We start from the raw sequence: 144,179 nt of genomic DNA, 5'->3' as shown, positions 1-144,179 counted from the left end.
GAATATGTGGGCACTATCTACAGGGGCTTCTATGTAGGATACTATCTACAGGGGCTTCTATGTAGGTCACTATCTACAGAGGCTCTATGGGGGTCACTATCTACAGGGGCTATGGGGGCACTATCTAGAGGGGCACAGTGTGTGTGTGACACAGTGTATTGTACTATTAGAATCAGGGACACAGTGTATGGTGCTATTTATAGTTAGAGGTGCAGTGTATGGTGCTTTATTATATTTAGAGGTGTTGAGAATTTTAACTTTGTTTATAGGTGCAGAAATGTTTTAAAGTGAGAAGCTGAAGACATCTGAGTGGAAAACTGCAGAAATTGGTCATGTCCGGTAGAAATCCATCATAGATGTCTGGACCGGAGGGAGAAGAAAAGAACTAGAATCTGAGACGTCACCGGTGAGTCACTTAATGTAAATGTTTATTCTGCCTCTAATCAGTATTGTAGTCACTGTGTGATCTGCAGCGAGATGATTATGATATGATATTTTTTTGGTGAAACAACATCTCCCAGCATATCCTTACCATTGTTCGGCCCATGCTGGGAGCTGTAGTTTTACGCCGTACAAACCTATACGGCAGGGGTTGCACTAAATTGAGCTGTATTTGTTCTGGTGTTGCATATATGTACTGATCTTTGTTCTGATGCTGTATGTAAGTACTGAGCTTGGTTCTGGTGCTGTATATACAAATGAGATTGGTTTTGGTGCTGTGTATATATGTAATGAGTTTGGTTCTGGTGCTGTATATATGTACTGAGCTTGGTTGTAGTGCTGTATTTATGTACTGAGGTTGGTTCTGGTGCTGTATTTATTTACTGAGGTTTGTTCTGGTGCTGTATTTATGTACTGAGGTTAGTTTTGGTGCTGTATATATGTATGGGCTTTGTTCTAGTGCTGTATATATGTACTGAGCTTTGTTCTGGTGCTGTATATATGTCAGCTTGGTTCTAGTGCTGTATTTATGTACTGAACTTGGTTCTAGCGCTTTATGTATGTACTGAGCTTGGTTTTGGTACTGTATATATGTCAGAGCTTTGTTCTGGTGCTGTATATATGTACTGATCTTGGTTGTGGTACTGTATTTATGTACTGAGCTTGGTTGTGGTACTGTATATATGTCAGAGCTTGGTTCTGGATCTGTAGTTATATAGGATATATTTATAATAACAAAATTGCAGGGCAGATGGAATTGTTCTCAATTCATTGTATATTTAATGGGAATCTGTCAGGTAGTTTTAACCCCTTGAACCACCACCATGCGGTGATACATGACCTGACAATATTTCCAAACAGTCCCTCCTCCCAAGAGGGAGCTGTGTGTCACTATACACATGGGGAAACTGTATGGCACTATTTACAAGGGGGAGGGCTGTGGCACTATCTACAAGGGGCTGAGTGTGGAGCAATCTACAGGGGTCTGTGTGCTGCACTTTCTACTAAGGGGGGGGCTGTGAGCACTGTATACAAGGGAGTGGGGCTGTGTGGCATTGTATACAGTGGGAACTGTACAGAGCTATATACAGTGGGGGCTTTATGGCGATATCTACAGGGGGGCTGTATGGCACTATCTACAAGGGGGAGGTGGGGGCGCTATCTACAAATGGGGTGTTACACTGTCTATAGGCGCGGCTATATAGAACTGTCTACAGGGGGGCTGTATGGCACATTCTACAGGGGGCACTATTTATCAGGGGAGGCTGCTTGTGGGGCCCAGTCTTTCCTAGTTATGCCCCTGCATAACTCCTTTATTTTTTCGTCAATAGAGTGGGATGAGGGCTTACATTTTACAGGAGGAGTTTTAGTTTCTAATGGCACCATTTAAAGTACTATATAATGTACTGGGAAGCTGAAAAAAAAATATTTGCTGGCTGAAATTGTAAAAAACTGTGATTACTCCATTGTTTTATGGGTTTCGTTTTTACAGCTTTCACTGTGTGGTAAAAACAACAACTTAACTTTATTCTGTAGTTCAATACGATTACGGTGGTATCAAATTTACATAGTTTTTTTTTATATTTTACTACTTTAAAAAAAAAACTTTTTGTTAAAAAAAAAAGTTTTATGTCACCACATTCTGAGAGCCACAACTTTTTTATTTTTCTGTGCATTAAGCAGTGTGAGGGCTTATTTTTTGCGGGACGAGCTGTAGTTTTTATTGGTACCATTTGTTGGTACATAAGACTTTTTGATGAGTTTTTATTCAATTGTTTTTAGGAGCTTAGTTGACCAAAAAACAGCGATTTGGGCGGTTTACTTTTTTTTTTTACGGTGTTCATCACGCATGTTAAATAATGCTATATTGTAATAGTTCAGACTTTTATGGACGCAGCAATACCAATTTTGTTAACTTTTTTTATTTTTGACGTTACTTTAGAGGGAAAATGTGAAAAGTAGGGTTCTTTATGAACTTCTCCCAGCATATCCTTACCATTGTTCGGGCCATGCTGGGAGCTGTAGTTTTACGCCGTACGAACCTATACGGCAGGGGTTGCACTAAATTGAGCTGTATTTGTTCTGGTGTTGTATATATGTACTGATCTTTGTTCTGATGCTGTATGTAAGTACTGAGCTTGGTTCTGGTGCTGTATATACAAATGAGATTGGTTTTGGTGCTGTGTATATATGTAATGAGTTTGGTTCTGGTGCTGTATATATGTACTGAGCTTAGTTGTAGTGCTGTATTTATGTACTGAGGTTGGTTCTGGTGCTGTATTTATTTACTGAGGTTTGTTCTGGTGCTGTATTTATGTACTGAGGTTAGTTTTGGTGCTGTATATATGTATGGGCTTTGTTCTAGTGCTGTATATATGTACTGAGCTTTGTTCTGGTGCTGTATATATGTCAGCTTGGTTCTAGTGCTGTATTTATGTACTGAACTTGGTTCTAGCGCTTTATGTATGTACTGAGCTTGGTTTTGGTACTGTATATATGTCAGAGCTTTGTTCTGGTGCTATATATATGTACTGATCTTGGTTGTGGTACTTTATTTATGTACTGAGCTTGGTTGTGGTACTGTATATATGTCAGAGCTTGGCTCTGGATCTGTAGTTATATAGGATATATTTATAATAACAAAATTGCAGGGCAGATGGAATTGTTCTCAATTCATTGTATATTTAATGGGAATCTGTCAGGTAGTTTTAACCCCTTGAACCACCACCATGCGGTGATACATGACCTGACAATATTTCCAAACAGTCCCTCCTCCCAAGGAGGAGCTGTGTGGCACTATACACATGGGGAAACTGTATGGCACTATTTACAAGGGGGAGGGCTGTGGCACTATCTACAAGGGGCTGAGTGTGGAGCAATCTACAGGGGTCTGTGTGCTGCACTTTCTACTAAGGGGGGGCTGTGAGCACTGTATACAAGGGAGTGGGGCTGTGTGGCATTATATACAGTGGGAACTGTACAGAGCTATATACAGTGGGGGCTTTATGGCGATATCTACAGGGGGGCTGTATGGCACTATTTACAAGGGGGAGGTGGGGGCGCTATCTACAAATGGGGTGTTACACTGTCTATAGGCGCGGCTATATAGAACTGTCTACAGGGGGGCTGTATGGCACATTCTACAGGGGGCACTATTTATAAGGGGGGGCTGCTTGTGGGGCCCAGTCTTTCCTAGTTATGCCCCTGCATAACTCCTTTATTTTTTCGTCAATAGAGTGGGATGAGGGCTTACGTTTTACAGGAGGAGTTTTAGTTTCTAATGGCACCATTTAAAGTACTATATAATGTACTGGGAAGCTGAAAAAAATTATTTGCTGGCTGAAATTGTAAAAAACTGTGATTACTCCATTGTTTTATGGGTTTCGTTTTTACAGCTTTCACTGTGTGGTAAAAACAACAACTTAACTTTATTCTGTAGTTCAATACGATTACGGTGGTATCAAATTTACATAGTTTTTTTTTATATTTTACTACTTTAAAAAAAAAAGTTTTTGTTAAAAAAAAAAGTTTTATGTCACCACATTCTGAGAGCCACAACTTTTTTATTTTTCTGTGCATTAAGCAGTGTGAGGGCTTATTTTTTGCGGGACGAGCTGTAGTTTTTATTGGTACCATTTGTTGGTACATAAGACTTTTTGATGAGTTTTTATTCAATTGTTTTTAGGAGCTTAGTTAACCAAAAAAACAGCGATTTGGGCGGTTTACTTTTTTTTTTACGGTGTTCATCACGCATGTTAAATAATGCTATATTGTAATAGGTCAGACTTTTATGGACGCAGCAATACCAATTTTGTTAACTTATTTTATTTTTTACGTTACTTTAGAGGGAAAATGTGAATAGTAGGGTTTTTTATGAACTTACATTTTTTTTTTTTTACTACTAAAAACGTTCACTTTTTTTTTCACATTTCATTAGTCCCTGTAGGGGGCTTGAACCAGCAATCGTTAGATTATTGCAATTTTTACAGGCATCTGTGTTGCTTAGCAGAGGCAGAGTGAAGGCAGTCCTGGGGGCCTTCATTAGGCCCCTGGTCTGCCATGACAACCGTCGTCACCCCTCGATCTTACTGCTGGGGCGATGAGCCATCGGAGGGTGCCGCCCCCTCTTTTCAATGCCTCAGATGCTGCGGTCGCAAAAAAAAACGCAGCATTTTAGGGGTTAAACAGCCAGGAACAGCGTGATCGCTGTTCCTAGCAGTTTGTCCTGGGTGTTGCCTGTCAAACACAGCCGACACCTGCAGTGTATGGAGCGTGCTCAGCACGTGAGCACTCTCCATACTTCTCTCCCTGCGCCAGGACATACCGGAGCGTCCTGGTGCGCGAAAGAGTTAAAGGGGTTGTTCAGTTAGAAAAATGAATGACCTATCCTCAAGATAGGCCATCAATATCTGATCGGTGGTGGTTCTTCTCTCGGCATCCCCATAAATCAGCTCTTTGAAGGGGCTGCTGCGCTAATGCTAGCGCTGCTTCCCCTTCATTCCTTACCTGCTCCGTACTGGGAATCGCTGCCACACTTGTATTGACGGTTCACAGTATTACAGCCTTTTCCTATTCAAGTGACAGGAATGTGACAGGAATGAAGGGGAAACAGCACATGCATGAGCGCTGCGGCCCCTTTAAAGCAGCTGATCGTTGGGGGTGCAGAGAGTCAGAATCCCACTTAGCAGATATTGATAGCCTATCCTGAGGATAGGCCATCACTTTCTTCTAACTGGAAAACCCCTTTAACCAACCTGCCCTAAATAGGAAAAATGTCCCTTCTTATCCCAAGTAGAGATCAGACTAGATCAACATTCGAACAAGAATTCTACACATTGACATAGAGGCTGATTTATTTTTTTTGTTCTAACAAATTAACAAATTATCTAAGCTTTTTTTAAAGCCATCTTATTTTCCTGCTGTGACCAGCTCCTGCGGTAGGCTTTTCCACAGATCATAGTTTTTAGGGTGAAGAAGGCTTGTCGCCTCTGGAAAGTAAACCTTTTTTCTCCAGACGGATGGAGTAGTGCCCCCTTGTCTTTTGAGGGGATTTTACATGGAACAGCTTGTCACTATATTTTTGGTACGGGCCATTTATACACTTATACAAGTTAATCATGTCCTCCCTTAGGCCTTATTCACACGACCGTGTGTGATCTGTGATATACAGACCGCATTTCCCAGCCCTAACAACATTCAGGGAGCCGGGCTCCTAGCATTATAGTTATGTATGACACTGAGTCACTGCCTCCCCGCGGGACATTGAAATTGAAATGAATCACACAGTGGTTAGCATGACGTGAAAGCTTAATATTTTTTAAAATGTTATCCCAGCATGCATCATTCATTTCTCCAAATTGTACGTCCCATTTGTAACGACTACTAAAAGTGATATTCCCCGTGAAAGCTTTTAAATGCCCATATATTTGTGACACAGTTTTTTTACGCTTTGACAGTAAATAGAAAAATAGTGATATCTGATTCAATTAATTAAAAAAAATGACTTACCAATAGAACCTTGATAGGCGTAAAAAACGTGATAATATCTAAAAAAAAGAAAAACTTTAAGAGTTTCAAACAACTTAATTTTACCAGTCTCAAAAAAATTCGACACCAATGTGATACCTTGTTTTTCCCAAATATTCTAACCTCTGAAAATTTTATATTAGTACTATACCATAATGGGAAGTACCTCAGTGCCCTGGATGGTTATGTGAAGACCACCGGGGCATCGCGAGCCACACACAAATGGCCCCTGGCCCACTTAGATTGTGGGGCCAGGGCCGGTCCCCCAGTGGTGGCATGTCCCAGTTTCAACTGTATCTGCGTCCTTAGGATGCAGATACAGTTGCTTCCAATTCAGGAGCAGGGAACTGACTGCTTCTTGCTCCAGCATTCACTATGTAATGCCGTCCTTTAGTCGGCCTCGGCGCAGACAGGCACAATGCAGTGACATCATCGCGCTTGTCTGTGCCGAACCACACAGTGCACAGACTGGAGGAGCAGAGGGATCTCCTCCACTCATTTTGGGAACGGGAATAGGTAAGTAATTGTTTTTTTTGTTTTTTTATTAGGCACTATGTGGCATTGGGGGCATTATACTGAATGGGGGCAGCTATAGGGGCATTCTACTCCATGGGGGCATTTTACTCTGTGGGGGAAGCTATGGGGGCATTATACTGTGTGGGGGGCACTAAGGAGTCATTATAATGTGTTGGGCAGCTTGGGGGGTATTATTCTGTGGGGCCACTTTATGTGCATTATACTGTGTGGGGAGGTACTATAGGGACATTAAACTGTGTGGGGGAAGTTATACGGAAATGATCCTGTGTGGGGGCCCACTAAGGGGTCATAATAGTGTGTGCGGGGCCCACTGGGTTGGAACCCACTCATATGTGTTTCATATAATTAGTGCCAATCTGATAATCCTGTTTTCGTTCTGTTAGATTCTTAATTTTACTGCCTGAAATGAACGATTAAAATAGATTTTTATTTAGTAATCATTAAAATGGGCCCTTAAAGCCAAAATAACAGGCTCAATCATAGGGTCAGCAGCAGAGACAAGACCTAGAAGGCAATAGTAGTATTCACCCCCAGACCAGTCTCTCCAATTATATTATAATTGCTGAACCACAATAATTGAAAGGTACTTGCGCTGTACCACGCTATACCATGCGCTATACCGCGCTAGTCCGGCTCTTTAAGCCAAGTACACTAATATGGTCAGCAATTGATAAATAACAACTTCCGTTGGTAAGTTGCACACCTTGTTCCACAATTGCTGCCCCACATTCATTCAATATTTAATGTGAAATATCGCGCTCATCCTACGCGTTTCTGCACCACCAGTATCTATGGTGCATCATCAGGGATTTTTAGTGTTATAAATTGTTATTCCACAATATTGCCGGATCGCACATTTGTGTGCTATTGTATAGCATCCCGGCCCGTGCACGACTCAGGTATAATGGTCGCACTGTGCGATCCGGCAATATTGTGGAATAACAATTTATAACACTAAAAATCCCTGATGATGCACCATAGATACTGGTGGTGCAGAAACGCGTAGGATGAGCGCGATATTTCACATTAAATATTGAATGAATGTGGGGCAGCAATTGTGGAACAAGGTGTGCAACTTACCAATGGAAGTTGTTGTTTATCAATTGCTGACCATATTAGTGTACTTGGCTTAAAGAGCCGGACTAGCGCGGTATAGCGCATGGTATAGCGTGGTACAGCGCAAGTACCTTTCAATTATTGTGGTTCAGCAATTATAATAGAATTGGAGAGACTGGTCTGGGGGTGAATACTACTATTGCCTTCTAGGTCTTGCTCTGCTGCTGACCCTATCATATGTGTTTCACCCCCCTGCTAAACGCCTAGCTACACCACTGATGGACAGGTCGGGACACATGTCCCACCATCAGCGGCAATAGTCGGGTCTCAGCGATGCACAGCAGCAGGATACCTTGAGCCCACCCCCTTCCCCGCTTGCCCAATTATCATTGTTTTCAATGGTGCAGGGACTTATTTTTCAAATGGAGCTAAGTACCAGCATCTAGCTATGAATAATGTTGACATACGTCAGGTGAAATGTGGCTAAGTAACGTAGTGGGGGGTCCCAAACTAAAGTCTTGGACAAAAGTAGGTCCACGCATTTGAAAGTTTGGGAAACACTGTTGTAGGACCTTACTGAAGATTTAACTTCTCAGTTGTTAGCTGATCTGATTCCAAAGCTTGAAATATATTCTCTTATTTTTCCTTACGTTCTTTAACCATAAACATTAAATAACTAAATTCACCCCAGTTCACCAAGAACTTTAGTTGTGATGTAATATTAACCCTTTCATGCCGACAATCTGTATATTCACGTCCTTTTCGCACATACTCCGTGCAGCCAGGGCGTGAATATACAGATCACTGTTCCAGACGGCATAGCGCTGTGAAAAGCGCTCGGATGCCAGCTGTGTCAGTGTCTGCGGCTCCCAAGCAACCTGTTCTCTAAAAGCCGAACCGATTGGTTCGGCTGCAGAGAATATGATCACCGGTATTAACCGCTTCCTGACCGCCCACAGTAAATTCACGTCGGCGCTTGCTGTGCTCTGTGCAGTGCCGATGTGAATTCACAGTGGGTGTTAAAAGCGCGATCCGGGTGTCCCAGAGTAGTGCTGACTCCCGGATCGCGCTGTTATCCCCTACCTCTGGTCCCGGAGACATGACCGGGACCTGATTGGTTCAGGTCCCGATCATGTGATCGCAGGGAAAGTTTGGTGTAGCAACAAACTGGAAAGCTTGTTGATACAACAAACTTTCCCGAGGACCGATTGCGGGTGCTGCTTTCAGTTGCATGGCAAAACCGGAGGCCATACAACAGCCTCCGGTCTGCCATTCACGGAAGCCTATGAGGACCAGCTGGTCCTCATAGGCTTCCTGTCAGTGTGACTGTCAGCATCACACTGACAGTTTATAACACGTTACACTACCTAGGTAGTGTAATGTATTATAGCAGCCATCAGTGCTGCAGGTCTTCAAGTAAAACAAGTAAAAAAAAAAAGACAAAAAAGTAATAAAAATGTTTTATACAAGTGTAAAACCAAGTTATAAGTTACAAAAACATAAAATGCTTTTTTTCTTATAATAAGCCTTTTATTATAGGAAAAAAAATAAAACGTTAAAACAGTACACATATTTGGTATCACCGCGTTCGTAACGCCCCCAACTATAAAAGTATAATATTATTTTTCCCGCATGGTGAACACCGCAAAAAAGAATTAAAAAACAATACTAGCATCACTTTTTTTTTCTCAATCACCCCTCCCAAAATATCGAATAAAAAGTGATAAAAAATTTGCATGTACCCCAAAATAATACCAATAAAAACTACAACCCATCCCGCAAAAAACAAGCCCTTACACAGCTTTCTTTGACTGAAAAATAAAAAAAATTACGGCTCTCAGAATATGGTGACACAAAAAATAAATAATTTTATAGAAAAGTGATTTTATTGCGCAAACACCACAAACATAAAAAAACGATATACATATGGTATCGCCGTAATCGTACTGACCTGCAGAATAAAGTAAAATGTCATTTATAGCTCACAGCGATTACTGTAAATGTATGTTTTTTTTGTCACTTTGCTTGCCAAAAAATCGAAGAAAAAGTGATCAAAAAATCACATGTACCCTAAAATGGTACCAACACAGCTCCGGTGGAGAAAAAAGAAAAAAGTTCTGGCGCTCAGAATATGGCGATGCAAAATGTGCAGTGTGTCCAAAATCGGATAAGATTGGGCACCATTTATCAGTGCGACACCGGCCACAAATCTATGAATTATTTATTTACCCCCTTATTATGCCTTGATGTACTCTGCCCAGCTTACATATACCCCCACATTAGAAGCTGAAATACCAGCAAAACCCCAAACAGAACTATTACCAAGCAAAATCTGCGCTCCAAAAGCCAAATGGCGCTCCTTCCCTTCTGAGCTCTGCCGTGGGTCCAAACAGCAGTGTATTACCACATATGGAGTATTGCCGTAATCGGGAGAAATAGATTTACAAGTTTTGGGGTGCTTTTTATTCTTTATTCCTTGTAAAAATAATATTATATTTTTTCAGAAAAAAAGTAGATTTTCATTTTCACAGACCTATTCCAATAACTATAGCAAAATACCTCTCGGGTCAAGATGCTCACTATACCCCTAGATAAATTCCTTGAGGTGTGTAGTTTCCCAAACCACTTTTGGGGAGATTCCACTGTTTTGGCACCACAAGACCTCTTCAAACCTGACATGGTGCCTAAAATATATTCCAAAAAAAGGAGGCCCCAAAATCCTCTAGGTGCGCCTTTGCTTCTGAGGCCGGTGCTTCAGTCCATTATCATACTAGAGCCACATGTGGGACATTTCTAAAAACTGCGCAATCTGAGCAATAAATATTGAGTTGCATGTCTCTGGTAAAACCTTCTGTGTTACAGAAAAAAATATGTATTACAAATTAATTTCGAGAAAAAAAATGAAATTTGTAAATTTCATCTCTACTTTGCTTTAATTCCTGTGAAACACCTAAAGGGTTAATAAACTTTCTGAATGCTGTTTTGAATACTTTGAGGGGTGCAGTTTTTAAAATGGGGTGATTTATGGAATCTATCTAGTACATAAGGCCCTCAAAGCCACTTCAGAACTGAACTGGTCCTTGACAAAATAACCTTTTGAAATTTTCTTGAAAATGTGAGAAATTGCTGCTAAAGTTCTAAGCCTTGTAATGTCCTAGAAAAAGAAAATAATGTTCAAAAAACAATGCAAATATAAAGTAGACATATGGAGGATGTTAATTAGCAACAATTTTGTGTGGTATTACTATCTGTTTTACAATGTAGATTATATTTAAAATTAGAAAAATTATAATTTTTGCAAATTTTCTTTACATTTTGACATTTTTCACAAATAAGCTATGAATTTATTGACCAAATTTTTCCACTAACATAAAGTACAATATGTCACGAGAAAAGAATCTCTGAATCGCTTTGATAGGCAAAAGCATTCCAGAGTTATTACCACATAAAATGACACATGTCAGATTTGAAAAAAATGGGGCTGGTCATTGAGGCATTGAGGAGCCTTGGTCCTGAAAGGGTTAAATAATTTAATATCAGTCTTCTACTGCCCCATATTAATTAATAAAATAATATTATTAATAGCTTTAAAAAATCTAGGGTCACTACTACTATTTGTGTGGTATTACATGACATTTTTTCAACGCCTCCTACATTGTATCATTATTTCTATAAAAATATATATTTAGAGTCTATCTACACTGGACATGCACAAAAATAATAATGAAATTGAGGCAAAATAACCATTATTACCATGGAAATCCTATCAGCTCTGGAAAGGGGAAACTTACGTATCTAAGGTAATTGGGCTAAGTGTCACGTTGGGTGCGTGGACCCTCTGGGTCGTACCGCCTTGACAGTATAGCAGCTGGCCAACAGGGTACAAGTCAATAGTTCGGATAGGTGTACAAGCTTGGATGGGACCATGGCAGCAGGCAGACACCAGGCATGTTGTAACCAGGAAGGCGTAGTACACATCACAACACGACTCCAACTCTAAACGGCACTTGAACCAGGGTAGCACGGGACACAGGATACAGGTAGCAGGAACGGGAACACTGGGAAACACTAAAGGGACCATTTGAAGAGACGAACATAGGTAAACGGCAACAACGCCCAGGCAATGCAGGAAGGGGCAGGACCCTTCTTATAGTCCAGGTTGCTCATGGGCTAATTTGGTATCTAATTCAGGACACAGCAGAGTTAAGCGGTAGTGAGTGCTGGCGTCTCTTGAGGAGGACATGCGGGCCAGTGCTCATTGATCCATGGCTGCAGCCGTCAGGAGGCGAGTAAACCTGATGGCCCGTGGCCATGGGTGTTACACTAAATAATGGACAGACCATTGTATCTCATCTTCTTAAGGGGCTTTTACATAGGACGATTATCAGGCTGTGTAAAAAGGGCAGCGATCAGCAGATGAATGAGCAAATGCTCGATCATCTGCTGGTCGTATAGTTTTAAAAAAGTAAAATATTATCGTTGTCAGCAGCACATCTCCCTGTGTTAACCGGGAGACGTGCTGCCGACATGATGATAATGTATAGGGACGAGCGATTAGAGTAACGACCGCTCATCCCCATCCATAGCTCCGTGTGAGAGGAGCTAAAGAGCGCCGATCAATGATGTTTCGTTGATCGGCGCTCGCTGCAATGGCCGCTTATCGGCCGGTGTAAAAGGGCCTTTACGTAGACACTCTTCTAACAGGACCAGTGTCACAGGATTGAGGATGGCTGAAGTTGTACCAATATTTAAGAAAGGTAAGGCATCATGCACATTGCCGTGCCCGTAATCATCTTCCGCGGTTACGGGCACAGCTTGCGGCCGTGGACAGCCACCCGCATTTTCAGCACGTACTCCCATAAAAAGCAAAAGATAGGACCTGTCCCATCTTTTGCAGAGACTTTCTACGGCCCGGACACCTTCCCGCACATATACGGGAAGGTGTCCGTGGTCAATAGAAATGAATGGATTCGTAATTGCAGACCGTAATTACGGACTAAATCTACGATCGTGTTTAAGAGGCCTTAGAAGTTGGAACTGAGCAACTACCGTCCAGTAAGTTTGACATCTGGGGTATGTAAAATATTTGAGGGTATTCTAGGAGATGAACCGCAACGGTATATGGCGGAGAATAGTCTAATAACTGATAACCAGCATGGATTCATGAAAAACAGGACGTGCCTAACTAACATACTGAGGAGGTAAGGGCAAATATGGATGTTGGTTATACGGCTGATGTGATATATTTGGATTTTAAAAGCATTTGATACTGTTCCACACAACAGTCTTGTTCTGAAGCTACAGACGCAGGGACTGGGGGAGCATTTATGCACGTGGGTAAAAAATTGGTTGAGGGAAAGAAAACAAAGAGTCGTAATAAATGATACATACTCAAAATGGGCTGAATCAGCAATGGGGTACCACGAGGATAGGTGTTAGGCCCAATTATGTCTTTATTAATGACCTTGTGGATGCGATTGATAGCAAGGTGTCCGTATTTTGCTGACGATAGAAAACTTTGTAGGAGACTTAAAACTCAGCTTAACTATAAAATATTACAGAAAGACCTAGATAAGCTGGTAGCATGGGCAAAAACATGGCAGATTAAATTGAATGTTGATAAATGTAAAGCGATGCACCTAGGACGCAATAATTGTATTAATGCATATACATTAGATGGAATAAAACTGAGGATAACGGAACAAGAGACGGACCTGGGTATTCTGGTAACAAATAAACTAAGCAGCAGCACTCAATGTCAAGGAGCAGCTGCAAATAGGATTTTAGGGTGTATAGAAAGAGATAAAAACCTGTGATTCAAATGTAATATCACCCCTCTGTAAATCCCTTGTAAGGCCACATCTTGAATATGGAATTCAGTTTTGGGCTCCACATTGTAAAAAGGATATAGGAGAACTGGAGAGTGTTCAAAGGTGGGCGACTAGGTTACTAAATGGGATAGGAGGTGTAGCTTACAATGAAAGGCTAGAGAAATTGGGCTTGTTCATCTTGGAAAAAAGATGCCTTACAGGTGATCTTTATAACATGAATAAGTATATGTGTGGTCAATACCAAGAATTAGCACATAATCTGTTCTTTCCAAGGACTCTACAAAGCACCAGGAGACATTCATTGCGTGTGGAAGAAAGACGTTTAATATAGGAAAGGGTTCTTTACAGTTAGAGTAGTCAAACTATGGAATGCCCTACCCCAAGATGTTGTAATGGCAAATAATATATAAGCATTTAAATAAAGGCTAGATGATTATTTACTGACAAATGATGCAATGATGACATGTAATTTATTGAGAAAAGTTGGACTTGATGGACCTGTGTCTTTTTTTCAACCTATGTAACTTTGAGTTATCTTGATCAAGGGGATAAGATTGAGAAATATACTTCCCTGAATTTTGCACTTCTACTGGGCCCCTGAATATAATAGCAACATACACTCTGCCCCTTATTATAATAGTACCATACACTGTTTCTCCTGAATATAAAATATACTGTGCCCCATGAATGTACCACCACACACAGTTTCCCTGAATATAATTGTCACACATTGTGCTCCTGAAAATAAGAAACCTAACGCTTAGCGCCCCTTAAAAATAATAACACCATCTGTTTCCTGAAAAATGCAATAGTATATGTCCCATGCAAATAAAGTGCTACACACAGTGCCCACTAAAAATAATGCCACAAGCTGTGCCCTCTGAAAATAAAGCATCACACACAGTGACTTCTAAAGATTGACCCTTGCTGTGCGGCCCAATATTGCGATAGTAGATAGTAGATAATACTGTAGATAGTGTCACATGCTCAGTGCCCCCTTGTAGATAGTGCCATATGCTCACTGCTCCCCTGAAAATAGTGCCACATGCTCAGTGCCCCTAAAAGAAAAGTAAACATACTCACCTGTCCCCAATCCCATGCTGACATCCAACAGTGCAGGACTGGCCTCTTCTGGCCGGGCCTACTTCTGCAGTTCTATGCAGGCGGCGCAATGACATCATAGCGTCCCCTGCACCACAAAAAGGTGTCAGATGATGGCACAGGAAACTAATGGCTCCCTTGTCCCGCCAGCGCTAGCTAGGTAATCCCGGGAATCCCTGTCATGTGAATAGGGCCTTAGGCAACATTCACACGAGCGTGTCAGATTCACGCGCGTGGAAAACGTGCGTAAATCTGGTCCGTGTGTGTTATTCATTAGTGTGCTTTGCTAATGGCATGCGTTTTTCACGTACTCACCAAGCACTTTTTAAAAAAATGGAATTGATACGCAAATCACGCACCGCACATAGATGTGCATAGATGTGCATAGATGTGCATGCCTGTGCAGTGCGTGGTTTTCACGCACCCATTGACTTCAATGGGCGCGTAGGTGCGTAAAAACGCACCAATATGAGACATGCGGTGAGTTTCACGCATGTGTAAACAGCCCCATTGAAATCAATGGGTCCGTGTGCTGTGCGTGATTTCCATGCGCAGCACACGGACGAGATTCACGCAGTGTTTTGCGCGCGTTGCAGTTTCGTGCGTGATCAGTGAATTGTGCGTGGCTGCGTGATTTTCACGCATATGCCATCCTTATGACACGCGATTTTGATGTTTAGAAAAAGAAATGAAGGAATTGCTTTTATTTTTTCCTTCATTTCTTTATCTACTGTTGCGCGAATCACGTGCGACACACGGACACCTTTAGCTGAATTACTCTGTCCTTGGGGGCGTGGCTTAGGCATGGCAGCGTGAGGCAGCATCTTCCCGGAGCTCTGGATACCTTTAGCTGAATTACTCTCCTAACTCACCCTCACCTGCCCGGCCAGACATGCCAAAGGGAAAAGCAAAGACCGGAACCCCTGGTGCCTCCCGTGATCCCTCTCTAGCTTGGTTTCTGCAACCGGTGACGCCCGAGCAGAGAGCGAAATATAACCGGCCGTCTGCACCAGCAATGGCATCTGCCCCCGCTCCTGACATGTGCGCGCTTGACTGAACTTTCACAGGATACTCCAGCAGTATTTCTCTCTGCAACTCCAGCCTCCCCTGAAACTACCTCAGCGGTACCGGCCACGGGTACCCAGGTGGACCGCACTCTCACCGAACTGTGGGAGACGTTGAGAGCTCTCCCCACATGGGTGGACATGGACGCGCACATTGCGTGCCTAGAAGAAAAGCAGGCAGAAGCCCTGCAGGAAGTCTCGCTGACCATTCTCTCCCTGGATGACAGGGTCACTCGACTGGAGAACCATAATTTGTCACTCGTCTCTGACTTCAGCTCGCTCGCTGAAACCGTGAGTACACAAGCAGGGAGTTTGAAAGACTTTGCCTCCACCTTGATGATGTCGAGAACAGGGAATGGCGTAACGACCTTAAGCTATATGGTATTCCCGAATCCGTAGCACCGGAGAACTTACATGATACAGTGGTCTCCATCTTTAATAAACCGTTGGACCGCCCGGTGGAGGCCCCCCTTGAACTGGATAGGGTCTACCGCTCAGCGGGTCCTAGGACCAGAGACTCGAATCGCGCCAGATATGTGATCTGTAGAGTTCATTTTTACAAGCAGAAGGAAGACACTCTAAGCCGCGCTTGGGAGCAAGGCTCCGTAACATATAATGGTGCTGACGTTATGATACTGCCCGATGTGTCTAGGCTAACATTGTATATGAGACGTGTTGTTAAACCTCTCTTGGAGGCCAACAAAGGGACGGGAGCATTGTATCGCTGGAGTCACCCCTTTCATATCATCCTGCGGAAGCCCGCAAACACATTTGCCGTTAAAACACCGGCAGACCTGGCGGGAGCCTTTCTATTTCTGGACACCAATACGGTCCCGGTCCAGGACTGGACACAACCCCCCCTACAATACCACCCAGGAGAGACAGAGGGGCACAACCCCTAAGAGCACCTGCTCATCGCGGGGGCCCTGTGCTTCCTGGATCTCATGCCGAGGAACTGTAGCTGTGTGACAAGATCTACTAAAACTCCCTACTTGTTCACTGCAGGTGATTACACTCCTGGTTTGACTGTGTGTTGGCTATCCACAGAGGTCGGTTGCCTAGAACATCAGCTACTTTTTCCTCCTGGACCACTTTCCTCCTCCAGAGGCGAGACACGACTCCCGCCAACCTCCATGTGTGAAGGCCATATGTTCAGATGAAAAAGGACGGAATGTTCCTGATCCGCTGATGTTGAACTTTTCCATCTCTCACGGGTTTTTTTGGACGCTGTCTACCGAGGAGAGTAGGCCAGCTCCTCAATTGCCTTGACCTCTATGTTCTCCCCTGAATCAGTCACACTGCAGAAATGTTTCAACACTTTACTCCAAAAGCATGGAGCCTTTCGCTCCACTGGTCATCCAGTATTCACTGTTCACGTGACCTTTCCATACATGTGGCCCACTTATTGACGAATATCCAGACCATAACATACTCCTCCTTGATTATTGTTGTGCGGGTGTTTGTTTGTTCTTAGCGGATTGTTGTTCAATATGTTATATGCACTTTATTGTCTGGAAGCTCCGGGCTCTTTATGCTGCTGTGCTATTCTACAACCACACTTAAAGACCTGTGATCTTGCGTTCCCCATCCACAGGGTCGCACAACTCACAATTGTCACTTGGAGCTTTTGGGCTCTTTTCTCTCTTATCCCTCTTCCGCTTTACCTCCCCCTTCCTTCCTGCTTCATCTCTGATTTTCTTGCCCCTCCCCCATTCCCCCCTTTGTCATCTTTGGTTCTTAGTGTTATATCCATTGTTCTGCCATGGCTTATTTTACCATTGTATCATTAAATATCCAAGGTCTGAACGTTCCAGAAAAGAGGTCCTCACTACTCCATCTCCTCTGAAAGAAAAGGGCGCAGGTGACCTTTCTGCAGGAGACTAATTTCCGCACGGACCAACTACTGTCTCTGCGGGACTCTAGGTTCCCTGATGTCTACCACAGCACCTCCTCTAAAACCAAAGGCGTATCCATTCTTGTATCCAACTCTCTGCCGTGGGAACTCCTGGGATGTAGAACAGATGACGCGGGCAGATACCTATTCGTTAAAGGTAGGATTGCAAACTCCACACTAAGTTATACCTTCCTAAATCGGGTCAACTGACACTCCTGGGAGAGGCCCTTACTGCTCTGGACGAGTTTGCTGAGGGGACTCTGGTACTAGAGGGTGACTTTAATTTACCACTGGATTTATCCCTGGATACGACTTCATCGCACCTCTACTCCCCTAGACCTTTAAACTGTCGCTTACATCGCCTGCTACACTCACACCAGCTCATAGACCACTGGCGTATTCTTCACCCCAAAGACAGGGATTACACTATCTTCTCACACCCTGACAACATGTACTCCCGCATAGATTACTTCCTCCTCTGCCAACGACAACTTTCACTTCTCTCCACAGCGTCTATAGACTGCATATCGTTCCCTGATCATGACATGATACTCTTAACTCTGTCCCTACCTTCTCTACACCCCACGCCCTGGCAATAGCGTCTGAACGGAATCATACTGCAAGACCCAAAAATTGTGGAAGAACTGGAGAACGACCTCCCTTTTTTCTTTGACACTAACATTACTGACGATTCTAACCATCTCTCGGTGTGGGAGGCACATAAATGCATCATAAGGGGCACCCTGATATGCATAGGATCTCGATTTAAGAAGGAACGCTCTGCAGCCTTCTCAGAACCTTTTCTCGTTGAAAAAATCTATACCATCGAATAATCTCATAAATAATTACTAGACCCAGGGATGGGGGCGGAATTAATTTGGTTGCAGAACAGATTGTGCACGCTAACACTCTCCGCAGCGAAAACCACACTTACTAAGTGCCGCAGACATTATTATGAATTCAGCAACAAACCAGGCCGCACGTTAGTGAACGCCCTGTGCGTACAGAGAGCACGCACTTATTTTCCATTCGTTAATACCCGTACCGGTACACGGGTGCATACTCCGGGGAAAATCGCAGACACCTTACCGTTCCTATTATTTGAAGTTATACAACCCCTGGTGACCTACACCCTAACTCCAGATTCGATACCATCAGATCCTATCTCCAGTCCTCTGGTATGGGTCACGTCCCACAGGAGGCAATGGAAGTATTAGAATCTCCCTGTAATGTCCACAGCCGCGGACCATCGTGCTTACCTGCCCCCCCAACGGCCGCGGTCATGGACAAGTGAATGCTGGGCGGCATCTTCATCCTGAGAGACGCCAGCACTCACTTCCGCATCGCTGCACTGGTTCCCGTAAAGTGTGCTTGCTCGCGCCCGTCCTTAAAGGTCCAGTGCACACACATGAGTAAAATCTGTAATTAGCCCATGATCACCCTAAACTGTAAAAAGGGCTCTGCCCTTTCATTCATTGCCTCAGCATTGTTGTGTTTACCCGTGTTAGTCTTGCAAATGGTCCGTTAGTGTTATCCTGTTCCCAGTGTTCCCCCCTGCTACCTGTATCCCGTGCTACCTTTGTTCCTGTGTCTTAGAAATTTGGAGTCGTGCTGTGCCCCCGGTCATGCCTGCTGTGTTACAGCACACCTGGTGTCTGCTGCCAAGGTCCCATCTGTGCCGAGCCTCCATTACTGTCTGAAATACTACAGGTACCCTTGTGCTTGGACTATATCTATACATTGACTTGGTACACTGTTTGGCCAGCTGCTATCCAGCTACTGCAGTACGGCCCAGTGGGTCCACATACCCACAAATCGTGACAGTACGCTCAAACCATGGACCCCGCTGGTCAACCCAAGACCTTGACAACATCACAAACCATGAAGGCGGATATGCTACAGGACCAACTCTTCCAGGCGGTGAACGCCATTACAAATCGGCTGGATGTGCTATCTGCAGTTATCACAGCACCCGTTCCTGTTGTTCCGGCTGTTCCTCCTGCTACACCTCCTGTCAGTACCAGTGCTGACTACCGATTCTTGCTGCCACTACCTCCTCGTTACGACAGAAACTCGAGGACCTGCAGGGAATTTCTGGACCAGTGCCAGATCCACTTCAGTCCATATGCCAGAGCATTTCCCACTGATGGCGCAAGGATTGCATTTATGGAATCACTCCTTATTGGCAAGGCCCTAGCATGGGCGAATCCTATCTGGAACGTCAGGGACCGGAGACCCGTGACTTCCAGTGTTTCCTACAGACTTTTCGCACAGTATTTGAGGAACCTGGACGAGTCTCCTCAGCAGCTGCAGCTCTTCTGATCCTTTGCTAGGAGGACACCTCCGTGGGCGAGTACGCCATTCAGTTCCACACCCTGGTGGCAGAGCTGTCCTGGAACAACGAGCCCTTGGTGCCTACATTCTGGCAGGGACCGTCTTCTAAAATTGAAGACAAACTTGCCGCTCGTGATCTGCCACCTACCCTGGATGACCTCATTCTTCTAGCCACACGGATTGACTTGAGGATCCGGGAGCAATCCCAAGAGGTTTGTTGGGTGGGCAGATTCCCTAGGCTGGCTCCTACCTTTGAGTACTCCCTGTTGCCCTCACCAGTTCTTCCACCAGAGGAGCCTATGCAGGTGGACCGGCTCAAACTATCTTCCCAGGAGAAACACCGCAGACGCACTTCGGGACTTTGTCTGTATTGCGGCCTCGGAGGCCATGTTGTTTGTTTGCGCCCTCGGAATCCAAGAAAACTCCAGTGCCTTGGATTGGTTGGAGAGACAACCCTAGGTGGAATGGCACTAGATAGAAAGTTCTCCTCAAAACTATCTCTTCCCGTGACCATAGTGTCTGGTGAAAAGACGCACCAGGTCTCTGCCTATCTGGACTCTGGGTCCGCAGCGAACTTCATCCAAAAAGACCTAGTGGATCTTCTCCACTTGCCCACAGTTCCTCTGGAGATGTCTTTGGCTGTTTCCTCGGTGATTGGACTGCCTCTGCCTGACCCGATCGCATCTGAAACCAAGCTGCTGAAGCTCCAAGTTGGAGCTCTTCATTCTGAAATAATTTTATACTCGTTATGCCTTAAGCCATCAATCCTGTCCTACTGGGTCTGCCTTGGCTCCGACTACATGCCCTAGTCCTGGACTGGAATTTCCGGAGAGGTTCTCCAATGGGGCTCCAAATTTCGCAAACACTGTCTGTTACAGATCCATCCTGTCCAGCCTCGTCTTCCTCAGTCATTGGCAGGATTACCCCCTCATTTCTCTCAGTTTGCAGGTGTCTTATGCAAGAAGGAGGCTGAGACGCTTCCTCTGCTTTTGACTTCCCCATTGAACTGGTTCTAAATGTGTCCCCTCCCTCTGGACGGGTATACCCTCTCTCCTTGCCAGAGACTCAGTCTATGTCGGCCTAAATCAAGGAGAATCTTGAGAAGGGCTTCAAACAAAAATCCTCCTCCCCGTCCGGGGCTGGGTTCTTTTTTGTCAAGAAAAAAGACTGATCTCTTCGGCCTTGCATTGACTACCGTAGTCTCAATCGAATCACGGTCAATAACAAATATCCATTGCCACTAATTTCCGAACTATTTGACCGCATACGAGGAGCCAGGATTTTTTTCTAAATTAGATTTGCGCGGGGCTTACAATTTGATCCGAATCCGCCAAGGTGACGAGTGGAAAACGGCGTTTAACACTCAAGACAGGCACTACAAATACCTGGTGATGCCCTTCGGTCTGTGTAACGCTCCCGCGGTCTTCCAGGAATTCGTCAATGATATCTTCTGAGATCTTCTCTATGTCTGTGTTGTGGTCTATCTCAATGATATTCTGATTTTCTCTCCAGATCCTACAACTCATCGGAGGCATGTTCGTCAAGTTCTGCTGCGTTTAAGGGAGAATCGTCCGTATGCCAAGCTGGAGATGTGCGTCTTTGAAAAAACCTCTCTGCACTTCCTGGGCTACATCATCTCGGATCAAGGTCTCAAGATGGATCCTGAGAAAGTAAAATCCATCCTGAAATGGCCACGTCCTCAGGGCCTGCGGACCATACAGCATTTTTTGGGATTCGCCAACTTCTACCGGCAGTTTATCCCAAACTTCTCATCATTGACGGCTCCCATATCTACCCTTACCAAGAAGGGTGTGAACACCAAGGTGTGGACTCCAGAGGCAGAATCTGCATTTAATAGCCTTAAGAATGCCTTTACCTCAGCCTCAATCCTTCATCATCCTGACATCTCTCGACAGTTCTCGTTGGAGGTGGACGCTTCCTCTGTTGATGCAGGTGCACTTCTGTTCCAGAGAGGCCTCAATGGAAAGGCAGTAGTATGTGGCTATTACTCGAGACTTTTTTCCTCCGCAGAGCGCAATTACTCTATTGGGGATCAGGCATTACTGGCCATTAAATTGGCTCTGGAGGAGTGGAGACATATGCTAGAGGGCGCAGCCCAACCCATCCTGATGTTTCCATGACCACAAGAACCTTACATATCTCCAGTCGGCTCAACGGCTGAACCCTCGTCAAGCCAGGTGGTCGCTGTTCTTCACCCGGTTCCAATTTGTGCTTCTCTACCGCCCCGTTGACAAAAATGAGAGGGCCGATGCCCTGTCTAGGTCTTTTGAAACAGAGGACACTCTGTAGTCGTCTCAATGTACCATAGACCTGTCCTGCATTATTTCTGCTAACCCTCTGCAAGTTGGAGACATCACTCTGGGGAGGACTTTTGTGTGGTTGGCAGACAGGAGGAGAATCCTTCGCTGGGGACACTGGCCGGACACGCGGGGGTTTGTAAGACGCCAGATCTGATTGCTCGTCATTTCTGGTGGCCCACGCTGCCCAAAGATGTTGTGTTGTGTACCTGCACGGTGTGTTCTTCCATATCTATACATTGACTTGGTACACTGTTTGGCCAGCTACTATCCCGCTACGGCGGTACGGCCCAGTGAGTCCACATATCCACAGATCGTGACACTCCCATTTTGGAAGATGAGTTTAACTTAGCCCTCACATCCTCCCCATCTGCTAAGGCCCCAGGCCCTGATGAGCTATCGCTCCCTTATTATAAGAAACTAGCTTCCATCCTCACCAGCCCCTTGTTAACAGCATTCAACGCCACCCCAGCTGGCAAAACGATACCAGTAGATACACTGAGAGCTCACATAACTGTAATTTCCAAAGCAGATAAGGACCATTCCCTCTGTAGCAGTTACTGCCCCATCTCCCTTCTCAACTTAGACCTCAGGCTTTTCTCCAAGATCTTGGCCACACGACTCACACCATTTCAGTCTACAATAATCCATGGAGACCAGACAGGCTTCCTTCCAGCAAGGGAGGCCAGAGATAATACTATCCGGGACATCAACCTCATTGAACTTATCACTACCTCCTCCATTCCAGCCTTCTTGCTCTCCACGGATGCCGAGAAAGCATTCGAGCAGGTTGACTGGTGTTTTCTCCAAGAGACTCTATCTTATATAGGTCTAGGCCAAAGCATGCTTAGCTGGATACTCATTTCATTCGGCATCCGTGAAGGTCAACGGCCATACTTCCCCCTCCTCTCCCACTACTAACGGAACCCGCCAGGGCTGCCCACTCTCCCCCCTGACTCAGTCCCTGCCTACTTGCAACGACCCACCCTAGGCGACGGGGTACAACTGGGCGACGGTCCCTACACTCAGTAAGTGCACGACAGACAACCAGACAAGGAAACACAGAACAAAGGGAAACGGGGCAGTTGCCCACGGCAACACGGTGAGCAACAAGAGAAGTAAACGAGCCGAGTCAAACCAGGAGAGTACGAGGTGCCAAACGCAGAGCAGGAGAGTAGTGAACAAGCCGAGTCAAACCAGGAGTGTACGAGGTACCAAACGCAGAGCAGAAGAGTAGTCAGTAAGCCAGGGTCATATGAAGCAGGGTCAAATAGTACAGAAGCTGCAGCAGAGAAGAATCACAAGCAAAGGAGGAACAGGAAAGGCAGGTATAAATAGACAGAGGGCGGGAGCTAGCTCCGTCTGGCCAGGCTGTGATAGGCTCTCCCCTCCTAAGCCTGCCATCCTGAGTGGTGGAAGATGGAGTCAGTCTCACAGACATAGAAGCAGGTGCAGACTGATTACCTATGGGCGCGGATACAGAAGCTGTGCCTGGCAAATCCTTAACACGTAAGAGAGACGTTTTTTCAGGCGTAATTCGAGGCGTAAAACGCCAGAATTACGTCTGAAAACAGTGCGAGTGAACATACCCTTATATTGCTTTCCATCACTCCCCATACTGCTACCATGCCTATTCTTTAGCTCCCTCTGCCCTCTACTTGTCAAATTTATCTGGTCCAGAAAAACATCCCATATTGCTCGCACGACTCTAACCCGCCCAAAGTTTGACAGTGGTCTGGGATTGACCGATATCCATCTTTACTACCAGGCAGCGCATCTGCAACACATTGTGGACTGGTGTAGACAAGGTACTCTCAAGCCTTGGGTCAAGTTGGAACAATTATTTTTGCCACAGCCCCTATATGCTGCACCTTGGCTACAGAACCGCCTCACCACTCATATCAGATCTCATCCTCTCATTGGACCCTCTCTACGTGTAGCGTCACTCACATTTAAACGATACAAAATTTCTCCCTTCCCATCACCACTTTACCCCATACTGGATAACCCCTCTTTCCTGCCGGGATGTATGCCAGGTCCCTTCAGCCAACGTTGTGCCTCCCATGAGACCCAATCCCGTCACTACATAGTTGACGACAGCTGGAAAACAATATTGCAACTAACTGAGACTGCGGATTTGACTGGCCTCCCAACTCCGTCATTTTCTACTCTCCCTCTCTTCTTCCTCGTCCTTTTCCTGCACTGCTACACCATTCAAAAACGTATGCACTATGACGGGACACCTGCGCCATGCCCTCTCCTTAACATACACCCTGCTAAACTCCCCAGCGGACGACTCATACCCTCCATATCTGTCCAAATGGTCGTCAAACATTCGCCAAACTTTTACAGCTGACCTCCGTGGGCGAATATACACCATGACACATCAATCCTCAATATCGAGTAGAATTCATGAAGCGGGCTTTAAGATCCTGAGAAGATGGTACAGAGTCCCCTCCAAACTCCACGGTTTTTACCCCGAGGTCTCCCCCATGTGTTGGAGATGTGGTGCCCAGGTAGGTGACCTCTTACATACTTTTTGGAGCTGCCCCAGGTCTGCCTTCTTGGACAATGTTTGGCACGTCACCTCCAAATTCACCAACTTCACACTCCCAAAGACTCCTGACTTGCTTCATCTGTGACATTCCTATCTCTACATACAAGAAATCGATGGTACGTCATTTAGTAAACACGGCTTGCGCATGTATCCCAGCCCTGTGGAAACAAGTTGATCCACCCACAATACGCCTTTGGTTTCAGAAAATCCAGAAGGTCAAACGCATGAAGGAAGTCACGGCCTCTATACGGGACTCCCATGACAAATCCATACGTTCCTGGTCCCATAGGGTGTGCTTCGAGAACTCACCTGAGTACATATCCTTATTGCCATATCGTCATTCTCGATATGGGGAGGATGTTTCAGAGATAGATGCTGAGGAAAGTTCCCATCTCCCTCCCTCCCTCCCCTCCTTCCTCCTTCTTCTTCCTCCTTCTACTTCCCCCTCTCTCTTCCTCCTCTTGCTTCCTTTTGTGGTCTCGCCAGTCCAGTTTTAGATGGACTACTAAGTTGTTTGGTTTTAAATAACATTTTGGCCTGTATTGTTCTGCGTATGTGCTTATATACTGTTCTTGTATAACACTGAGCTGTAAATCTGTATTTGGTTTGTCTCTTTCTTTTCCTGATAATAATAAAAACAGAATTTACAAAATGGTGTCCTTAACATATAAGAAAAATACATTAAAATATGCAAAGTTAATAAACAACAAAACAATGTTCATTGTGCTTTGGTACAGAAGTAAAACTTTACAAGCCACCTGTTTCCTGTTGGATAGATATGTGGTGGAAAAAAATTACACATATGCAGGCTTGGAAATGTGCCCAAGCAGGAGCATCAACAAGTATTTTAGTTTCTAGTCTGATAAAAAGGTCCCATGGAATTCCTAAATTATTTTATATGAGGGCACCTAATACTAATTTTGTGCAAACTGGGACACTATTCAGACCAACTGAATTCCCTAGGGGTTCTGTAAAACATTTTAAATGCAGCCTTTCACCAAGGAATAGTCCCTTTAGATTAGGGCATCTGTACAATTATACATCAAAGCTGAATTAGAGGGCACAATTATTTTTACTGAATGGCTCACTGATGTTCCTTTTAGGGGAACAGAAGAATTGAGCCTTACATATTGACCATGTAAGATTTTGTGCCTTGGTCGCACGGTTGCTTGCAATTTTTTTCCAGAGGGAAACACACATCGCTATTTTAATGCTACATACGAACAACAGTGTATCACCGTGAAGCCTTAGCCTAAGGCTACATTCACACGAAAGTATCAGATACACGCGCGTGAAAGACGCGCGTGAGTCTTGTCCATGTTTGTTGTGTAATGCACGTGTGCTCTGCGAGTGGCATGCATTATTCACGCACTCGCAAAGCACATCTTTTTTTTAAATTATTTTCAATTGAATTGATGCACAAATCATGCACCGTACACGGATGCGCATCACGATGTTTTCACGCACCCATTGACTTCAATGTGCGCGTAGGTTTGTGAAAACGCACCAATATAGGACATGCAGTGAGTTTCAGGCAACAGACTCTCGCTGCGTGAAAACTCCTGCATGTGTGAACGGCCACATTTAAATCAATGGGTCAGTGTGCTGTGCGGGATTTCCATGCGGAGCACATGGACGTTATTCACGTTCGTCTAAATGAGCCCTTAGAATCAGGGCTCTTCTTGTATTCTACAGATTAGGGCTGCAGGGAAGTGTGTCATGTAACCAGGGCAGCACCATCCATGAGGCGAGATGCTCAGGCGGCCTGCTGCCTCTCTGAGCGGGCAGCAGCGTCACTGAAACCAGCCCCCACCACCCCCTCCTGCACTATAATTGTACCTGCGTTTATAGGACGTAGATACAATTACATGCATAATTGCTGAATAGCGGCACACGTAACATGCCTGTTCAGCGGCTTTCTTGCGTCGTTGATGGACAGGACAGAGCAGCCTGCCAATCATTGACTTCCAACAACGCAACGTTGAATGGCGCTGATTGGCCGGGCAGAATGACTTGCCCTGCCACTCAGCGTCTTTTAACAACGCAAGTGGCTCGATGATGTCATCGCGCAGCTTACGTCGTTCAGCCTCAGCAGACCTGCTCAGATGAGAGCAGGACTGCAATGCAAGAGGACGGCAGGGGAACGGATTTAGGGGAGTATGTAAAGGGGTTTTTTTCTGTTAAAAATGAGGGCTATATGTGGAGCATTATCTACAGGGGTGGGGGCTATATGTGGAGCACCATTTACGGGGTGGCTGTATGTAGGGACTATATGTGGAGCACTATCTACAGAGGGTGGGGGCTATATGTGGAGCACTATCTACAGTGGGGCTATATGTGAAGCACTATCTACAGGGGGCTCTATCGGAGGCACTGTCTACAGGGGGCACTATATACTGGGGACCATATGGGGGACACTATCTACACGGTGAACTGTGTGTGTGGGACACAGTGTATGGTGCTATTATAACCAGGGAAACAGTGTAAGGTGCTATTATAATCAGGGATACAGTGTACGGCGCTATTAGAATTAGAGGTGTTGTGTATGGAACTATTATATTTAGGGGCGTAGAGTGTGGCACCATGGAAATTTTATCTTCGTTTATAGGTGCAGAAATGTTTGAAAAGTGAGAAGCTGAAGATATCTGAGCAGCAAACTGCAGAAATGAGCTGTGGCCAGGACCGGATGGAGAAGAAAAGAGAAAAAGAACAACTAGAATCTGAAAAGACATCACAGGTGAGTCACTTAATGTAAATGTTTATTCTGTCTCTAATCAGTACTGCAGTCACTGCAGGATCTGCAGCGAGATGATGGGTGGTATGATTTTTTTATTTTTTTGTGAAACAGCAACTCCCAGCATATCCTTACCATTTCAGGCCATTCTGGGAGCTGTATTTTGCGCCATACAAACCTATACGGCAGGGGTTGCTCTAAATTTGCAAATTATCTCTGTACTGAGCTGTATTTGTGCTGGTACTGTATTTATGTGCTGAGCTTGGTTCTGGTGCTGCATTTATGTACTGAGCTTGGTTCTAGTACTGTATTTATGTACTAATCTTTGTTCTGGTGTTGTATATATGTACTGAGCTTGGTTATGGAGCTGTATATATGTACTGAGATCGGTGCTGTATTTATATACTGAGCTGTATTTGTGCGAGAAGAGAACAGGTCTGCATTGCCACTGGACAATGCAGGAACGGGATTAAGGTGAGTATGTAAAGTTTTTTTTAATATCCTAATAAAAATGTGAGTGACATTATCTACAGGGGTGGCTCTATCTACAGGGGTCGGCTCTATCTACAGGGGGCTATATGTAGGGGTGGGCTATATGTGGAGCACTATAGGGGGAGCTATATGTGAGGCACTATATACAGGTGTGGGCTATATACAGGGGTGGGCTATATGTGGAGCACTATAGGGGAAGCTATATGTGAGGCACTAAATACATGGGTGGGCTTATATGTGGAGATCTATAGGGGAGCTATATGTGAGGCACTATATACAGGGGTCGGCTATATGTGGAGCACTATTTATAGGGGGAGATATATGTAAGGCACTATCTACAGGGGGGCTACATGTGGGGTACTATTTTCAGAGGGGGCTATATGTGGGGCACTATATACAGGGGGGCTATATGTAGGGCACTATCTACAGGGGTGGCTATATGTGGGACAATATCTACAGGGGCTCTATGGGGTAACTATCTACAGGGAGATCTATGTAGGGTGCTATCTACATGGTGCTCTATGGGGGGCACTTTCTACAGGGGACATGGTGTGTGTGTGTGTGTGGGGGGGGGGGGACACCGTGTATGGTGCTATTATAATTAGATGTGCAGTGTATGGCACTATTATAATCAGGGAAACAGTGTGTGGTGCTATTATAATCAGGGACAGTGTATGGTGCTATTATAATTAGAGGTACAATGTATGGTGCTATTATAATTAGAGGCACAGTGTATGGCACCATGAGGACTTTATCTGTGTTTATAGGTGCAGAAATGTTTGAAAAGTGAGAAGCTGAAGACATCTGAGTTGCAAACTACAGAAATGGGCTGTGGCCGGGAGAAGTCATCATAGAGGGCTCTACCAAATGGAGAAGAAAAGAGAAAAAGAACAACCAGAATCTGAGATTGTCCCCTGTGAGTCACTTTATGTAAATGTTTTTTTTCTGTCTCTAATCAGCACTGTAGTCACTGTATAATCTGCAACGAGATGATGGAAGGTATGATTTATTTTTTGTGAAACAGCATTTCCCAGCATATCCTTACTATTGTTTGGGCCATGCTGGGAGCTGTATACAATTTATTACAAACCTATATGGCAGGGGTTGCACTAAATTGAGCTGTATTTGTGCTGGTGTTGTATTTATGTACTGAGATTGGTTCTGGTGCTGTATATATTTACTGAGCTTGGTTCTTGTACTGTATATATGTATTGAGCTTGGTTATGATGTACTGATCTTGGTCCTGGCACTGTATATATGTAATGAGCTTGATTCTGCCACTGTATATATGTACTGAGCTCGATTCTGATGCATGAATATATGCACTGAGCTTTGTTCTGGTGCTGTATATATGTAATGAGCTTTGTTCTGGTGCTGTATATATGTAATGAGCTTGGTTCTGGTGTTGTATATAAAACTATATTGCTTGTAAAATGTACAAATGGCTTTATGCTTGAGTTACATAAAAAAATGTGGGAAAAAAATTACACCTCATTGATTGGTAGAGAAAACAAACATGGCGAGGGGAAGGGAGAGGTCGCGAAAGAGGTTCGTGGTGGGGGCACCAAACTGAATCTTTGCCCCGGGTGCTGCAGAACCTAGCTACGCCTCTGGTATATATGTAATATGTTTGGTTCTGGTGCTGAATATATTTCAGTGCTTGGTTCTGGTGCTGTAATTATATAGGATATATTTCTAATAACAAAATTGCAGGGCAGATGGAATTGTTTTCAATTCATTGTGTATTTAATGGGCACCTGTCGGGTAGTTTTAACCCCTTGAACTGCCACCATGCTGTAATACATGACCTGACAATATTTCCAAACGTTTTCCGGTATGTTTTTTTCAGATACAGCAAAATCTATAAAATCAACTTTTAAAACGCCGCACACTATATGCTAATTACTCATTAAAGGTTAATAGGGCGGTGGCGCTATCCTGAAGAGTAATCCTGCCTCCAAACTCACCTTTCCATGCTTGATTGACATCCCATGGCTGTTATACATCACTACCTGTCTCAGAAGAGCCATGTGTTCCTTAAACTGATGTTCCAGTTTGGCACAACTTTAAAGATTATATAAGAGAATTACATAAAGAGCAGTCAATTGTTAACAGACAGCTAGGGTCTGAGGCAATATGTGACGTCAAGATTCTCTGGGATTCTGCAATCCCTGTCATTTTTTGCCAAAATCAGTGATTGGAAGCAGGTTTTACAATGACAGCGTTGCTGTCTATTGCCAGTCGTCTGAAATTGTAGCTGCTGATAGAGGAGAAAAACATGTCGATACTGCTATATGCCAAATATTTTTTCCTCTTTCATCATCTACAACTCATAACCCAAATTACTACAATTTGATGCAGGTTTCATTAATTTAAAACTGAAATGTCAGGTTTTTGGTGGAGGCACCTTTTAACAAGCATTTTGGGAGAAGACATCTTACTCAACTTTTATTTGCCATTTTATAAAATTAAAAAAAGAAGACAAACATTTCCCCACATTGCTGATATCAGTGCCTATAAGGAGTTATTCCCTCAGAACAACCCATGACCATATGCTGTTTTCTATTTTTTTTTTATATAATATAATACAGTTGCAAACTTTTTGATTAAATGGGTTGTTTGGCCCTTCGGGACTACAGGTACCCAACAATTTATAGCAGGGGGTCATTTTATTGGGAGCCTCTATAACATGATATCATCACAGTGTAATTGCTGTTTTTTCATTACAGCGCTGTTTGACAGCTCTCTTTGAAACCAATGGACATCAATTGATTTCAATGACTATAGGTGCTTTATTATCCACTTAACATTCCCTAATAGGGAATATAAGTGTAAATGATGTGATAATTTCATGTTTATTATTACAGTGCACTTCTTATCAAAAAGTACCCAGCCCTCCTCAAATGCCTATTAAATGTCTATCAATGAACATAAAAAGCTCTATGACCGTCTATATGACATGACTCACAACGATGACCAAGGCTGGTAAAGCAAAGAAGTCATCGGACGCCTTCATTTACTGTAGAACAATAATGAAATAATGTTTTAGCCTCAATTTAAGAAAAGAGCATTAAAAACACCTGGAATAAATCATTAGGTCACCGTGACCTGGGGTTACTTCATGCCTCTGAAGTGTCTGCAGATGTTCTGGAGATAGAAGACGAAGGATTTGTCTGGTGCCATAGAATTACTGTGGATGCCCTACAAATAGAAAATCTGGGATGCGTTTTGAGATGGTAGGTCTGCAAAATGTTTGTAAAAAAGAACCATTTGACATGTCTAATTAAGAACAAACGTTCTGGAAGGAGCGAGGCCTGATAGCCAAAAGGTTTCATTTCATGCAGTGATCACATGCTCATTCCTGACTCATACATACAATGTGTTACTGAGTAACATAAAAACACACTCCCCCAGCTGTGTGACAAGAGGTTCCCTATAATAATGTATCATAGATGACTGGGGATTCCTGAACGCACACATATACACTCATACACACACCCTCTGTGCAGCTGGTAACCATGGAGGCCGCTCAAAATACAGCAAAATACTCCCTGGCCAAATAGGGACACACAAGTAAGAATACAAAAAAACAGAAGATGATACTAACAACTACTAAAACCTGGTAACATAGCAACCGATTCACCAGACCAAAGACTAAGTACACAGGAAATCTAAATAAACAGCTGTAGCGTTCTCGGCCTGCTCGGTAACTGTAAAAAGTTCTTTATCTAGTTCATCATGCAGGAAGCGGAGTATGCCGTCTGTTTCCTCCCTCAGATACATATGAATTTATACCATTTACTTGCTCTGCTAACAGATATGGTCATTTAGGGGAGTAGGCTGAATGTCAAGGGCCCTCCATTAGCGCTTAACTTGGGGGACTCATGTCACAGTCCCATAATATTTAGAATGGTTTATTACTGTTTGTTATGGATTGCCTGTGCCTAGTTCTGCTTCTCTTTTCCCCCCTTCTTTATGTATACCAGTCCAAGGGTCGTCTATGGATCAGCTGTGTAGAAGACATGAGCAGGTTTTGGTAAACTCTACCTGAAGCATATGATGTTAAAATGGTCCGGGATTGGCTAATTGGGGTCAGTGGTGGAAAGCGTTCTCTTTTATATACAGCAGTCTCGGCAGTGCTATGGTCATTTGGATGAAGAATTGAAGAAAGAGCCCCACCTGCCCTCCCCGTTTTTACGACTTTTTTTATCCTATCGTCGCAATGTTTATTAGTGGGGTTTAGTCTCCCTACTAATGCTGGGTGCACTTGTTTAAATATCTTGGTCAAAGTGGATTGGTTAATGAATTTGTGGTTTTTAAAAAACTTATGGTATATTTTGTAATTATATTATTTAATATTTTATTGGTAATTGTAGGGGAATTTGGGACAATAACAAAACAGAAAAAGAAGATACTGACTTAGGCCCTGTTCACATCACCTTTACCCTTCCGTTGAGGGGCTCCATCTGAGGTTTCTGTCGGGTTAACCCCTCAACGGAAAGGCAAACGGAAACCTAAGCTTCCGTTTGAATCACCATTGATATCAATGGTGACGGAAACATTGCTAAAGGTTTCCGTTTGTCACCGTTGTGACAGGGTTCCATTGTTTTGACGGAATAAATAGCGCAGTCGACTTTATCTCTGTTCACTCTCTGCATTGAGGTGGGAATGTGAAACCACTAAAAAAGATTAAATACAATAACAAGACTAAATATATCACATTGGACAGTGGTGAAATGATATACATAAGTCATAAAATTATCTACTGCAAGTGTATTAACAATGAAGACTTCACGTGTAAATCTACTACCCGACTTTGTAACTGTAACGTCTATGGCCACGGTCCGTCGTTCTGCCTTAATCCCCGATGGCCGTGGCCATGGACATCTTACCTGCTTGCAGCGTCGTCCTCCTGTGAGGCGCCGGCACTCACTTCCGGACTTCGAGTGTCTCGGGCGGGCGTGCCGCCCGCGCGTGCACGGCCTTAAAGGGCCAGTGCACACATTTTTGCAGGAAGTCTGCAATATAGCCCAGGATGCCCTGGGCTATAAAAAGGGCTCTGCCCTCTTGCTCTTTGCCAGAGAATTGTTTGTTACCCAAAATTTGTCGTGCTTATGGTCTCCCAGTGTCTTCCAGTTTCCCAGTGTACCTTGTTCCTGTATCCCGTATCCTGTTTCTGTGCTACCCAGTCCTAGTGCCGTGCTGTACTGTTGCCGTGCTTTGCTATAGTCTACGCTTGATTTGCTATGCCTCCCCTGACGTCTTCCCGCCGCCTGGTCCTGGACATGACTGCCTCGCTACTGTCTACGATTGCCTCAGGTACCCTCGCTGAATTATTTGAACTCTGTACTTCCCTGTTTGGCCAGCTGCCATCCCGCTACGCGGTACGGCCCAGTGTGTCCACACCCCGCATCGTGACAGTAATGTAACAAAACATCCACCAGACTTTTAAAACATCAAAATATTACAACATAACCAGTGTCAATAGAGACTCAACTCCCTATTGTCGCTCCTTTTGTGTATTCGGAGGATATCTAATTTCCCCACTTTACTTAATGTCAAGATTTAATATATCAACACTAAGTAATTGTTGTTTAATTTACTAGTCTGTAAATCTAAATTCTTCATGATTTTTTTTCTTTGTTGTCAATGATGTTGTTCCAGTAAAGATACCCCATGTGGAGAAGAATTTTTTTTGTCGTTTTGTTTAATTTTGCATGGGACCAATCCATTTAGAATATCTAATTCAGTTTGTCGATAAGTAAGCTCACAGTTGACGCTATGTTATATCCATCTGTGTAAGATTGTCGTTTTGGGCATAGCTGATGATATACTAAGTAGAAAAGATTTTTGATGCGCAGGGATAGATTGCATGTCTGGCTGTGTAAGGATAGCAAACACAACAGTATTTTCTATGAAAATAGTCAAACTTTTCTCTAGAAACATTTCATTTTGGCATCTCTTCACAGACAGTGCGCTAAATTACACAGGGGGATGTGCTGCTGCTGACAACGATGATTTTTAATTCTGCATAAAAGCGCAGATTAGCCGATAAACGAGCGTTTGCTCGTTCATCGGCTGATCGTTGTCCTTACTACACAGGGCAATGATCGGGAACGAGTGTACATATAAACTCTTGTTTGCCCGATCATTGGCCAGTATAATAGGGCCTTAAATTGGAGTTTGTAATGGCCCGTTTTTTGGTGGTTTGAAGAATCACTTGGTGTGTTATATGGACATTTTCGATCCGAGTAAGCATCGAGAAAGAATTTCCTATCATCATTGCCTTGCATTGTAAATACAAATGTTGCTATAAGCATCACTAACATTTAGCGACACCGATGTCGCCAGCAATCATCTTTAGATCAACGCTACACTACAATTATTTTTATGAAACAAATCCTATCAGAATACCTGTGTATGCACACAATGATTTAGCCACAATATGATGAGCATTCTGATTTTTTTATATTGGAATCGGGAAGGGGGCATACAGGAAGAGATATTTCCCATGATACAACTATCTAACGTTTATGGGGACGAAATGGCAGTTTGCCAGCATCTACAGTCAGGGGAAACAAGAATCTGACATATTGGATTATAATCAGGACAATGTTTTGCTTAGCTATTTTGAAGACGCTTATCTTGCCCACGGTATTATATTAAAATATATGGGTGCGGAAAACGGAATGTTCATGTTAATGGAGGAGTCAGGGGTGATAACTGGTGTGTCTTGTATATATACCCAGATTTAAAGCAGAGAATGCAAGTAATTTATTCCCTGGCTCAATACCACCCTCATACATACAGCATGCTGCAGGAAAGAGTCTGTTTCCTACTGTCCCAGAAGATTTGGTGACATGTTTATAATGGATTCCTCACATAAAGGAAGTGATAAAAAAAAATTAGAGTACTTAAGTTAAGAAAGAAACAATATTTCTGATAAGGTTGCTCCATGTAAATGCAGGCCATAATCCTCAACAGCCAGTTAAAAAAAGCTTTCTTGTTCTCAGTAAGAACAACAAAATAGCAGTTTTGCAGATACACTATATGGACAAAAGTATTGGGACACAACTCTTAGCCATGCAGTCTGCTATTACAAACATTTGTGAAGGAATGGACCGCCATTCTAAAGATCTAACTGAATTCCAGCGTGGTACTTTAATAAGATGACACCATTGTAACAAGTTAGTTTGTGAAATGTCTTCTCTCATAGATATTCCACAATTGGCTGTGAGTGGTATTATAGCAAAGTGGAAGCGTTTAGGAACCACAGCAACTAAGCAATGAAGTGGCAGACCAAAAAGTTACAGAGCGGGGTCGCCGAGTGCTAAGGCGCATAGTGCATAAAAGTCGCCAACGATCTGCTGACTCAATAACTGCAAAGCGCCTAACCTCCTCTGGCATTAACATCAGCACAAAAACTGTGCGCCCGGAGCTTCATGGCATGGGTTTACATGGCCGAGCAGCTGCATGCAAGCCTTACATCACTAAGCACAATGACAAATGTTGGATAAAGTGGTGTAAAGCACGCAACCACTGGACTCTGGAGCAGTGAAAATGTGTGCTGTAGAGTGACGAGTCCTACTTCTCTATCTGGCAGTTTGATGGACAAGTTTGAGTTTGTTGAATTCCAGGAGAACATTACCTACATGACTGCAATGGGCCAACTGTAAAGTTTTGTGGAGGAGGAATAATGCTATGGGGTTGTTTTTCAGGGGTTGGCCTAGGCCCCTTAGTTCCAGTGAAGGGAAATTTTAATGCTTCAGCATACTAAGACATTTTGGACAATTGTATTCTTTCAACTTTGTGGGAACAGTTTTGGGAAGGCCCTTTTCTGTTCCAGCATGACCGTGCCCCAGTGCATAAAGTAAGGTCCATAAAGACATGGTTGGGTGAGTTTGGTGTAGAAGAACTTGACTGGCCCACACAGAGCCCTGATCTCAACCCATCGAACACCTTTGGGATGAAATAGAACGGAGATAGTGAGCCAGGCCCTCTCGTCCAACATCAGTGTCTGGCCTCACAAATGCTCTGCTAGCTGAATTCTCCAAAATCTTGCAGAAAGCCTTCCCAGAGGAGTGTAAGTTGTTTTAGCTGCAAAAGGTGGACAACCTCCATATTAATTGCTATGGATTTAGAATGGGATGTCATAAAAGCTCTCTGTAAGGTGTAATGTATAGGTGTCCCAATACTTTTGTCCATGTAGTGTATGATATCATTTAGGTGTATGGATGGTAGAAGCAGTGGCAGGGAAGGATATGCACTGTGCAGGGGTGCACGCTGCTGTTAAATTACTGTGTCCTGGGGTGAAAATAAAGTGGGTATGTGGATATCTTGTAAAAACTGCATCAGCCATAGTTGACACTATGGCATAACCTTACAGGGGTTGACCAACAACAACAACCCCTTCTTTACATTTATGACCTTTCAATAAGGTGTTTGTCCGATCTCTGTGACTCACACCGCTGCTTAGAACGAGGGGCTCCAAACCCCCATTCTCAGTTGGCGAGCAGTATCTGACCCCTTATATCCATAGAGCAAACAGTACAGCTGCATGAGTAGTTCAAGTCTCGTCACTGCTCTGCTTACTACTGGGGAGGTCTCCATCTGCCCTCCCCATAGAAGCACGTCCGCAGCAGGTTAGAGTGTATAGTGCTAGACGTAGCCTCGCTTGTCCTGTTTGACCAGTGGCTCTGCGCTCTCCACCACAGATCGACATGGAGCCTCATCCCTGAACAGTCCTGCATCGAGCAACATCACACATCATTGCAGGCATTCAACAGTAACAATCTACTCAAAATTTTGCTGTGGCCCCTGTATTATTTTTTTCTCTTTTGCAGTGAGGGGTGTTACCATTTCTTAATTTTATTACACACTGTTCCCACCAATGTGACATAAAAGGTTCTTCACCATATAATAGGGGGCAGTAACACAGAACCCTGCACAGGCCCTGGCAGGAAGCGACTTTTTTATATTAATTTTTATATTTTTGTGCTTTTTAATTATCCTAGTGTAATTCTAAACTATACTAAGTAGAGATATTTTTGAACAAAAGTGTACCGAAACCCCAGGATGTGGTTATGTCATTGTTTGCTGTGTAATTGTACCAGCATGTCTAACTATAATGGAATCATATACCGATTGCACCTGTTATGTAATATAATCATATGAAATGTTGTAGATGGTAAGTTAATGATGTGAATGTTTGTCATATAATGTAGTAGTTTTCATCAAAAGCTTATACCGTAATTGCCATAAGTTGGCCTTGTCATGTGAAACTACATGTCATTAGTCAGGTCATCTCTACGTCTGATTTCTAACTATTTTAATTGAAACCTTTGAGCTTGGCAGTCAGGTTACAAGTTTTACATAGGAGTGGAGCTAAATAGCGATTTCTAAGGGCAACCACCAGAATTTTAAAAGCAGCAATGTTTATGAACGGATCAAAGATAGCAAAATTGGTCAAAGAGAAAATTTGTAAAGAAAAGTATTTGTAAAGTTTATATAGACCTGTGAATGTCCATTCATGACTAGGAAGGAGCTGCAGTTTGATCTCCTTTCTCAAAATACAAACCTGCGTGTTGACAGCAGCATGTTCCCGGAGATTTCCACCCTCCTCCTCTCTCTACTCATTTCCCTCACCAAGGAGTGTAGGGAACTATAGTTCTAGTGCAATGTAATTGAAAGGCCCAGGCAGGGCGGTACCTAGATATTTCCTATCACAATGTCAGTAGAAATCAGTAGAGCTTAAAAGCATGGTGCAAAAAACATTTACAAACACAAGTCAAACAGAGCACTTTTGCTATATACCTTGCAAGGCAGACTCTTTAGGTCCTTAATGATGTGATCACATAGGCAAATATCCTAAATTTCAGGTAAACATTCACATTGTGATTTACCAACACACATCATGGCCTCCTTCTTCTGCCATTATCCATTTTCATCTCAGGGAGAATATTTGGAGAAACCTAGGTGTTCTCTGAAATCCACTGATAATTTTTATCATGAGAGACACTGTCTTTAGCTGCATTCTTATAACAACATATAGCATACCTCCCAACTTTTGAATCTTGAAAAGAGGGGCATTTTTAAGCCACACCCCCTAACCACGCCCGATATCTCGCATAAGCACATCAAATCGCGCCCAGCTCCTCCTTCAAATAACAAGAGCATATTCTCACTGTGGATCTCTAGACTTACAAAAAAAACTATATGGATGTTATAAATATTATAGATCCGGTTACATCTTCTTTGTTTTAGTTTTCGTAACTTGGGTATAACATTTGTTTTTGCTTTGTTTGCATCTAATGAGTATGATATGTGATAGATAGATAGATAGATAGATAGATAGATAGATAGATAGATAGATAGATAGATAGATAGATAGATAGATAGATAGATAGATAGATGTTTAATGGAGAAATGTGTTTTTTTTTATTACCACTATTATTACTATTCTCCCTCTCCTGCCAGGAGAGGGAGAAGTTACAGCAGTCCAGCAAGGGGGGCGCGAGAGAGGGGGCCAGGGGGGCACCGCGAGGGGGGCACGAGGGGGGTGAGGGAGCCGCAAAAAGAATGTGCTTGGAGACAGAAGATTTTCTAAAACCATAAAATAATGTAATTTATTTTATGATTTTAGAAATGCTAGTGTTACCAGGCACTACATTGTTTCGACTGTGTACTCACCAGTCACCACTGTCCTGTGGCTTCGTTCTTCTCCTCTCCAGTGTTCCGCTTCGGTGTGTCTGCTGCACTCTGCTCCCTTGCTTCAGGCAGACTGCTGCGCAGGCAGCGTCGTTGCAGGGGGCGTGGCTGGCAACAGGGAGGGTCCAAGGCAGGGCGGGACATTGCTCAGACCGCCGGGACGGCGGGACAGCGGTGAAAAACCGTGACTTTCCCACCGGATCCGGGACGGTTGGGAGGTATGCATATAGAGGTGTAGTAGATATTTAGAATACCGGCTATTGTTCAATGGGCCAGACTACAAGCTATCATAAAACAGCCTATGTTTGCCGATGCATATGCTTGGTTAATGCAAATAGTATAAATTCCCCTGCATATATATATATATAAAAGTTACAGCTTTACCATTTATTGTCATTTTATCTTCAAACTACTATAATTGCAAACATGCATACTAGTTTTGATTATGTTTCTTAACAGTTTTATTTTTTTATTTTTTTTAAATAATGTATGTAGTTTTCTTTCTGCTTTTCTTATCATACACTATTGTTACAGTCTCCATATAAGGCTTCATTCTCATCTGCGCTCGGAATGGAGCCCTGACAGACACAAATGAAAACCAAAGGTTTCCATTTTCATTACCATTGATTTCAATGGTGACGAATCCGGTGCCAATGGTTTCCGTTTGTCTCCATTGTGCAAGGGTTTCGTCGTTTTGACGGAATCAATATCGTAGGGCTCCGTTCCGAAGGAAAGCTCAGACGGAGCATCGGAACGGAGCCCTAGCAATGATGTGAACCAAGTCTAACTCTCTGGTGTATTTATCTTTGATCTATAGGTTTTTATTATCTTTAATGCAGGTGTCCTTTAAAAGTCTGATTAGTCCTGAGACAGCGTAACAAATATTTGTTTCCATTGTATCCTGTTTTTACTGCAAATTGTTTTGTGCACTTTGTGCTTTGCATTGTTTAAAGTCTATATTAACCTTTTAGATCCATATAAACAACCTTAGAAATGTAGCCTTGACGTAAATCTTTTTATTGAATTTATCTATAAATTCCATCATTTATCCCAACAAATGACAACAGTGGAAGGATCACTGGTGACTAAGATTTTAAAAGGCAACATTTAAGCTGGCCACACAGTAAAATTTTTGCTCTATGTGCCAATCATATAAATACCTACAAACCGAAAGCTCCCAAGTAACATATGCCCTAGGGAGATGTCAATTACATATATTACATATCTTAATTCTACGAAAACCTGGGGCAGCATTAACCTCAGTACACAAACTCCAGGCGGGCTTTAATGTATCTTTTACTGAGAAGAGGCTTCTTTCTGACCACTCTGCCATAAAGCTTTCAAGGGGGGAAAAAAACAGAACAAAAAAAGTGCATGTACAATTTTTTCACATTTAGTGAACTAATAATTCAGTTTTAATTGTGGTTTTGCTATTTTTCTTTGCAGTGGGGTAATGAAGGGCCGTTTAAACACATTAGTGGGACAAGTGCAAAGATCTAATGAGTGTCCCCCTTCCTCTTTCTGGCAAAAGTTAAAATAATGTGAAACACAAAATCAAAACCTAAAATAACAGCCCCTGCACATTATGGGGGTAATTTAAAAACCTTTCTATGCAGGTTTTCTTGAGTAGAACAGTCGCAAAAGGGCAGCCTTTCTGTACCACCTTTGCCACTTTTGTGGGGAGGGGGCGAGAATTCGATAAGAAGGGGAAAGGCCACTGAGGCCCAACACATTTATTATGATTTACGCTAGAAATCTAGCATAAATTATAGTGGAAATCTATGCCAGCTGGCATTGATTTCACACAATGGGGCGTCACAAGGGGCCCCTACCTTCCCTTCTCTAATCTGACTACCCCCTGCCCCCGTAATCCCATTGGACAGGTAAAATAAAAAAACAACAAATTAAATGAAAAAAAATAAAACATTATACTCACTTCTTCTCAACTCCGGGTCCCCTCATCACTCCAGCGCATCTCATACAAAATAATGACGGCAGGCAGCAGCGATGACATTGAAATGCTCTGTCGCATATAAGCTGCTCAGCATCAAAACCTTGTATGAACCGTGCTGGAGTGATGTGCAATGTTCCCTCTAAGTCTTGGCAGCTCCTGAGCGAAGCAGTTAAGGAGCAGGTCAAGTCTCCATCAAAGGTGGGCGATCTGATGACCAAAAGTAATACTCCCTGTAAACGCTAATATAGCGTAGTAAATAAGAGAATAAGAAAATTATTTTAAATTAGTTTTAATTACTTTTTTAAATACTATAATATTACAAGTACACCAGTAAAATAGACAGTTATAAACACCAATTATAGGCATCAATGCCAATAAATACTCCATGGATGGACCGCAGCCTGTCTCCCACATTTGCGGACCATGCTCAAATTATAAAGTATGGGAGCACGGTCCGTAAATGCAAAAAATGGGACATGTATTATTTTTTGCAGGTCATTTCTACAGCCCAGACACACATCCGTAAATATACGTGAAGGTGTCTCTGGCCCATAGAAATGAATGGATCAGTATTTTTATCCGCAATAACAGATCCGTAATTGTGGATAAAAATTATGGTCGTGTGCATGAGGCCTATGTGATAATAAAGAGAATAAGTAACACTTTTTTTTATAAGTGATCACACAAATGGGATAGTAAAGATTAGAACGGCACAACTCAAGTTGAATTAAAAAACAATTGAGATATTAACCTCTTAACGACATCCAACAGATGGGTACGTCACTGTCGTTAAGGACTTAACGCAACACAACGTATGGGTACGTTGTGTTGCTGGTTGCTGGCTCAGAAGCTGAGCCCGCACCATCGCCAGCGGGTGTCAGGTGTATATTGCAGCTGACACCCACCTGCATGGCCAGGACCGAAGCAAGTCACCGATCCGGCCAATTAACCCCTTAGACGCAGCGCTCAAAAGCGAGCACTGCATCTATGGTGTTTCCTAGCAGATCTGAACCCCGCAATGCAAATCGCGGGGTTCCGATGGCTGTTCTGGCAGACCGGAGGCCTAACAATGGCCTACTGTCTGCTAAGTACGGAAGCCTGCTGGTCCTGCCGGAGGCGGGGCCTTAAAGGCTTCCGGACGCTAAAGAAAGATGGTGCAGGCTCAGAAGCTAAGCCTGCGACATTAGCCGCCGGTGTCAGCTGTATGTTACAGCTGACACCGTGCTGTAGCAGCAGGGAACGGAGCTAGCTCCGATCCTTGCCATTAACACCTTAGATGCCGCGATCAAGATCGATCGTGGCATCTTAGTAGTTTGTAGCGATGGGCATCGACACGATGTTATCGTGACGATGCCGATCGTTGATATGGCAATCGGAGGCCTAATAATAGCCTCCTGGTCTTCCACGTACGATAGCCTATTAGGCCCCGCCCACAGATGGGACCTAATAGGCTTGTTGTCAGTGAATGACTGACAGCTCTAATGCATTGCACCACATGGGTAGTGCAGTGCATTAGAGTAAAGTTCAGAGGTGCAGGACCTCAAGTCCCCAAGTTGAACAAAAAAAGTTTAATAAAAGTGTAAAAATAAAAGTTTCAAGTTAATAAAAACAAACATTGCCTTTTTTCCTATAATAAGTCTTTTATTATAGGAAAAAAATGAACACATTAAAAGAGGTACACAAATTTGGTATCGCCGCGTCCACACCTACCCCATAAAACTATAATGTTATTTTTCCCACACGGTGAACACCGCAAAAAATACAAGTAAAAAATCATGCCAGAATCTTTTTTTTTTATCACCACCCCTCCCAAAACATGGAATAAAACATGATCAAAAAGTCGCATGTACCCCAAAACGGTACCAATAAAAACTACAACTAGTCCCGCAAAAAACAAGCCCTCCTTTTTTGATTGAAAAATAAAACATTTATGGCTCTCAGAATATGGCAACACAAAAAATAAATAAAATTAAAAAAAATTGATTTTATTGCGTAAACGCTGCAAAACGTAAAAGAAACTATACATTTGGTATCGCCGTAATCGTATCGACCCACAGAATAAAATAAAATGGTCATTTATAGCCCACGGTGAACGCCGTAAAAAAATAAATAAAAACATAACAGAATTGCTGGTTTTTGGTCACCTTGCTTGCCAAAAAATGGAATAAAAAGTGATCAAACAATCGCATGTACCCCAAAATGGTAGCAATGAAAACTACAGATTGTCCCGCAACAAATAAGCCCTCACAGAGCTCCGGGAGAGAAAAAATAAAGAAGTTCTGGCTCTCAGAATATGGCGATGCAAAATGTACAGAGTGTTCCAAAAACTGATAAGATTGGAACCATTTATCAGTGCGACACTGGCCACACATCTGTGGATTATTATTTATTTACCGTATTATTATACCCTCTTACTATACCCTGACATACTCCGCACAGATTACATATGCCCCCACATTACAAAATGAAATTTCAGCAATACCCCAAACAGAATGACTACCAAACATAATCTGCACGCCAATAGCCAAATGGCGCTCCCTCTATTATGAGCCCTACGGCGTGCCCAAACAGTAGTTTGCACCATCCACTGCGCATTAATTTCTCATGGAAAAAAAACCTGTTGGGTCAAAATTCCAAAATAGGCGTCACTACTTGTGGGTTTGTTTTACTATTTGACCTCAGAGCCCTGCAATTGTGGGCCAATGGTGTGAAAATCACAGAAATAGACCTCAAATGCGCATGGTGCTCTTCACTTCTGAGCCCTGTCATATGTCCAGGCAAATGATAAATGTCTTGAGGGGTGTAGTTTCTAAAATGGGGTCACTTCTTGGGGACTACCACTGTACTTTGGTACCTTTAGGGTTTTGCAAATGCAACATGGCGCCCAAAAAGGAAGCCAGCAAAATCTGCATGCCAAATAGCGCTCCTGCCTTTCTGACCCTTGCCGTGTGTCCAAACAGCAGTTTATGACCCCATATGGGGTATTGTCGTAATCGGGAGAAATTGCTTTTCAAATGTTGGGGTGGTTTTTCTCCTTTATTTATTGTAAAAATTAAAAATTTCCACGTTTTATCAGAAGAAAAGTAATTTTTAATTTCACAGCATAATTCCACTAAATTCAGCAAAAAAACGGTGGGGTTAAAATGCTCACTATACCACTCGATAAATTCCTTCAGGGGTATAGTTTTCCAAATGGGGTCACTTTTGGATGGTTACCACTGTTTTGTTCAGTCAGGTGACATGGCACCCGAAAACCATTCCAGCTAAATTTGAGCTCCAAAAGCGAAATGGTGCTCCTTCCCTTCTGAGCCCTGCCGTTGGTCCAAACAGCAGTTTATTACCACATATGGGGTAACTTTTTACTCAGGAGAAACTGATCTACAAATGTTGGGGAGCTTTTTCTGCTTTAGTTCTTGCGGAAATTAAAAAAAATTAGCTAAACCTACATTTTATTGAAAAAAATTTAGATTTTCAATTTCACAGCCTACTTCCAATAATTTCTCCAAAAAACCTGTGAGGTCAAAATGCTAACTATACCCTTAGATAAGTTCCTTGAGGGGTGTAGTTTCCTAAATGGGATCACTTTTGGGGTGTTCCCACTGTTTTGGTCCCTCAGGGGCTTTGCAAATGCGACATGGCCTCCACAAACCAATCCAGCAAAATCTGAATGCCAAATAGCACTTCTTCCATTCCAAGCACTGCCGTGTGTCCAAACAGCCGTTTATGACCACATGTGGGGTATTGTTTAACTCAGGAGAAACTGCCCTACAAATGTTGAAGTGCTTTTTCTGCTTCTCGTGGAAATGAAAAAAAATGTGCTAAACCTACATTTTATTGAAAAAAATTTAGATTTTCATTTTCACGGCCTACTTCCAATAATTTCTGCAAAAAACCTGTGAGGTCAAAATTCTCACTATACCCCTAGAAAATTTCCTTGAGGGGTGTAGCTTCCTAAATGAGGTCACTTTTGTGGAGTTTCTACTGTTTTTTGCACCACAAGACCTCTTCAAACCTGACATGGTGCCCAAAATATATTCTAATAAAAAGGAGGCCCCTTATTCCTCTAGGTGCACCTTTGCCTCTGAGGCCTGTGTTTCAGTCCATTACCACTCTAGGGCCACATGTGGGATATTCCTAAAAACTGCAGAACCTGGGCAATAAATATTGAGTAACGTTTTTCTGGTAAAACCTTCTGTGTTACAGAAAAAAAATGGATTAAAACTGATTCACCTCCACTTTGCTGTACAAGCAGATACATTTAAATTTAGAAAAATGCAAATTTTTCTCTAAATTTTTGTGTTTTTTACGAATAAACACTGAATGTGTCGACCAAATTTTACCACTAACTTAAAGTCCAATGTGTCACAAGAAAACAATCTCAGATGGATAGGTGAAAGCATTCTGGAGTTATTACCACATAAAGTGACACATGTCAGCAGTTTTGAAAAAAATGGCCTGTTCCATAAGGCGAAAACAGGTTGTGTCCTTAAGGGGTTAATACTTAAAAAAAAAAAAAATCCTGACTGGGTATGAATCAGGAACCTTTCGCATGTAAAACTAACGTGCTAACCACTAAACTACAGAAACCATGATGCTCAAAGCTTCTTCACAGTGTTATATAAACTTTCAAACCAGTACACATACAGTAAAGAAATAGTAGTTTGGGATCAATTCTCTTAAAGGCGACACTTTCTGTCTCTCCCGCCGGCGAGATCTGTCTGCTGCTTGGTGGTGGTAAATGGTCAGAGTGAGACTCAGAGTCAGACTGGCTGCCGCTGCATGTGAGTGACTGTGAGACTCAGCTTGTAGCTTTCCCACGCTAATTAAGCTACAAGCAGGGCTGTGCTTAGTGAGTACGACACACAATCTACCGCCCTCCCTGCCTGGTCTTGGTCTGAGCTGAAGTTGTGACGTCAGCATAACTCCCAACCGTCCCGGATCCGGCGGGACAGTCCCAGTCTGAAAAATGTCCCAGATGTGCCCCCGAACCCTTCCTGTCACCAGAAATGAAGTTATCCCTGTCCTTTCAGCTGCCTGCGCTCAGCATAACCATGTCACTGTGATGCCCAGCGCAACACAGCAGCAGCATTCTACCTGAAGCAAGGAAGCCCAGTCTTGACTTTCATAATTCTCAACCTTTTGGTGTGACCTGTAGCTTCTGCTGCCGTGATCATGTCCTACCATTGTACAGTCACTCACAAAATGGCGCTGCACAGTGCTAGACAATTTGAACACACCCCCTCCTGGCTTGTAGCTTGAAGAATTTTTTTTTTCAAGTCTAGAGATCCGCGGTGAGAATATGCTCTTGTAATTTGAAGGAGGAGCTGGGCGTGACTTTATGTGCTTGTGCGGGATATCGTGCGTGGTTAGTGGGCGTGGCTTAAAATTAAAAAAAGTGTCCCCCCTTTTCCAGATTCAAAAGTTGGGAGGTATGACGTCAGGACCAGGTAACTCACTGGTCCCGAGACCGACCCAATGATGGTCTGTCCCAGAGACAGTCACAGACCGTCATACGCTACCCTTCCTGTTTGCACTGCACCTGTGCATGTGAAATTTGGCGCAAGTGCAATGCAAATCATATGAGGGAAAAGAAGAATTCCCGGGCATTGCTTTTTTTCTTCCGGACGCTACGGACGGCAGAAGCCGCGCACCTTATAGGGAACAGTGGTGATGAGGGTGTTAGTGGAAAGAAGAGGAGCACTGAGGTGAGTATTTATTTTATCTATGGGTCGAACGGATGGCGCATGGCCGCAGTCTTTATGGTGCAGGGACTGGCTGAAGGCTGTTGCCTCTTAATAAATGTGTCGTAGTTTACTCCAACATTTCTTGCTATTAAAACTGGCGTGTGAAGCGCCATTCTTAATAAATTTCCCCATGTGCCAGCTATAAATGCCCCATAGGTGCCTCTCCTTCAGATGCCACTTTATCTGGCGCAAAGATTTTCACTAAAATGATAACCACAGACTGTAGTTCTTTCTCCTCGACTGCTTAACCAATGGTCCAGTGCAGGCGGCATGATAACGCGACTTCATCGCGCTGCCTGCCCCAAGCTCAAGCACCTCTGGCCCACTTTAGAGAATGGCAGTGCAACAAGCTGATAGCTCGCCGATTCGCCATAGTTTTCAACTGTATATGCATCCTGAGGACTCCGATACAGTTAAAAATAATACCGCTCCAAGGGGGCCCGGTGGCCGGGGGGCACGGTGCAAATGCACCGTTTTCCCGATTGTTAAAATGGCCCTGGGGTAATGGTGCAGTGTGCTGCTGTACACTGCCACAAAATGTGAACATAGACTAAGAAAAATAGCCACTTGTAAACATGAACACTGTTTATCACGACAGTCTTCATTTCCCCTTAGAAATCCTTTTATTACGCCTTCTGAAAAATACATGTACAGTGCCCAAACCAGCACAGTACAAAACCCTACAAGAATGTTTCAGAGAAAATGGAAAAAGAATAAGCCATTTCCCCCTCATAACCACTATGTGCAGTTTCGACACACTTTAAAAGTAAAAGCCACCGCACGTGGTTTTATGTATACATAGGAAATACTGCACTTGTAATGTTTATAAACAGCCGACATACAGATAAAACAAAACTAAATGAGGTTGGGGGCTACAGTTTGCAATTGTCACAATCCTCTGTGATGGGTATGAGATAATGTCTAACATAAATATGGACAGGGAACAACCAGTACATGTAAGGGTATGTGCACACGATAACTGCATTTACGTCTGAAATTACGGAGCTGTTTTCAGGAGAAAACAGCTCCTGAATTTCAGACGTAATTGCTCGTACTCGCGTTTTGCGGGGCCTCCATTACGGACGTAATTTGGAGCTTTTCTTCATTGGATTCAATGAAAAACGGCTACAATTGCGTCCCAAGAAGTGTCCTGCACTTCTTTGACGAGGCTGTTATTTTACACGCCGTCTTTTGACAGCGACGCGTAAAATTACAGGTCGTCGGCACAGTACATCGGCAAACCTATTGAAATGAATGGGCAGATGTTTGCCGACGTATTGGAGCCGGGTTTTCAGGCGTAATTCGAGGCGTAAAACGCCTCCATTATGCCTGAAAATAGGTCGTGTGAACCCATCCTAAAGAGTAGATATAGAGATACAGATCTCTGATTGATGATTCATTTTAAGACCTACCTCTGTTACACCCCTCTGTTTTAAATGCAAATTATCATTTACCGCCACCCTGAAAGTCTGCTCGTGGTACAGCCCAAAAAAAATTGTGACTGTTGGTAGGTATGCATAATTGAATTCCTGGGGTCACTTGGTGCGTGGGATGTTATGTGACTGACGCCATGTTTAGCCCTATTCAGTTAGTCCATGGACGCACTGCAGAGTACACATCCATGGGCGTCTACTGGTCTCGCATAAGGGCCTGTTCACATCAGCGTTGGCTTTCCATTCCAGGGTTGCGTCGGAGGTTTCCGCCGGGTGAACCCCGCAACGGAAAGTGAAACTGAAACCACAGCTGATATCAATAGTGACGGAAACATTGCTAATGGTTTCCGTTCGTCACCATTCCGGCAGATTTCTGTTTTAATGACGGAATCAATAGTGCAGTCGACTGATTCTGTCGGAAAAAACGGAAACCTGCCCGAACGGTGACAAACAGAAACCATTAGCGATGTTTCTGTCACCATTGATATCAATGGTGTTGCAAACGGAAACTAAGGTTTCCGTTTGACTTTCCGTTGCGGGGTTCCACGACGGAAAGCTCCAACAGAACCCCGTAACGGATAGCGAACGCTGATGTGAACAGGCCCTTAGAAAATCACATGTTTACCTATTTTATAAATAAACAACTAGAAAATAAATAAATACTTAAAGAGGCTCTGTCACCACATTATAAGTGCCCTATCTCCTATATATATCTCCATTAATTTACACTGCACTAACGATATAGACATCGCTATGTGCAGCTGCATACATAAACACTAACATTACTGCAGTGTCCTTATAATGAAGATACATCACTACCAGCCTGGACGTGATGTTTATTCAGAATCCTGACACTTCTGAATCTTTTCTGTGAGATTCCAGCAAGGCAAGCGTAATCTCGCGAGATTACAATGTAACCTGTCATTTCAAACGAGATTACGCTTGCCTTACTGGAATCTTACAGAAAAGATTCAGAAGTGTCAGGATTCTGAATAAACATCACGTCCAGGCTGGTAGTGATGTATATTCATTATCATGACACTACAGTAATGTTAGTGTTTGTGTATGTAGCTGCACATAACGATATAACTATATCGCTAGTTCAGTGTAAATGAATGGAGAAGTGCATGATGCTGATTGGTCAGCGTCATACACTCCTCTGTACAACGCTCACTTGGGCAAGTAAAACACGCCCACTTGGGCATTAAGAAACTCATTAGCATAAAACTAAAAATCGCTCATAAAGTGGTTTAAAATAGATTGTTTTTCTAAATAAAAAGCATTACTGTCACCTACATTACAGCGCCGATTTCCTTATGTAGGAGATAGGGCACTTATAATGTGGTGACAGAGCCTCTTTAAATAAAACAAAATACTCCTTTAAGTTAGATTGGAGATGAAACTAACGCTAAAACAAAGAACCAGAGGTCTTTCAAATATTTTATCTCACAATTATACTAATGATAATTAGACATTGGGTGTGTATGTTGGATTCAAAAACTGTGTAGTCAACATGTGGTTAATTTGGCCTGTGCTTCTACTTTTTCTGCTTTTGTTATTCTATGCTCTAAACATTTAAATTAAAAATGGTTGGACAGGGTGTCAGTCTCCTCATACATATTTTTCTCCCATAATTCCTTTCAACACAAGGCGCGGCGTCACTGGGGCAGGTTTGACTTTCACATCCCCATGGATCTGTTTGTGATGAGCCTGAGGGGCTTTAGAAACCTGTAATTGTTATTATGCAGAGAGAAATGAGCTCACTTGTAGAGATCTGACAATACAGCCTTTGTGCACTTAGAAGAGGATTTTACAATACTGAAGTGTAATAACAGGACTACTGAACTACTAAGGTGTCTACAAAGTTCTATAAATATTCAGGGTTCCCTAGCACCCATTATATACATGGTACCATACCAACACGTTATACTTCTCTGTAACATATTTTATAGTCATAGCCGTGGTTATAGTAGCTAGACAAATCGGACCATAGTTACATGTATTGTATGTATGATTGAAAAAAGACAAGTTCAGCTAGAAAGCAATGGATTCCTTTGTATGGTTTACCACAGGCTTTCTCAAAGTCTTCAGCTGTAAACAATACAATTTATGTTTCACATTCATGCAATTTAGGTTGAACTCATTACAATTTTTAACAATGTGTGTCACAAAAATGTCAACATTCCACATCTGTGTCAGCCAAGCATGACACAAAGAGTTTGGGAATCACTTCATAATCACATAAAAAAAACTCACACACATTTAGGTTGCCCTTATCAACTTATTAATGATTTTATAATTGTTAATAATGATTGTTATGTCTATCGTACCAAAAACAATTCGGTCGGAATAAAATTTAGAAATCTGCCACAATGCAAACAATATTCTGTCGGAAAAATTATTCATATAATTCTTGCTGTAAGCACCTTTCCTGACCAGCAGTCAAATTGCAGGGAAAATCAAAACAGGGGAAAGAAGTAGTAAACAGTGTTAATACCTGGGCCGGTCGTCCTGCAAGTGAGATCTAGTTATAGCTCTATTTCATATACAAAAGGCAAAACTTTCAAATAGTGTAAAAATAATTCTATATTTATAGTTTGTTTTCCACCGGGAACTGGCTGCTGATGTCCAGAGTGGCAAGCTACATGACTGGGCTTCTTTAGTCTATTGATTATCATTAATTATCATACTTTTTTGGGTAGCTATCTAGAATTAAATAGTTACACCGAATTCCCTACACTTATATTTCCGTTTTTCGGCCAGACCATTGCTATTGACTGCCCTTACAATTAAGAACCTTATTTTACTGTATACTGATAAAGAAGTCTTCAAGGTATATACAGTATGTACCATAAGGACAGTCCCTGAGCTACTATCAGGTCTCTCGAGAGGGGGGCCCAGCTCAAGTTGGCATTCTCCTTTATTCTCATGAGCAATGTGAACCAACCAAGAATCCTTCTCTACCAAAGCATTAGCAAATGACCTAAGCAATGGGCAGCCTGTTCTTAGTATTAAGAGGGGACCACATTTGACATTTTTTTTTTGCTATGAAGTCCCTCTCCTCTCCCCTTAGTCTTTATTCTTCATCATGTTTTTCTAATTTAATTAGATTACTTCTAAATAGTTTTTTTTCCCAATCATTGGCTTCATTCACATCTACGTCAGGGCTCCATTCCGACGTTCCGTCTGGGCTTTCCATCCTGACTGAGACAAAGGGAAACCATAGGTTTCTGTTTCCATCACTATTGATTTATATGGTGACAGATCCGGGTCCAATGGTTTCCGTTTGTCTCCGATGTGCAAGGGGTCTGTCGTTTTGACGGAATGAATAGCGTAGTCGACTTGATTCCATCAAAAGCACGGAACCCTTGCACAACGGAGATGGAACATCGGAACGGAGACCTGATGCAGATGTGAATGAAACCTAAATATCCAAAATGTATCCAATGTTTTATATATTGATTATTGAGTAGTAAATTACACTATATCACTGCACATTGAAGAGTTACATAGAAGAGTTACAATATTGTGAAGTCAAATCAAGAATCATTACTGCTTATCGGGTAAGACTCTCCAAATTTCTGCAGCTATTTCATAGTGCCCTATCTATGCACTGCTGTCACAGAGACCGAATCTGTGAAAGCTGCAGTAGCTGCTTACATACATTCCAGTCATGGCACATGCTGTTCTAAGGGCACATTAAACAGCATTTGGATTTCTACTTTCCCCCTGAATGTTTCCAACAGTGGAATAATAGACCAATTGTTGCTGGACAGAGCGTGGAGAGAGCCTTGTGAGTAGAAGTGGAGCAAGTCAGGAGGAGGCAATTTCACAGATCATGGAAACACCAAAACAGATTTGCAGTATTACTATCTCGTGAAGGAAAGTGCATAACCCCTACCAAGACGCTAAGCCAAACCCTCATGGAAATCTATGGATCTAGAATCCACCTAACCCGTTACGTAGTGTTTATCAGATTAGACATGTTCCTTTTCAAAAACGGGGTTAGTACAAGGTGTCTTGGCAGCCAGTTTTTCATGTACAGTACTATGTAGTTTAGCTTATTGTGACTGACTCACTATACTAGTTTGGTGTTTGGAGCACTTGCTTTGGCATATTTCTGTATTAGTGTAAAGGGGACTAAACATCCACCCTGAAACTGGGGGCGGCAAGAAGAAACTTGTCAAGAGATAGAATGAGGATCCTTCTGTGTATTCTAGTAAGGAGCAGCTAATCTCATGCTTATCACTGCAGAATGTTCTAGATAGCGTAAATTGTGGTAGCCCAGGGGACATATGATTATATTTATGCCCCATTTTCTTCCATTTATATGGAAGGAGACATTTTACTGAGAGTGATCAATATGTTGACAAGTTCCAGCACTGAACACACAGAAAACAATAACTTGAATTGTAGTATTTCAGAAAAAAATAAAAATACAAAAAAAGTTATTCTACGATCCAACTTTAAGCACTAAAGCAGGTGTCTTGAGTATAAGCAAAGGTATTAAAGAAATAAACCATGCCAGATCAGTCCAGACATCTGCAAACATAATGTCCTGATCCGTTCAAATATATTTTGTGGAAAGCAACACCCCTTTCTTTGTGGGTCAAACCCATTCAAACTGCTTAGAAATGATATTATTGTCAGGCATATTTACATAGGACTTTCCTACCATGGTATTCAAAAAGCAAACATGGCAAACCATGTTTCTGTAACTGAGCAGAACTGAGCAGAAGTTTAATAAATAGACTTTATAAAGAGTATGAAACAATTATATAGTGTCTTCTGACATAGATTGTTAGAACACCTTTGGATCTCATGAAGAGCGCAGGTTTGAAACACCTTCTTGGGACTCTTGCACTAGGCCATATTGCGGCTCCATTTTGTCATAGTAGGGTTTCTCTAGAGGTCCATGATGACTCTAATGTACCTGTGTATGCCTCCAATTTCAAACAGATAAAAAATTTGTATCATGCTCCAAATGTAATCCGTATGTATGGAGGTATTCTCCACTAGGAGCATTGCTGGGGTAGAATATTTACATATAAACGAGGTTCAAAGGATTCTGTACTGCAGTGCACATAGGCTGTACAATACTGTAGTAAGGAGCTGTACGGCCTCGGTGCACTAGGCTCTGTCATGTGCATGAGTTCTAAAGTTGATTCAACTATTCCTTGGGCTACAACAATAAGTTACACCACCTTTTTGGAAGTGATTTTAAGTTTTTAGTCAAAAGCAGGAGTGGATCCCAAACAGACGAAAACTATTAAGGAAAGATTAATAAATCCCCAGTTTGGATCCAATCCTGGTTTCAGATAACAAATATGCATCCAAAATCTTATGAACGGTGCCATGGTACTTTGCATGGACACATGAACTGCACTTACGTTTTTATAAAGCTGTATACACCCAGTTGAAATAGGGGGCATCGAAGTTAGTATTACGTTCATTAATTTAATGATCTTCTGGTTCATATCTCAGTTGATATTTGTGGGTGCATGGTCTAGTATCAGTAAGGGTATGTTCACACGGCAGCCTCCGTTACGGCTGAAATTACGGAGCTGTTTTCAGGAGAAAACAGCTCCGCAATTTCAGACGTAATGGCAAGTGCAGGCGCTTTTCGCTGCGTCCATTACGGACGTAATTGGAGCTGTTTTTCCATGGTGTCAATGGAAAACGGCTCCATTTACGTCTCAAGAAGTGACAGGCACTTCTTTGACGCGGGCGTCTTTTTTTTAAAAAAATGACCGTCGGCACAGAACATCGTAAAGCCCATTCAAATGAATGGGAAGATGTTTGCCGACGCTTTGGTGCCGTATTTTCGGACGTAATTCGAGGTTAAAACACCCGAATTACGGCCGTAAATAGGGAGTGTGAACATACCCTTACATTACAGACCTTTTGAACACTCACCGAAAAATTTCAAGGGTGTATTGAAAAAGCTAAAAAAAATAAGTAACACCAATCAGTAACAATGTCGTCTTAATGGGAGGGGTTCAAAGAGATCTGTAATCATTTTTTGGACTACACTATATCACTGATATAGTATATCACTGATTGCACTCAGGCAAACTACTGCATATAATTCTGTTTACTCAACATTCATTGTTTAGTTCTTAGTACCTAATTATAATAACTGCACAACTCCGGTGTCCACCTGAACACCAAAAGTAGATCATCGAGTACTGGAAAGAGATTAAAAAAAAGAAGAAAAATAAAAGGGAGCAATTCCAGAACATAACCAGCACACACTGAGATGAAAAAATATTTAAGTGATAACTTTTATATAAATACCATTTCCCTGGTCAATACCATAAACAAGTTATACAAAAAAACGTGCATTGTTAAAAGAAACAACCTAAGGGCCCTTTTAAACCGGCCAATTATCCGGCAGAACGTACGTTCCCGATATAATTGCCCTGTGTAAAAAGGGCAACGATCAGCCAATGAACAAGCAAACACTCGTTCATCGGCCGATCATACAGTTTTAAATGCCTAAAATATTATCGTTGTCGGCAGCACAAAGGAGATGCGCTGCCGACATGATAAAAATGTATGAGGACAAGCGATCTGAGTAACGCTCGCCCCCCATACTAGCTCCTTGTGAAATGAGCAAACGAGCGCCGATCAAAGAGCTGTCTCGTTGATCGGACTCGTTTACACGGCCCACGTCGGGCCGTGTAATATCACCTTAAGGCTACATTCACACGAGAGTGAAAGATTTACGCGCGTAAAAAACACTCACTCACTCGCAAGCACTTTTTTTTTCAATGTTATTGATGTGTGGAATATGGACAGCACACGGATGTCGTGCGTATGCTGTCCGTGGTTTTAATGCACCCTATGACGTCAGTGGGCGGCTAGGTGCGTGAAAGCGCACCAATATAGGACATGCAGTGAGTTTCACGCAACGGACACTCGCTGCATGAAAACTCACGCATGTATGAATAGCCCCATTGAAATCAATGGGTCGGTGCGCTATTGTTTCAACGCACAGCAAACGGAGAATGAGCCCTTAGTCGTCTGGCCAGGTAATTAGAAAATTGCTAATGCCCCTGATACACATACTAACAGGAACAATGGGACTAAATCCTCCAGTATAAACCTCCAGTATATTTGATCCACCAGGCCCGATAGCAGAAGAACCATTCCACTGTACCTTCAGTTGTTTTTGAAAGCCTGCCGGACATGTGGCATGCACTCCGGCTTTAACAAGTGCTAAGGTCTGGATTACGCTAGCATAGCATAAGGTCATGTTGGGTGGACGCACGTCCGTGTCAAACATAGCTGTAAGCATTTCATCCCATCCGGGACTTCCTCAGGGTCACTGTGGTCACCACTTTATCAGCACCTTATATAGTATTCCACTTAAAGGCGCATTACCACCTAACTGGAAAGAGGTCAATGAGTATTTTTGGACTTCAGTGGAATGGGCTGTGTGTAGTCTGAGTTATACCTGAATTACTCAATATCATTGCGTCAGCTTCGTACAGAATCTCTGCAGTTCATTTCACGCAATGCTAAGCATCCATGCCGAGACCACGTTTTCTAATTGCAAATGTATCCTTTTTGTGAAGGTAAGTAACATTAAAGAGGCTCTGTCACCAGATTTTGCAACCCCTATCTCCTATTGCAGCAGATCGGCGCTGCAATGTAGATAAGAGTAACGTTTTTGTTTTTTTAAAACGAGCATTTTTGGCCAAGTTATGACCATTTTTATATTTATGCAAATGAGGCTTTCTAAACTACAACTGGGCGTGTTTAAAGTTAAAGTACAACTGGGCGTGTATTGTGTATGTACATCTGGGCGTTTTTACTTATCTTACTAGCTGGGCGTTGTGAATAGAAGTGTATGATGCTGACGAATCAGGATCATCCACTTCTCTTCGTTACCACCCAGCTTCTGGCAGTGCACAGACACACAGCGTGTTCTCGAGAGATCACGCTGTGACGTCACTCACTTCCTGCCCCAGGTCCTGCATCGTGTCGGACGAGCGAGGACACATCGGCACCAGAAGCTACAGTTGATTCTGCAGCAGCATCATCGTTTGCAGGTAAGCAGCTACATCGACTTACCTGCAAACGCCGATGCTGCTGCAGAATCAAATGTAGCCTCTGGTGCCGATGTGTCCTCGCTCGTCCGACACGATGCAGGACCTGGGGCAGGAAGTGAGTGACGTCACAGCGTGATCTCTCGAGAACACGCTGTGTGTCTGTGCACTGCCAGAAGCTGGGTGGTAACGAAGAGAAGTGGATGATGCTGATTCGTCAGCATCATGCACTTCTATTCACAACGCCCAGCTAGTAAAAGAAGTAAAAAAGCCCAGATGTACACACACAATACACGCCCAGTTGTACTTTAACTTTAAACACGCCCAGTTGTACTTTAGAAGGCCTCATTTGCATAAATATAAAAATGGTCATAACTTGGCCAAAAATGCTAGTTTTAAAAAAAACAAAAACGTTACTTTTATCTACATTGCAGCGCCGATCTGCTGCAATAGGAGATAGGGGTTGCAAAATCTGGTGACAGAGCCTCTTTAAAGAGGCTCTGTCACCAGATTTTGCAACCCCTATCTGCTATTGCAGCAGATCGGCGCTGCAATGTAGATTACAGTAACGTTTTTATTTTTAAAAAACGAGCATTTTTGGCCAAGTTATGACCATTTTTGTATTTATGCAAATGAGGCTTGCAAAAGTACAACTGGGCGTGTTGAAAAGTAAAAGTACAACTGGGCGTGTATTATGTGCGTACATCGGGGCGTTTTTACTTCTTTTACTAGCTGGGCGTTCTGACGAATCAGTATCATCCACTGTAGCTACTTACCTGCAAACGCTGATGCTGCTGCAGAATCAACTGTAGCCTCTGGTGCCGATGTCCTCGCTCGTCTGACACGATGCAGGACCTGTGAGTGACGACACAGCGTGATCTCTCGAGAACACGGCTGTGTCTGCACTGCCAGAAGCTGGGCGTTCTGAAGAGAAGTGGATGACACTTCTCTTCACAGCGCCCAGCTAGTAAAAGTATTAAAAACGCCCCGATGTACGCACATAATACACGCCCACTTGGACTTTTACTTTTAAACACACCCACTTGGACTTTTGCAAGCCTCATTTGCATAACTACAAAAATGGTCATAACTTGGCCAAAAATGCTCGTTTTTTAAAAATAAAAACGTTACTGTAATCTACATTGCAGCGCCTATCTGCTGCAATAGCAGATAGGGGCTGCAAAATCTGGTGACAGAGCCTCTTTAAGTATAAAAACAAAGAGTGTCAGATGGATACCTTGGCCCCCCAGAGGAAATTATTCTGAGCGCCAACCCTCCATCTATACAAAACTTGTGTACGTCCACTTTAAACAGCATCCTAAACTATTTTGATATCGTTGAGCATACATGTCATATTATTCAAATTTCGAATGGATTAAAATGGTAAATTCTTCTGCTGGACCTATGGTGCCTATTACTGTGTCAGAAACTAGGCTCACCAGAGAATTTACTGGTACTCTGGTCGGCCAGTCTGGCCCTGCACACAAATATGCATATAAACATTTCTTGTGGATGATGTTTTTGATTTTGTTTGTTATATCCCCTCCCCTCACGGATTCTGCAAAGATTGAGAAGATAGAAATGTACAAGAAAGGTATGAAGCAAATGTTCAAAATGCCCAGAGGACAACAGTCAGATAGACATCAAAACGTACAATTGTAACTGTATATGTTCTGTGAAATATCTCATTCTGGGATGATAGCCAAGTTTCTGAAGAGGTAGCTTGTAAAATAGAACAAACAAGTAATGGTGTAGCTACTATGTATTAGAAGCAAGCTCCATATCAACCATAGAACAAAGTGACCACTGAATGTTCGTTCACCTTAATAGTATATTATAGTCAAAATTAGTTTACAGTTATTTGTTTTAATTATTGTTTTTTTAATGGTGCCATTATTTTTGGATAGTAGCAGTGGAAATTTTCCAAGCAATATTATTAACGAATATTTTACCCCTGGAAATTAACCCCTTAAAGATACAGCCTATTTTGGCTTTCAGATATTTGTCTTCCATTTTTTCACCATCACGTTCCGAGAGCCATAACTTTTTTGCTTTTCCATTTTTTTTGAAGAATATGTTCTATTTTTTAATGGCACCATTTTGGGGTACCTATAACTCACTGATTAACTTTTAGCAATATTTTTTAAATTGTATGATCAATATTTTATAATCCACTGTCTTATTGGAACTATTCTTTTTACACTGATATGTTTTGGCAACCTTGATTCATTAAACACTCACTATTTTTCCTTTTTCAAGTTGGTCCCATTTCTCCCATAAAAAGATGACCATAAACATTACATAATTGTAAGCAGATCCAGCGGACCAGGCACTTATGACAAGCTAGTGTGTATAGGGACACTCAGACTGCTTACTGTTATCTTCTGTTCGGAAAAACAAGGGTCAGGCACTTTGGATTTTAAGGCCCGTCTAATCCTTATAGCCCTTTATACACATCTCTTTATGGCAATAAACATGCCCACTTGGTTAAGTTGAGTCAATATTTTTTGAAAAGTCAATGGAGCTACGTAATGTGTATAGTCTGGTTTAGTGGCAGGACACCTCTGACACTACTTAAACTATTCACAATGTCCTGCCATCTTTTCATTTAACGTACAATATGCTATGAATGCTTTGGTGTTTTTTTAAACAGTCCATTCTTTATGAATTCATTAGATATTACAAACTGTAAAAAAAAAAATCCACGATTTGTGAGTCAGGTTTAGAGATGGGGCAACATTGGCACAGTGTCTACTAAAAGATAAGAGGGCTCTCAAAAGAATGAATCTGTTATTCTGTAAAATTATGACATGAGATGAATGAGTGGTGGGATAGAGAACAGACACTTGTTATCCTTTGTAGTAAAAGAACAAAACCTCCAAAAGAATTGTTTAGTATATCCAATAAATAATCACCATATATAATCCAGAACTCCAATGCAGTCATTCCCCTCACACAGAAAAATCCAAACCGATCACCAAAAATTCAACCAGTTTGAAGTATCTGTCATGTACCAGCACTGTTGACATGTGTGACCCTTTCCAACATGTCTTTCCCTGCTCATCATTGTAGGCATCAGCAAGCCTTGGAGAGAGGAACAATGGACTTGGAAACCAGAAAATTTAAAATGTCTGCCAGTGGCCACAGCGGTTCGTGTTATTTTGGCCCAGGTAGTAATAAAAGTTGGTCAGTACGAAACTGCTGTCTGGGGCGTCAGCTGTGTGCAGGTTGAGCCTAGTCAGTTTAGTGGAGTAAATAGGTATGCTCAGCTGCAAAATAAAAAAGCCTGGGGCAGTTGACTTCTAGCAGAGGAAAGGGGGTTTTACGCAAAACGATTATCGGGCAGACAAGCCTTAATATAACGCTCGTTGCCGATAATTGCCCTGTGTAAACAGGGGAACGATCAGCAGATGAACGAGCAAACGCTCAATCATCTGCTAGTCGTATCGTCTTACAAAAGTAAAGGAAATTATCTTTGTCGGCAGCACATCTCCCTGTGTAAAGGGAGACGCGCTGCCGACATGATAATAATGGATGGGGACGAGCGATCGGAGTAACGACTGCTCGTCCCCATCCATAGCTCCGTGTGACAGTCGACTACGCTAGTGATTCTGTCAAAACGACGAACCCTTGCACAACGGAGACAAAAGGAATCCATTGGCACCGGATCAGTCACCGTTGAAATCAATGGTGATGGAAATGGAAATCTATGGTTTCCGTTTGAGTCTGTCAGGGCTCTGTTCCAATGGAAAGCTCCGACAGAACGTTGAAACGGAGCCCTAGTGCAGATGTGAACGAAGCCTAAAGTATGATAATGAGTTGTCTGGTTTCCCTAGAAGTTATTGGAGTAGACTTATACTGTCGTAGAATGCATGCTTTTACAAACTGGTGAAACAGGAGCAAATTGTGAAAAATTGGTCAAAATGGTGAACAATGCTAGATACGTTTGGCACAACTCGATATGCAGGTCAGAAATATTTCTCATCCTTACACCATCTCATGGATCTCATATAAACCGTTCAGCCATAACATTAAAACCATCTGCCAAATATGGTGTAGGTCCCCTTGTGTAGCCATAATAGCTCTGACCTGTTAAAACATGGACTTAAAGAGGCTCTGTCACCTACATAATGTGATTGGCGCTGTAATGTAGATAACATCAGGGTTTTTTATTCTGAAAAACGATAATTTTTTACCAAGTTATGAGCAATTTAAGATTTATGCTAATACTTTCTTTATGCCCAACTGGGCGTTTTTTAACTTTTGACCAAGTGGGCGTTGTACAGAGGAGTGTATGACGCTGACCAATCAGCGTCATACACTTCTCTCCATTCGTACTCAGCACAGCGTGAGGGCTTATTCAGACGAACGGGATATACTTCCGTACAACGCGCGTGATTTTAACGCGCGTTGCACGGACCTATATTAGTCTATGGGGTCGTGCAGACATGTGCGTGATTTTTACTCAGCGTGAGTCCGCTGAAAAAAAGTCACGACATGTCCGTTCTTTGGGCATTTTTCGCGAATCAAGCACCCATTGAAGTCAATGGGTGCGTGAAAACCACGCATGCCACACAGAAGCACTTCCGTGCGACCAGCGTGATTCGCGCAACAGCTGTGAAAAGGATGAATGAAAACAGAAAAGCACCACGTGCTTTTCTGTTTACAAACATCCAAACGGAGTGTCATAATGATGGCAGCTGCGCGAAAAGCACGCAGCCGCGCATCATACGGGGCTGACACACGGAGCTGTCAAGTGCCTTTTGCGCGCGAAAAACGCTGCGTGTTTTGCGCGTGCAAGACGCACACGCTCGTGTGAATCCGGCCTTATCTTGTGAGATCATGCTGTGCTGTCACATACACCCACATTAACTTTACTCAAGTGCCTTCAGAGTGAATAGACATCACCTCCAGCCAGGACGCGATGTCTATTCACACTCCCGACACTTTTGTAAAGTTTGCTGTCAGCATGCTGTCATTCACAGCGAGATCTCGCGAGATCACACTGTGAAGCGATTAAGTCCCACACAAACTTTACCGAAGTGTCGGGAGTGTGAATAGACATCGCGTCCTGGCTGGAGGTGATGTCTATTCTCTCTGAAGACACTTGAGTAAAGTTAATGTGGGTGTATGTGACAGCACAGCATGATCTCGCAAGATAACGCTGTGCTGAGTACGAATGGAGAAAAGTGTATGACGGCGATCGGTCTCTACACCGCCCACTTCGTAAAAAGTTAAAAAACTCCCAGTTGGGCATTAAGAAAGTAATTAGCATAAATCTAAAATTGCTCATAACTTGGTCAAAAATTATCGTTTTTTTTCAAATAAAAAAACACTGTTATTATCTACATTACAACGCCGATCACATTATGTAGGAGATAGGGCATTTATAATTTGGTGACAGAGCCTCTTTAAGAAGACATCTGAAAGTGTCCTGTGGTATATGCCATAAAGCAGTTAGCTGCGGTACCTTTAAGTCCTGTATGTTGCAAAGTGGGGCCTCCATGGATCAGACTTATTGTTCTAGCACATCCCACAGATGTTTGAGATGTGGGAAATTTAAAGGCCACGTCAACACCTTGACATTCCTGAACAATTTTTGCAGTGTGGCAGGGCTGATAAAGGCCACTGCCATTAGGGTTTACCGTTCCTAGGAAGGAGTGTACTTGGTCTGCAACAATGCTCAGGTAGGTGGTACGTGTCAAGTAACATCCACATAAATGCCAAGGTTTGCCAGCAGGATATTGCCCAGAGCATAACGCTGCTTTTGTCAGCTCACCTTCTTCCCATATCGCACCAGGATGCACTCTTTTAATAAAATAAACAATGCGCACACACCCGGCCATCCACACGATGTAACGATCAGTGCCACACCTGCCATGAGGCGAGGTGAGCCAACAGCCTCAGGCGGCGCCACCTAGCCGAAAATGGGGGCGGCATTTTGAACCAGGGACGGACTGGACCAGGGGAGGGGGCATGCCTTGTTTTACTTACCTGATGTGCCCCATGATGGCCACGTCTGTAAGAAGCCTCCTCCTCCTCCTCTCTGACGCTGTACACAGCATGCGCCGCCAGAGAGGAGCGGATCTGCAGAAGGAGTGGTCGAGCGCTCTCTCCTCAAGAAGAGAAGTGACGAGATGCACGGAGTGAGCGGTGGCCTGTATTAAAAACTGAGCGCCACTTACAGTGCTCACGCTCCTGCCTTCACTAATTTAAAATGCTGTAGCTGGGGGACCGGGACCCGGGAGTATACTGCAAGGGAGGTCTGGGCATTTTACTGGCAGCCAAAGGCTCTATGGGGGCGGGGATAATCCACCCCATAGAGCACTCACATTACTATAATAGAAGGATAGGGGGATGCAGGGGGTGGGGCGGTCTGAGCGTCTGGCTTACTGCAGAGGGCTTCTGTAGGGGGGAGTATTCTGCCCCCCCCTTTAGAGCAGTCAGTCGGATGCTCAGACCCCCCTAACCTTTCAGTATAGTAACTAGTGAGGGCTCTATGTGGGGGGGGGGATTATTCCCCCCTATAGAGCCCTCTGCTGTCAGTCAAACACCCAGACCCCCCCCCCCTTGCAGTATACTCCCGGCCCCCAGCGTCGGCCGACACCTTTTAAATTAGTAGGGGCAGGATCGAGCTGTTACTGATCACATCTAAGTTCATAACTTAGATGTGATCGATAATAGGTGGCCTAATGGATTAAGGTCTCAGCACTAGACACAGCTGTTCTGTATACAGGATACAAAGCAGCTGTATCTCAAAAAGTAAAAATAATTTTCAATAAAAAGTAATTAAAACTTGCACCACTCACATTGATAGATATCTTCATATATAAAAAAAAATATGGTTTTAAAGGTGTACATAGCCTTTAAAGAGGCTCTGTCACCAGATTCTCAAATCCCTATCTCCTATTGCATGTGATCGGCGCTGCAATGTAGATAACAGTAAAGTTTTTTGTTTTTTTTAAAACGTTCATTTTTGGCCAAGTTATGAGCAATTTTATATATATGCAAATGAGCTTTGAAATGGACAACTGGGCGTGTTTTTTTTTCGTATGTCCAACTGGGCGTGTATTGTGTTTTTAACTGGGCGTGTTTACTTGTTTTACTAACTGGGCGTTGTGAATAGAAGTGTATGATGCTGACGAATCAGTGACCAATCAGCATCATGCACTCCTCTCCATTCATTTACACAGCACATAGTGTTCTTACTAGAACGATGTGCAGCCATATACACAAGTGTCCTGATAATGAATACACATGACCTCCAGCCTGGACGTCATGTGTATTCAGAATCCTGATACTTCTGAATCTTTTCTGTGAGATTTCAATGGTCGCTTACCTGCAAACGCTGATGCTGCTGCAGAATCAACTGCAGCCTCTGGTGCCGATGTGGCCGACACGATGCAGGACCTGTGAGTGACGACACAGCGTGATCTCTCGAGAACACGGCTGTGTCTGCACTGCCAGAAGCTGGGCGTTCTGAAGAGAAGTGGATGATACTTCTCGTCAGAACGCCCAGCTAGTAAAAGTAGTAAAAACGCCCCGATGTACGCACATAATACACGCCCACTTGGACTTTTACTTTAAACACACCCACTTGGACTTTTGCGAGCCTCATTTGCATAAATACAAAAATGGTCATAACTTGGCCAAAAATGCTCGTTTTTTAAAAATAAAAACGTTACTGTAATCTACATTGCAGCGCCTATCTGCTGCAATAGCAGATAGGGGTTGCAAAATCTGGTGACAGAGCCTCTTTAAGCTTTTTTTCAATAAAATAGTTAAAGTGGATTGTGTGGAAGAGTTATTTCAATAAAACATTTTTTTTTATGTCTCTGTTTTTGAATACTTCATTACCGCCTTAGTAATGGCAGTTGTCTGATTGAGAGCATCCATTACTAAGAAGGGGCTTAGTGTTCGCCAGTAAAAAGGCTAGCACTAACCCCCTATTATTACCCCGGTACCCACCGCCTCCAGGAGTACTGAAAGATGCATAGAAACAAAAATAAAAAAGAGGGATACGTGTAGGCGCTGCTTGGTTGTGATAAAAAGTTGGTTTATTGCATAAAAGCAAGGTAAACAGAGTGCTATGTGTTTCAACGCCGTACTGGCGTCTTCCTCAGGCAGATAAGGTTACTTTTTATCACAACTAAGCAGCGCCTACAAGTATCCCTCTTTTTTATTTTTGTTTATATGCATCTTTCATGTAAGGCAACTCCGTAAGGTGTTTGCATTTGGGGATCGGCAGCAGCTTTTCCCTGCCAGTATTTGCACATTTGGAAAGGGAAGCAATTTTTTCCCCGAAAAATCTCACATCTTCTACACTTCATTCTGGCGCCGTGTCCTTTTTTGCTTTTATTTATTATCCAGGAGTACTGGGAAGAGCTGGGTACGATCCAGTACCCGACCATCTGAAGTGAAGGGCACTGGGGTGGCCGCAGGCTGGTAATATCAGGCTCGGAATGGCCCAAAACTGTGGCCCTTCCCACCCTGGTGATGCTAGGCTGATGCTGCTTTATTGTATCTGGATGGTTATAAAAAATTAAGGGGATCTCACGTAATTTTTTTACAATTATTTATTTTTAAATAATGACGTGGGGTTCCCCCTATTTTTCTTAACTAGCCAGATACAATAAATTAGCTGCAGCCTAGCATCACCAGGGTGGGAAGGGCCACGATTTTTGGCCCTTCCCAGCCTGATAATAACAGTCAGCGGTCGCCCCGCTGCCTAACCAGATGGCCAGGTACTGAATCGTACTCAGCTCTTCCTGGTATCCCTGGCGGCAGTGGGAACCGGGGCAATAATAGGGGTTAGTGATAGCCTTGTTACTGGCTAATGCTAAGCCCCAGCCTTAGTAATTAAATGCTGTCAATCAGACAGCGGCCGTTACTAAGGCCATAATAAAATATTTAAAAAAAAGAAATAAGAATTTTTTTTTTATTGAAATCAAAACTCCCCCATGCAACCCTCTTTCACCATTTTTTTTTATTTAAAAAAAGTAGATCATCGAAGTAGTCCAATGAATCTACAACGTAGTCCAAATGATCCAGCGGAACCTAACAAAAAAAATGTAGCAGTATAAAAATAAAAAAAACTTACATTTGCCACAATAGAAACTAGAGGTCAAGGAAAAATAATTCTCCTTCATGTAACTCTGCTTCCTGTCAACTGAAAAGTCATCCGCCAGAGGGAAAAATGTTTCCCCATGGCGGAGTACAAGAAAGTCTAATTCCCAGGTGAGGCTTTCTTGTTCTCCACCATCAAGAAAATGTTTTCCTCCTGGCGGATGATTTTTCCGTTGACAGGTAGCAGAGTTCTTCCACAGCGGTGTTAGGGGGGCAAACTCGCCAATTGCCCAGTGCCCCCGGAATTGGCCGCTTCTCTTGGGCCAGTGCTGTGTGCTTGCCCCCCAGACTAAAATTTGCCAGCCAACCCCTGGCCATTGGCTCCCTGCTCTGCTGTTTGCTCTTGTAGGCCACAGCCTGGTTTAGGCCTGAGGCCTACAAGAGATTGGTAGCACGCTGATGACGTCAACTGCCTGGCACAATGACATCACTGCATCATGTTGTCCACGCCGGGCCACTGAACTCAGTTAAAAATCATAAGTCAATTAGGTAATAAAAAGGGGGCATAGAAGATGTGTAAAACGATTTACAGTGATAATACTGCGTTGCTGATCTATGATACTAAAGTAAAGCAGTAAGTAGAATTCTTTAAATCTTGTCTATACATTAACCCCTTAAGGACACGGCCAATTTTGGCCTTGAGGACAGAACAATTTTTTTATATTTCCCTCTTTTGCATCCCGACGCTCATAACGCTTTTATTTTTTGTACGACGTAGTTGTATGAGACTTTTTTTTTGCGGGACGTGTTGTACTTTATGTAGCTACCATTTTTTGGTACAAACACATTATCGTTTAATTTCTATAAATTTTTATTTTGGCGAAATTTCAGAAAAAAAGCAGTACCGCAGCAGTTTTAATATATATATTTTTTTTGCACCATACACCGATCATCATAAATAATGTTATACATTTGTTGTACAGGTCGTTACGGTCGTGGCGATACCAAATATGTCTACATTATTTCATGTTTTGGTTCTTATATTTTAAAAAGTTTATTTATTATAAACAAAAGTGTGTGTTTCTGTGTATTTTTTTTACTTTTTATTTATTTATTTATTTATTTATCATTAATTTTTTTTTACATTCATTTAACTTTTTTTTTTTTAATCCCAGAAAGGGATTTATCATTTTGATTTTGTAACTGTAATGTACTGCCATAAATCGATATGCCAGTACATTAGCCCGTGTACTGATTGCACACAGGCAGTTGTTAGGGCATACCTCAGTATGTCCTAACAACAGGAAATAAGTTCAGACAGCCCTGGGGTCCTTCAATGGACCCTGGGCTGTCTGGCCATACAAGTTGTGGGCTTTGATCGCATCACAGTTATCTTCTGTGACTTGATCAAAGTGCAGTCCCCTCTCCTTGAACGCCGCGATCAGCTTTCATCGCGGTATTCAAAGGGCTAACGGCGGAGAGGGGATGTTTCTCTTCTCTCTGCTGTCAGGGTCCGTGGCTGTGTATTACAGCCGTTGCCCCGTTCCCGATCACGCGCACAGACGGCTGTCACACAGGACGAGACTGCTCGTCCTAATGCGCCAAGTACTCGTCGCTCAGGACGAGCATTCTCGTCCTGTGTCGGCAACCAGTTAAACAGCACTTTAACAAATAAACAACAATGTTTTCCTATTTAAAAAAAAATTAGATATTGCGTGTTTGTTGTGTAAAGCAAGTAATGAGAAAAACTCGGATAGATTGGGGGGGGGGGGGGCTTTTTATAGTTCACCTCAAACAGCAGAAGCTAGGTTCACCCCTGGTAACGATCTAACCACTGCATATTGGGAACACCCCACAAGTCCTGACGTTTTGGCTTTGCTCTGACCCAGTTGTCTTGGCCCTTATCAAAGTCACTTAGATCCTTATGCTTACCCAATTTTCCTGCTTCCAACACATTATCTTCAAGAACTTACTGATTACTTGCTGCCTAATATATCCTACCCCTTATCAGACGCCATTGTGACAAAATAATAAATATTATTCTCTTTACCTCTCAGTGATTTTAATGTTGTTGCTGAATGATTATATGTATATGTCGGAGTAAAAAAAATGTAAACGTCGTCAATAAATTTGTTGACTTTTACAACTCCTCTTTGCCGTGCCTCCATTTCAAAACTGTGAAGGTAGCCGCATGCCGTACTCCATTATTTTGGCACAGTTTGCAACAGTATTATGGTGCATTTTGTGTCAGAATTTTTCCACTCTTGCCACATAGTCATTGTCTGCTGTATTTATGTGTATTGAGACGTATATTTCTTTAAATAGCTCCATACTTTGGACAAAAGTTCCCTAGGAGTGAAGTGGTTGGAGCAAAAATTATTTTCTGGTTTCTGTGAGAATGGATGGCTGTGCAGTAAAGGCTGCTGCTTTTCTATACCACCTTGACGCGGTGCCCAGTCCATTCCTGGTCTATAGATGTGAGCAGTACAAGTTCACCACAGGATGAGTGTGTTCATACTCAGGCTCCTAGCCCTGGGCAGGGCAGGCTCAGCCTACTCTCCAGGATTGGACACAGACACACCCATACTGTGCAGTATAGCAGCCCTGCCCTGCTTGCACTCATCACTTAGCTCTGCTTACCCAAGGCAGACCAGAGCCGCTGGCTCCCTGCACGTATTGTGCCAGCCAAGGACCACACAGGTAAGCAGGCTACACGCTCCTTTCTATGTATACAGCTTCTTACAGCACCCTCGGCCTCTCAGGAATCCGCTGCTTCTTACAATTTTCCTTTTTCTGAAGTTTCTTGTGGAAGTTGCAGGACTTTTCCTTGTGCGGAATGCTTGTTGTGTTCTCTCTGCTTTTCCAGAGGATGGATATATAGATAGATAGATAGATCGATAGATAGATAATTGTTTGTAGAGAATCAGAACAATAATCTGCCACTTTGCCCAGTATATTGCAGGCAGGACATGCTGTATCCTGATATTCCATGCCCTGTAATGTAATACACGTACGCACCTTTCTCTTATGCGCGCGTACTTTTTTTTTTTAACGTAATTTAGTGTATAGACTAGTGGTGTTAGTGCATAGGGTATAACCATGGATCCACAGACAAGTATAAAGAAGTCTTATGTATTTTACCTGTAGCTACAATTGTGAATATGTGCATTTAGATTACCTCCTACATATTCTATTGTATGTAAGATAACCCAGTCTCTGCCTTTGCATTATTGCTCTTGTTTGCTTTTAGACTGGATTCTGTGGTTATTACAACACAGAAGTTTGAGGCACCACACCCTCCCCTGGTGGAGATTTTGGAATGAAAGGGGGGGGGGGGGTGGGGAGTTGCTGGAATATGGAGATATATAACATGTATTATACATATGAATAGTGTGAGAAGAGAGTGGTTGAAGCAGTGTTATGGAGTGTCTTTGGTTGCTATTATATTACCATTCTTTGGTTATTATTGTTTTGTTGTTATGCCAGAACATTTGTTGAGGCTGTTTACTGAGCTGTAGAATTAGTTTTTGCAGATTGCCTCTGTGCTCTTATATTATATGCATGCCTTTTGTATATTTTTCCCCTGTGCATTACTAAATTGCTCCTTATAGATGTACAGTATGTTAACAGTGCAATTAATAATTTATTAAATAGCAATAATAATAATAATAATAATAATAATAATGTTGATTCCTGTGGTGCAACTAAGTGCCCAGCATGTTCCCTTGGAAGGGAGGGGTTCACTTAGTTGATCCTGATTGGCAGAAACATCTCTCCAAATTCTGGGTGTGAATGCCATGGGAATCAGAGAAAAGGTGTGGTGCCTTCTCCAAGTTCCTAAGTAAGCTTTTCTTGGTAGGAGAAGTTGTGATCTAAGTTTTCTGGTGGGAGAGGAATTCTCTGTAGACTATAAAAGTTTATTTTGAAGTTTGGTCTCTAGTTAAAAGCATAACAGTTTCTATGGAGAACACCTGAATTAAAGTTGGTGGTGGAAGAGAGTCTGTTGCTATAACCCTAGGGGCTCCAAAGTGTTTATATAAGTTTTAATAACTTTTTATTGAAAATGTTAGGAACTTTTTGGGCACAAACTAGTTTTACTAAGGGTCGAACAAGATGAAAGCTTGAGAAGGGACACCTTTCCACTGAAAACATTCCTTCACCCTCATAAAACTTCTTGGCAACTTGTGCAGCATGGAAATAGGGGTGTGTTGAAGGAGGGGGGAAATTCAGGCTAAAAATTTAGTCTGTATATCTCTGCTTTCATGATGGGACTTAAAGCTCAGCTTGCGTATTGGTTTTCCACACTACTCTGTATATTATGTCTCTTCTGTATATTGCTGTGCTCTGGGTGTGTCTGGAAGTACTGGCCTCTGTCCAGAATCCTTCAGGAATGTTGGTTTGGGAGCAGAGTGACTCACAGCAGTTCTGTAGTCTGAGAAGAGGAGGGGGTATGAGGGAGAGGAGGAGGGGCGGCAAGCAGGCAGGAATTCACATGGGGAACCCACTATAGGGCTGCACACGTGTGTGTCACTATAGGTGTAAATGTATAGCTGCATCTGTCTACTATGCTGCCATCTAAGTGACCATCTTGGCTTAAAGAGGCACTGTCACCAGATTATAAATGCCCTATCTCCTACATAATCTGGTTGGCGCTGTAATGTAGATAACAGCAGTGGTTTTTATTTTGAAAAACGATATTTTTTTTAGCAAGTTATGAACAATTTTAGATTTATTCTAATTAGATTCTTAATGCCCAACTGGGCGTTTTTTAACTTCTAACCAAGTGAGCGTTGTAAAGAGAAGTGTATGACTCTGACCAATCAGCGTCATACACTTCTCTCCATTAATGTCCATTTGTATTCACAGCACAGCGTGATCTCGCTGTCACATACACCCACAATAACTTCACTGAAGTGTCTTGAGAGTGAATAGACATTGCCTCCAGCCAGGATGTGATGTCTATTCACACTCCCGAGACTTCGGTAAAGTTACTGTGGGACTTACTCACAGCACAGCGTAATCTCACAAGATCACGCTGTGCTGTGTGAATACAAATGGACATGAATGGCGAGAAGTGTATGACGCTGATTGGTCAGCGTCATACAGTTCTCTTTACAATGCCCACTTGGTCAAAGGTTAAAAGTTAAAAAACGCCCAGTTGAACAATAAGAAACGAATTAGCATAAATGTAAAATTGTTCATAACTTGCTCAAAAATGATCGTTTTTCAAAATAAAAAAACTGTTGTTATCTTGATTGCAATGCCAATCAGATTATGTAGGAGATAGTAATTTTATAATCTGGTGACAGAGCCTCTTTAAGTCAAAAGAAAATAATTTGCTCTTCCGAAATCACACGAGGTGTAGACTACTTCTACCTTTAAATTTTAGCTATATGGTGTGTAAACATAGGATATACATTCCAAAGTGATTTTAAATTGTCAAAGTTCTACCAATATTGCTCCAGAAAAGAAATCTTTATTCTTTAATATGAATTTAGTGTACAATGCCCTATATAATCTACATAATATGCGGCAGCACCACACCCCCCTCCAGCACAAACTACAATCCTAAAATATTTTTTAGTTCTTCTTGTAAATTGCTTTTTAAGCATATCATTTGTGTAACTTCACGAAGTGCATGCCAAGTTTAAGATATTCGCATTAAGAAACTTTGGAGAAGTGTGTTCTTTCAAAAGGGAGCATCCAGTGACGTGTACTTCTCCTCCGTCCTTCTAATCTGATAATCCTGCAGAGGAGAAAGCAAGATTCAGGGTGTGGTTCTGCCGATAGCTAAACTGTAGAGTAACGTTGTGAATTAAAATCTCACATTACATGTACATGTCTGATGCCTCATAGACCGGATATTCCAATTGCTTCAGTGAACAGTCAGAGTCATTCTCCTGGACATGCTCCTAATGCATCTAGTGTATAATATCATAAAGTATAAGAATAGTGTAGCCTTGTGCGGACTGAAGTCAATTGGAGCAAATTTGAGCTTTAGCATTAGTATGTAGCGCAATGCGCTGCCAGATGGGTTTTTCATTATTATTAATAATCCTCAATTTCCATGTTTCCTGTCTTTATTAGTAATATATGACACTGCACATTTTTAATGTAATGCCCTATATGATTATCCTAGCAATGATTCGCTATGGGAGTGTGAACTGAGACTTAATTTGAGCATTGTTCTACCTCGCCCTCAGTAAACACAATAACTTATATTACCTAATCCAAACCTTTTTCTAAATGTATTCAGTACTTGTTTGCAGGATCATCCATGCAGAAAGTCATTCTTATCTGATATTACTTTCATACCACAGTTTTCCATTGGGAATGCACATTTAGCTTGGTACAAAGGAAAAGATGTGGTAAATGTCTCATTGTTTCTCCTCAAATCAGTTACTTCGCATTTGCCTCAAAAATGACCCTAAATTGAGCAACTTTTAGGCTGGATTCACACGAACATGTTCGGTCCCTAAGGGACGGAACGTATTTTGGCCGCAAGTCCCGGACCGAACACACTGCAGGGAGCCGGGCTCCTAGCATCATAGTTATGTACGACGCTAGGAGTCCCTGCCTCTCAGTGGAACTACTGTCCCGTACTGAAAACATGATTATAGTAAGGGACAGTTGTCCCGCAGCGAGGCAGGGACTCCTAGCGTCGTACATGACTATGATGTTAGGAGCCCGGCTCCCTGCACTGTGTTCGGTCCGGGACTTGCGGCCGAAATATGTTTCGTCCCTTACGTATCGAACACGCTCGTGTGAATCCAGCCTTAAAGTTTCTTGACTGACCTATCTGTCTGTATCACTACTTAAGTTATTGGTACTGGGGATGCTCACAACTTTTCTCAGTAGAGATTGGTAACGGCATATTTGTGAAGACCAAATTAGTGTCCCAGAACATAGAACTCTGTTAATCCGTGTAGTGTGGTCATCATCGGACCCTTAAATGGAAATTCTTTTGCCAGTTTTTACCAACATTTGTAGACTGAAGCAGTAAAATATATGTCGGTTAGGATAGTTTTCCATGAGTTAAGAAATTCCTTCTGATTTTACTGAAAAGTATGGCCAAATTCAGTTGAAAAGTCTAGGCTGGCCAGACACGATGTGCAATAACTGTACATGACAGTACCATCAAATTGTCTGATGTCAATGGCTTTTTTGACCACATGATCTTGTCACATGATCCTACATCTTGTGACACCAAAACTGTTTTCTACAGTGAAGTTTGGATGAAAACTAGTTGAACCTTCTCCCTAACCATCTTTAACCAACATCACATTAGTTGGACTAAAATGGAATAATTTTATTGTGTGTTGTATGTAATTTACTCAGACCCTGTGCAACATTGTACTGAAGGCTTGTCTTAAAGTGGCTCTGTCACCAGTTTATAAATGCCCTATCTCCTACATAATCTGAACAATGAGAAGTGTATGACGCTGATTGGTCAGCGTCATACACTCCTCTGTACAACGCCCAAGTAAAAACACGCCCAGTTGTCTATTAAGAAACTAATTAGCATAAATCTAAAATTGCTCATAACTTGCTAAAAAGTGATAATTTTTCAAAATAAAACCCACTGCTGTTATCTACATTACAGCGCCGATCAGATTATGTAGGAGATAGGGCACTTATGATCTAGTAACACAGACTCTTTAAGACCTGTTATTTTTGTGTTCTGGCCACATGAAACACCATAGTAACCTCTTAAACTAGCCATATGCATAAGATTATGATAAACCAGAATGTGACCAATCAATTGTCCCTCGGAAAATTCGCGTGAATGATTCCACTAGTGACAGGCTAAACTGGTAGATTAAGCAAATAATTTAAAAAAACAAAACCATTGCAATGCGCTTGCGTAAAGTGGTTAATGATCAGTAGTTGAAAATGTCCTACCCGTCAGATCACATTTTTGTTAGTCAGTAGTCGATCATTTCAGCCAACTTTTATCCTGTGTATGACCAGCTTCATAATAACGGCTGGCAAAGGTCTCTTGGAGACACATATTCTGTCACATGGTAACAAAATGAGTCAACACAGAATGCTTGTTGCTATACACATAAGATGTTCTGACTTGTAAATGATAAATTTCACAATGCTGCAATCAAATGGCACTTCCCTCTTCAAGCTACTTGAATTTTTATAATGCAAAAATACAGTGACATAAATGCTGCATTGCTTATAGCTAAGCAAAGTTGCAATATTCTTGGAACCCCCAAAGATTGTACTGCAAATATACTCGAAAATAACTAAATATACCCGAATATAACTTTAAAGATTTCACAGAATAAATTTAAAGAGACACTAAACGGAGTTCTATACTTTAATGTGACATATTATGTAAGAAGCCATTACAGGCTGTAGATTTCTTCAATGGGATTACAGGCAGGAAGTCCATAAATTCATGAATAGTGCTTCTCTAGAATGTCATGTCTCCTTTATGGGCTTCTCATTTGCATGTTCATGGTTTCTATTTCCTTACATCTTGTTACTACTGGTCTTCCTCCTCATCCAACTATCCTCAGGATATTTCCAATGAATTCGTTTTTGAAACGCATCGTGCCTATTTCAGAAAAAAGTGCCCTTGTTCCATTTCTCCAGTGCTGTTTAGATAATGAAACACAGGCACTGATTTAGTTATTATGGGTTACAAGCAGGGCCGGCGTCAGTACCCAGCGAACATGTGCAAGTGTAGGGGCCCACTGCCCTTGGGGGGGGGGCACTCGGCCGCCATGTGCTTTACGCTGCCGTCATGGCTCCTCCCAAGAGTAGGAGCCCCCCAGCCAGAGCGTTGCCAACACTTGATTCCGTCGAAAAAACGGAAACCTGCTGGAACGGTGACAAACTGAAACCATTAGCAATGTTTACGTCACCATTGATATCAATGGTGATGCAGACGGAAGCCGTGGTTTCCGTTTGACTTTCCGTTGCGGGGTTCCAGGACGGAAACCTCAGATGGAACCCCTGAACGGAAAGTGAACGCTGATGTGAACCGGCCCTTAATATTTTTAACTATCGCCTTCTGTTTTGTTTTTTTATGTTTGTATTTACACTTTGTTTCTTTCCCCTTAACATGTATCTGTCTACTCTCCTTTGAGAAGGGAACCCGACATGCTGTCTAAGGCCCCATGCACACGAACGTGCTTTTGCGGCCGCAATTCCCCCGAAAATCCACGGGAGAATTGCGGCCCCATTCATTTTTATGGGGCCATGCACACGACCGTAGTTTTTACGGCCTATGCATGGCCCGGGAGCCCACACCGCAGATAGAACGGACATGTCTTATTATGGCCGACTTCTGCGGTCCAGGCTCATTGAAAATAATAGCCGCGGCCATGTGCATTGCCCGCGATTTGCGGGCGGCTTGCGGCTGACAGTCCGCTGCCGGGGTCGACCCGAAAATCACGGCCGTGCACATGGCTACGTTTGTGTGCATGAGGCCTTATCTGTAGGCAACATGTTAAAGAGCAATAGGTACTGACAAGATTGATATACAGTTTTGAGGGAAAAGATTCAGGATATCTTGCATTTTATTGATCTAAACACTTCAGTATCGTTAATGTTAGTATAAGACAGCACATAGTGATCTAAAAGGATCCCTATGCGCTGACTAAATGAATGGAGAGGAGTGCATGACGCTGATTGGTCAGCGTCATACACTCCTCTGTACAACGCCCACTTGGTCTAAAGTAAAAACACGCCCACTTGGGCATTAAGCAACTCATTAGCATAAATCTAAAATCGCTAATAAAGTGGTGAAAATAGATCGTTTTTTTTAAATAAAAAGCACTGCTGTCACCTACATTATAGCGCCGATCTCCTTATGTAGGAGATAGGGCACTTATAATGTGGTGACAGAGCCTCTTTAACAAAGGCCCTCAGGTCTGCCATCTTTGTAAACCTATTAAAGGCTATGTACACCTTTTTTTGTTTTTTAAATACAACAGTATCAGTGTGATTGGTGCAACTTTCTAATACATTTTTTATTAAATATTTTTACTTTTTGAGATACAGCTGCTTTGTAGCCTGTATACAGAGCAGCTGTATCTAGCGCTGAAACCTGAATCCGCCAGGTCCTACACTAGGCCCTTCCTTCCTGGGTGGCAAAATCCAGCACCATAATGGGGGATGTACATAACTTGGAAGAAAAGTTTTCAATCAGATTTGCAATTTTTAGACACAATTTCATTCCAATTTTTTTATTTAAGATTTCTCCTTTGTTTTACAGAATCAAAATAGATAATAATCTTTATAATATTGTTAGTTGGGTGTGCACTGACAACAGTGCTTAGGACCTGTTCACATCAGCATAACCCTTCCGTTCATGGGTTCCGCTAAACCTTTCTGTCTGAGGAATCATAAACGGAAATAGCGCAGTAGACTACTATTGTTTACGCCAAAAAAAAAACTGAAACCTTACGGAATGGAGACATACTGAAACCATCTGCAACGGAAGCATCACCATTGAAATGTAATGCAAACAGAAGCTATGGTTTCCGTTCATGGGTTCCTCCGACGGAAAGGTCTGATGGAACCCATGAACGGAAGGGTGACGATGATGTGAACAAACCCTTACTGGACATCGTGTTTGTACATTAAAAACCTCACATCCGCGTATGTCGGATTAGCTAGAAGTATTTTTTTTGGAATATAGGAGATGTGCTGCCGACAACAATAATCTTTTACTTTTTTAAAACGATACGACCAGCAGACGATGGAGCGTTTGCTCGTTCATCTGCCGATCGTTCCCCTGTTTACACAGGGCAATTATCGGCAGCGAGTGCTATATGAAAGCTCGTCTGCACGATAATCTGCTAGTGTAAAACGCCCTTAATTCTGCCTTTTATGTTATTTACAATTTTGGATCGACATAAAAAATGTGAAGAATTGTCCAAATACCTTGCCTTCTGCTGATTTTAATGTCATTCTACCCATTGTCACGTTGGGTTTGTGGATCCACTGGGCCGTACCGCCTTCGCGGTATGGCAGCTGGCCAACAGGGCACAGGTTACAGTCTATATAGTTTGTATAGGGTATCTGTGGCAGCTTGGACAGTAGCAAGGCACGCTCGGCTGGGACTAGGCAGCAGGTAGACGTCAGGCGTGGTGTAGCAGGACAGGCGTGGTATACAGCACAGCACGACTTCAGCTCAGCACAGCACTTGACCAGGATAGCACGTGATACAGGTAACAGGATACAGGAACAGGGAACACTGGGAACTGGGAAACACTAGGAGACCATTTGCATAGACAAACTTAGGGTACGACAACAACGCTCAGGCATGAAAGGAAGGGGCTGGTTCCTTCTTATAGTCCAGGGTGCTATGGGCTAATTAAACATAAAGTCTATGGGACCTGGCTGAGGTGAGCAGAAGTGAGCGCTGGCGTCTCCTGAGGAGGAGACTGGGGCCAGCGCTTGCAGATCCATGGCTACGGGCGTCAGGAGGTGAGTGAGCCTGACGGCCTGCGGCCATGGCCATGACACCCATTAATATACATAGATTTTTTTTTTAATTTTCTCTTGGAAACAAACACCAATTTTATTCCGTTCTGACGTCAGACATGTGACCTACTAGCTTACTTTTAAATGTGTTATTACATATGTTACTTATTTGGGTAAAGCCAAGCAAGCAATGTATAATTATTCTGCTCAGAAAATACAATAAATACACAGAGAACTGGCTTGTGGTTCATCTCTACAGACATTTGGTTGGATGTTGTTTAAAGATGTTCATTACATATGAGGACTCTGGCTGACATCTTAACTGACATGATTCAAGTCAGTTGAATTTCCTGAGTCACAAGTAGACTGTAAAATAAAATAAAATAAAATGCAGTTAGATTCCTTTAATGCAGCATTAATGGGACATGATAGATGCTAAATTATTCAATGTTCTTGATTATCACATGGTCCTAATACAGAATATTAAAGATATATGTCTTGAAATATTATGCTAACATTATGTTAAATGACAAGGTAACCAGAGGCTTGATATTAACCCCTTAAGGACGCAGCCTAGTTTGGGCCTTGAGGCTCAGAGCCCATTTTTCAAATCGGACATATTTCACTTTGTGGTAATAACTTCGGAATGCTTTTACCTATCCAAGCGATTCTGAGACTGTTTTCTCGTGACACATTGGGATTTATGTTAGTGGTAAAATTTGGTCGATACATTCAGTGTTTATTTGTTAAAAATAGCATAATTTAGAGAAAATTTGAAAAATTAGCATATTTTTAAATTGAAATGTATCTGCTGGTAAGGCAGATAAATACCACGCAAAATAGTTACTAATTAACATCTCCCATATGTCTATTTTTTGTAATTCTTTTATTTTTCTAGGACGTTACAAGGCTTAGAACATAAGCAGCAATTTCTCATATTTTCAAGAAAATTTGAAAAGCCTTTTTTTTTTTTAGCTACCAGTTCAGTTCTGAAGTGGCTTTGAGGGGCCTTTGTATTAGAAACCCCAATAAAAAACCCCAATTTAAAAACTAGACCCATCAAAGTATTCAAAACAGCACTTAGAAAGTTTCTTAACACTTTAGGCGTTTCACAGGAATTAAAGCATTTTTCTTGCAGAAATTAAATTTGAATCCATTTTTTTTCTGTAACACAGAAGGTTTTACCAGAAAAAACACAAATATGTATTGCCCAGAATCTGCAGTTTTTAGAAATACCCCACATGTGGCTCTAGTCTGCAAGTAGCCTCAGAAGCAAAGAAGCACCTAGTGCATTTTGGGGCCTCTTTTTTTATTAGAATATATTTTAGGCACCATGCCGGGTTTCAAGAGGTCTTGTGGTACCAAAACAGTAGAAATTCCCCAAAAGTGACCCCATTTTGGAAGCTATACCCCTCAAGGAATTAATGTATGGGTGTTGTGACCATTTAGACACCACAGTTGTTCCACAAAACTTATTTGAATTGGGCTGTGAATTAATAAAAATGAAATATATTCCAATAATATGAAGTGTTTGCGCAAAATTTCTTATTTTTGCAAGGCATAAAATACCCCATTTTGTTGCCCAATTTGTTCTGAGTGCGGCAATACCCCATTTGTGGTGATAAACTGCAGTTTGGGCCCATGGGAGGGCTCAGAAGGAAAGGAGCGCTATGTGTTCTTTGGAGTCCAGATTTTGCTGGATTGGTTTTCCATGTGCCATGTCACATTTGCAGAACCCCAGTGGTCTCAAAGCAATGGAAACCCACCAGAAGTGACCCCATTTTGGAAACAACACCCCTCAAGGAATTCATCTAGAGGTGTAGCGAGCATTTTGACCCCACAGGTATTGTCTAAAAAGTAATGCGCAACAGATGGTGCAGCGTGAGATTTGCAATTTTGTATATATGTATGCCTTTTCAGTGTCCAATATATTGTGCCCAGCATGCGCCACTGGAGATATACACGCTATAAATTGTAATGTGGGTTCTCTTGGGTATGGCAATACCCTACATGTGGCTATTATCTGCTGCCTGGGCACACGGCAGGGCTTAGAAGGGAAGGACTACCATTTGGCCTACTGGTGCGAAGTCGTGAATGCAGAAGCTCCTGAGGTACCAGTACAGTTGCAATCCCCAAGAAATGACCCCATTTTAAAATCTACACCCCTTAACACATTCATCTAGAGGTGTAGTGAGCATTTTGACCCCACAGATATTGTCTAAAAGGTAATGCTCAGCAGATGGTGCAGTGTGAGATTTGCAATTTTCTATATATGTATGCCATTTCAGTGTCCAATATATTGTGCCCAGCATGCGCCATCGGAGATATACACCCTATAAATTGTAATGTGGGTTCTCCTGGGTACGGCAATGCCCTACATGTGGCTGTTATCTGCTGCCTGGGCACACGGCATGATCTCAGAAGTCCACCCCTCCCATGTACCTACTGTAGTCCAGGATGCAGTCTGGTTTGGGGGTCTCTGTACTGGTACCTCATCCTGGTACATGGGTACTGGTGTGGCCATGTATTGTTGTCAATACCAGGACATCTCTCTTGTACTTGACACACAATATGTTGCTAGTAGAATGTGCCCTGCTCTCACCCTTTCTGAGTGTTTGCCCAAGAGGTGTCTCTCAGATATTTTTTCTAGCAGTGCCGCATGCCACAGTACTTCTGGAAGCGAGGCAGTTGAAGAGTGGGACGCTGGTATAAAAATTATCCAGGTAGAGGTGGTAACCCTGGTCCAGCAGTGGGTGCACCAAATCCCACACAGTTTGGGTGTTAACTCCCATTCTGGGGGCTGAATGCTGGTGTCCTTCCCTTCATATATCCTAAATTTGTAGGTATACCCTGATGCACTCTCGCACAGTTTATACATCTTCACGCCATACCTTGCCCTCTTACTCGGCAGGTACTGGCGGAATTGAAGCCTCCCTTTAAAATGTACCAGCGACTCATCAACAGAAATACACTTCTCGGGGGGTGTATGCTTGGGCAAACCGGGCACTGAAATGGTCTAATAGGGGTCTCAGTTTATATAAATGGTCAAAACTGGGGTCATCTCGTGGTATCTGTATAATGTAGGTAGCGAAGTATTGCCTGATAACGCATCCTGGACATGGCCATGCGGTACATCGGGGTGTGGTATAAGATGTCTGTGCTCCAGTAGGTCCTAATGGATGGCTTGTTCTGAAGCCCCATATTCAAGAGCAGTCCCCAGAACTTGCCCAACTCTGCTGTGTCTACAGGAGTCCACCTGTAGGATTGGGCATAAAATGATGTGGGGTTTTCGGTTATATACTGTAGGCCATATAAATTTGTCTGGGAGACCATAAGCTCTATAAACTCATCAGTGAAAAAGAATTTGAAAAAGTCCATCTCACTGAGCCCTGCCGTGTTAAATTTTATCCCTGGGCTGCCCGTGTACTTAGGGATTTGGGGTTCATAATTGAGTTCAATGGTGAGGGAAACGGAAGCTAAGGTTTCCATTTGCCTTTCCGTTGAGTAGTTAACCCAACGGAAACCTCAGACGGAACCGCTCAGCGGAAAGTGACGGTGATGTGAACACAGCCTTAGATACTTTTAAAGCACTGTTCAAATGTTTGGCTGAGAAAGAAGTTAGGGTATGTGCACACACACTAATTACGTCCGTAATATACGGACGTATTTCGGCAGCAAGTTCCGGACCAAACTCAGTGCAGGGAGCCGGGCTCCTAGCATCATACTTATGTACGATGCTAGGAGTCCCTGCCTCGCTGCAGGACAACTGTCACGTACTGAAAACATGATTACAGTACGGGACAGTTGTCCGGCAGCGAGGCAGGGACTCCTAGCGTCGTACATAAGTATGATGCTAGGAGCCCGGCTCCCTGCACTGAGTTCGGTCCGGAACTTGCGGCCGAAATACGTCCGTATATTACGGACGTAATTAGTGTGTGTGCACATACCCTTAGAAGTGTAAAAGATCATGGGTGAGAGTTGTGTATATAGCATGAGTGCTAATAAATGTGTTGATAGCCTATCTCTATAATTGTGTGCATTACTGACTTGTGCAAATAATTGCACACCCTCTTGACACCTAGCTAACGCACACACTCCTTGTCTCGCGTACACATGTCGCTATATGTGGTCAAATCATTGCAGGCCAGTTTCTGTTCATGTTGTTATTGTTGTTATCATCATCATCATCATATTTTGACCATTGTTGCACCGAAACTGAAGGCCCAAAGTTCTTTTAAAAGCAGTATTGTGTAAGGGCTTATTCAGACGAACGTGAATAACGTCCGTGTGCTACGCATGTAAATCACGAGCAGCACACGGACCGATTGATTTCAATGGGGCCGTTCACACATGCAGGAGTTTTCACACTGCGAGAGTCCGAAACACATGCGTGAAACTCACTGCATGTTCTATATTGGCGAATTTTTTTTTGCGGTGCGTGATTTGCGCATCAATTCAAATGAAAATAATAATTTCAAAAAATGGGCTTTGCGAGTGCATGAATAACGCATGCCACTCGCAAAGCACACTGATGTATAACGCAAAACACACAGACCATGAATCTGATACGATCGTGTGAATATAAAAAAAATGGCCATTAAAAACTGATCAACTGTCCAAATTTTCATTCATTTCCAGTCCGTCTGTCTGTTTTTAATGGCCATTTTTAATGGCCGTTTGACATCCGTTTTGCATCCATTTTTCATAGTCGTTAAAAAAACGGATGAATTTCATTTGTCAGGCTTTTTTGTCCCAACCCCTTGAAAACACCCAAAAGGAAGGTCACATGTTCACCTAGACACTATTTACAGCCCCCCCTGTAGATGATGCCACACAACCTCCCCGTAGGTGATGCCGCACAGCCTCCCCGTAGATGATGACACACGCACCCCCCCCCCCTCCTTGTAGTAATTTTCTGGGACTGTCTTTGTAAATTCTATACAGTCCTGGAAAATTCGCTACAGTTGACGACTATGTACAATGCCCCCAGAGGCGTAACTAGGAAAGACTGGGGCCCCCTCTCCGCTGGGTATCGCACAACCCCCCCCTTTGTAGATAGTGCCTCCCTATAGATTCCACCACACAGCGCCCCCCTATAGATAGCACCATACACAGCCCCCTGTAGATAGCGCCATACACAGTCCCCTGTAGATAACGCCTTACAGCCCCAAATCCCGACTGTAGATAACGCCATACAGCCCCAAATCCCCCCTGTAGATAACGCCATACAGCCCTCCCTGTAGATAACGCCATACAGCCCTCCCTGTAGATAACGCCATACAGTCCTCCCTGTAGATAACGCCATACAGCCGTCCCTGTAGATAACGCCATACAGCCGTCCCTGTAGATAACGCCATACAGCCGTCCCTGTAGATAACGCCATACAGCCGTCCCTGTAGATAACGCCATACAGCCGTCCCTGTAGATAACGCCATACAGCCGTCCCTGTAGATAACGCCATACAGCCGTCCCTGTAGATAACGCCATACAGCCGTCCCTGTAGATAACGCCATACAGCCGTCCCTGTAGATAACGCCATACAGCCGTCCCTGTAGATAACGCCATACAGCCGTCCCTGTAGATAACGCCATACAGCCGTCCCTGTAGATAACGCCATACAGCCGTCCCTGTAGATAACGCCATACAGCCGTCCCTGTAGATAACGCCATACAGCCGTCCCTGTAGATAACGCCATACAGCCGTCCCTGTAGATAACGCCATACAGCCGTCCCTGTAGATAACGCCATACAGCCGTCCCTGTAGATAACGCCATACAGCCGTCCCTGTAGATAACGCCATACAGCCGTCCCTGTAGATAACGCCATACAGCCGTCCCTGTAGATAACGCCATACAGCCGTCCCTGTAGATAACGCCATACAGCCGTCCCTGTAGATAACGCCATACAGCCGTCCCTGTAGATAACGCCATACAGCCGTCCCTGTAGATAACGCCATACAGCCGTCCCTGTAGATAACGCCATACAGCCGTCCCTGTAGATAACGCCATACAGCCGTCCCTGTAGATAACGCCATACAGCCGTCCCTGTAGATAACGCCATACAGCCCCCCTGTAGATAACGCCATACAGCCCCCCTGTAGATAACGCCATACAGCCCCCCTGTAGATAACGCCATACAGCCCCCCTGTAGATAACGCCATACAGCCCCCCTGTAGATAACGCCATACAGCCCCCCTGTAGATAAGCCATACAGCCCCCTGTAGATAACGCCATGCAGCCCCCTGTAGATAACGCCATGCAGCCCCCCTGTAGATAACGCCATGCAGCCCCCCTGTAGATAACGCCATGCAGCCCCCTGTAGATAACGCCATGCAGCCCCCCTGTAGATAACGCCATGCAGCCCCCCTGTAGATAACGCCATGCAGCCCCCCTGTAGATAACGCCATGCAGCCCCCCTGTAGATAACGCCATGCAGCCCCCCTGTAGATAACGCCATGCAGCCCCCCTGTAGATAACGCCATGCAGCCCCCTGTAGATAACGCCATGCAGCCCCCCTGTAGATAACGCCATGCAGCCCCCCTGTAGATAACGCCATACAGCCCCCCTGTAGATAACGCCATACAGCCCCCCTGTAGATAACGCCATACAGCCCCCCTGTAGATAACGCCATACAGCCCCCCTGTAGATAACGCCATGCAGCCCCCTGTAGATAACGCCATGCAGCCACCCCTGTAGATAACGCCATGCAGCCACCCCTGTAGATAACGCCATACAGACACCCCTGTAGATAACGCCATACAGCCCTCCCTCCCCCAATAAAAAAACAGCCTATAGTTTGTCCTACAATAGAGATGTATCCACAGGATAGGGGATACATGTGTGATCGCTGGCAGCGATAAGGAGAACGGGGGACCGAAAGTCCCCCGAAGTTCTCCATGACAAACCTCGGACTTCCGGCGTCTCCGCAGTTCAATAAAAATGAAAGGAGCGCTGGTCACGCATGCGCACAAGCGTGACCGGTGTGCAAGTCATTTCTATGGAGCTGCCAACAGACCCCGGAAGTCCGAGGTTTGTCATGGAGAACTTCGGGGGACTTTCGGTCCCCCGTTCTCCTTATCGCTGGGCGTCCCAAGGATCCCACATGTATCCACTATCCTGTGGATAGGGGATGCATGTCTTTTGTAGGAACAACCCCTTCAGTGGCGTCGCGCTGTAGCAGCTAAAGCGGCTGCTAGCGGAGCCTCCGACCATGGGAGGGGGGGGGGCCCGTTCCGGTGGGTGGCACTCATGCTTCGGGCCCCGTAGCTGCCGCTACGGCTGCTATAGCGGTAGTTACGCCACTGAATGCCCCCTGTACTAGCACCACACTAACTGACATTTATTAATGAACTTCCGGCTGAATGCCCTACACACTCACTAATGCAGCATCGTCTTCTTCAGGTGTTGTCTCTAGCCTTGACGGGTTCTGCGAAAGCGAATATTTCCCTTGCCTCTTGAATCCCCATGTCACAGATCCGTTTTTAACGGTTGTTACATGTATTGACGATCATTAAAAACTGATCCATTGACTTCTATGAAGTCTGTCCGTCCGTGAAAACGGCCAAAACTAAGGCATGTCCTATATTCGGACGTCCAATATTCACTGGCCGTTGAAAAAACGGCACTGTGAATACACCTATAGAACATCATTGTTCTGAAAGCGGCCATTTTTAACTGTCGTGTGAATGTAGCCGAACACTTTCATTGACAGAAAAGAATAACCTATTGTACCAACAGCTTTATTTCATTGTTGTACCCCAGTACTTTTTAGTTTTCTTTCACACACGGATATATTCTGGCGCTTTAAGGTTATGGTCACACTGCGTAAAAGCACACCGCGTATTCGGGGCTGTGAGCCGCAGGAAATTCTGGCCGAAGAACTGCACCAAATTTTGCCCGGCCTCTGAGATGACGTTTCATCCCATGTAACCGCTGCAGCCTGTGATTGGCTGCAGCGGGCACATGGGATGAAACGTCATCCCGGGAGGCCGGCCCGGACGAAGAAACACAGAATTCTGGGTAAGTATACGATTATTTTTTTTTTGCAGTGGAATTGATGCTTTTCTGTCGCAAGAAAACACAACATCTGCTATTTGTTGCAGGTTTTATCTTTCAATAGGGGAAATCCCGCAACAAATAATAAGCGCTTACACATATACAATTAACATGCTGCGAATTTAAAAAAACGCACCGCAGGTCAATTTTTGAGCGTTTTTCCCGTTCGGCATTTATGCAGCGTGTGGATGAGATTTTTTTCAAATCTCATTCACTTTGCATCTACTGTATTATGCTGCGGATTTTCCGCAACCAAATTAGTTACAGAAAATCCACAGTATTTGCGCTATGTGTGAACTGACCCTAAGGCTACATGCACACATTGCGTACTTTGGTGGGAAAAAAAACCGCTCCAAAAGTGGCCGTAAAAAAAAAACGCTGCGAAAATTGCAAGTGGCTTAAAAACGTCTGAAAATCAGGAGCTGTTTTCCCTTGAAAACAGCTCCATATTTTCAGACGTTTTTGAGTTAACATTTCACACCCATGTTCACAGACCTAGGCAAGCACGGCTGACCCTTGCATGCTGCTCTCTCTTTGATGGTCCACACCCTCTCCTGCAATTTCAACAATCTGTGCTGCCTTTACTTAGGAAGGTGAGCTATGTGTGGTAAGGCAGGGAGGAGAATGAGCGTTAGGGTATGTGCACACGAGAAGTGGTTTTTACGTCTGAAAAGACCGACTGTTTTCAGGAGAAAACGGCTGCGTCGTTTCAGACGTAAAAGCTCCTACTCGCATTATGCGAGGCGTCTTTGACGCCCGTAATCTTGAGCTGCTCTTCATTGACTTCAATGAAGAACGGCTCAAATTACGTTGCAAAGAAGTGTCCTGCACTTCTTTGCCGAGGCAGTCAATTTACGCGTCGTCGTTTGACAGCTGTCAAACGACGACGCGTAAATGACAGGTCGTCGGCACAGTACGTCGGCAAACCCATTCAAATGAATGGGCAGATGTTTGCCGATGTATTGTAGCCGTATTTTCAGACGTAAAACGAGGCATAATACGCCTCGTTTACGTCTGAAAATAGGTCGTGTGAACCCAGCCTCAGGGTATGTTCACACGCTTACTAAAAGACATCTGAAAATACGGAGTTGTTTTCAAGGGAAAACAGCTCCTGATTTTCAGAATTTTTTTTTATCAACTTGCGTTTTTTGCTGCATTTTTTACGGCCGTTTTTGGAGCTATTTTTCTATAGTCAATGAAAAATGGCTCAAGAAGTGACATGCACTTCTTTTCGCGGCCGTTTTTCTGCTTCCAATTTTTCAGCCGTTCACTCCCCGAAAAACGGCCGAAAATAAGCCGTTTTTCGTAAACGGCTTGAACAACAGCCGGAAAATCAGAAGCAGAACGCCTCCAAACATCTGCCCATTGATTTCAATGGGAAAACGGCGTTCTGTTCCGAAGGGGCGTTTTGAAAAACGGCTGCGTAAAAGACGCCCGTGAAAAAGAAGTACATGTCACTTCTTCAGCCGTTTTTGATACTGTATAGAAAAACAGCTAAAAAAACGGCTGTTAAAAACGTTGCGAAAAACGCGACTTTGAATAAAAACCGTCTGAAAATCAGGAGCTATTTTCACTTGAAAAACAGCTCCGTATTTTCAGACGTTTTTGATTTTGTGTGTGCACATACCCTTATTGTTTTTCCTTTCTAGGAAGTGAATATAATCCAGCTGGTTTCAGAAGTTTAGAAATTCTGATTGTGCCTGAGGGTAAGGCTATGTTCACACGGGGTCTTTTGCCGAGTTTTTTGACGCGGAAACCGCGTCGCAAAACTCGGCAGAAACGGCCCGAGAACGCCTCCCATTGATTTCAATGGGAGGCGTCGGCGTCTTTTTCCCGCGAGCAGTAAAACTGCCTCGCGGGAAAAAGAAGCGACATGCCCTATCTTCGGGCGCTTCCGCCTCCGACCTCCCATTGACTTCAATGGGAGGCAGGAGAAAGCGTGTTTTCTGCCCGCGGCGCTCAATGGCCGCGGGCGAAAAACGGCGCGATCATTGCTATTCACACGGAGTATTTTGGGGGAGGAATATCTGCCTCAAAATTCCGTTTGGAGCTTTGAGGCAGATATTCCTCCCCCAAAATACTCCGTGTGAACATAGCCTAAAGCCACACTGTCATTTTTCAATAGAAGTCAATGGTGAAATGTTTGTTATGGACACTCAGCTGCTATTATATTACAATGTATTTTTAATGCAGTTTAACTGCATCTTCATAATGTCCGACCGCATGCAGTTAATGAACTGTTTGCGTTTTTGTCGTTGAACTGTTTGCGTTTTTGCTAAAGGTAAGGCCACACGGTGCGTTAATGGTTGGGTTTTGTTGCATTTGAAAACCGCATGCGGTAAACTGCGTGCGTTTTTTGTCTCTGTCATGCTGCAGTTCTGTTGCGTTTTTAAAGGAATTAATTGATGGACATAGTTTTCACCCGTGTTGAAGTTTGTTAGGTGCTCTCTGTATATAGTTCATTACAATGCATTGCAGAACTGTTAGCAAAAACGCAAGCAGTTCAGCAACAACTTTAGCATCGCACATCATGAAGGTGCACAAACGCACCGTGACTGCACCGTGTGGCCTTACCCGTACAAACTTCAACACGGGTGAAAACTATGTCCATCAATTATTTCCTTAAAAACGGAACAGAACTGCAGCATTACAGAAACAAAAAATGCATACAGTTGACCGCATGCGGTTTTCAAACGCAACAAAACCGCGTCAACGACTCACCGTGTGGCCTTAGGGTATGTTCACACGGCCAAATTTCAGACGTATACGAGGCGTATTTTGCCTCGTTTTACGTCTGGAAATACGTCTCAAATACGTCGGCAAACATCTGCCCATTCATTTGAATGGGTTTGCCGACGTACTGTGCAGACGACCTGTTATTTACGCGTCGTCGTTTGACAACTGTCAAACGACGACGCGTAAAAATACAGCCTCGTCAAAAGAAGTGCAGGACACTTCTTTGGACGTTTTTGGAGCTGTTTTCTCATAGACTCCAATGAAAACAGCTCCAAAAACGGACGTAAAAAACGCCGCGAAAACGGCGTGAAAACGCCGCGAAAAATGCGAGTTGGTAAAAAAACGTCTGAAAAGCAGGGTCTGTTTTCCCTTGAAAACAGCTCTGATTTTCAGACGTTTTTGTTGACTACGTGTGAACATACCCTTACCCTAAACCTATCATGTTGCACAATATTTTATTGCATATATTGCATGTCCAGCTTTCATATATGAAAAAGCAGCTCATTGAGTTAAGTAGTCAGTCTATCGTAGGCCATTCATGTGTGATTCACATATCCTGCTTTATTCAGGTATCATACCTACAATACCTTGGTATTTTTTGACACAAAAGTATTGTAAAAATCCACTGCAGAAAACTATAATGTATGTTTTTGGGAAAAATATTTTGCAATGCAAGTATTGGAGTTGCAAAATATTTTTCCCATAGGCATACATTGTCGTTTTCTGCTGCGGAAATACAATGCCAGTACACCATGTGTGAGCGCATCCTGCCTCTTACCTTAGGGCTCATGCACCCGACCGCATTGGTTTTGCGGTCCGAAAATCCACTGTTCCGTAGTGGTCCAACGGCCCACAAAAAACCCTTGTGTCATTAGGACTCACGGATTCACCACGATTCACCAGGATTGGTGAATCCACAATTAAAGGTGTTTTCCCATGAGGGACATTTATCACATATCCACAAATGTCAGATAGATGCGGGTCCCACCTCTGGAACCCGCACCTATCTCTAGAATGGGGTCCCCTAAACCCTGTTCTGCCGCTCTGTGTTGTGGCAGAAACAGGTGAATTCCGACCATGAATTAGGCGTTTTACGCCTCGAATTACGTCTGAAAAAGCGGCTCCAAACATCTGCCCATTGCTTTCAATGGGTCTTACGATGTTCTGTGCAGACGAGGTGTAATTTTACGCGTCGCTGTCAAAAGAGCTTCGTCAAAGAAGTGCAGGACACTTCTTGGGATGTAATTTGGAGCTGTTCTTCATTAACTTCAATGAAGAACAGCTCCAAATTACGTCAGTAAAAGACGCAGTGAAAAACGCCAGTACATGCAATTACGTCTGAAATTCAGGAGCTGTTTTCTCCTGAAAACAGCTCTGTAATTTCAGACGTAAATGCAGTTATCGTGTGCACATACCCTAACACTTTACAGTTTGGCCTTTTACTATCAAGCATACTGTCAATCTTTTTAACCTATGAAGTCCCAGGCAAAGTGTGATCCAAAATATTAGCAGCGGTGCAGTTACGAAGACTTTGCATTGTCTACTGGTCATTTGTTTTTGTAACGATGTGGGGTTCCCTGAAATAGAATCAACGAAAATTCGATGTACTTTTATAAATCTAGAAGAGGCTGCACACCACGTGTCGCTCAGCTGCCTGGGCCCAGCCGCTCTGGAGACATGCCTCATGCATGGGTGCGGTCTCCGGAAGAAACAATTTAATGAGTTCCTTTCTGTCCTCACAATGTTGGGGGGGGGGGGATATTTTCTGCCTTTTTAATACAGAGACTTTATGCAATGTATTGTATGATAGTAGTGCTATTATTATGTTGGGTCTCTGCACACATTGTAGTGTAATTCTAGTTTGTACCATGCATTGTAAGCTAATGGTATTGATATATACTATTTGCCTTCTTTTGTATGTTCGGTGTTAATCTGTTATCAGGAAATTGTGCTTTCTTCAGATAACATCTGGAAATAATTCTGGTTCAGGTCACAACCAAACCCCCCTCCCCAAACTTACACAGCAGGGGTCGTGAAACCCTCCCTAGCTCTGAGCTGCTGTGATGTGTGCACAAATACACCCATAAGTTGGAAGTGCCTGAATATCTGAGAACTGTTCTAATCTATGCGCACAATAAGCTTGTCTGTGAGTTTTTGTCTTTGGGTGTATCTGGTTTTGTGAAATACATGGGTGTATCTGGTTCTGTATTTGTAGAATTGTATGTGTAAATTGTATTGTTTAAAACTGTGTATCTATGCATTAGTGCATCTATCTTTGTGTGTGTCTCTAGGCGTGTCCCCCTTTAGGCTGTTCACCATGTGTGACCTTGCAACACACGGAAGTGACACTAAATCTGTTTTATAAACTGTGCAGCGAAGGAGCTTGTGAGAAAAATGTATTCTATACAGGTAATACTTAGTAATACGCAGATTTTTTTTGCCATTTCATGCCTGTGGTGACCGCATCAAGGCCCTATTAGACTGGCCAATTTTGGAGCTATGTATGGTGACGAGCGGTCGTTACTCCGATCGCTCGTCCCCATCCATTATTATCATGTCGGCAGCAGGGAGATGCGCCGCCGACAACTAAAATATTTTACTTTTTTTAAACGATGCAATCAGCCGATGAACGAGCTGTTGCTTGTTCATCTGCGGATTGCTGCCCTGTTTACACAGGGCAATTATCAACAATTGCCCCTTTTAGAATCGCAGCAGCTAAATTGCTTCGAACATATAAGGTCAATTTCAGCAGGCCATCGTAATGTGGCCACATTTCAGTATTCTGATTATGGGCCTAATACCGGGACCGCCTTCGGTTCTACTGAATTCAGCTCACTTTAGGTCCAAGTATTAGGCTGGATTCACACAAGCACATTAAGTCCGTAAGGGACGGACGTATTAAGGTGGGAAGTCCCGGACCGAACACACTGCAGGGAGCCGGGCTCCTAGCATCATACTTATGTACGATGCTAGGAGTCCCTGCCTCTCCGTGGAACTACTGTCTCGTACTGAAAACATTATTACAGTACGGGACAGTTGTCCGGCAGGGACTCCTAGCATAACTATGATGCTAGGAGCCCGGCTCCCTGCACTGAGTTCGGTCCGGGACTTCCCGCCGAAATACGTTCGGCCATTACGGACGTAATGTGCTCGTGTGAATCCAGCCTTATGGCTATAAAGCGTCTGCTAATATGTGGGTCTATTACAACTGCCTGAAACTGGCATCAGGTTGTATTCATACAGTGCGTTTTTGCCACATTTTTATTTTTTGCAGCATGGCTCAAAAATGCAATCGTTTTTACTGCAATTTGCAAAACAGCACAGTGTGAATACACCCTTAGGCCTCATTCAGATGAGCGTACTATATGTCAGTGTTCTGTCCGTTAAAAAACAGACAGCACACGGACACGGATTGAATTACATAGGTAATTCAATGGAGCTATTCATACGTCCGTGTTTTTTCACGCAGCGTGTGTCCATTGCGTGAAGCTTACTGCATGTCCTATTTTGGTCAGTTTTTGCGAACCACATCGCCCAATGAAGTCAATTGGTGTGTGAAAAACACAGACAGCACACAGACGACGTCTGTGCGCTGTCTTGTGTTTTTCGCATGCCAGTTGCTAAAGAAATGATGAGAAAACGGGAACACTGATGCCACACGGAACTGAAATGCATGAAATACTCTCCCTTTTTTTGCGGATGCAAAACGGACACGCTCATCTGATTAAGGCTTTAGGGTAAGGCTAAGTTCACATTACCGTTAAACTCAGTTTAGCTCTCTTCACTTTTGCTTCCGTGAAAAAAAAAATCAGAAACCTAGCGAACGGAGGCAACCGAAAAGCATCTGAAACAAAAGAATTACCATTGAAATCAATGGTAATCCTAACGGAAGTGGGCTCTCGTTCACCTCTTCCTCTGACGGAAAAGTCCTAAACGTACTATAACAGTAGTGTGAAAGGAGCCTAGGTTCAGATGTAAATACTGCAGATTTTCCGTAACGGAATTAGTTGTGGAAAATCCGCAGCATAATACAGTAGCAGCAAAGTGGAGGAGATTTGAACAAATCTCATCCACATGCTGCATAAAAGCTGAGGAAAAAAACGCTCAGAAATTGCCCTACGGTGCTGTTTTGTGATCCGCAACCTGTTAACTGTATTTGGGTAATCACTGCGTATTTACTGCGAGTTTTCCCCATTTGCATTCAATGGGGAGTTAAAACCCGCAACAAATAGCAGAATCTGTGTTTTTTTCCACCGTAAAAAATGCAACTCCGAAAAAATGACCTAGTACTTAACCAGAATTCTGTGTTTCTTCGTCCAGGCCGGCCTCCTGGGACGACTTTTCATCTCATGTGACCGCTGCAGCCAGTCACAGGCTGCAGCGGTCACATGGGATGAAACATCATCCCAGGAGGCTGGCCTGTAGGAGGTCGGAGGGACACGTCACTATGGCTACGTAAGTATGAATTTCTCTTTTTCTATTTTTTTATTATCGGTGTAGTTTTCCGCAGCGGACATTCCTGTAATTTAGTGCGGGTTTTCCGGCGGAATTCCCTGCGGCTCACCAGTTGGATACGCTGTGTGCTTCTACGTAGCAGATCTGTTTTGTGTAAACATACCATTCGTAAGATAGGAATCAGTAATATTATCACCACACAAGCTTTAGCCAGAGAAAAGATCTGTCTAGATTTCTCTATGGAAAAGTAGATTCAGTAGGATATACACATTTGCAAGTCTTTTTTTTTTTTTTATACAGCATTTTGTGTTTTTCAGGATTTTTTTTATTTTTATAAATAGTTTAGCCAGATATTACATTAACCCCTTAATGACGTGCCCATTTTTCATTTTTTAATTTGTTTTTCCCTCCCCGCCAAAATCCAGAACTTTATTATTTTATTTTATTTTTTCATCGATTTATAGCTGTATGAGGGCTTGTTTTTTGTGGGACAAGTTGTAGTTTTTCATGGCACCATTTAAAGGAAGGGTGTCGCGAAAAAACATTTTTTTTATATCAATTTGCTTTTAGTGTTTTATTAAAAAATGTTTTATTTATTTGTGTGTTTGTGTTTTACTTTTTTTATTTTTGAACTTTTTCTTGTCTATGGGGGCTGCCATTTTTTTTTTCATCTCTGTATGTGTCGATTAACGACACATACAGACATGGAATACGGCACATACAGCCCCATAGTGAATGCGAACGGGACCCGTTCCATTCACTATGCTGTACGCCGTCTGTGTGGGAACAGCGCATGCGCAGCTCCCACACAGTCCAAACGGAAGCCGCGGCCGGACAGTAAGATTACTACTTCCGGTCGCGGCTTTCGGACTTGTGTTCTAATGCAAGCACTTGGAGCGGACGGACCGGAGGGAGCGGCGGCGGCAGGTAAGTTATTTCTGTGTATGTACGTGTTTTAGTGTGTGATTACTACTGTATGTAAACCTACTACACTGTGTGTTCGCTCAAAAAATAGCGACACACAGTGTAGGAGGTTTGAACATTCAATCCCCTCCTTTCTCTTGGCACTAGCCAGGATAAGGGAGGGGGGATTCTGTGAGCTCACTAGAGCGAGTGTGTCTTCTCAAATTTTGCAGCATAAAGCAATGTGGTTGCTTTACCACATGCCAATGCTGCAGTTCTGGGAATTGCTCCATCTAGTGACCAGCACTGGGAAATATTATAAATTAGAATCTAATTTATAATATTTCCTGACTCGTGAAAAAATTAGAACAATGTTTAATCATTTATACACTAACTGTTTAACAAAGAAAAATATATTTTTTTTTTCTAGCGACACATTCCCTTTAATGTACTGGGGAACTGAAAAAAATTGTGAGGTGAAAGTGCCCTATCTCCTACATAATCTGATCGGCGCTGTAATGTAGATAACAGTGGTTTTTCTTTTGAAAAACTATCATTTTTGTCCAAGTTATGAGCAATTTTTGATTTATGCTAATTAGTTTCTTAATAGACAACTGGGCATGTTTTTACTTTTTACCAACTGGGCGTTGTACAGTTGTACATGTTTTCAGTATGGGACAGTTTTCCCGCAGCGAGGCAGCGACTTCTAGCGTCATAGATAACGATGACGATAAGAGCCCAGTTCCCTGCAGTGTGCTCAGTCCGGGAATTGCGGCCGACATGCGGACCGTATATCACGGACTGAACACACGTGTGAATCCGGCCTTATATAAGACCTCGTTCACATCAGCTTCTGTTCATGGTTTCCGTTAGACCTTTCCGTCGTAGGAACCCATGAATGGAAAGACAAACGGAAACCATAGCTTCCGTTTGCAATACCATTGATTTCAATAGTGTAGTCGACTACGCTAATGCTTCCGCTAAATTAACGGAAGCCTTACGGAACAGAGACAAACGGAAACCACTTGCAACAGAAGCATTACCATTGAAATCAATGGTAATGCAAATGGGAACTATGGTTTTGTATATCATGTTTACTTAGCTTGCTAGCTGCACATAGTTCCTTTTTTGAGGGAGCTACATGCCCCAGCTTGCCCATATTATGCTATGGTAAAATAGGTTTGGGTCAGATCATTGCTATCCTTTTCTGCCCTAGAGCTGGCCTCTACTAACACTAGTTTAGGAATGTGGTTTAACTGGCTTAGAGGGGAAGTTCCCTCCAGGGCCAAGTATTATTCCCTGCAACTACATTATATGAAGATCAATTTATATTGCAGTGAGCTACTGTGCTCCAATTACAAATGTCAGCTCTTCGGGTTAGGAGTTTGTATTATTGTATTGAGAACATATTAATTGCTCAAGTGTGCAAGTGGCTGGCTTGGTAATGAAATACAAAGCTGCAAAATATTTATATACCTCATTGTGTTTAATGTAGGAAGCCTCCGCTAGTCAATCCAGTCTCGGCTTTCCTTAAATGGTTTAAATCCTTAAAACCTAAGAAACCAAGGCTACTGCTGCTTGTGACATTTTGTGGGTCCTTTCAAGTGGACTGGTATATGACTGCTGTGGGGTTAAAAAAGTTGTTTATCCAGGCGGGTATAGTGTCAGAAATACACATGTGTACACACTCCCAGCAGCTGCGAGAGAAATGTAACCCTGTGATTCACACGAAGGAAAAGGGGTGGCTTCTACAGAGACAAAAAGAGTAAGTGTATATACTTGTTACTGTGCCAGAGGCAGTCCCATTGTTGATGGCCGATGAAAGTCTACCGTGTGTATGTCATCTTCAGTCAATATGATATATATCCTACGAAAGCTGTAGAATTAGGGTATGTGCACACGACCTATTTTCAGACGTAATTCAGGCGTTTTACGCCTTGAATTACCCCTGAAAAGACGGCTCCAATACGTCTGCAAACATCTGCCCATTGCTTGCAATGGGTCTTACGATGTTCTGTTCAGACGAGGTGTAATTTTACGCGTCACTGTCAAAAGACGGCGCGTAAAATTACGCCCGCATCAAAGAAGTGCTCATCCACTTCTCTTCAGAACGCCCAGCTTCTGGCAGTGCAGACACATAGCGTGTTCTCGAGAGATCACGCTGTGACGTCACTCACTTCCTGCCCCAGGTCCTGCATCGTGTCGGACGAGCGAGGACACATCGGCACCAGAGGCTACAGTTGATTCTGCAGCAGCATCGGCGTTTGCAGGTAAGTCGATGTAGCTACTTACCTGCAAACGCTGATGCTGCTGCAGAATCAACTGTAGCCTCTGGTGCCGATGTGGCCGACACGATGCAGGACCTGGGGCAGGAAGTGAGTGACGTCACAGCGTGATCTCTCGAGAACACGCTGTGTGTCTGCACTGCTAGAAGCTGGGCGTTCTGAAGAGAAGTGGATGATACTTCTCGTCAGAACGCCCAGCTAGTAAAAGTAGTAAAAACGCCCCGATGTACGCACATAATACACGCCCAGTTGGACTTTTACTTTAAACACGCCCACTTGAACTTTTGCAAGCCTCATTTGCATAAATACAAAAATGGTCATAACTTGGCCAAAAATGCTCGTTTTTTTAAAATAAAAACGTTACTGTAATCTACATTGCAGCGCCTATCTGCTGCTATAGCAGATAGGGGTTGCAAAATCTGGTGACCGAGCCTCTTTAACTCACCATCTGGTTCTGCCTCAAGAAATAGGGTTTTTCTAGTTGTACAACACCATGCATAATCTTTGCAAAAAAAGGAATAAAAACATTACATCTAAAAAGCAAATGAATACCCATCTTACCAATTAATACCCTTTTACTAGAAGAGATTATTACATAATATATAATCACTAGACTTCTCTTCCCAGTCAGGCATCAGACTGTTCTATTTTTTTTTCCCTGGAACATATGTAAGTACTCAGGAAGTGATAATGATGTAGCTACACGGAAATGAGTATAACAAAGTCTGAGGCCTTATTTGTGTGCTCATTCAGGTGACTTCCAAACGATCACAGCATGAGATTTGTAATACTCCCTCCTGATTTAAATGTTTGTCCCTCAAATTGGTCAGAAAGCAAAGGAGGTAGGATTATTAATTCTATTTCTGTGGTTTAGTAAAAGTTTATTTGAAGTGGTAGATTTCAGGGAAATGATGTCCAGCAGACATTGTATCTACTTAGGCCTTATTCACACGAGCGTATGTCACGTCTGTGTTACGCGCGTTAAAACAACGGACATCGCACGGACCTATGCAATTCAATGGGGACATTCAGTGTTTTTCACGCAGCGTGTTTTTCAGTGCGTGTCCGCTGTGTGAAACTCATTGCATGTCCTATACTTGTGCGTTTTTTGCGCATCATGCACCCATTGAAGTCAATGGGTGCGTGAAAATCACGGACAGCACACAGACGCACATACGTGTGCCGTGAGTTTTTCGCGCAACATTTGCTAAAGAAATGATGAGAAAAAGAAAAACACCTCATTCAGTTTATTTTGCTGACGTAAAAACGCGTGACATACGGATGACATACGCGCGTAAAAAATGCAGACACGCACCGTACACGGATGTCACACGGAACTGCAATGCAGGAAAAATGCTGTGTTTTTTTACGTGCGCAAAACACGTTTGTGTGAATAAGGCCTAATAGTAACTATTTCAGACACACTAAAGCTGCCTTTCTAGTAACAGCAATGCTGACTGACCGAGGGAGACATCTTGTGTGTGTGTGACACTTGATGTCCCTTGAATGTCTCGTGGACATACAATCCTGCTGCCCCTTGTGCCCTAAAACATGTGATCAGGATGAAAATAGCGTCAAAACATTCCATGGAGCATTCCGCCTCTCACATTACCTGGAATCCAGCGACGACATTCACTGTGAGGCTCTTACACAATCCCCTAACTTAAACAACCCCTTTCATCTCCCCCTGCCCATTATAAATAAAGCTCCCAATACAGTTAAGAAGAAAATATTACTGCCAAGTTCATAGTGTGAACTTACAACTGGACCACTAAAAAGTCAACTTGGTCCTTGAGTGGTCAATATGGCTCCTAGATTCTAAAGTTTAAGTAAGGTCAGTCCTGTCATCTATGGGCATTATATAGTTAGATCTTTGTGTTCAAACAGTTGTACTCTGCATTGAGCCTTCTACACTACAGTCACCTTGCTATATGAAGCTTTACAGGTTATAGAACTAGGTTCATGTTCGGAGTACATGTGTCCAGCTACTAGTCCTTCTCAATGAATTAGAGTATCATCAAAAAGATAATTTATTTCAGTAATTAAATTCAAAAAGTGAAACTCATATATTATATATTAAACCAGGTATTGGTACTTTTGGCAGTGCGGGCAGGTGCCAAGTCCTGCTGAAAAATGAAATTGGCATCTCCATAATGCTGTCCTGGTAGATGGCTACGTTGACTCTGGACTTGATATAACACAGTGGACCAACACTGTTGCCCAGTGGTCCAAAGTCATGTTTTCAGATGAAAGTAAATTTTGCATTTCATTTGGAAATCAAGGTCCCGGAGTCTGGAAGAAGAATGGAGAGGCGTCAATCCAAGTTGCTTGCGGTCCAGTGCAAAGTTTCCACATTTAGTTTTGGTTTTTTTTAAAGATTTTTTTTTTCCCCGGTTTCAACTGTGTCTGCATCTTCAGGACGCAGATACAGTTGAATTCTATAGTAGAACAGGGGAACGTATGTTCCCTGCTCTACTATTCAGTTTATAACGCAGCCCGCTCACGGCTCAGCGCAGATAGGCGCGATGATGTCACTGCCTCACGCCTGTCTGCTGAGCCATGAGCGGCTCAGCACGCATGTATTCAGAGTCAGCTGGACTTCTCCCATATACTGGCGTTTCAGGTAGATTATTGGTCAAGAAAGTCCTCAATGGCCACCCCATTTACTTCTTGTTTAGCCTCAATGCTTGCCCCAATAGTATATACATGGATGATGGGGGTCGCTGTTTATTACCCCCATAATTCCTGCGTATAACCACCATCATTCCTGTATATTACCCATCAACCCTGTATATAGGGATGATGGGAGTTATATACAGGGGTCATGGGGTAATATACAGGAATGATAAATGTAATATACAGGGATGATTGGTTTATATACAAGGACCCCTATTATTCCTATATATAACCCACATCATCCCTGTATATACCATTGGGGCACTGTCCGCTCACCGTGGCGTGTTGGCATTGAGTCTAAACCGGGAGTAAATAGGGCGGGCATTGAGGACACCGTGGACCAATAGGATGAAATGTCGGTATATGCCAGAAGTCCAGCGGAACCTGAAAATGATGATGAGCTACAAAGACCAGAGGAGTAGAGGGATCTCCTCCACTTGTCTTTGGAACAGGGTTAGGAGAGTATTTTATTTTCATTAGGCACTATTGAGGCTGTATGGGGGCATTATCTTGTGTCAGGGGGTATACTAATAGGGGGCATGGTATGCAAAAATTGGTGTGGCCTAAAAGTCTTTTAATTATCTTAACCAAGGTTACATGTTCAAATAATAGTGATTTTGATTTAGGCCATAATCAACCAGCCCTATGTGGATGCCACATCATTGTTTAGTAGTTATGTGGATTTCTTCAAGTCTGTACAGTAAGAAGGGGTCAGCATGTAGCTGCAGTTTACGATGCTGGGTATGGCAGCATTTGTATACCTGTGTATGAACTTATTGCACATTATTTCTAAAATAAACTTAATACATCGGCCTTGGCGCATTTGGCGTAATGGGATGTATCCTACATCTGTGGTGTTAAAATTCTCCTTCGTTTTGGAGCAGCTTGTTTTTTTTTGGCTGTTTTTTTGTGCTTGTCTAATTGTGCCAACCATTTCAGCTCCGCAGTTCTTGAATAAAACACAGACAGTGGAAATTGCCAAGTCATAAGTACGATTTTTTTAATAACCATGCAGACTTTTATAGACATTTTTCTCCATTGTAAATTAGATGTGACATGAAACCACCAAGTAGAGACAAGCCATACATTTCAAACAGTATAAATGTCTACAAAGAAGAACAATTTAATTTAAAGCATTGGACTGGGTTATTTTGTACTCCTTTCCCAATAGTGTTTTTTTTTCACTTGTCCTAGTGATGGGCTATACGCTAGTATATGCCCAAGTATGACCAACCCCAAGTTGGTTTATTTGAATATCTGCATCTTATGTAAAATCAATGTATGTCCATGTTGGAGTAATTTATTAGTGATCTATTTCCTCTTCTTCAGGATCCAAATTTGTTTTTTTTATGTACATTTTTTTTTAGGTTGGACACCAACATTCCATGTAGGAGCCACTAGTATAGGCTCTGCGTCGGAACTCCGGGGAAGCCATTAACATCAGTGTCTATATATGGACAGTGATGTCAGGGGCTTGCCCAGAGCTGGAGTCCTGGAGCAGAGCCGCTTCTAGCACTCTGCCTAGGATTCCAGCTCTGCTCCTGATATCACTGTCCATATATGGACATGGAAGTCAGGGGCAACCCCAGAACTGGAGTCCCGGGCAGAGCGCTAGTAGGCTCTTCCTGGGACTCCAGCTGTGCTCCTGTCATCACTGGGACTCCTGCTCTGGGCAAGCCTCTGACATCACTGTCGTTGTATGGACAGCGATGTCAGAGGCTTTCCCAGGGCAGAGCCTATACTGGCGCCAGCTCTGGGGAAGCCCCTGACATCGCTGTCCATATGTGGACAGCGATGTAAGAAGGTTCTGCAGAGTCCCGGAGCAGAGCCAATACTAGCGCTCTGCCCGGGACTCTGCTCTGGGGAAGACCCTGACACACTATCCATATATGGAAAGCGATGTCAGGGAATTCCACAGAGTCCCGGAGCAAAGCCGATACTAACGCTCTGCACGGGACTCCGGCTCTGGGGAAGCCCCAGACATCGCTGTCCATATGTGGACAGTGATGTTAGGGAATTCCAGAGTCCCGGAGCAGAGTCTGTACTAGTGGCTCTGTGTCCCGCAGGCCGCAGATGACAGCCCCAGGGGCCGCATGCGGCCCGTGGGTCGCGTGCTTGAGACCCCTGATTTAAACAGAGGAGCGCTCTCCTAATTATTTACTGGGGTAAACCTCTGTTATTTTTGTGTTTAAAGAAAAAAAAAAATCTACTGCTTTTTAGACTATAAACATAATCTCATTTGCGATTTTGGCTGTTACTCAATTTCAGTTCTGATAGGAAAAACCCATAAATAATGTCACGGCAACTACCCTTTAGAAAATATATGGTATGGAAGTGTGGTTTGTAATATCGTTGGTAATAAATAAATTCAGGAATGTGGGATATAAAGTCATTTTTGGGCCAATAAATATTTTCCTTCTATTAGAGTGGGGGGTGGGGGGTTTATCAGCTGCAGATGTTGTAGACATGTACTCAGGGCAGATCCCACCTCTCCCTCTCTGTAATTGGAGAGGAATATGTGGCATTATACATGGATAAACCAGCTCTGCTAGATCACACAGCCTCCCCTGCATGTCTCTGCATGGCCTCCTGCATTCCTGTGCCTCAAAGTCTCTCTGTTCTCAAAACACAACAACAATCTTGCTATGTTTCTAAACCCAGGCTTGTGTATTTTATACCTGTACATTTTTTAGCTTGTCTGGGCTAAAATTACAGTTTAAAATAGTGCCAAACGGTGTAGATGTGACGGTAGTAAGGGTATGTTCACACGGCCTATTTTCGGCCGTTTTTTTCGGCCGTAAACGCCCTAGAAATCGGAAGCAGAACGCCTCCAAACATCTGCCCATTGATTTCAATGGGAAAATGGCGTTCTGTTCCGACGGACCGTTTTTCGCGACATTTTTTTTACACGTTTTTGGAGACGTGTTTCATTGACTCCAAAAACGGCCGGGAAAAATGCCGCAAAAATCGCGAGTCGCTTAAAAAATGTCTGAAAATCAAGAGCTGTTTTCCCTTGAAAACAGCTCTGTATTTTGAGACGTTCTTGAGTTTGCGTGTGAACATATTGTAACATATCACCAAAAATGTACTGTGTTTTGGGAAAAGAGTATCGCTTAATTCTTTTTGCACAATAAGGTGATTTATCAATAATGGTTTGACGTGATGTAAAGAAAAAAAAAAATGATATTAACCCCTTCCCGCCACTGCCATTTTTATTTTTTATTTTTTTTCCTTCCTGCATTTCAAGAGCCATGACTTATTTTATTTTTAATAGCTCTATTTAATGTACTAGGTAATAAGGTTTCCGTTTTTTTTGCTGGAAACAATAGTGGAGTCGAATGCGGTATTGATTCAAAAAGGATGGTGAAAATTATAGCCTCGGTATTCATAACAAAGAGAACATAACACAAATGTATTAACATGAAGACACACTATCTATTCAAGTTTTATCTATACATTATAAATGTTTAAAGTGAATTCCATTGGTGACACGGCAGATGTCTAGGCGGTAGTCCAGTTCTGTCCAGACGCGTGCCACCTCGGATATGGACTCCACTGTTTCAGTGATGCGTTGTCTCAGGTCGTTCAGATCATGTGGCTGGGGGGGGGGCAGATACACGGAGTCATTGATGTAGCCCCACAGAAAGAAGTCGCAGGCTGTTAGATCTAGGAATCATAGAAGTCAGCGCAACATTGGTGAATCGTTGTTTCCGGCGTGGCCGATCCAACATTCCACTAGAGTTTCATTTAGGTATCTGCGAACATCCTAATGGGAATGAGTAGGTGCGCCACCTTGCTGATACAGCAAGATCTGCCAAACGTAGTTTATCTGTGGCATAAGCCATTTCTTTAACATGCCCAGGTAGGAGCGCAAAGTGACCGTATACTTGGCAAAAGAAGGAACCGTAGACTTTGCGCCTGCTAATTGCACAGAACATGTTTACTTTGGTTGAGTCTCCCATGTGCTCGATAAGGGCACATGGTTTTCCTGAGCCCCAAATTCTAACATTGTGACAATTTGCTTTCCCGCTGAGGTGACAGGTAGCCTCATCGCTGAACAGCTGCCTGTCAGTGAATTCATTGTCTTCCAATCGGCCCTGCAAGTCATTGCAAAAGTCACGGCGCTTCGGTTTGTCGTCTGGTTTACAAAGCAGACTTTTTTGTAGAAGACACCATACCGTGGTTTGTGGCACCTGTAGTTCCATACTAGTCAGCCTGGTCGACTTTTTTGGACTAGACTCGTCACGGTTCGAATCCTGTTCACTGTCTCTTCCAAAGTCTTTGGCGGCCCAGATTTTTCCCATGACATAAACACCCAGTAGTTCTGAATTGCTACACCCAATGCGAAATGCAGTTTCTTTGTGGAACCCATTTACCTAATTTATTGTGAAAGTTCCGCTGTACGGTCACAACAGACCCCGTTCTTGTAAACACGCTAAATTTATTTTTCTTGCTTCGATGTCACCATCTTCTGTCACATTATGTAAGCACATTTCAAATTTGGCTCTTGAAAATGAAAGCTGTGCTGTGATTGGTTGCTATGGGCAACTAAGCCAGTTTTTCTTTGATATTCACTCCTGGCAATTTACCACTGATGTTACATTAACTGCAGGCCATTACTTTTAGGGTATGTGCACATATAGTGTTTTCAGCCGTTTTACGGGCCGTAAACGTCCCGAAAAGGGGCTGAAAGATCGGAAGCAGAACACCTCCAAACATCTGCCCATTGATTTCAATGGGAAATACGGTGTTCTGTTCCGACGGGGAGTTTTTTACGTGGCCGTTTTTCAAAACGGCCGAGTAAGAAAACGGCCGCGAAAAGAAGTGCATGTCACTTATTCATCCGTTTTTGGAGCAGTTTTATATACTCTATAGAGAAACAGCTCCAAAAATGACAATGAAAAACGCGTCTTTGAATAAAATCTGAAAATCATAAGCTGTTTTCCCTTAAAAACAGCTCCGTATTTTCAGAAGTTTTTTTATTTTGTGTGTGCACATACCCTTACACTATCCTTTTTGAATGACCCTGTATGTGTGAATGATCCCATTGAGTTGGATTGAAACGTTTCTATCTATCTATCTCTATCTATCTCTATCTATCTCTATCTATCTCTATCTATCTCTATCTATCTCTATCTATCTCTATCTATCTCTATCTATCTCTATCTATCTCTATCTATCTATCTCTATCTATCTCTATCTATCTCTATCTATCTCTATCTATCTCTATCTATCTCTATCTATCTCTATCTATCTCTATCTATCTCTATCTATCTCTATCTATCTCTATCTATCTCTATCTATCTCTGGCCATAACAATTCTGGAGCATCTTTTCTTACAACTCTGCATTTTAGGATCAAGATCAGTTCACGGCGGATTTTGCTTGGCGGGTCCCGCTGCAAAATCCACAGCGGAATTATTCCTGCCGTCGGCAGGAAGATTCCTCCTCTCCTCCCATTCCCTTCAATGGGAGGTTCGGGCCTGAAGATCTGGCAGGTTGCTTCTTTTTCCGCTAGCTGAAAAGATCCGCTAGAGGGGAAACAGAAGCATCCGGCTCTCATTTGAAATAAATCGGAGGCAGAATTTTGCCACAAAATTTCTGCCGTGTGAACATACCCTTACTGTTCCTCTGTTATTCCTTCTAGAAATGTATGGACAAGTTGAAAAATGGGAGTTGTTACCCCTTGTCAATAGGAGATCCCTATACAGTCTGACACGGTCAGCACTGATAGGACAATTTCACAGTGGGACGGGACACACCCCATTGACCAGAGGAATGGTAGTGCCCAGTTGTCAATTTATTCAAACATTTCCAGGAGGTTTAAAAGAGTAACAGCCTAATGCAGAAATCTAAGAAAAGGTGCTCCAGAATAGTATTTTATGAGGAGTGCAAATATTTACCAAAACAGATGACTTGAATATTAAAAGATATTTAAAAATGGGCACAAGTCTGACCTGTCATATATGTATATACTACACATTTGCACATATATGGACAGTGATATATATGGACAGTGACGGCAGGGGCTCCTCTTGGAGCGGAATCCCCCTGCCGCAACGTCGCCGATGATCTGGCACAGGATTCCGCGTCTAGGCGGAGCCCTAATGGCGCTATCTACAGGGGGGTGGTGTTATTTTCAAGGGGTGTGTGGCACTATCTAAATGGGCACCGTGGCACTATATGGACACTATCTACAGGGGACAGGGTGGTGCGATCTACAGTGGGCACTGTGGTAGTATATTGGTACTGGCACCATCTATGTGGGCACTATCTGCAATGGGCACTGTGGCACTATCTACAGGGACATTGCGGTACTATTGGGCGTTATACTGTATGGTGCAGCTAAGGGGGCATTATGCTGTATAGGGAAATTTTTGTGGCCATTATACTGTATGGGGGCATCTTTGTGGGCATTACACTGTACAGGGGCATCTGTTGGCTTTACACTATGGGTGCATCTATGGGGGCATTATACTGTGTGGCGGCAGCTATTTGGCATTATACTGTGTGGGGGCAGCTATAGTGGCGTTATACTGTGGGGTGGTTCTATAGGGGCTTTATACTGCGGGGAGGCACTATGGGAGCATGATACTGTGTGGGCTGAACAAGGGTGTGATTGGGCGGGGTTAGAGACATCGCTCAAAAGGAAAAAAAATTCTTCCTCTTTGCGATACTTGAAAGTTGGGAGGTATGGGAGATGTGCTGCCAACAATGATAATATTTATTGCTGCATAGACTATACGATCAGCCGATGAACCAGCGCTTGCTCGTTAATCGGCTCATCGTTGCCCTGTTTGCCCGATCATTGGCCCTTGTAAAAGGGCCTTAAAGTGTTTTTTCTCTCTTGTTTGTATCTCCGAAGGATTAAGAACTTGTGACAGGCTTGTGCACATCAGGCATTTAAATCCATTAGCAGTGGAGGGATGGGGTAGCGGTGGAGGGGAGGGGGGAAGAGGGTAGACCCAGCCTGGCATGATACAGAGTACCAGTGTCTAGTTAATTTGGGGCGTATGGTCTATTGATGTGTGGCCAGAGTCATGGAAGAGAGACAATCTTCAATTCTTTGTATAATATACACACAGGAAGGTTTGTTTAATGTCACATGGCTTTTATGGATATCCACATTTTTATAAAGGTCCGCACCCTGCTCTGTTTGTCTATATGCACACAGTATTTAAATACTTAATTTTTGTCATGGTGACGAATATCTTACGGTGCCTTTAATGATATTTTTATTTTTGTCCGACAGACTGAAGTCCTCATGCAAACAACCGTGCAGAAAGAGCCAGCAAGGTGTTGTAGAAGGTAAACCAACTCAAAATATCAAGGTAATTCATCCACCCAAATAATGTACCAATATTTGAGATTATTACAACTCGTTATATTTATTGCAGCTACATCCGCACATTGCCTCATGTTGGAATGGGGAAGGGTAATACATTTTTGGGTCATGTAAATATAAATGAGATCTTTTACCTGAAAGCTTATTTTCAAGAACAGGGAACGCAATATAAAAGCGCTACGAGGCTGAGAAGGAGAGTTATCAGAACTGGTGGAAACTTTTCCCTTGCACCAGTTTTGCTAAATATTCTGGAGCATCAATGCATAGGCTGGGTTCACACGACCTATTTTCAGGCGTAAACGAGGCGTATTATGCCTCGATTTACGCCTGAAAATAGGACTACAATATGTCGGCAAACATCTGCCCATTCATTTGAATGGGTTTGCCGACGTACTGTGCAGACGACCTGTAATTTTACACGTCGTCGTTTGACAGCTGTCAAACGTTGATGCGTAAATTAACTGCCTCGGCAAAGAAGTGCAGGACACTTCTTTGCAACGTAATTTGAGCCGTTCTTCATTGAAGTCAATGAAGAGCAGCTCAAGATTACAAACGTCAAAGATGCCTCGCATATTACGAGGAGGAGCTGATACGTCTGAAACGAGGCAGCTGTTTTCTCCTGAAAACAGTCTGTCTTTTCAGACGTAAAAGCCTCTCATCGTGTGCACATACCCATATTGTGACCAGAAGAGGAAAGGTGACTGGGCAAAAATAGGGGAATTTTGTAAACCTCAATAACTTATTGCAAGCTGCCTGCTGTGTCTGACTCGTACAGCTAAATGATAGGAAACTCTGCTGTTCATTGGATTATTTATCTTTATTATTAAATATTGATACCCTTTGGGCATTATATATATAAAATCTCCTTCTGTTTAGGTTCTGTACCTCATTTTGGCTTCATAAATACATGCAAAGTTTTCATCAAATCTGAACAAGTCCCAAAGGGGTGTTTCAGCCAGAGAAAATGTCTCTTTAATATTGAAACCATAAAAATATTCCCCATCAGCCAGTGCAAGATTTAGTGATATAGAAGTCACAATAAAAGGCCACCTTTTAACACCATTTTGCAAAATCCTGTGCTGAATAATTGAATAAAAATAATAATCATAAATATAATCGTAATTCTAATAATCATAATATAACTTTATAAGGGTGAGAGACTCATTTTTCTGATACAGATCTTCACATTTCCAGTTTCCCTTCACACAACCATGGAATCAAATAATAAAATTGTGTCCCCTGCATACACCACTAAAAGGAGCATGGGAGCTTAATAATAATTAAAAATAATAATTATGAAGTGAGTTTAATGCTCCTGTATAAGTCCGCATATAGTATGCTTCCCCTAGTGGTGACTTCATGTAGCTAAAATTACTTCATTAAACTCTATGGCTATACAGGGGTTTAGAGCTCTGTTGCAAAATAACAAAGCTCCAACCTTTATATTATTAAATTAATGGGCACAGAATTTTAACCTATTTAAGATCAAATAGTCAAAAGTGGTTGTTCACTTTCGGTCTGTTGAATCGCATCTACATTTATAGCCACTGCCTAAGATTCAAATCCCAAATCGCAAGACATTTTTAGCCCTGTTCTGGTTCCACTTTCTCTGCAAATCTGTACAAGCTCTGCCTTTTTGCCTTCCTGTTTGTGGGTCAGTCCTACATAAAATGGGATGGTTGGGTGGTATGACATACTCTATTCCCTTTATTAAGGGCACATTTAATAATTCTAGAAGATCTGGATATGTTTAGTATAGTTATATCTATACACCAATCATCTTTGTTGCTCTCTCATATTTCTGAATTGATAATGGCATTGTACTGGTTTCCCAGAATGGTCTCAAAGCAAAGTTGTCAACGTTTGCATTTTTGTTTCAGGGACACTTAGGGTGTGGCTTATCTGGTGGGTGTGTCTTATGGGGGACTTGGTTTATCTGGTGGGTGTGACTAATGGGGCATATGCAGCATTCAAATGCATACAAATAAACACATTTCTGTACTAGTTTAGCTGACAACTAATATTGTGGCTAATATCTCTCTGGTTATCTGGTTGTATACAGGCAGGTGATGTGTCACTTTATCACTAGGGCTAGTCGATATGTGCTAACCAATACTGGTAGCGTAAGAACAGCATAGATAGTGCCACACTCAGTGCCCTTTGTTAATTGTGCCCCACACTGCCCCCAGTAGATCTTGCCAAACACTGCTTCCTGTAGATAGTGCCACACTCCTCCCTTTGTAGACAGTGCCCTGGTACCACCCAAATAAATAAAAAAAACCTTTATACTCTGATCACGCGAAGAACCGAGCTCCAAAACCTCCTTAGTCCTGCAGCCTACTAGGTGCCGAGATGGGATCCTTGCTTAGACCGGCACAATCCAGTAATGTCATCGCTCGGGCATGCGCAGCGATCCTGCCCCTGCGTGTTATAGGCTGCAGGCCTGTAGTACAGTGAATGGCGGAGCAGGGAGCGGATTGTTTGCTACTCTGCCACAAAATTAAATTGTATCTGCGTCCTGAAGACACAGATACAATTGAATATGGCAGTCACTAGTTGCCGGGACACGATCTGAGACATTAATTTGCTGGAAAATTTCGGCAAGTTCGGGACTGTTGACAACTATGGTTAAGCCAGGGAAAGATTGATAGAATTTAGTAAATCTTGTGAGATGTATACAATTATTAAAATGAATCCTAAATACATAAAGTTAGTGTGTATGATTCAGACTCATAACCTCCATTTTAGATCTTCAAAAGTTTTATGCGTGAGCCATGAAATGTGTTCATCATCAACCTACTGGATATATGCTCATAGCACCCCCTCTGCTGGTAGAATAGAGAATTGCCTTATGTAAAGGTACAGTAATACAGTATATGGCATTTATTGGTCTTCTAGCCAGAGTGCCTAGTCTTAAAACTTTTTAGGTTTAGATTTATTAGTGGTTATTAGGAAGTCACTGTATTTTATATAAGGAATATTTGTCTAAAATTTTACCTTATTTTGTATGATGGAAAAATTATACGTATTTTTCTTTAATGTCTAGACACACTCAGTATATTCAAAGCTGTGTCCAATCTTACTGTGCGTTTTTCTGTAATAGTGTTCATTGTACATTCATACATTCCTGTGTAGATTTACCAGAGTTGGATTGTCTAACAAAAACCCTTTTAAGTGACATTTGTAATTTTCTCCAAATGTAGAAAAAGATATAATATACTTTAAAGTGGGGTCCCACTTCACTTCCTATTGTCATCACACAGTGATGACATGTTGACTGGTGCCAAGTGACCACTACAACCAAACAATGGCCACAGTGTTGATGCCACTATTGATGACCTGTCACTGCTGTGTCCAGCTGTTGGCTGCTGCAGTCACGTGGCCCCAGAACAACATGTCGTTACTGTGTAATAGGTGGAAGCAGCGGTAGACCACAGGGTCAGCGTTTATCATTACTACTTAGGCAGTAGATCCCACAACTACTATCCGACTTGTAAATCCCACAAACGTACACAGACCAAGGAGAGGAGGCCAGAGTAGAAATCTCAAAAAATTATTTTATTCACCCATGTGTGCAAAGGATGTAACATTTAAGCTGCTCCATAGCGCAGTAAAATCATGGACACGCCGACGGAACCTATTAAAGGGAATGTGTCGCTAGAATTTTTTTTTTATTTTTTTTAGTTAAACAATTATTATTTAAGTGATTACACATTGTTTTAATTTTTTTTATTTTTTCACAAGTCAGGAAATATTATAAATTAGATTCTAACATATAACATTTCCATGTGCTGGCCACTAGAGGGAGCATTTCCCAAAATTGCAGCATGTTCAATCTGGTAAAGCAACCTCATTGCTTTATGCTGCAAATTTGGGGTAAACACACACTCTCTCTCTCTAGTGTCCTCACACAATCCCCCCTCCCTTATTCTGCCTAGTGCCAGAAGGAGGGGTTTGAATCTTCAAGTCTCCTACACTGTGTGCCGCCATTTTCTGAGCGACTGCACAGTGTAGGAGGATTAGATACAGTGCTCAGCAGACAGTATAACACGAACATACACGAACATAATACACACATCACATACACGAACATAAATTACCTTCTCCTGCCGCCTCCGCTCCTATTCCTTGCGCCTACGCTTCCTTGAACATATGGCCGGAAGCCATCATCTTACTGGCCGGCCACGGCTTCCGGTCCACATGAAAATGGCGCCGGATTTCTCTCTTTGAACGAGCTTCGTTTTAGTCTCTGTGGGAGCGGCGCATGCGCCGTTCCCACAGAGATGGCGTACGCTTCAGAGAATGGAACGGCTCCCGTTCGCATTCTTTATGGGGTTGTATGTGCCGTATTCCATCTCTGTATGTGTCGTTAGTCGACACATACAGAGATGAAAAAAAAAATGGCAGCCCCCATACAGAAGTAAAAGTAAGTACAAAGTATAAAGTAGAACACGAGAACACAAATAAATAAAATTTATGTTACTATCATATTAAAAGCAATATGATAAAAAAATAAAATAATTCATGACACCTTCCCTTTAAAGTCAGTAGGTTCCGTAGATGTAAACATAGCCTTAGGGCGGTTTACCACGGGTCGGATACGCTGCGTAAAACTATACAGCGTATCCGACCTTGAACCCTCAGAAATACAGTTCAAGAACCCTTTCCACATTGTGGTGTCGTTTTTTTGGGCAGAATTTCCACGTCCGTAGTCAAGGTTATGCATCCCTCCATTGACGTGTAGTCAGGCCTCCAGGGATGACTCTGCAGCCTCTGAATGGCTGCAGCAGTCATATGGGATGAAACGTCATCCCAGGAGGCCGGCCTGGAAGAAGAGAAGAGAGTCGTTATGAAAATGCCCGGGTTGTAAGTATAAGGTTTTTTTCAGATGTGATTTTTGCAGCGGAATCGCTGTGATTCTGCTGCAAAAGTCACAACATTTGGGTATTTGTTGTGGGTTTTACATCCACATTGAATTCAATGGGTAAAACCCGTGACAGAAAAGCAACGAAAATGCGGCATAAATTGACATGTGGTGGATTTTATATTTTTGAAATGGTATACCCTTTGCTGCTAATGTAAATGCTGCGTAAATTCTGCAGCAGTTACGCTACGTGGGAACCCGGCCTTAGGGTGAAGGCATTTGTAGCGGCTGAGGTCTAGTCTGCAGCCTGCAGTTTTAGCACAAATCAGCACCTTTTTTAGTCACATCGTTTTTTGATGTTTTACATGTAAAAAACAAAAAACATTCCAGTAAAAAATTTAGCATTTCAAAACCGTTTTGATTCGTGGTAAAACTTAATGCTGTGTGATGTGGTGTGGCCTTACTCTAATTATTCATAAGATTGATCAATTTAGTTGTGATTTTAGTTAACTTTTGCATTGAAAAGAAGCTTGAGTCTAATATCGGACTAAAACTGTCAAATTTGTGGGTAGTTAGGTTTTTACTGGCACGGACATAGGGTTTATAATTTTATCTGTCTATCTATCTACATGTGTGTGTATATATATATATATATATATATATATATTAATCTTACAGATTTTTTTATTTTTTTGTTATAGATGGAGGAGGAGGAGGATACCAGGGAACTTTTGCTACCCAACTGGCAAGGAAGTGGGACTATGGGTCTCACCCTTGACCAAAATGACGAAGGAGTTTTCGTTAAACAGCTAGTACAGAACTCGCCAGCTGCCAAGACCGGAGTTGTTCGAGAAGGTAAGTGCTTCATAGCCATATACACTGGATGTGTTACCCCTCCTTGTCACACACTTACAACCACCAGGTGTCTTTTGAACCTCATATTCCAGATTAAATAGCCCAAACCAAGATTTTACTAAAGGGTTTTCTGACTTAAAACTTCTATGATATGTCATAAAGTCAGCTCTGTAGGGGTCCAAAACTAGGAACTTGAAAAGTCGATTTTGAGAACAATCAGTCTTGGCTCATAATTGTCTTTACAGAAGGGTGTTCATACAGTCACCATTTGCTAAGGTAAATGGGAGTTATGGAAGCCCCAAAATGTATAGTCAGAGAAGTAAATATTGGTTTCTGCAGGAATATTGTAGTAAAGGACAAAAAGTAAAATAATCTGATATTTGACCTTCTAGACAAGACACCATATTAGCACCATGATTCGTACAGTCATATGGAGGTACAGTAGGGCCCCTGAAAAGTCTATCACAGGAATGTAACAACGCTTCTGCGCATAGAAATGTCACACAAAATGTGAGTTTTGGGTAGTTTCCCCCGCTCTCGACATTTGTTTTTAAAAATGAGCGGGGTTTAGCGAAAGGGGAAGTGAGCACCCGCAGCCCGACGCATTTACTATAATTTACGGCAGTATCTGGCAGGAGTACGTTTTATTCCGGGGGGCACAGACATCTGAAGATGCGACAAATTTATTTAAGAGGTGTGAGCCTCTTATGAAATGTTTCGCATCTTAGTCTAGCTTGATTTTAATTAAGAAAGGCGCATTAATACATCTCCCCATATGGCCGCTAACTTGGAGGTTGTACAGACCCATATAATGCCTGTGTGTATGAGTCCTTTTGCAAATGGAAATCTGCTTTAATCCTGCGTGTGTTCAGAACACTATGGGGGACATGTGACTGTGTCAGTTTCAATAAAAAACAAGACCGCGTAAGATGTTACAAATTTATTAAGAGGCATGCCTCTTAATAAATTTGTTGCATCTTCAGCTGTCTTTTTGACACTGAATTAAATCTAGGCCAGCCAGGATCTGGCATAGATTTCCTCTATAATTTATATTAAAGTAAATTTGTCGGGCTGCGATGACCATGCCCTTCTGCTAAGCCCCACCCACTTTTTTTTAAAAAAAAGCGGCGAGAGATGGAAAGAAAAACAAAAGGTCATTTGGGTCAACTTTTGGGCTGCCTGAAACATTTTTTACACCAGAAAACTGACGTAGGAACGTTGTTAACTTTCCCTCATTGTTTATTGAGCATGCTAAAAACAACAATAATATGCCATTTGCTTCTGTTTATTACTGCCTGATAATGTGGAGTCTTTTTAAGGGCTGGCAGATAACTGATTTCAAAAACTCTGTGATTAGGCTTCTTTTACATAGTACAGGTACAGTTTTTGAATTTGTTCTCTTTTGTCAAAACCCGAACTGGATCTAAAAATTAGGAGGAGAATGTAAATTAATTTGTAAGAACAAGTGCCTATCACCATATAGCGAGTTGTTCGTGTAGGAATGTGACTCCGACAAACGCAATTTTTTTTGTTCATTTGATCAGCGACAAGCAATTTCTCACTGATCATGCAATCACTGCACATGCTCACATTGGCCAATGATTGTGAACTTTTACTCAATACTACAATTTTCTTACACGATAATCGTGCCATGTAAAATGCCCTTAAACGGGTTTACCAGAATCGACAATAATTACCTATAGACAGGAAAGTTCATAATTGTCTGATTTGCTGGGTGCCCCACTGCTTAGACCCACATCGATAGCGTGCGAATGGGGTCCCGAACCCTCCGTTTCTTCTCACTGCGGTCGAGCAGACTTAAAGGAGTTGTATAAGAATCAACCGTTATTACCTAGCAACGGGATAGTTGAGCATGCGCCTACCACTCCATTCAATGTCTATAAAATGGACGAAAACAACTGAGCGCTGTACTCCTGTTTCCGTCAGTCCCATACACTTTTAATGGAGCAGCAGCGCGCATGCTTGATTGCCACTCAATTCAAAGTCCTACTTACTGTGGTTGAGCAGTGAGGAGGAACGGGCAGGAGTTTGGGACCCCCATTCTCGCAATAAGTGGGGAACCCCGCAATCAAACAATTATAAACTATCCTGTGGATATATTTCTCCCCTTAGGATTTAATCATGGTTTAGGCTAATCGAAATGCATTCAAAACTGCACTGTATGTGAATGTGATCTTAAAGTGATGCTCCAGATAAAAGCGGAACATTTTTTTTTGTCCAGGGTTTCCCTCTTCCCGCACCCATCATTCTATATATCTTGTCACCACCAATGCCGAGATCTCCCGATATCTGCTCAATTACTTTGATCCCAACCTTCTTTGTACACACAATTGGTTGTTTAAGCCATGCTATATAGGAGATCTGTCAATAATTAAAAAGCAGGTTGTTTAAAAACTGGATCTGTGGAGTTTTTACTCAAGGTCGCGTGTCAAGAATTGATGAGGGACATTAGAAAAGACTACATGGAAGAGAGAACCTACTCTGATTGAATTATTTTATTTATACATATCTATGTTTAGGTGACCAGATTGTAGGAGCGACTGTGTACTTTGACAACATGTCATCAGAGGATATTGAAAAGCTGCTGGCAAATGTAGGACAACACACCGTGGGCCTCAAGCTACAGAGAAAAGGGGATCGATCCCCTCTGCCTAGTGTGACCCATTCACATGATGTCTTTAGTCTGAAAAGTCCTGATGTTGTTCTGGTGAGTAATTTCTGGACACTTATAGGAGGAAATAATTGGTGGTGTTAAATACTCCTTTTTGAAGTGCTGACATTAAAACAATGGGGCACATTTACTAATGCCGTCTAATATTTAAACATTGTAAACTTAGACCAGGCAGTCACAAGGTGAAGCCATATTTATTAAAGTGGAGCTTGCTGTATGATAAAATTGGTGCATTTTGCTCGACATGTTAGACACTTTTCTCTTCCTTATCCAACTTCTTGGTTGGCTTAGTTGACACCAGTTTTCTTCATTGTTTTCAATGGTAATACTTCCGTTGCAAATGGTTTCAGATTGTCTCCATTCCGTAAGGTTTCCATGTTTTTGACGGAATCAATAGCGCAGTCGAATGCGCTATTGATTCGGAGAAAAAACGGAAACCATTTTCAACAGACTCATTACTACTGAAATCAATGGTAATGCAAACGGAAGCTATATTTTCCGTTTGCCTTTCTGTTGATGGGTTCTTTTGACGGAAAGGTCTGACGGAACCCATCAACAGAAACCGAACAATGATGTAAACACACCCTTAGAGGGAGTCACCATGTGGCCTAGCAATGTAGGGAGGAGTGTTGAACTGGGGAGTGACGTAAGCGCATTTAGGAGCAACGGTGAAGCCCTCGTTGCACCTAAATGCTCTTCAGCATAAAGTTCATAAAACGGATTTCTTTACAAAGGAGGCAGTAAGCAGAAATTGAAAATAAACTTTAGAAAACAGGTTAGTCTCCTCTACAGTACACTAGTTTACTATGGACATTCTGGTGACAGACTCCCTTAAAGACCAGCCTATTTTAGGCCCTAATGACCAAGCTATTTTTTATGTTTTTCCATCGTCTCATTCAAAGATCTATAACTTTTTCTTATTTTTCTGTCGACATAGCTGTATATGGTCTTGTTTTTTGCAGGACAAGTTGTATTTTTTAACAGTACCAGGGTACATAGAATTCATTGATTAACTTTTATTCATTTTTTGGGGGGGAATAGAAAAAAAACAGCAATTTTGCCACACTTTTTTGCATCCTAAATTTTATATTAAATATTGAATGAGGGGTTAAATGGGTCAGATCGATACTGATATCAGTCGTTAGAGCAGGGTAGCTGAGAGCAGGGAGATTTAATGGCTCTTTGCTCTGTTTAATTTATACTGATTCAGTGCCGTGAAAAGTCATATGCATCAGAATAAAGCCCATTAGTGGCCGCCGTGAAAAGGCGTATTGGCGGTCACTAACGTGTTAAAGCAACTGCAGAAGTTACTATTATCCCTCAGGCACTGCCTGGAAAAACTACTTTTTTGATGACTAAAATCTGAATTTCTATCACATATATAGAAACTGTAAATTTGATTTAGTTCTTGTTTTGTAGAAAGAAATGTTAGTCCATACAGTGTACAGTTAGGTCCAGAGTTATTTGGACCGTGACACAAGTTTTGCCATTTTAGCTGTTTACCAAAACATATTTAATATACACTACCGTTCAAAAGTTTGGGGTCACCCAGACAATTTTGTGTTTTCCATGAAAACTCACACTTATATTTATCAAATGAGTTGCAAAATGACTAGAAAATATAGTCAAGACATTGACAAGGTTAGCAATAATGATTTTTATTTGAAATAATAATTTTCTCCTTCAAACTATGCTTTCGTCAAAGAATGCTCCATGTGCAGCAATTACAGCATTGCAGACCTTTGGCATTCTAGCTGTTAATTTGCTGAAGTAATCTGGAGAAATTTCACCCCATGCTTCCAGAAGGCACTCCCACAAGTTGGATTGGCTTGATGGGCACTTCTTGCGTACTATACGGTCAAGCTGCTCCCACAACAGCTCTATGGGGTTGAGATCTGGTGACTGCGCTGGCCACTCCATTACAGATAGAATACCAGCTGCCTGCTTCTTCCCTAAATAGTTCTTGCATAATTTGGAGGTGTGCTTTGGGTCATTGTCCTGTTGTAGGATGAAATTGGCTCCAATCAAGCGCTGTCCACAGGGTATGGCATGGCGTTGCAAAATGGAGTGATAGCCTTCCTTATTCAAAATCCCTTTTACCTTGTACAAATCTCCCACTTTACCAGCACCAAAGCAACCCCAGACCATCACATTACCTCCACCATGCTTGACAGATGGCGTCAGGCCCTCCTCCAGCATCTTTTCAGTTGTTCTGCGTCTCACAAATGTTCTTCTGTGTGATCCAAACACCTCAAACTTCGATTCGTCTGTCCATAACACTTTTTTCCAATCTTCCTCTGTCCAATGTCTGTGTGCTTTTGCCCATATTAATCTTTTCCTTTTATTAGCCAGTCTCAGATATGGCTTTTTATTTGCCACTCTGCCCTGAAGGACAGCATCCCGGAGTCGCCTCTTCACTGTAGACGTTGACACTGGCGTGTTGCGGGTACTATTTAATGAAGCTGCCAGTTGAGGACCTGTGAGGCGTCTATTTCTCTTGTTGCTCAGTTGTACAGCGGGGCCTCCCACTTCTCTTTCTACTCTGGTTAGAGCCAGTTTGTGCTGTCCTCTGAAGGGAGTAGTACACACCGTTGTAGGAAATCTTCAGTTTCTTGGCAATTTCTCGCATGGAATAGCCGTCATTTCTAAGAACAAGAATAGACTGTCGAGTTTCACATGAAAGCTCTCTTTTTCTAGCCATTTTGAGAGTTTAAATCGAACCCACAAATGTAATGCTCCAGATTCTCAACTAGCTCAAAGGAAGGTCAGTTTTATAGCTCCTCTAAACAGCAAAACTGTTTACAGCGGTGCTAACATAATTGCACAAGGGTTTTCAAGTGTTTTCTAATCATCCATTAGCCTTCTAACACAGTTAGCAAACACAATGTACCATTAGAACACTGGAGTGATGGTTGCTGGAAATGGGCCTCTATACACCTATGTAGATATTGCATTAAAAACCAGACATTTGCAGCTAGAATAGTCATTTACCACATTAACAATGTATAGAGTGTATTTCTGATTAATTTAATGTTATTATCTTCATTGAAAAAAAACTGTGCTTTTCTTTAAAAAATAAGGAAATTTCTAAGTGACCCTAAACTTTTGAACGGTTATGTAATCAATATGGGCTTAAAGTGCAGACTCTCCTCTTTTAATTTGAGGGTATTCACATCCAAATTTGAGGAAGGTTTTAGGAATTACAGCTCTTTAATATGTAGCTGCCTCTTTTTCAAGGGACCAAAAGTAATTGGACAATTATCTCAAAAGCTATTTAATAGGCTGCATGAGCTATTCCCTCGTTAATCTATCATCAATTAAGCAGGTAAAAGGTCCAGGTGTGGCATTTGCATTTGGAAGCTGTTGCATTGAGAGCTCCTTTGACCTCATGTTGTGGGTTCACAGCAAGTGAAACAGACCATCGCTAGGCTGAAAAAAAATGAAGAAATCCATCAGAGAGATAGCACAAATGTTGGGAGTGGCCAAATCAACAATTTGGTACATTCTTGGAAAAAAATAAAAAAGCGCACTGGTGATCTCGTGAACTGCAAAAGGCCTGGACGTCCACGGAAGACAACAGTGGTGGATGATCGCAGAATCTTTTCCATGGTGTAGAAAAAAGCCCTTCACAACATCCACCCAAGTGAAGAACACTCTTCTGGAAGTAGGTGTACCAGTATATAAGTTTACCATAAAGAGAAGACTTCATGAGAGCAAATACAGAGGATTCACCACAAGGTGCAAACCATTAATTAGCCTCAAAAATAGAAAGGCCAGATAAGACTTTTCCAAACAACATCTAAAGTAGCCAGCCCAGTCGACGGAACCGCATTCTTTGGACAGAGGAAACAAAGATAAAACTGTACCAGAATGATGGGTGGAAGAAAGTATGGAGGCTTGGAACGGCTCATGATCCAAAGCACACCACATCCTCTGTAAAACATGATGGAGGCAGTGTGATGGCATGGCCAAAGTCACTGGGTCAATAGTGTTTATTCATGATGTGACTGAAGACAGAAGCAGCCGGATGAATTGTGAAGTGTTCAGGGATATACTTTCTGCTCAGATTCAACCAAATGCAGCAAGTTTGATTGGGCGTCGCTTCACAGTACAGATGGACAATGACCCAAAACATACTGCAAGAGCAACCCAGGAGTTTTTTAAGGCAAGGAAGTGGAATATTCTGCAATGGCCAAGTCAAGAACCAGATCTCAACCCGATCGAGCATATCACTTGCTTAAGACAAAAATTAAGGAACAAAGACCCACAAACAATAAACAAATGAAGACGGCTGCAGTAAAGACCTGACAAAGCATCACAAAGGAGGAAACCCAGCGTTTAGTGATGTCCATGGGTTCCAGACAACAGGCAGTCATTGCCTGCAAAGGATTCTCTACAAAGTTTTAAAAAAATCTATATATATTTTTGGTAATGTTAATTTGTCCAATTACTTTTGAGCCCCTGAAATGCGGAGACTGTGTAGAAAAATGGTTGCAATTCCTAAACATTTCATAGGATATTTTTGTTCAACCCCTTAAATTAAACCTGAATTACACTTCAATTGCATCTCCGTTGTTTAATTTCAAATCCAATGTGGTGGCATGCAGAGCCCAAATCATGAAGGTTGTGTCACTGTCCAAATAATAATGGACCTAACAGTACATCCAGCTCATTGAATCCCCTATGTTTAGCTGAGAGGCAGAGTTCATCAGATCAGATTTTTATGAGCTTCTAAGCCCATGTTCACACTTGCATTGCGACATCTATTACAAAGCTACCTTGACACTTGCATCCAAAATACAATAGATACCACCGGTGCCAGGCGTACTCCATTGACATACAATAGGTTTGTCTGGTTCGATGTGGCGTCCATTGTACTGATGGTAAAAATAGCACTGCATGCAGCGCTATTTTTCTTGTCAAATTTGACGGAATCAACAACATGGCCTCCTTTGCAAATGTACAGAGCAGTGTACTGCTTTCTACTGTGGTGCTTGTTATGTTTCATGTTACTTGACGTGAACCACTGATGGAGGAGAGAAATTGTCTGTGGTAGGGAACCCTCCGAAACAGCAATGCATTTATGTGACAAAACTGTATTTTTAAAGTTAGCGCCTTTATAATTTATGTATTTTTTTTACAGAGTGGAGATGATGAGGAATACAGACGTATTTACACAAAAAAAATTAAGCCGCGTCTGAAGTCTGATGAGACTCTAGAACCAGAGACCCAGACAAGGACCATCACCGTTACCAGGAAAGTCACTGCTTATACTGTGGATGTGACAGGATCAAAAGACTCAAAAGAGATTGATATAAGTAGCCCTGAATACAAAATCAAGATTCCTCGTCATGAAATAACTGAGATTTCAAAAACGAGTGTGGAGACCGAAGAAGGTAAAACCGTAATCAGAATTCCTGGAATTGATGTATCTGGGAAAAGCTTGCAGACAAGTGGAGAGTACAGTGTTCCACTTCCAGGAGATTCTTTAAATGTTCATACCACCACTGTGACATATAAAGGACAGAGCGGAGCACAATTTGAATTTCCTGAAGGTGAAAATAATGCTAATTCTCAAGTTAGTAGGCAAGCCTCTTTAGGCATGCATGTTCCTGATATAAGTGTTTCTGGACCAAAATTCCAGAGTTATGAAAAGAAAGTTGATGTCAAAATGTCCAGATTTGGAACAGAACATGATATTGGTTTTAGAGGCCCTAATTTTATGGGTATTTCTGAAGACATTCGATTTACAGGCGCTGATTATAATAATTCCGCTATGCATATCAAACCAAGTCAGGGCACAACTTCAGTTACTTCTAAAATTGGCTTCCAGTCATCCAGTACAATAGCAAAGGGTTCCCAGCTTGATTTAAAGAAGCCTGAGGGTCTGAAAATTGGAAGCTCAACCACAAGTGTAAGAATACCAGAAACCGATATAAACATTTCTTCTACACAATCCCAGTTTATTAATATGACCGGAGATATTCAAACACCTAAAATAGATATTCAAAGTCAGGATAAAAGTGGTAGATCAGTAGAAATAGTGCTCCCTGGTGAAGACATTAAGATACCGAAGTTTGGATCTATGGGATCAAAAGTTGACAGCCAATTCAAGCTCAGCCAGTCTAGTCAAGATAGATTAGCAACCGCTGGTGCTAATGTGGAAATCACTCCAGAATTTGAAGGAAAAGCAAAGACTACAAAAGTAAATTTAGCAGGACCGATTGTGAATTTGAAAGGAACTAATATAGAACTTGATGACTCTGTGGGGAAGGTCAACATACCCTTATTTAAAGTTCCAAAATTTGGTTTCTCAGAAAAGAATGAAGGGATTACTCAACCTAACTTGAAACTTAGAGGAGCAACTTTATTGGAGGGTAAAATGGAGACATGTGGTGGTAATGTACCAAAAATGTCCATACCTAATGTAAGTATAGATACTAAAGGTTCTAGTAGAAAGATGGAAACTGAGATTTCAGGTATTGAACATGATTTAAAACTTGGTATTAGGAGTCCAGAGGTTAACATAGAATCTAAATATGTGGGAATTAAGGGTTCAAAAGTTTCCATTGAGGGTCAACAGGCACATGTAGAAATGCTAGATGCGGAAGGCTTAGAAGGAAGGCTGAAAATGCCAAGTTTTAACTTGCCCAAATTTGGTGTGTCAGGATCGAAACCAGAAGGTGGGATCAATTTATCAGGCCCTCAAGCTGATATTGTAGGTAAAGGTGCTCTACATGTGAAAGGTCCCAATTTTGATTTGAAAACTCCAGCACTAGACATCAAAAGTCAGTATGGGAATGTTGAAGGAGGGGATCTAGCTAAGCCGTGTGCAAGTGTCTCTTTTCCAAAAATATCTGAACCTGATATGGACCTTACTTTGAAAGGCCCTAAAGGAATAGATATTTCAAAGTCTAAAGTAAACATTAAGAGTCCCACAGATGACATGGAGGCTAAAACCCTAAATATTGGTGGAAAAGTTGAAGGTTTGAAATTTAAAGTACCACCAGTGCAACTTCCAAAATCTGAAATTGATTTGAAAAATCCTACATTAGAAGTAAATTTTGAAGGTCTCAGTGGCAGAAGTAAAGTACCAGAGATTGATCTTCAGGCTCCAGATGTAGACCTTGACGGGAAAGTAAAAGGACCAAAATTCACGATGCCTTCAGTAGATTCTTCAAAAATCTCTATGCCTGATGTTGATTTGAACATGAGAGGCCCAAATTGGAAAGTAGGAGCAGATGTTTCCTTACCCAAAGTGGAAGCAAAGGAAAAGGGTTTTAATGTTGACTTAAAGGGTTCAGAGTTTGATGTAGAAATGTCAGATGTTGCTGTGGAAGGTCCAGATGGGAAAGTAAAAATTCCCAAATTTAAAATGCCAAAGTTTGGTCTTTCAGGATCTAGTGTTGAATCTACTGGACTGGAAGCTAATATTCCTAAAGCTGATATTGATGTGTCTGGGCCAACAATAGATGTTTCTGCCCCTAATGTTAAAGTAAAAGGCTCCAAATTTAAAATGCCCTCAATGAATTTTAATCTGCCCAAGACTTCCAAGCCTGATTTTGATCTTCATATGAAAGATCCCAGGATTGAAGGAGATCTGAAATGCCCCATAGTTGACATTAAGGCACCAGAGGTAGACCTAGAAGCCCCAGATGTAGACTTGGATGGCAAAGTAAAAGGTTCGAAATTCAAGATGCCTTCAGTAAATCTTCCCAAAATGTCCATGCCTGATTTGAATTTGAAAGGCCCCAAGTTAGAAGCAGATGTAAAAGGCCCTAAAGTTGACATTAAGGCACCAGAGGTAGATCTAGAAGTCCCAGATATAGACTTTGATGGGAACGTAAAAGGTCCAAAATTCAAGATGCCTTCAATAAATATTCCCAAAATGTCCATGCCTGATTTGAATTTGAAAGGCCCCAAGTTAGAAGTAGATGTAAAAGGCCCTAAAGTTGACATTAGGGCACCAGAGGTAGACCTAGAAGCCCCAGATGTGGACTTTGATGGGAACGTAAAAGGTCCAAAATTCAAGATGCCTTCAGTAAATCTTCCAAAAATGTCCATGCCTGATTTGAATTTGAAAGGCCCCAAGTTAGGGGGAGATGTAAAAGGCCCTAAACTTGACATTAAGGCACCAGAGATAGACCTAGAAGCACCAGATGTAGACTTTGATGGGAAAGTAAAAGGTTCAAAATTCAAGATGCCTTCAGTAAATCTACCCAAAATGTCCATGCCTGATTTAAATTTGAAGGGCCCCAAGTTAGAAGCAGATGTAAAAGGCCCTAAAGTTGACATTAAGGCACCAGAGGTAGACCTAGAATCTCCAGATGTAGACTTTGATGGCAAAGTAAAAGGTTCAAAATTCAAGATGCCTTCAGTAAATCTTCCCAAAATGTCCATGCCTGATTTGAATTTGAAAGGCCCCAAGTTAGAAGCAGATGTAAAAGGCCCTAAAGTTGACATTAAGGCACCAGAGGTAGATCTAGAAGCCCCAGATATAGACTTTGATGGGAACGTAAAAGGTCCAAAATTCAAGATGCCTTCAATAAATATTCCCAAAATGTCCATGCCTGATTTGAATTTGAAAGGCCCCAAGTTAGAAGTAGATGTAAAAGGCCCTAAAGTTGACATTAGGGCACCAGAGGTAGACCTAGAAGCCCCAGATGTGGACTTTGATGGGAACGTAAAAGGTCCAAAATTCAAGATGCCTTCAGTAAATCTTCCAAAAATGTCCATGCCTGATTTGAATTTGAAAGGCCCCAAGTTAGGGGGAGATGTAAAAGGCCCTAAACTTGACATTAAGGCACCAGAGGTAGACCTAGAAGCACCAGATGTAGACTTTGATGGGAAAGTAAAAGGTTCAAAATTCAAGATGCCTTCAGTAAATCTACCCAAAATGTCCATGCCTGATTTAAATTTGAAAGGCCCCAAGTTAGAAGCAGATGTAAAAGGCCCTAAAGTTGACATTAAGGCACCAGAGGTAGACCTAGAAACCCCAGATGTAGACTTTGATGGGAAAGTAAAAGGTTCAAAATTCAAGATGCCTTCAGTAAATCTACCCAAAATGTCCATGCCTGATTTGAATTTGAAAGGCCCCAAGTTAGAAGCAGATGTAAAAGGCCCTAAAGTTGAGATTAAGGCACCAGAGGTAGACCTAGAAGCCCCAGATGTAGACTTTGATGGGAAAGTAAAAGGTCCAAAATTCAAGATGCCTTCAGTAAATCTTCCCAAAATGTCCATGCCTGATTTGAATTTGAAAGGCCCCAAGTTAGAAGCAGATGTAAAAGGCCCTAAAGTTGACATTAAGGCACCAGAGGTAGACCTAGAAGCCCTAGATGTAGACTTTGATGGCAAAGTAAAAGGTTCAAAATTCAAGATGCCTTCAGTAAATCTTCCCAAAATGTCCATGCCTGATTTGAATTTGAAAGGCCCCAAGTTAGAAGCAGATGTAAAAGGCCCTAAAGTTGACATTAAGGCACCAGAGGTAGACCTAGAAGCCCTAGATGTAGACTTTGATGGGAAAGTAAAAGGTTCAAAATTCAAGATGCCTTCAGTAAATCTTCCCAAAATGTCCATGCCTGATTTGAATTTGAAAGGCCCCAAGTTAGAAGCAGATGTAAAAGGCCCTAAAGTTGACATTAAGGCACCAGAGGTAGACCTAGAAGCCCCAGATATAGACTTTGATGGGAACGTAAAAGGTTCAAAATTCAAGATGCCTTCAGTAAATCTTCCCAAAATGTCCATGCCTGATTTGAATTTGAAAGGCCCCAAGTTAGAAGCAGATGTAAAAGGCCCTAAAGTTGACATTAAGGCACCAGAGGTAGACCTAGAAGCCCCAGATGTCGACTTTGATGGGAAAGTAAAAGGTCCAAAATTCAAGATGCCTTCAGTAAATCTTCCCAAAATGTCCATGCCTGATTTGAATTTGAAAGGCCCCAAGTTAGGGGGAGATGTAAAAGGCCCTAAAGTTGACATTAAGGCCCCAGAGGTAGATCTAGAAGCCCCAGACATAGACTTTGATGGGAATGTAAAAGGTCCAAAATTCAAGATGCCTTCAGTAAATCTTCCCAAAATGTCTATGCCTGATTTGAATTTGAAAGGCCCCAAGTTAGAAGCAGATGTAAAAGGCCCTAAAGTTGACATTAAGGCACCAGAGGTAGACCTAGAATACCCAGATGTAGACTTTGATGGCAAAGTAAAAGGTCCAAAATTCAAGATGCCTTCAGTAAATCTTCCCAAAATGTCCATGCCTGATTTGAATTTGAAAGGCCCCAAGTTAGGGGGAGATGTAAAAGGCCCTAAAGTTGACATTAAGGCCCCAGAGGTAGATCTAGAAGCCCCAGACCTAGACTTTGATGGGAACGTAAAAGGTCCAAAATTCAAGATGCCTTCAGTAAATCTTCCCAAAATGTCCATGCCTGATTTGAATTTGAAAGGCCCCAAGTTAGAAGCAGATGTAAAAGCCCCTAAGGTTGACATTAAGGCACCAGAGGTAGACCTAGAAGCCCCAGACATAGACTTTGATGGCAAAGTAAAAGGTCCAAAATTCAAGATGCCTTCAGTAAATCTTCCAAAAATGTCCATGCCTGATTTGAATTTGAAAGGCCCCAAGCTAGAAGCAGATGTAAAAGGCCCTAAAGTTGACATTAAGGCACCAGAGGTAGACCTAGAAGCCCCAGATGTAGACTTTGATGGCAAAGTAAAAGGTCCAAAATTCAAGATGCCTACAGTAAATCTTCCCAAAATGTCCATGCCTGATTTGAATTTGAAAGGCCCCAAGTTAGAAGCAGATGTAAAAGGCCCTAAAGTTGACATTAAGGCACCAGAGGTAGACCTAGAAGCCCCAGATGTGGACTTTGATGGCAAAGTAAAAGGTTCGAAATTCAAGATGCCTTCAGTAAATCTTCCAAAAATGTCCATGCCTGATTTGAATTTGAAAGGCCCCAAGTTAGAAGCAGATGTAAAAGGCCCTAAAGTTGACATTAAGGCACCAGAGGTAGACCTAGAAGCCCCAGATGTAGACTTTGATGGCAAAGTAAAAGGTCCAAAATTCAAGATGCCTACAGTAAATCTTCCCAAAATGTCCATGCCTGATTTGAATTTGAAAGGCCCCAAGTTAGAAGCAGATGTAAAAGGCCCTAAAGTTGACATTAAGGCACCAGAGGTAGACCTAGAAGCCCCAGATGTGGACTTTGATGGCAAAGTAAAAGGTTCGAAATTCAAGATGCCTTCAGTAAATCTTCCAAAAATGTCCATGCCTGATTTGAATTTGAAAGGCCCCAAGTTAGAAGCAGATGTAAAAGGCCCTAAAGTTGACATTAAGGCACCAGAGGTAGACCTAGAAGCCCCAGATGTAGACTTTGATGGCAAAGTAAAAGGTCCAAAATTCAAGATGCCTACAGTAAATCTTCCCAAAATGTCCATGCCTGATTTGAATTTGAAAGGCCCCAAGTTAGAAGCAGATGTAAAAGGCCCTAAAGTTGACATTAAGGCACCAGAGGTAGACCTAGAAGCTCCAGATATAGACTTTGATGGGAAAGTAAAAGGTTCAAAATTCAAGATGCCTTCAGCAAATTTACCAAAAATGTCCATGCCTGATTTTGACTTGAATCTAAAAGGTCCAAACTGGAAAGGAAAAACTGATTTTGCATTACCAAAAATAGAAGGAGATTTAAAGGGTCCAGAGTTGGATATAGGAGTGCCAGATATTGATGTTGAAAGTCCAGAAGGAAAGGTAAAAATTCCTAAATTTAAAATGCCAAATTTTGGCTTTTCTGGACCAAATGCTGAAGGCACAGGGGATATTTTTATTCCAAAAGCTGACCTTGAAGTTTCTGGACCAGATATAGATATTGATGGCGCAGACGGTAAAGTGAAAGGCTCAAAATTTAAAATGCCATCAATGAATTTTAATTTACCTAAAATGTCTTTGCCAGATTTGGATCTGAATATGAAAGGCCCTAAGTGGAAGAGTGGGGAAGCTGATATTTCTACCCCAAACGTGGAAGTAGACATAAAAAAGCCAGCTGTGATTGTAAAAGCTCCAGAGGTCGATATTGAAGGCCCTGAAGGCAAATTTAAAGCTCCAAAAATGAAGATGCCGTCATTGGATTTTAATATGCCAAAGATTTCTATGCCTGATATTGATCTTAATTTGAAGGGACCCAAATTGAAAGCAGGAGCTGATATTGAAGGGGGAAATGCTGATATTAAACTCCCTAAACTAGAGGGAGATTTGAAAGATGCAGAGTTTGATCTTGAAGTACCCAGTGGTAACCTAGAAGGACCTGAAGGAAAATTAAAAATGCCAAGATTTAAAATGCCAAAGTTTGGCTTCTCAGGCACCTCTGCAGAGGGATCTGGTGTAGATGTTGATTTGTCTGGACCAAAAGTGAATGTAAAAACACCAGAGGTAGGAGTTCAAATCCCAGAAGGAAAGCTAACCGGTCCAAAAATGAAAATGCCATCAGTTAACTTAAGCTTACCACATGTTTCCATGCCTGACCTAGATCTCAATGTAAAAGGACCCAAATTAAAGGGGGGAATAGATATTCCTGATAAAAAGATTGAAGCAGATATAAAGGATCCAAAGATTGAAATTAAAGGTCCTGAATTAGAGCTATCAAGCCCTTCATTATCTGCTGAATTGCCAGAGGGTAAAGTTAAAGGGTCTAAATTTAAATTACCATCGTGGGGATTTTCAAAACCAAGTGCATCAATGCCTGATGTAGATCTTAATCTGAAAGGTCCAAAAGTTAGAGCTGACCTAGATGTTACAGCAAAGGGAGGAAGTCTTAAAGGACCAGCATTAGGTGTTGGGTTGCCTGAAGTAGACATCAATCTACCTGAGGCAAAGGTTAAAAAGTCTAAATTCAGACTGCCAAAATTTAACTTTTCAGGTAGCAAGGCACAAGCAGCCAGTGTTGACGTGAAGGTTCCAAAAACTGAGATTGATGTTAGCGGACCTGATGTGGACATTCCTAATTTAGAAGCAAAGGGTAAATCTCCCAAATTTAAAATGCCATCATTAAACATAACAAGCCCCAAAGTGTCAGTACCAGATGTAGAATTAAATTTGAAAGGACCTAAATTTGAAGGAGATTTCAAAGAACCTAAAATTGACATCAATAGCCCTAATGTGGAGGCACCAGATATAGATATTGATGGCAAAGTCAAAGGTCCTAAGTTTAAGATGCCATCAATGCATCTTCCAAAAATGTCCATGCCTGATGTTGATCTTAATCTGAAAGGCCCTAAATTTCAAGGAGATTTGAAAGGTCCCACTATTGATGTTGAAGGTCCAGACATTGAAATAGGGGCCCCGGATATTAGTGTAAATGACCCAGAAGGAAAGTTTAAAATGCCTAAATTTAAAATGCCCAAATTTGGTATGTCAGGGCCAAAAATGGAAGGACTTGATGTAGATGCTAACTTACCCAAAGGAGAAGTTGATATATGCGGTCCAAATGTAGATATTCATGCACCTGATATTGATATTGAGGGCCCAGAAGGGAAGTGGAAAGGTCCAAATCTAAAGATGCCATCAATGAATTTCAATTTACCAAAAGTATCCATGCCTGATTTTGACTTAAATCTGAAAGGTGCAAAAGTTGAGGGAGATTTGAAAGGACCCAAAGTTGATATCAAGGGACCAGAAATTGACTTGGATGCCCCTGAAATAGACATTGATGGAAAAGTCAAAGGTCCTAAGTTTAAGATGCCATCAATGCATCTTCCAAAAATGTCCATGCCTGATGTTGATCTTAATCTGAAAGGCCCTAAATTTCAAGGAGATTTGAAAGGTCCCAATATTGATGTTGAAGGTCCAGACATTGAAATAGGGGCCCCAGATATTAGTGTAAAAGACCCAGAAGGAAAGTTTAAAATGCCTAAGTTTAAAATGCCCAAATTTGGTATGTCAGGGCCAAAAATGGAAGGACTTGATGTGGATGCTAGCTTACCCAAAGCAGAAGTTGATATATGCGGTCCAAATATAGATATTCATGCACCTGATATTGATATTGAGGGCCCAGAAGGGAAGTGGAAAGGTCCAAATCTAAAGATGCCATCAATGAATTTCAATTTACCAAAAGTATCCATGCCAGATTTTGACTTAAATCTGAAAGGTGCAAAAGTTGAGGGAGATTTGAAAGGACCCAAAGTTGATATCAAGGGCCCAGAAGTTGACTTAGATGCTCCTGAAATAGACATTGATGGAAAAGTCAAAGGTCCTAAGTTTAAGATGCCATCAATGCATCTTCCAAAAATGTCCATGCCTGATGTTGATCTTAATCTGAAAGGCCCTAAATTTCAAGGAGATTTGAAAGGTCCCAATATTGATGTTGAAGGTCCAGACATTGAAATAGGGGCCCCGGATATTAGTGTAAAAGACCCAGACGGAAAGTTTAAAATGCCTAAGTTTAAAATGCCCAAATTTGGTATGTCAGGGCCAAAAATGGAAGGACTTGATGTGGATGCTAGCTTACCAAAAGGAGAAGTTGATATATGCGGTCCAAATGTAGATATTCATGCACCTGATATTGATATTGAGGGCCCAGAAGGGAAGTGGAAAGGTCCAAATCTAAAGATGCCATCAATGAATTTCAATTTACCAAAAGTATCCATGCCAGATTTTGACTTAAATCTGAAAGGTGCAAAAGTTGAGGGAGATTTGAAAGGACCCAAAGTTGATATCAAGGGCCCAGAAGTTGACTTAGATGCTCCTGAAATAGACATTGATGGAAAAGTCAAAGGTCCTAAGTTTAAGATGCCATCAATGCATCTTCCAAAAATGTCTATGCCTGATGTTGATCTTAATCTGAAAGGCCCTAAATTTCAAGGAGATTTGAAAGGTCCCAATATTGATGTTGAAGGTCCAGACATTGAAATAGGGGCCCCGGATATTAGTGTAAAAGACCCAGACGGAAAGTTTAAAATGCCTAAGTTTAAAATGCCCAAATTTGGTATGTCAGGGCCAAAAATGGAAGGACTTGATGTGGATGCTAGCTTACCAAAAGGAGAAGTTGATATATTTGGTCCAAATGTAGATATTCATGCACCTGATATTGATATTGAGGGCCCAGAAGGGAAGTGGAAAGGTCCAAATCTAAAGATGCCATCAATGAATTTCAATTTACCAAAAGTATCCATGCCAGATTTTGACTTAAATCTGAAAGGTGCAAAAGTTGAGGGAGATTTGAAAGGACCCAAAGTTGATATCAAGGGCCCAGAAGTTGACTTAGATGCTCCTGAAATAGACATTGATGGAAAAGTCAAAGGTCCTAAGTTTAAGATGCCATCAATGCATCTTCCAAAAATGTCCATGCCTGATGTTGATCTTAATCTGAAAGGCCCTAAATTTCAAGGAGATTTGAAAGGTCCCAATGTTGAAGTTGAAGGTCCAGACATTGAAATAGGGGCCCCGGATATTAGTGTAAAAGACACAGACGGAAAGTTTAAAATGCCTAAGTTTAAAATGCCCAAATTTGGTATGTCAGGGCCAAAAATGGAAGGAATTGATGTGGATGCTAGCTTACCAAAAGGAGAAGTTGATATATGCGGTCCAAATGTAGATATTCATGCACCTGATATTGATATTGAGGGCCCAGAAGGGAAGTGGAAAGGTCCAAATCTAAAGATGCCATCAATGAATTTCAATTTACCAAAAGTATCCATGCCAGATTTTGACTTAAATCTGAAAGGTGCAAACGTTGAGGGAGATTTGAAAGGACCCAAAGTTGATATCAAGGGCCCAGAAGTTGACTTCGATGCTCCTGAAATAGACATTGATGGAAAAGTCAAAGGTCCTAAGTTTAAGATGCCATCAATGCATCTTCCAAAAATGTCCATGCCTGATGTTGATCTTAATCTGAAAGGCCCTAAATTTCAAGGAGATTTGAAAGGTCCCAATATTGATGTTGAAGGTCCAGACATTGAAATAGGGGCCCCAGATATTAGTGTAAAAGACCCAGAAGGAAAGTTTAAAATGCCTAAGTTTAAAATGCCCAAATTTGGTATGTCAGGGCCAAAAATGGAAGGACTTGATGTGGATGCTAGCTTACCCAAAGCAGAAGTTGATATATGCGGTCCAAATGTAGATATTCATGCACCTGATATTGATATTGAGGGCCCAGAAGGGAAGTGGAAAGGTCCAAATCTAAAGATGCCATCAATGAATTTCAATTTACCAAAAGTATCCATGCCAGATTTTGACTTAAATCTGAAAGGTGCAAAAGTTGAGGGAGATTTGAAAGGACCCAAAGTTGATATCAAGGGCCCAGAAGTTGACTTAGATGCTCCTGAAATAGACATTGATGGAAAAGTCAAAGGTCCTAAGTTTAAGATGCCATCAATGCATCTTCCAAAAATGTCCATGCCTGATGTTGATCTTAATCTGAAAGGCCCTAAATTTCAAGGAGATTTGAAAGGTCCCAATATTGAAGTTGAAGGTCCAGACATTGAAATAGGGGCCCCGGATATTAGTGTAAAAGACCCAGAAGGAAAGTTCAAAATGCCTAAGTTTAAAATGCCCAAATTTGGTATGTCAGGGCCAAAAATGGAAGGACTTGCTGTAGATGCTAGCTTACCCAAAGGAGAAGTTGATATATGCGGTCCAAATGTAGATATTCATGCACCTGATATTGATATTGAGGGCCCAGAAGGGAAGTGGAAAGGTCCAAATCTAAAGATGCCATCAATGAATTTCAATTTACCAAAAGTATCCATGCCAGATTTTGACTTAAATCTGAAAGGTGCAAAAGTTGAGGGAGATTTGAAAGGACCCAAAGTTAATATCAAGCGCCCAGAAGTTGACTTGGATGCTCCTGAAATAGACATTGATGGAAAAGTCAAAGGTCCTAAGTTTAAGATGCCATCAATGCATTTTCCAAAAATGTCCATGCCTGACGTTGATCTTAATCTGAAAGGCCCTAAATTTCAAGGGGATTTGAAAGGTCCCAATATTGATGTTGAAGGTCCAGACATTGAAATAGGGGCCCCGGATATTCGTGTAAAAGACCCAGAAGGAAAGTTTAAAATGCCTAAGTTTAAAATGCCCAAATTTGGTATGTCAGGGCCAAAAATGGAAGGACTTGATGTAGATGCTAGCTTACCCAAAGGAGAAGTTGATATATGCGGTCCAAATGTAGATATTCATGCACCTGATATTGATATTGAGGGCCCAGAAGGGAAGTGGAAAGGTCCAAATCTAAAGATGCCGTCAATGAATTTCAATTTACCAAAAGTATCCATGCCAGATTTTGACTTAAATCTGAAAGGTGCAAAAGTTGAGGGAGATTTGAAAGGACCCAAAGTTGATATCAAGGGCCCAGAAGTTGACTTAGATGCTCCTGAAATAGACATTGATGGAAAAGTCAAAGGTCCTAAGTTTAAGATGCCATCAATGCATCTTCCAAAAATGTCCATGCCTGATGTTGATCTTAATCTGAAAGGCCCTAAATTTCAAGGAGATTTGAAAGGTCCCAATATTGATGTTGAAGGTCCAGACATCGAAATAGGGGCCCCAGATATTAGTGTAGAAGACCCAGAAGGAAAGTTTAAAATGCCTAAGTTTAAAATGCCCAAATTTGGTATGTCAGGGCCAAAAATGGAAGGACTTGATGTAGATGCTAGCTTACCCAAAGGAGAAGTTGATATATGTGGTCCAAATGTAGATATTCATGCACCTGATATTGATATTGAGGGCCCAGAAGGGAAGTGGAAAGGTCCAAATCTAAAGATGCCATCAATGAATTTCAATTTACCAAAAGTATCCATGCCAGATTTTGACTTAAATCTGAAAGGTGCAAAAGTTGAGGGAGATTTGAAAGGACCCAAAGTTAATATCAAGGGCCCAGAAGTTGACTTAGATGCTCCTGAAATAGACATTGATGGAAAAGTCAAAGGTGCTAAGTTTAAGATGCCATCAATGCATCTTCCAAAAATGTCCATGCCTGATGTTGATCTTAATCTGAAAGGCCCTAAATTTCAAGGAGATTTGAAAGGTCCCAATATTGATGTTGAAGGTCCAGACATTGAAATAGGGGCCCCGGATATTAGTGTAAAAGACCCAGACGGAAAGTTTAAAATGCCTAAGTTTAAAATGCCCAAATTTGGTATGTCAGGGCCAAAAATGGAAGGACTTGATGTAGATGCTAGCTTACCCAAAGGAGAAGTTGATATATGCGGTCCAAATGTAGACATTCATGCACCTGATATTGATCTTGAGGGCCCAGAAGGGAAGTGGAAAGGTCCAAATCTAAAGATGCCATCAATGAATTTCAATTTACCACAGGTATCCATGCCAGATTTTGACTTAAATGTGAAAGGTGCAAAAGTTGAGGGAGATCTGAAAGGACCCAAAGTTGATATCAAGGGCCCAGAAGTTGACTTAGATGCTCCTAAAATAGACATTGATGGAAAAGTCAAAGGTCCTAAGTTTAAGATGCCATCAATGCATCTTCCAAAAATGTCCATGCCTGATGTTGATCTTAATCTGAAAGGCCCTAAATTTGAAGGAGACTTGAAAGGTCCTAATTTTAATATTAAGCGTCCAGAATTGAATACCGAGTCTCCAGATGTTGACTTGCAGGTACCAGATGTACATTTGAAAGGCTCAGAAGGAAAGCTTAAAATGCCTAAATTTAAACTGCCCAAATTTGATATCTCTGGACCAAAAGGGGGGCTTGATGTAGATGTTGGCTCACACAAAGGAAATGTTGCTATATCTGGAGATTTAGCCCTATCAGAAGTGTCCATGCCAGAAATAAGTTTGAAGGGACCCAAAATTAAGGGGGAAGGAGATCTCTCTGTTTCAAAGCTAGAAGGAGATCTAAATATGAAGGTTCCAAATTTGAAAGGCGATCTTGATGTCACTGGAAAAAAATTAGAAGGTGAGCTAAAAATCCCAGGAATTGATGTAGATATTGACGTAGCGGAGGGTAATTTGAAAGCACCAAAATTTAAGAAACCAAAGTTTGGTTTTGGCATTAAGTCACCTAAAGCAGAAGTCAAAGCCCCTTCTGTAGATATTGCTGTTCCTGAGGTAAATTTTGAATCAGACATGCCTGAAGTAAGTGTTGGTGGTAAGGGGAAAAAGGGAAAATTTAAAATGCCAAAAATTCACATGAGTGGGCCAAAAATAAAAGGCAAAAAGGGTGGTTTTGATGTAAGTACACCTGATCTAGATAGTGACATAAATCTTAATGCACCTGATGTTGATTTAAATGTGTCAGATGGAGATGCAGGAAAAAAGACAGAGATTGGTTTAAAAGCGCCCAAATCACGAAAACCATTATTTGGAAAAATTCATTTCCCTGATGTGGAGTTTGATATAAAGTCTCCAAAATTGAAAGGAGATGGCTCTCTTCAAAGCCCAAAAGCAGATGTAAAGACTCCAAATTTAGATATTGGTAGTGGAGCAAAGATGCCAGAAGCTGACTTAATGGCTTCAGGAGTTAGCATTGAAGGTCCTGATTTAAAGATGAAAAAAACGAAATTTAAACTTCCAGGTTTCAGTATGTCAGGCCCAAAGGTAGAGGTGCCAGATGCAGATCTTTCACTTTCTAAAGGAAATGTTGATCTCTCTAGCCCGAAAATTGATATGGCAACCACTAGCCTAGATTTAAAAACTGGTACAATGAGCATTGACAGTGCGTTACCCAATGTTGCCATTGACAAATTTGCACCCAAAATTTCTGCTCCAGAAATTGATGTGAATTTGAAGGGACCAAAAGTTAAAGCTGATAAAGTAGGCTCTGTAAATTTTGCAGTAAATCCCCCCAATATAGACATTTCTGGGTCAAGTGGCAAAATTAAAATGCCAGAATTTGGTATTTCGGGCATTTCAGCTGGATCCGATGTTAATTTTGATACGAAATTCAAAAATCCAAAGCTTGATGCCAGTATCCAAGGCCCTTCCATCACAACACCTGCAGCTGACATCACTTTTCCAAAAGTATCTGGGTCAGACATTGACATGCGTTTTAAAGGACCAAATATTGAGGGAGATTTTAGAGGTTCCTCTGGAGTTGATATACCAGGTATTAATGTGAAAGGTATTGGCACTCAGATTAATTTGCCTCAGGTAGGATTGTCTGGTCCACAATTGCAAGGACCCCAAGTTAAGTTACCCAAAGGAGAATTTTCTCTATCTAGACCAGAAGCTGACTATTCTGGCAAAGCTGGAGTTTCAGACTTAAATATAAAAGGACCTTCATTTCAGACATCATCTGTAAGTACATTCACTGCTCCTGGAATTAATGTTCATGGGCAAGGTGTACAATTGAAAGGAGACTTATCAAGTGGTGCAGGATACTTAAAAGGGTCAGATGGCCTAAGAATAGAAGGAACAAAAGCAAGGGGTGATCTGACTGGTCCTAAAGTTGAAGGAGGGTTGAATGTGAAACCGTTCGATATGAATCTAGACAGTTCTGCTGGTAAAATTACCTTTCCCAAACTTTTGATGCCCAAATTTACATCTTCTGGACCTGAACTGTCAGGAAGAGAGGTAGGGGTTGATGTAGACTTTCCTTCAGCAGATTTGCAGGTTGCGAAATTTGGTCAGGCAGATGTGGATTTAGAAGAAAGTGACATCAAAATTAAAAAGTCTAAAATAAAAATGCCCAAGTTAAACTTTAAATCCAAAGGAAAAGGGGATGCTAGTCTCCCATTTGTTTCAGTTTCTGGGTCAAAGGGTGATCTTCAAAGTTCAAAGGCCAGTTTAGGCTCTGCTGAAGGGGGACTGGGATCTGCTACTTTTGAGGCAGAGAAGCCTTCAAAGTATGAGTTTTCCTTGTTTACCAGCAAAAAGACAAGACACAGATCTTCCTCTTTAAGTGAGGAGAAGGATGAATCAACACACTCCTCCCCAAGTGGCACATTAGAAGTAGAAGGTTCACTGTCTGCAGAGGGGGGTAAAAAGAAGGGAAAGCATTCTAAGATCAAATTTGGTACATTTGGTGGTTTGGGATCTAAATCAAAGGGTTCTTATGAGGTCACATTAAGTGATGATGAAAACATTCAAGGAAGTGGCGCTTCTCTCTCTTCCCGTAAGTCCAGAGTGTCCTCATCGTCCAGCAACGACAGTGCAACAAAAGCAGGTGTCCGTCTTCCTAAAGTGGAACTTAATGTTGCTACAAAGAAAAAGTGAAACTTTTCCTTTTAAACCTAGCATGTATATAAATATATATATCTGTGTGTTTGTACATACATTTTGCAGCCTTTATATAATGATAATTCTTTAAGTGAACAGTACAGATACAAAAAGTGATAAAATAAAATACAGACAAAAGTATCAGTTGTCTAATAGTCCATGCACACATTAATCCTTTCACTACCTAACAAATTTTACATGCAAACATGACTGGCTGTGGAAGGTTTATTGATCTGTTGGAGTTTTAAGACTTTGTACATGGAAATATATTTTTCCAGATTTGTTTTTTTTTAACTTTTACAGTTTGTTTTCTTTTGTGGGGCTTTGCAAACAGATTTATTAAGAATAAAACACTGTAAATTGCATTGAACCACATGGACTGCTGAAATTCAGGGTATTCTTAGAAATAACATGGACTGTAACAGAAAACCTATATAAGCTTATCTAATCTGAAAAAAGTGTATTATCATGGCTTTAACAGAATTTTCGTATTTTCTAGTCCTTTAAAATGACACAATCAACAAAGTTTCTAAAGATGTCCCATGTTTTAAAATTTGTTCAAATTGTAAAAATATTTCTTATGGGTCAGAAGATATGCTGAAGATTAAAATTAACCTCTTCATCCTTTTTTTTTGTTTTGTTTTTATCTACAACAAAGAAGGACATTCTTGCAATAAGCAACCATTGGTTCAATGCTTTTTTTTTTTTTTTTTCACCTGTACTATAAGAATTTCTTCTATTGTCAAACCTAAACTGCCGCTTGTATTTTGTTGGACATAAACAAGATTTGCTTTACTTTCTAGTAAATGATTTAAAATAAACAGTTTAACTTCCGAAATCTGTAAGCACTTCATTAAGAACTGTGTTACGGTTGATTGTTCAATACAAAATAAAGCTTCTAACCTTTATAAAAATAACGTGTTGATATTCTGTTGCAAGTTGTCCTGTCTTTATATATACACACAGGTGCGTTTTGTACACACACACAGACATACACATACGCCTCATGCACACGACCGCGTGCGCCGCCCGAGTCCCGTCAGTGATCCGAGGAAAGATAGAACATGTTCTATCTTTCCTCTGATCGGAGACTCGTATCATTTTACATGGACCCGATTCACTAAAGTGTATGGGTCCGTGGTGACTATCGGGTGCCGCTCTGATGCCGTCAAAAACTGCCCGAGTGGCACAACGGTCGTGTGCATGAGGCAATACACACTGTCTCTTTGTTATGAAGGGCATCAGTTTCTCCCAAATTACACTTTACAGGTGGTTTTATTTAGATTATATATGAAAAGGACTCTGCACTCCACTCTACACTGAAACTTTTTTCAAACGAAATTGTCAGAAGTGAGAATACTCTCAGTAGAAGACATTCAATTATAGAGGTTGCTATGACTAGTGCTACTATATCTACTTGTCTACCACTGCCAGAAGAAAAGAAATCAATAAGTCAGATATTTTTTCTTGTAATTGGCCGTGATGGTACTAGAGGATTTATGATAGGATCAGACTGGATTCACGCATGCAGTTTTTGTTGCAGTTTTTTTTTAGCCTAACACAGGAGTGGATCCAAAAGGAAGGAAAAAGTTAAAAGAAACACAGATGGCTCTCCTTTCTTTATTATGCGTTCCTGTGCTTTGCTAAAAAAAAAAAAAACACAACCAAAACACTGCATTAGAGACTGCCAGTGTGCTTTCAGCCTTCAACAAGTGAATCATGCAGTTATGATCACTGTAGTCACTCCATCAGATGAAATGGGACTAGGATTGCCATTCAATAATGTACCACATAAAAGATTGGTACATAAAAAGAGAATGCTGGGATTTAGGAAAAATGTGGGTAAACAACTGAGTCCGTGGTAGGAAACAGGGTGGTTATAACGGTGCATACTCAGATTAGCTGACCGTTACTAGTGGGGTATGACAGCGGTCAGTATTGGGCCCTATTCTGCTTAATATATTAATGACCTCATAGAAGAATTTGACAGTAAAGTTTTTGTTTTTGCATATGATGATAAACTCTGTAAAGTTATTAACACAAATAAGAACAATATTCTGTTACAGATGGATCTGGATAAGATGGAGGCTTGGGCAGAGAAGTGGCAAATGAGGTTTAAGGCCTCATGCACACAGCCGTGCCCGTAATCACGGGCCGCGATTGCAGGCACGGCCAGCCACCGACGGCCTCGGACAGTCACCTGCGTTCTCAGCCGGTGCTCCTATACAAAGTATGGGAGCACGGACCATAAAAAGCAAAAAAGATAGGACATGTCCTATCTTTTGTGGTATAGTTCTACAGCCCGGACACCTTCCCATAAGATCTAAACGGGAAGGTGTCCGTGAACAATAGAAGTGAATGCGTCCGGAATTTCGGTCTGCAATTAGACGGTTTTACGGTCGTGCTCATGGGGCCTAACACTGATACATGTAAGGTTATGCACTTGGGAAGAAAAAGTGCATGTCATCATTACATACTAAATGGGAAAACAGTAAGTAACCCTGACATGGAAAAGTACTTAGGAATTTTAGTTGAATGTAAACTTAAAGGAGCACTCCCAGAAAACGTTTTATTCTCTGGCCCATTAGAGAGGCACATCTGTTTTCGCCTTGCTAAATGTATATTTTTTTAAGCTAGTTTTATTAAAAAAGAAAGTTCGTTTTCAGCAGTATGAACTATAAAAGGTACAGGACAACATCGTCCCTATAAATGTGACAATGGACACACAGGTGCTGAATATGATCGTACTAGCTTTTATACCCGGCGTTGCTCGGGAGGTTGACTTACGGTATAGATAGAGTAAAAGCTCACTATTAAAATACCTCTCAGTATGAATTTATATCGCTACGTCTCGATATGAATTTAATTGCTAGAGAGTGTAAATAATCTTATTGGAAGCATAAAAGAAAGAGATGAAGCAAAATATCCATTACAGATTTATATAGTGTTGATTTAGGACTGCATGTTTCTATTCCAACGCTTTCTTGTAAACAATGTTTTTTGTCTTTTGATCCGGTGCCTTGATGTAGAGATTCTTTCCAGTGCCGACTCTGGAGCAAGCAACATATAGTTGCCCATGGGAAAAACAGGGACTTTGAAGTGTACTCCTGCCACTTTCAGGGATTGACCTTGAGCCTTGTTAATTGTCATTGCGAAGGCTAAGCGTACTGGGAACTGTTGCCGCTTGAACTTGAAAGGAACATCATTTGGAGCAACGGGAATGCGAGGAATAAAGACAACTTCCCCCTTGACACATCCTGTTAGTATGGTGGCCTCGATGATGTGATCCATCAACTTCTTGACACACAGCCTCGTCCCTTTGTAAAGTTTCGGAGCGTCAATGTTTCTCAACAGCATGATAGGTGAGCTAACCTTCAACATCAATAGATGGGCAGGTAAGCCAGGCGGCTCGAGAGAGTTGAGAAATTCTGTCAGATAGTACACCGCCTGATCGGGGTCAAAAATTGTGTCGTGGACTTGTACAGCTTTTCTTGACATGGCAGAGTCATTTAAATTTGATGATTGATGGTGTTGACAGAATCATTCTTTGGAGCCAGTATTGCCCAATGACATAACCATTCATGATCTCTGTATTTGAAGGCGATGTTGGGAAAGACACTGTTTGTAAGCTCTTCCACCGACTTGGGAAAATTTGTGAAATCATCATGGAAGCTGATCAGATCCGTCCCATTGTCAACTTGAACATCTCCATTCCCCAGATTGAGTATTCTGCTGGCAAACTCACCAGCTGTGGCATCTCCATGCAGATGAACTCGCATATTGGTAGTCAGACTCATCTTCTTCACATGCCTCCACAACACCAACTGCTTCAAGCAAGCTTTCAATTCGTCTGCTGATGTTCCCTTTGGAACAATAGGCAACGTCTGATGGAAATCACCGGCCAACACCAAAACGACACCTCCCATGACTGTATTGTTTCCACGCAAGTCCTTCAGAGTTCGATCCAGAGCTCCAAGCGCCAACGTGTGTGCCATCGTGCATTCATCCCAGACAATCATCAAACATTCTTGCAGGACATTTGTAACACCAGTACCTTTGCTGATGTTACAAACAGGAGACCCATCTCGAGTCAAGCTGAGCTGTAATTTGAACGCTGAATGGGCAGTTCTGCCACCATCAAGCAATGTTGCCGCAATGCCTGGGGAAGCAACAGCGAGAGTAATCCTGGATTGTTGTTGGATCTTTGCCAACAACAGGTTTATGACAAACGTCTTTCCTGTTCCACCAGGAGCATCCAAGAAGACAATACCACCGGTGTTTTTAACAACCATGTCCAAGATCTGATTGTATGCCGTCGTTTGGTCAGCAACCAAAAGAAGTTAATTCGTTGCAAGATAAGTCTCCAGAGCGCTCATGTCATAGCTTGTTTCTCGAAGCAATTCCCGTCCAAGTCTTTCATCGTTGTTCCTTTCCGTCGCGGGAAGTCCCAGTTGCTCAAGTCTCTTTCCAACCATCATGAGGGTCTTTTCTTCAAGTAGGATCAATGACATGTTGAACATTTGCGGAGTACAGCTTTCCAATTGGAGTCCCGGGTTTTGCCATCGTGCTTGCAGAAGAACATCCTCCGAGAGGTGTTATTTGTACTTTTCCCACAGTTCAAGTGACTTGGATGGTCCACATGTCGTGAGTATGACAGCAAATAGGTTTCGTAAGCTTGCTGGTAATTGGCAGGTTTCTGCTTCTTCTAAAGTCTTGTCCCAATAAAAATCACTCTCAAGTAGTCCCCTTTCTTGACATGCTTGCTGATAGGTTGTACAAACATGGTCGCCAACAGTCTTGAGGCTAAAAAACGATGTCGGGCCTGCTACTGTGTGAAGAAGCAACCGGAGGAAGAAGCACTCGTGGTTGTTTGGGTGCACTGTGTAGACTCTGCCAAGAGCATCACTTGACTTGATTCCAACATGATCTTCAACTGGTGTTCCTTGGACTCTTCGCTTGAAAACTCTTGTAGATTTATTCCACGCATAATACTTTGGAACATCGCAGTATAGGAGTGTCGTTGCAAAGTCATCTTGTTGGCAAAGCTTGAAGAATGCTGTCAGCGTGGTGTCTTTGGGCTGCAAAACTTGTTGTGCAGCAGTTTCCTCAGCGAAGTAGACTCTCTGTCCATTTTCCAAGTGGACATTGAGATGATCTACCGTTGGATAGCGTAGTGAATTGGAAAGTCCAAAATGCGCCATACAGCCTCGTTGCTACTGATGTAACATCCAGTTTGGAAGCGATCAATTTCATCAATTGTTCTTTCTTGTCTTTCTTGGCGATTGATTTCATCAGTTATTCTTCTTTGTCTTTCCAAGCCAAATGCTGCTTGATCCGATCCTTTGTTGACATATTTGCAGATGTACTTGATCGCCTTAACTCCGTTGCAATAGTCAACATTGACATGAGATTGAAAGGTCTTGGAAAGAAATGGCGAGTAGGGTACAATCCATCTGTTGTCAACCCCGAATTCCTGGTAACTATTGCCAATCTTCATCTTCATCAATGCAGTGATCCCGCCTTCTCCCACTTTTCTTCTGCGATAAAGTGGATAACCATCATCTCCAGACTGAGTTTCATGGATCAGCTGTCTTGGGAATCTCTTTGTACAGAAGCCATTTTTCATGCATGGGGAGTTTGGATTCAGTCTTCCACATGGTCCATGGACCATGTTCTTCATGATGATGTCGAATAGCTTTTGATCTTCTTGTGCATTTGGGATCTCTGCACTAATGACAGAATCAATCTGATTTGGTCGGATCTTCTCTTTCAGCCAGATTAGTATATGTGTCTGAGGCAAACATTGTTTTTGCCATTCGATTGTGTACTTGAAGCATTGAGTTTCTCCAAATACCTTGTCCTTCGTGAGGACATTCATGAACTTGATAACCTTTCGTCGAAAGACTCGGGCTACCAGATCGTGTCTATCAGTCGCCGATTATTCTGGCAAGAGCTCTTAGCGAATTAATTTCCATGTAAAAGTAATAAACAGGTCAGGCCTTCCGTATTTTCGCACATGTGTCATGGGGTCTTGAGTGTATTCGTGCATATGTCGAGGGCTCCCTGTGAAGCTGGAAGGCAAGATAACCATCTGACCAAAATTGCTCGTGTTTCCATCCTTGACGACAGCACCTCGAAAGTGGATATAGCTTTCAGCGCGAAGTGCCTTCTGATTGAAACGGATGAAGCGAAGTCGCTCCATTTCGATTTTGGCATGCATATCAACCAAAAACTGATGGAAAAGATTTCAGCACATCAACAGGTGATTTGAATGGCTCGCCCGCATCATAATTCGATAGGCGTAGAAGGTCATGGACGAAACTCTTTTCCTGGCGGTAACATTTCCGGTACTTGGATTTGTTTGGAAGATTTGAATATTGTATCCGTCTTCGCCTTGCCAAAAGTTTAGTGGGTACTGAAGTGCGTCATATGATGGATGTGTTTCAGAAACTCTCTGCAGTTGATTATCACGCTTCTGCAGCACAATATCCCGATTTTTTTTCAAATTCCCCAACGATGACAACAGCAACTTCATTGACAGTTGGTGCGTTGTATCGCCGCTCATGCTCTCCTGTTGGCCTTCGGTCAGCCTTGATGACCAATTTGTAGTTATCTGAAGTCATCATTTCCAAAGAGCTCTTGAATATCTTGACATAACCGTGATGTTCGTGAAGCATCTGCTGCAGTTCCAGCAAAATGTCGGGCCGAGTTCCAGGGACGTTGCTCTGTCGTTGCTGAACTTGAAGCTTTTCATCGCCCATGAAATAAATCTGCAGAAACTTTGGTGGTTCATTGGGCAATGGCAGGAGCGATCCAAGTAGATGGCAAACTTGTCCCTGAATTTTGAAGGTGGGCATGAAGCCTCTCTCTCGCATTTCTTTCACACAAAACGAAGCCCTCTGAAAGCAAGAGTTGTAGCGCCTCAAATTTCCCAGAAAGTGCTTGGTTTGGGGAGAGTTCGCAGTCATCAGTGACTTGAGTGGTTCTGGTGGTGCAGTAAGTGGGGGTAGTTGAACCTTGCCAGCAGAGCAGCACATGCCAGGTGGCTCTGACTTCCACTTCTGGGCTTCACAATGTTCACAGGTCGTGTCCATGTTTCCAATATTGACCAAGTCGTGCAGATCATATTCAATTGTTGGGTCATATTGCATAGCAGCTTTGTTCATGCAATCCTAAGATGTTCGTCGAGAAACAATATTTCTTGCGGCTTGTTCTCGAACCCGACGATCAGAGGTGTTTCTTCAGCTCTTGCGGTTGCTTGTCGCAATCTTTGATCTTCAAGCCGAGCATTGGTGATTTCTGGCGTTTCTGCTGCTCGACGTATTCTTTGATCCAAGCGTCGACCTTCTCTTTGTTCAGGAGTTTAATCCAATCAAAAATCGCAAAAGGAGGCAAACTTTGTTCAATGTCCAATCAAAAATAGCTATTCCCTGATTTTAAACCAATGAAAAATCGGGCTTCAAACAAACAAACTTTATATAGTTCTATCCAGTATCGGGCTGCTCACAGCAATTGCCTTTGACTGTAACAAGATGGCTGTCGTCACCATAGTGAAACTGTTTAATAGAAAAACATCCTGTGGCCCATAGCAACCAATCAAAGCTCAGCTTTCATTTTTTTCCCCCACTGTGCTGGAAATATGAAAGATGCACTGTTACTGGTTGCTATGGTCAACAAATCCAGTTTTTCTATTAGACAGTTGTGTTAAATGAGGTTCAATCTTCTCCCATAAGTTCCAAGATGTCTGCCATTGCAACCAGCACAACACATTGTTCTCATATAAGGCACAAGATGGCTAGTATCACCATAGCAACCAGCACAATGCATTCTTCTGACATAAGCTCCAAGATTGCTGCTATCACCATAGTAACCAGCACAACACATTCTTCTCATATAAACTACAGTGGCTCTCATTATGAGACATATATAACATTGTAATTTTCAGTAAACACCAACATTGAAAGTCTAATTTATATCAATAACCAAAAGAATTGTCTGTAACATGGATATAAAAATGGACGCTATAATGGATTGTGTCCATAATAAATCTGGAGACATTTCCATTACAGAGACGTCCCGTTACTGAACAGAGCGTTAGTGTGTGGATGAACAAATAGGTTATAATCTCACTCATACCCCTCCCCCGTACTATTTATCATTACCAATCAACCCAAATCCATAGTAGCAAAGCATTGATAACTCGCTCCCTTTCTGCAGGAAAACACAAATTTGCATAAACACCACCTTTCCTAACCCGGCTTGCTGGACTGTCTCCCACACAACGGGGTTGTGGGCAAATATACCAAAATACACAACCTGCCTATATATACTAACCTTTATCCAGTATAGTAGAAGGACTGTGATGTCTCCCATGTTACATGTAGGAAGTTGTTCTGATCATGTCCCAGGAAAACACAGCAGAGATGGCTTCTCTTTGTAGCAGGAGATGGAGTACGGTCTTGTGAGGAATATTGTGCGTCCTCTCCTGGATGTGCAGCAGGCGGTGTATTAGATGTGTGTCTGGTCTCTGAATAATGTACCGGGAGGCAGATTATGATGTCAGCAGCAACAGTGTGACATCACTCTGGTTGTTACATCCCTACCAGCAGCCAACCAGGTAAGCTTTTATAATTTCCAAAGCAGGTATTAAAAATCCAAGCAACGATCTGATTGGTTGTTATGGCTTAAACCCTTCCCGCTCCTGGACGTACTATTAGGTATACGCAGTATAGGACGTACTATTAGGTGAAGATATATAAGCTGTGCGAGAGTGCATCAGGTTATACCTACAGATTTAGGATATATGAAGGAAAGGCCACCCCCAAACCAGACTGCATCTTGGACTACAATAGGTACATGGGAGGGGTGAACTTGTCAGATCAAGTCCTGAAGCCCTACATCACCATGCGGTGTGGTATAAGAAGCTGGCCGTGCACATCATACCGATGGCTTTGTACAATGTGTACGTGCTACGTCGATTTGCAGGCCAGAGGGGAACTTTCCTGGAATTTCAAGAGGTGGTTATCAAGAACCTAATCTTTAGGGACCAAGAAGGGGGGCACCCAGTACTTCTGGAAGCGAGGCCACACGCATCGCACCAGGGCAACACTTTCCAGGAGAAGTTCCCCAAACTGGCAAGAAGGGAAAAAGTCAAAAGAGGTGCAAAGTCTGCTATAAGAGGGGGATAAGGGAGGACACAATATATCAATGTGACACATGTCCCGAAAAACCAGAGCTCTGTATGAAAGAGTGTTTTAAAATTTATCATACATCCCTTGGTTTATAATTTACCCCATTTTTACTTACCCTGATGTACTCCGCACAGCTTATCCCCCGTCGTCTCTCCCCTCTGGGCCCTGCTATGTGCCCAGGCAGCTGATAACAGCCACATGTAGGGTATTGCCATACCCGGGAGAACCCACATTACAGTTTATGGGGTGTAGGTCTCCGGTCAAAATGCTCACTACACCTCTAGATGAATGCCTTAAGGGTGTAATTTTTAAAACTGGGTCACTTCTTGTGGGTTTCAACTGTACTGGTACCTCAGGGGCTTCTGCATACATGACTTTGCACCAGAAAATCCCCAGTAGGCCAAATGGTGGTCCTTTCCTTCTGAGTCCTCCCATGGGCCCAAATCGCAGTTGATCACCACAAATGGGGTATTGAGGCACTCAGAACAAATTGCGCAACAGAATGGGGTATTTTGTTTCTTGTGAAAATAAGAAATTTTCAGCCAAAACTACATATTATTGGAAAAAATTAATTTTGTTTTAATTCCCAGCCCAATTCAAATAAGTTCTGTGAAAAAACGATAGGGTCAAAATGGTCAAAATACCCATAAATGAATTCCTTGAGGGGTGTGGTTTCCAAAATG

The 144,179-nt window shown here is 42.3% G+C and overlaps 1 protein-coding gene and 1 pseudogene across 1 annotated transcript; one reads left to right on the top strand and one right to left on the bottom strand.

Annotated features, from left to right (window-relative positions):
* Positions 1–67,466: 67,466 nt before the first annotated feature.
* On the top strand, positions 67,467–135,203 carry AHNAK (AHNAK nucleoprotein). Its single transcript, XM_075837311.1, has 5 exons — positions 67,467–67,543; positions 104,651–104,729; positions 110,309–110,462; positions 113,003–113,190; positions 118,298–135,203. The coding sequence occupies exons 3-5, from the start codon at positions 110,309–110,311 to the stop codon at positions 134,300–134,302; spliced, it is 16,347 nt and encodes a 5,448-aa protein (XP_075693426.1). The 5' UTR covers positions 67,467–67,543; positions 104,651–104,729; the 3' UTR covers positions 134,303–135,203.
* A 3,697-nt stretch (positions 135,204–138,900) lies between these two features.
* On the bottom strand, positions 138,901–140,237 carry LOC142660150 (uncharacterized; annotated as a pseudogene).
* Between the last annotated feature and the right edge of the window lie 3,942 nt (positions 140,238–144,179).

The sequence above is a fragment of the Rhinoderma darwinii genome, chromosome 9, assembly GCF_050947455.1.
Source record: "Rhinoderma darwinii isolate aRhiDar2 chromosome 9, aRhiDar2.hap1, whole genome shotgun sequence".
Classification (NCBI taxonomy): domain Eukaryota; kingdom Metazoa; phylum Chordata; class Amphibia; order Anura; family Rhinodermatidae; genus Rhinoderma; species Rhinoderma darwinii.
This window is presented reverse-complemented; position numbering and strand designations above follow the sequence as displayed.

Coding starts and splice junctions, on each gene's coding strand:
- AHNAK (XM_075837311.1), top strand. CDS start 110,309: ATGGAGGAGGAGGAGGATACCAGGGAACTTTTGCTACCCAACTGGCAA. Junction 110,463..113,002: donor GACCGGAGTTGTTCGAGAAG/GTAAGTGCTTCA, acceptor ATCTATGTTTAG/GTGACCAGATTGTAGGAGCG. Junction 113,191..118,297: donor AAAGTCCTGATGTTGTTCTG/GTGAGTAATTTC, acceptor TTTTTTTTACAG/AGTGGAGATGATGAGGAATA.